This window comes from Aotus nancymaae, unplaced genomic scaffold, assembly GCF_030222135.1.
Source record: "Aotus nancymaae isolate 86718 unplaced genomic scaffold, 86718_ANA_hifiasm-v0.15.2.pri h1tg000002l, whole genome shotgun sequence".
Taxonomy (NCBI): Eukaryota; Metazoa; Chordata; class Mammalia; order Primates; family Aotidae; genus Aotus; species Aotus nancymaae.
The window spans coordinates 26,751,609-26,895,200 of NW_026988413.1; the positions used below are offsets into that span (position 1 = coordinate 26,751,609).

Consider the following 143,592-nt stretch of genomic DNA (forward strand, 5'->3'; position numbering starts at 1 on the left):
TATTCCCTCTGATAGGAATATCAGAGGGGACTGGATTTGAATAATTTCCCTTCCCCCAAGTAGAGAAGGCACTGGTAAAGTCTTCTCCTAGCAGAGTGAGCCTTTGTTATGAACACTCTGGGCGTATTTCAAAATGGTTACCTTCCCTCTACCCTGCCAGAAACACCAGAGAGTTTTTCTTGGTTCTTCATTATGAAAACCTGGTGAAGTTTCTAGAGGTAAGATCCACATCATATTTGAGGAGCCCCTAAGGCTACAGGCCCCCAGGAGTTTCTCACTCTCAAGCAGGTTCACACTCAGCCTCCAATTACATCAAAATTACCATGTAAGTATTTTTACTAGCTTATGGTTAACAGCTTCTGCTCCGGGTACACAGATCACAGCTGTGTACCTGGAGCAGATTTGGGGGTGGCAGTTTGCCTTGGGAGCTCAGTTCTCTGATAGGTCCAAGAAAAGTTATTAACTTTCAGCATATTCAGCTTATTTCTTGTTGAAAGACTTTAAAAGAGTTTTTGAGCTCTTTACATGTCAGCACTAAAGCCAGAAGTCCCCAAATCTTTTCTAATAGGTAGTAAGCCTACCTGCCCTTTGCTCTGGAAGGAACATTACGTCTATTGTAATAGTAAACAAATCTGCCCTTCACTCCAGAGGAAAATATTGTCTCTATCTTCCAAGGTTGTTTGTTATTCTAACATCCTTGAAAAGATCATCTGAAATAATCTAGATATGCGGAAATATAAAAGGCCTAAGGAGAATAATTGTCTCCCAATGGATGTATAAAACGTTGGGAAAATGGCGCCGGAAATAGAGTTTAAAACAGTAGTCTTCAACCTTGAAAGGCCATTAGCACCACCTGGACAGATTTTTACAAAACCAGTGCCCAGAGATTCTGTTTCCATTGGTCTGGGGTAAAGCTTCAAGCGTCAATAGTTTTTAAAAGTCCCTGTGTGATTCTAATGTATAGCCAAGGTGGAGACCACCTGTCTAAAAGTTGATGAGGTGAGATATAATTAGTCATATATTTTTTAGCTCCGTGCTCCCCAAGATTTGCTCTGCATGTGAATTACCTGGAATTATGTTTAGTGCAGATCCTGATGCAGTAGGTCTGGAGGAGAACCACAGATTCTGTTTCTGACAAGCTCCCTAGTTTTGCCTGATATTGTTATTCTATTTGAGCAGCAGGATTTTGGCTCACTGGAAACACTTCTCATTATAACCTGTGTCTACTGCGAGACTTGCATGCTTAAGGCTTTATATACATGTAGATATACACATATGTTCAGGAATGTATCATGTAGGGAAGGAGAAGGTAGCCTGACTCTGGAAAGTGGTTCTTGCCATAAGAGTAAGGCCTGTCTTTTCCCAGGACCACAGAAATACCCTGGGCATTGAGATCATGAGAAGTTTGAGAGATGCTGCAGGATGTTGAAGGTTTAGAACACAGGGTTGCAAGTCCTAAGCAACAGCTGCCCTCTGAGTTTTACATTGATCACGTATCAGTGGCAGCTGTTGAGGAAGAGTCTGTGTATTTGGATCCAAGTGTCAGAGAAATAAAAAGTAAAATCTTAATATTGCTGGAGTAAAAGCCCTTTCTGGTATGAGCGGCCCAGAAGAACATTGATCAGCGTGTTTCTACTTCTACTGGGAGTGAGGGAAACATCTCTGGACATCCTCCTCCCAATCTCCTGATTTAATTTCCAAAGGTTATGATATGCTCGGCCTCCACAACAGCAGGGCTGGCATCTGGGCCTTTCCATCTCTCTGCAGTGCTGGCAGCAAAAGGGAAGGAAATACCCTCTTCCAGGGCCAGCACTAACTCATGAACAGGCCTTCCCCCGGCCCAGCAAAGTGTCCACTTTCCAGCTTGAATTAATCTCTTTCTGGCTATATGTGTCCTTCACTGGTTTTCCAGAGTAAATAGAACACTCCCAGAGAGGAGTCAGGTTCCAGAAAGGCCACAAGGACATATAGAGACATGGCCGGTAAATACTGATTGTATGGGTGGCCCTGGGGCAGGAGGGAGGGAGGAATATCTAGTGCCTTCTTCTTTAATATCTCTTTAACCAAGTTAATACCTGTCCGCCCGCCCGCTGCCTTTGGAAGCATTTTAGAAATACCACTTCACAGTGAGGAGACAGGTTATCCTTTCCCACTGGGCCTGGCGTCTCTGAGTTTTCCAGTACAGATTTGCTGAAATGGGAAGAGAAGGTCTTTGTTTTCCCTGACCTCTGTGCTTCTCACATCCATCAGAAAGAACAATGTCACGGCGAGGGGCTCAGAGCTGAGGGAGGAAGATTGCTGCAGCCAGTGAGCTAAGCAGAAAGAATATTCCAGTTGTCTTTGGGATCCGATGTGGAATTGGTCCCACTGCAGGTATTCATTCAATATCTTTTTTGTTTTTTTTTGAGACAGAGTCTCACTCTGTCACCATGCTGGAGTGCAGTGACGCGATCTTGGCTCACTGCAACCTCCACCTCCCAGGCTCAAGCGATTCTCCTGCCTCAGCCTCCCAAGTAGCTGTGACTATAGGCATGCACCACCACACCCAGCTAATTTTTCTATTTTTAGTAGAGACAGGGTTTCACCATGTTGGCCAGGATGGTCTTGATCTCTTGACCTCGAGATCCACCCGCTTTGGCCTCCCAAAGTGCTGGGATTACAGATGTGAGTCGCTGTGCTGGCCCATTCTTTACCTCTTTATAATGTACCATTGTGTGCTTAGGTGCCGAGGATTCTAAATGAATAAAACCTTGGCTCTGCCCATGAAGGGCTTACAAGCCCAAAACTGGGGTTAATGGTTTTCTAAGACTAGGCCAAATTGCTTAAATACTCAAACAGAATACATCTATTTACTTGTTGAGACAAGTGGACATTTTGTCTTCTAAGGATGTGAGAATCTAATAAAAATGGGGATAGGTGGTTCTACAGGCTGTGAATCCCTATGAAAAGACTTAAAGTCCCTAAAGCTTGGAAATAGAGTCGTCAGCCCATTCCAGGTGTTTTGCATTAAAATATTAGCCATAACTCTCCCTGGTGGCAATCCTGAGCCCAGACCCCTAGGGGGAGAGCCTGTAGGAACAGCAGGATACCCCTCCACCGATGAGGCCGACCTGGCTTTTGCTCCCTAAATTCCCTCTCATGAGTGCACAACTGAAAACCGAAAGGTTTCAGGAGCCGGGCACAAAACACAAAAGTGTGAGACCAGAGGAGCCGCAGGAGCTATGTGTGTTTTAAAGGCATTCAAATTCAAAACCAAAGTCAGCAAAGCATCTCCTGCCCTTTTGCTCCCTTAGCAACAATCCGTAGAGCTGCTCTTGACAATCGGCTTCGCCATGTCCATCGCCTTCAGTCTGGGCATGGTCCTTTGCCTCTTTAACACTTCGATTTCTCAACAGTTAAATAAGGATGATAATACCCAGCCTGAATCTATCACCGGGTGACTGTGATAATTTAATTATCCAATAGCTATAAAGTACTTTAAAACTATAAATCACTACAAAGCTGCAAGCAATGTGTAACCAATATCAAGCCTTCCTTATCTCTGAATGTTTAATTTATGCTCTCTCTTAGAACTCAGGGACATACATTCCGATGTATTTTCCAAAATTCCACTGATAATGTTTGCTGGAAAAAGTACTTTTTTCCTGTTGCCCTGACTTGCTGAGAGTATGGCTTTTGCAATTGTTAACCAGCTGCCCTGCAGCAAATCGAATCAACAAATATTTGCTAGCTGCTGAGCTAAGCCTTGTAGGAGATACAAAAAAAGCCTAAGATTCACTTTCTGCTCAAAAGGAGCAAATTACCCAGCTGCACCACAGAACCTGTGTATTCTAGAGGAGGAGAAAGCCGCCTGTGCTCCCTGGATGCCCCCAATACACCTGGAGCTTTACTTCAAATACAAGAAACAGCTGGTGTTCATGATTTAAGGCTCCGTACAAATAGCAGAGAGAATTTATTTTACAAGCTGCCTGGGTTGGCAAAATTCCAGAATTCATCAAACAGAAAGATAAGGATGATGATGATGATGATAAAAATGATTCTGTATAATTGGTCTTTCTATACTAACATCAAAGAAGCGCAATCTACATAGGACATTCCAGAGTTGGAGCATGCCCTCAACTTCACCCAAAATCGATTTATCACTGGGCCTTTCCAGGACCTCTAAAACCCAGCGACCCCTGTGTTTGACATAGCTGTGTTTGGAAGTTGGGCCATTGAAGGTTTCAGGCAGTGATCCTTTGTCTTAACCTCTTAAAGGGGCCTCGATATCTACAGAGCCTGGGAAAGTTCCCAGAGAAAGAATCCCAATATTTCAAAACCCAAATAATAATAAAAACTACTTAACATCCGGCTAGTGTTTTTCTGTGATCTGTGGAGATCTTTGTTATTACATTTCATGAACAATCTGAAGCAAATAAGTCTCTCACCTTAGGGAAAATGCTGAAGACCTGATTTATAAATGAATTTCCACCACTCAATGAGAATAATTCTTTTATTGTTTGTTTGCTTGTTTGTTTTTGAGACAGGGTCTCACTGTCACCCAGGCTGGAGTGCAGTGATGTGATTGTGGCTCACTGCAGCCTCAACCTCCTGGGCTCAAGCCATCTTCCCACCCCAGCCTCTCAAGTAGCTGAGATTACAGGTGCTTGCCACCACACCTGGCTAATTTTTGTATTTTTTCATAGAGACAGGGTCTCACCCTTTTGCTCAGGCTGGTCTCAAACTCCTGGGCTCAAGCAGTCTGCCCACTTTGGCCTCCCAAAATGCTAGGCTTACAGGGGTGAACCACCAAGCGCGGCTGAGAATAATAATTTTTTTTAATCTTTTCTTTTTTAAATTTCACTTTAAGTTCCAGGATACATGTGCAGAACATGCAGGTTTGTTGCAGAGGTAAACGTGTGCCGGCTAAGAATAATTCTGACACATACCAAGAGCTTCTACTGCCAGGTAAGTAACTGAATGCTTTCATATTCACTTAGTTAATTCTCTTGATAAGTCATTGCAGATACTATCATTATTCTTTTAAAGATGAGAAACTGAGGAGTCCAGAGGTTATATCATGGGCCAAAGTCACATGGGTCAGTGAAAGATTTGGTCCATTCCAGCGCTTTCCACCACCTGTGATCCAGAATATAGAAGTGGCTATGGCCTGCTCCCTGCCTCCAGGGGGCTGCATCTCAATGAAGGGCACTGATGTCAAGTGGACAACGTATGGACCCCAGCGAATCCCAGATATATCCCTCATTCTGTCAGCTTCTTCACAAAGATCTTCTTTTGGTCCCCAAGAGAATTGGGTGCAACACCTGGAGGTGGCTTGGAGAAACCCCTCCTCCCCGGTACTGCAAAAAAAAGAGAACTCAAGACATTTTTCTCATGACTGATAGATTATCCTTTTTCTATCCCCATTGATGTCTTACTGGTGGAAAATTCCCTACAGACTGATTTGATAAGGTATGAAAGCCTTTCTTTTTCTTTTTTTTTTTTTTTTGAGACGGAGTCTTGCTCTGTTGCCCAGGCTGGAGTGCAGTGGCATGATCTTGGCTCACTGCAACCTCCACCTCCCAGGTTCAAACAATTCTCTGCCTCAGCCTCCCGAGTAGCTGGGATTACAGGCACCTGCCACCACGCCTGGCGAATTTTTGTATTTTTAGTAGATATGGGGTTTCACCATCTTGGCCAGGCTGGTCTTGAACTCCTGACCTCATGATCCACCCGCCCCAGCTTCCCAAAGTGCTGGGATTACAGGCGTGAGCCACCTCGCCCAGTTGTATGACAGCTTTTCAAACTTAAATGTGTTTTAGAAATGTAAGTCGTTGTCAGGCATGACGGCTCATGCGTGTAATCCCAGCACTTTGGGAGGCCAAGGCAGGAGGATCACTTGAGCCCAGGAGTTTAAGACCAGCCTGGGCAACATAGAAAGACCCCATCTCTACAAAAGATTTGTTTAAAAAAAAAATTGCCTAGCAACTCTGGAGGCTGAAGTAGGAGAATTGCTTGAGCCTAGGAGGTCAAGGCTGCAGTGAGCTGTGGTTGTGTCACTGCACTCCCGCCTGGGTGACAGAGGGGGACTCTGTCTCAACAACAACAACAAAAAAGAATAGTTGATAATACTACCTTCCCTAGCTTTCCAAATCTAGACAGGCTCCCTAACACCCATCACTCTCCTGACAGCAGTCTGTTTTCTTTTATTTATAGCAGCTCTCCTTACCTAAACTAATGTCTTAATTTAGTTGTTTACTTGAGTACTTCCTGTCTTTCCAACTACAATGAAATTTCATGCAATAACAGATTTTGTCTTTTTGTTTGCCGTTGCAAACAACTATCTAAAACTGTCTCAGGAGCCAGGCGTCGGGGCTCGTGCCTGCCATCCCAGCATTTTGGAAGGCTGAGGTGGGAGGATCGCTTGAGCCCAGGAGTTCGAAGCTACAGTGAGCTATGATTGCCCCCACTGAACTCCAGCCTTGGGACAGAGCCAGACCCTGCCTCCAAAAAAAGAGAAGAAAAAGAAACTGCTTCTGGTACATAGTAGGTACTCAATAAATGCATGCTGAATAGTATAATTTTTGTTTAAAATTTGTATCTTTATACACATTTTTTAAATTGGCTTTCAAGTCCATAATTTTAATTACAATCCATGGTTAGCGGCACACTTGTCATTGATCTATGCGTGGTCCTCTTTTAATTATTTATTTAGCTACTTAATTAGCTTTTTTCAAAAAATCATATAATAGGCTTAGTGCAGTGGCTCACACCTGTAATCCCAATACTTTGGGAGGCCAAGGCAAGAGAATTACTTGAGGCCAAGAGTTCAAGACCAGCCTAAACTACATAGGGAGAGCCTCATCTCTACTTAAAAAAAATAAAATCACATAATAAACACCTGAAAAAACAGAATCTAAAACAAAAGCTAAGGTTCGTCCTCTAACCATAGGGCCCTGTCCCTCTCTCATCCTCTGCCCTTCCCCATTTGAAGGAATCATCATTCTGGAATCCCAGGTTCCTTTCCTGTTGTCTTAGTCAATCTCTCTAGAAGCAGAACCCGCGATGGAGAGTCTTATGCAAGTGATATGAAGGGGAATGGTCTCAGGAGGAGAGTGAGGGAAACAGGCGGGGCAGAAAAAAACGATAAGCAAGGATGACTTGCCTGAAATCATCTGGAGCTCTAGCCCCACCCCAAGGGAGCTCTGGAACATTCGTTGCACCAAAGTGTTGATCCCACCTTGGGTCAAAGAGCTAGCTGTGTGTACTCCTGAGCCAGTCTGTCATGGGTGGACATCTGGGATGGTGGTACAAGAAAAAGCAAGTGCGTAGCCTCCTGGGTGAGGCAACCCCTATTTGGCCAAGGGCAATTCTCTAGAGAGGGATGCAGCCGTGCACATTGGCAGCCAATACTGACAGTCGCTGAGGATCTGTACACTCAACCAGGGGGAGGGGGCTGGGCATGTCCACTGTGGCTTGCTTCTCTTTTTATATGGTTTCATCAAAATGTGTATGTCTTCTTTAAAAGTATACTTTTTTTTTTTTCAGTTGTTTGGATCTTTCTAGAAAGGAAATCATACCAAATTTTGCTTGGACTGTTGTATAATATCTCAGTATGTGAATGTACCACACTTTTTTTCACCCATTCTCCCACTGATGGTCTTCTGAGTTATTTTTAAGGTTTTACTAGCGTGAGCAGTGTTGCTACGAACATTCTTGTGTACATCTCCTGTTGTACAATTGCAGGAATTTCTTAAGGTCATGCCTGGGACGGAATAGCTGGATCATAAGGGATAAACTTGAGAGAATAATGCCAAACTGTTTTGTGAAGTAGTTTTACTAATTCAGCTGCTCACCAGTAAGGTATGAGACCCTGCCATCCACATCCTGTCCAACTTTTGATTTTTGTAAATCGAATGAGTTTAAAATGGCATTTCAGGCTGGGTGTGATGGCTCAAGCCTGTAATCCCAGCACTTTGGGAAGCTGAGGCGGACGAATCACTTGAGGTCAGGAGTTCAAGACCAGCTTGGCCAAAATAACCACAAAAAAAAAACCCGTCTCTACTAAAAATACAAAAATTAGCTGGATGTGGTGGTATATGACTATAGTCCCAGATGCTTGGGAGGCTGAGGCAGGAGAATGGCTTGAGCCTGGGAGGTGGAGGTTGCAGTGAGCCAAGATTGCGCCATCGCACTCCAGCCTGGGCAACAGAGTGAGACTCCATCTCAAAAAAATAAATTAAATAAATAAATAAATAAAAATGGCATCTCGTTGCAGTCTTAATTTGCATGTCCTTTCATATGTTGATCAGATATGTCTGCTTCTTTTTTTTTTTTTCCTTTTTTGGAGACAGGGTCTTGCTCTGATACCAAGGCTAAAGTCCAGTGGTGTGATCGTGACTCACTGCAGCCTCAAACTCCTGGGCTTAAACAGTCCTCCCACCTCAGCCTCCCAAGTAACTGGGACTACAGGTGCGCACCACCACACCCGGATAATCTTTTTCCTTTTCTTGTAGAGACATTGGGGGCGGGGTCTTACTATGTTGCTGAAGCTGATCTCAAACTCCTGGACTCAGTGATCCTTCCTCCTCAGCTCCCTGAGTAGCTGAGACTATAGGCGCTTGCCGCCACACCCAACTAATTTTTTATTTGTATTTTGTTTTTATTTTCTTTGAAACAAGGATTTCACTTTGTTGCCCAGGTTGGTCTCTCACTCCTGGGCTCAAGCAATCTTCCCACCTCAGCCTCCCAGAGTGTTGGGATTACAAGCATGAGCCACCGCGCACGGCCTGTGCTTCCTCTTATGTGAAATGCTTGGATGCACCTTTGCCCCATTGTTCTATTGGGTTATTTGTGCTTTCTTTATGGATTTGTTGAAGTTCTTCATACATTTTTTGTCTGTTGCGTGTATTAGGAATATGGTGAATATCCTCCCTGGCCTTTAACTTTTCTCCTTTCTATGGTATCTTTTAATGAACAAAAGTTCTTAATTTCATTATAGTATCTGGCATTTATGTCTTGTTTAAGCAATCTTCCCCTTGGCCAGGGGTGGTGGATCACACCTGTAATCCCAGCACTTTGGGAAGCCAAGGTAGGAGGATTGCTTGAGGCCAGGAGTTCAAGACCAGCCTGGGCCACATAGTAAGGTCCCATCTTTCTATAAAAAGAAATAATAATAAAATTTTAAAATAAACCTTTCCCTTAAAGAATCTGAAGGACAATCTCGATCTGAGGGGAGTGATCACAATTAGGGCCAGGTTACAGGCCAGTCACAGAGGCAAGCTTGGTTATGCTCACCAAGGCACGTCCCTGTCTGAGGCAGCCCTGATCAGCCAGCAAAAGTGACCAGCTGGCTGGCTGGCAGGTGTGCTCTGGCTATAGAACTGGATATATCATGCTATTAGAGCTGGGTGCTATTAAACATTCTAATCATAGACTTTAATTAACTTTCCTTGCTCTGACGCCCGCTCACTAAGCAACCTTCTGATTATAATTTGGCTTCCCATGTATCTTGCCTACGGGGAGAGAATGTTCTGTTCAGGCCGACGTGATGATCCAATCCACTCAACAGTTACATGCCACGATGTAAATTAATAAATTCGCATTCTGATTTTATCATCTGCTTCATCTGAGCTCTGTAGGCGTGAGTCAGCATCCCCTAGTTTAATCAACACGGACACTGAGACTATCAAGCTTTTGAGCTGAAAAGCTAAGAACCAGATCCGGGACCAGAGTGAAATCACCAAGGTAACGATGCCCTGGAGGCCCCTCGGCGTGATGAAGGAGGACTTCTTACGTGTCATGTGACACAGACAGGGATTAAAATCGACTTCTGACATTATAAAGAGTTGCATATTCAAAACCATGGCTTGCTTCTATTCAGGTGAAGGCGAAGAATAGGAGATGATCGTGAAACTCACATTGAATATTTATTGGCTTATAAGCGCACACCAGATGCTATCATCAAATCCTAGGCAGGAGGATAAGATTTACAGACATGTTTGAAAAAAGCAAAAAAACAAAAACAAAACAACAACAACAAAAGGACAGATGGTACGTGCTGAGGTGAAATTAAACACGAGGCAGCTGCTTGATGAATTCTTGTTTTACTTAGGTACTCGTGGTCCCGGACACAAAATAGACACACACACACACACACACACACACACACACACACACACACAAACAGGACAAGGAAACACAGGATACCCCGGAGCCCAAACGGGACTGTGCCCGTGAGATTATCCAGGCCACAGGAGTGATTTAGAACCTGTAAGATGAGGCCTAGATCTTTGAAGTGAGTTCAAAAGGCAAAGTGGATGTGAGCCCATTAGGACAGACGGGGATGATTTCGCTATCCTGCTGTTTAGATCACGTCACTTCACCCAGTCTTCCTGGGTGAGCAGTACCTACAGTGACACAGCTCCCCTCCCACCAACCTGGTCACACTGAATAACAAAGGGAAGGGGGGTAAGAACTGTAGCATCTAGAGATTCCCAGCGCAGTGATGGAAAGCGGTCTTCTACGTTGTACTCAGACCTAAAAAAGGAGGGGAGGGAGGGAGAGACCTACACTCATAGCCCTACAGGATTTGCTGCTCAAAGAAAAATATTTTCCAGGAAGACTGAGAGAAATTAAAGGTAATCTTGCGTCATCTTTAAGACCCACCCAAAGACAAGCGGCATCTTCTACAGCGCCGCCAGAGCAAGGTCACTGGCTTGGCTAGATGTGGGTGAGGCTAGAGAATCATCTCAGATGTTCTTTGGTTCTAAAAATGAGGTAGAGAGAGACATGCCGCCCAGGAAGGGGTGATCCTGAGTGCAGCTGCCCAGCCAGCAGTGTGGAAGGAGAGACAGACAAAAGGCTCATCAAAGACAGCGGGACCAAAATTGAGCGGGCTGGCAGAACTGCTCCTGGCAGGGACACCGCCAGGACACGTGACTCCAGGGAGCTGGCTGGAGAGGGGCAGGCCTGTGTGCTCTACAGACCCAGAGGGCTCTGACTCACACGGGAAGGAATGAGCTCCTTTAACTGAGTGGCCTCAGTGTGGGCACATGTGGGTACAAATAAATGTAAACAGAGCGGGGCGTCGCCTAGTAGACATTGTCCCGCACGTGCTCCATGATGGTCTTCAGACCCAGCCAGGTCTCCTCTGCTGTGGGGATGATCTGGTTCGCTGGCAGGAGGAAGCCATAGGTCCCGGTATCTCTTAACTCAAATGTGAATGCAAATTTGATGCCGTTATCATAAGCCCAGTCGATGCTGCTCCCACTAGCTGGATCTGTAAGTCAGAGGACAAAGCACTCTTGAAGCCCAGTTCCCTCCCGGGTTAGATGGGAAGGAGGCAAGAGCTCTGCCTGCCTGGGATTCCTTTAGGCATCCAGAGTTTGCTCCTCAAGTCATCAGTCCTATGACAAAATCATCAGCCTGATCCCTATGTCTCAGGCCATCCTGCATTGGCCTAAGTTGTGCACTGGTCTCAAGTCAAGAGATCTGAAACCCCCATGCCCACCTTGTTACTAACTTACTGTGTCAGTCTTGTAGGCCCCTCAAAACCAATCTCTATAGAGAGAGAGTATAGTAGGCAGCCTCCAAGACAGCCCCAATGATACTTGGATCCTAGAAGTCAAGTCTTTGTGCAGCTCCCTGTTACATTAAATAGGGCTGACTTCACCAGTGTAACTGACAGGATGCTGCAGAAATGAAGCCCTGTGATTTTCAAAGCCAGGTTATAAAAGACACTGTGGCTTCTGCCTTGCCGTCTGTTGGCTTACTCACTCTGGATAAGCCAGCTGTCGTGGTGTAAGGACATTCAAGCAGGCCTCTACAGAGGCTCATGGTAGTGAGGAACTGAGGTAGTGAATGAAAAATGCAAGCTGGCATGGTTTGGCTGTGTCCCCACCCAAATCTCACTTTGAATTGTAGCTCCCATAATTCCCATGTGTTGTGGGAGGGACCCGGTGGGATATAATTCAATCATGGGGATGGTTTCCCCATACTGTTCGCTTGGTAATGAATAAGTCCATTGAGATCTGATGGTTTTATAAGGGGAATCCCATTTTACTTAGTTCTCATTTGCTCTTTGCCTGCTGCCATGTAAGATGTGCCTTTCGCCTTCTGCCATGATCGTGAGGTCTCACCAGCCACGTGGAACTATGAGCCCATTAAACCTCTTTTTCTTTATAAATTACCTAGTTTCGGGTATGCCTTTATCAGCAGTGTGAAAACGGACTAATGTACAAGCCTTAGGTTGACTGTGGCCCTGGAAGACATCTTGACTGCAGCCTCATGAAGGATCCTGAGCCAGAGCCATCTAGCTAAACCACTGAATTCCTGCCCTACAGAAACTGTAAGAAAATGTGTATTGATTGTTTTAAGCTGCTAAGTTTTTGGATTTTTTTTTTTTTTTAACACTGCAAGAGATAATGGATACAGAGACGGGAGCACAGCCCTTGGGACTTCCCTTTGCCAAAGACTTATTAAAGGCAAGAGGCTCATTTTTCTGCTTCTTCCCAGTCAAATTCTACTAGCTCAGAAATTGCCTAAAAGTGCAAAGTTTTTTTCTTTTTTCTTTTTGAGACAAGGTCTCACTATGTCACCCAAGCTGGAGTACAGTGGCATAATCACAGCTTACTGCAGCCTTGACCTCCTAGGAGCAAATGATCCTCCCACTTCAGCCTCCCAAGTAGCTGGGACTACAGGCGCACATCACCGCGCCCAGCCTATTTATTTATTTATAGAGATGGGGGTCTCACTATGTTGCCCAGGTTTGTCTCGAACTCCTGAACTTAACTGTTCATCCCACCTCAGCCTCCCAAAGTGCTGGGATTAAAGGTGTGAATCCCACGCCTGGCCTAGATGATATTAAATAATAAAACAATGTCAAGAGCAGCTACCATTTGTTGAGTATCTACCATGAGCCAGGCTTTATACCAGACACTTCACATTTATGATCTCATAATCTTCCAAAACCCAGTGAAGTAGGTTTTATTGTCCTTGTCTTACAGATGAGGAAATCCAAGCTCAGAATGGATAATTCACCCAAGGAAATACAGACGGAAAATGGCAGAGCTGCAGTCTAAACCCAGGCCCATCTGATGATAAAGCCCAGGCTCTCCTCAACCGACCTCAGATCCAGTTAGTATATTAACAAGCCTGTTTCATGGAAATATGGGTCCTTTGGCTTTCCCATGGTTCCTGTGTGATTCCTGAATAGCATCTGTGATTTTTCTAGAGATGCTTCCAGTGAGACTCTGTGCTCCCTCCCCATGTGGTTCCCATGGCCTTTCTCTACCTCGAGAAAATGCTGAATGAAAAACAATGGTACCAGAAGTTTCTAGAAGTTACTTATATGGCAAGCGCAAGTATTTCGGAACACATCTGAGATTCAGGAAGGAGGGAAAAAGGCTTCTGCTGAGCAGTCAAAATGACCAAGTTTGTGAACTTCACTTTATTTGGGTCCCTGCTCAAAGTCTACCCACTCTTTAAAAAAAAAACGGGAACACGCTATTAACACTGTTCTGTATGCTGTATTTTTCAATTAACAAATGGGGAGTATTCCCTTTTACTGCACATAGGTCCACCTCATTCGCTTAAGGGCTGCGTAGCGTTGCATTGTGTGCACGCACCAAATGTGTATTTGTCCTGCATTCTCCTGATGGACATTTTAGATGCTTACAAGGGTTGGGCTTAGAAGGTGATAGCCCAAAGCCTGATGTTTTGACATGCTGAGAGCCTTCAAAAGCTGCCTCTGAAACAAGGTCCCTCTAACTTCTTGTTCCCCACACCCCCACCACAAAGCACAGGGAGGGACTCTCTCTGTGTCTCTGAAATTTTCTCATCTGACAGAGAAAGCATCTTTCCAAAAGAAATGCAGTTGTCTTAAACACCCTCCCTAGAGTTCTCATCAAATTACCAAGAAAGACAAACCACCAGAAGAGATGAGACTGGGAATCATCACCACACCCAGATGGACTTCATCTATTCTGAGGGCAGCTCCGAGAGATTACCTGAGGGACTCTATCTGCTTGATAAGACAACCTTTGTTCCCATGCTGCTCTGCCCCTCACCTTCCTGTGATGTCTGCCTCCCACCTCCCCAGTCCATACATCTCCTCCTCCGTCCTGTATGAAGAAAAATATACAGGCCAGGCATGGTGGCTCACACCTGTAATCCCAGCATTTTGGGAGGCTGAGGTGGGTGGATCACCTGAGGTCAGGAGTTCAAGACCAGCCTGACCGACATGGTGAAACCCTGTCTCTACTAATAATACAAAAATTAGCTGGGATGGTGGCATATGCCTGTAATCCCAGCTACTCGGGAGACTGAGGCAGGAGAATTGCTTGAACCCAGGAGGCAGAGGTTGCAGTGAGCTCAGATCGTGCCATTGCACTCCAGCCTGGGTGACAAGAGTGAAATTCAAAGGAAAGAAGGAAGGGAGGGAGGGAGGGAGGGAGGGAAAAGAAAGAGAAAAAAAAGGGTATACAAGCTTCTGTGCCCCATTGGGTTATTGGGTTGTCATTCTCTTGTGATTCTCCTATGCCATGAACACTAAAATAAAATTTTGTATGCCCTTTCTCCTATTGGTCAGTTGATTTTTCAGCAAACCTTCAGAAGGCAAAGGGGAAATTTTCCCTTGGCCCTATACACACCGTTTGTGACCGTAGATAATACTGTCATGAAGACCCTTTCTTCCTCCATGTCAGATGGGTAATGGGTAATGCACCAACATTGTAACAAGATTGGAGGAAGGCACATGTCACACATGAGCGTGAAAACCCAATCACGCTTATGAACCACAAAAGTACACAGAACTACTTATCCATGAGTCAGACGAACCCAAAGAACTTGTTTCGAGGCCTTTCCTGGAGCAGAACCAGTGAAGAGGATGGAAAGGGTTGCTAGAGGCTGTTGGCCTGAAGCAGTACAAGCTACTGCTGACAGTCTGGCAGGAGGAAGGAGACATAATAACTCTGGGCACGGTGGCTCACAACTGTAATCTCAGCACTTCGGGAGGCCAAGACAGCTAGATCACCTGAGGTCAGGAGTTCAAGACCAACATGGTGAAAACCCATCTATGCTAAAAATACAGAAATTAGCTGGGCATGGTGGTGGGCACCTGTAATTCCAGCTACTTGGGAGGCTGAGACAGGAAAACTGCTTGAACCCGGGAGGCAGAGGTTGCAGAAGCCAAGATCATGCCACTGCACTCACTCCAGCCTAGGTGACAGAGCAAGACTCCATCTCCAAAAAAAAAAAAAAAGAAGAAGAAGCAAAACAGGTTGTAACCATTTAGCAGAAGGTCCAAACAGTCCAATATGGCAGAGTAGGCCTTTAGCATCTAAGAACTAGGGTTGAGAAGTCCACTTGGCCATGAGGAAAGGGGCTTAAATCTCTTCTACATGCTCTGTTTTAAAAGGCAGAAGAGTGTAAAATCTATTTTAGAATTATTTTCCTCTAAAATGGCTGATCCAAGAAAGGTCAGCCCTTGAAAGGACAACGTCGACTCTGTGTGTAACACACACCACAACCTATGGCGCTGGCTAGAATGTTATTATACAAAGATTGATTGCTTTTTTTGGAAAACAAGGAGGACAGACAAGGCCTATAAAGAATATGAATGATGGGCTCTTAGAAAAGGTGGAAATTGTATGTCTCCCAGACAGCCCTCGGGAGAGCTTTCCTCCTCTTCTGTTGGAGGAATCTGATGAGTATCTCCGGGTTTTGACAGTTTATGCTGGGGAGGAGAGAGAAGAATGTGTCTGATGCAGGAGGACAAGGCCATTATTTAAGCTAGTGTTCGACCCAAAGGCCAGGACCCTGATGACCCCCAAAGATCTTTGGAGAGAATGTCCTCAGAGGGCTCCTACCAAGTCTCTTTTAACAGTCTTTGGCCCCTCACTAAGCACTCTAATTAAGCAGAGGATGGAGAAACTCTCCGGGTGTGTTCTCTGAAGAGTTCCCATTTAGCCACACTAATAACAAGAAACCATGAATTATTAATGGATTGTTGCTGCAATTAGCAACACAAACACCAACATCATCTGATGGCATCTGAAACAGAGATGGAGTCCAGAGGAGGGCCCAGGGGGTGGATGGAGAATCTTCCCAGAAGAGGGGGTCTGAAGCAAAGCCAGCTGAGAGTGAGTCAAGTCAGAAGGGAGAGTGAGCTACAGTGTTGAAGAGGAAAGAAACAGCAGCAAGTTTGCAGGGGTTCTGAGGGTGGAACAACTATTGGGACACTGTGATAGAAAAGGCAAGAGAGGGGAAAGAAGGGCATGGTGGCTCACGTCTGTAATCCCAGCACTTTGGGAGGCTGAGACAAGCCGATCACTTGAGCCCAGGAGTTTGGGACCAGCCTGGGCGACCCTTTCTCTACAAAAAAATACACAATTTAGCCAGGCGTGTTGGTGTATGCCTGTACTACCAGCTACTCAGGAAGCTGAGGTGGGAGGATCACCTGAGCCTGGGGAAGTCGAGGCTGCAGTGAGCCGAGATTGCACCACTGCACTCCAGACTGGGCAAGAGAGTAAGACCCTGTCTCATAAAATTTAGAGGGAAAAAAAAAGGAGGGTACCACCTTAAAGGGGATGAGAGCTGCACCTCCCACGTTTATACAGCCAGGCATCACTTCACAGTGGAGGTATGTTTTCATCATCGTGCAATGTACTTACACAAACCTAGATGGCATAGCCTCCTGTACACCTAGGCTATGTGGCGTAGCCAATTGCTCCTAGGCTACAAACCTGCATGGCACGTTACTGCACTGAATACTGCTGGCAGTTGTAACACAATGGTATTTGTCTATCTCAACAAATCTAAACACACAAAAGCTACAGTAGGCCAGGTGCACTGCCTCATGCCTGTCATCTCAACACTTTGGGAAGCTGACAGGGGAGGATTGCTTGAGCCCAGATAAAGACCCCTTCAGGTATTTGCTTCTCACAGTCTAAAGATATGCTCAGCCATGAGGCGCTCACCTCCATCTCATCCTCTCCCATGCAAGCCCTCCATTCAATTCTCCTTCAACCCTCTATCTCTCTTCATAAATGCTACTCCCTCAATCCCGCCACTCTTTTACCTTAAACACCATTTTTTTTTTTTTTTAGACAGAGTTTTACTCTTGTCACCCAGGCTGGAGTGCAATAGCGTGATCTCAGCTCACTGCAACCTCCACCTCCCGGGTTCTAGTGATTCTCCTGCCTCAGCCTCCCAAAGTGCTGGGATTACAGGCGTGAGGCAGTGCGCCCAGCCTCGGCACCAATTTTAAACCCCAACGAACACTCATGCTCTGATCTTATTAAAAGTTCTCTCACTATATTTCACCACCCTACTTCTACTCACATAAAGGGAGCCCCAAATTACTTTATAAATGGCAGCACATCAAAAAACCCTCCCTCCAAGCAGGTTATGCCATTATTGAGAGATAGCATGATGATACCCACTCTCTCCCACTTATAAGAGTTGTAGAGGCTGCCCCCTTGCCTTTGGGCACATCCTCCCAAGAAGCAGAATCAGTTGCCCTAATAAGAGCACTAATTCTAGCAAAAAAACACACAAGTTAATATACACACCCGTTCTAAATATGCCTATAACATCATCCATTCCAATGCCCAAATTTGGAGCGAGCAGGGTATCTCATGGCTGAGAGAACTCCTATCATTAATGGAAAACTAATCTATCATCTATTAAAGGCCACTTCCAGAAAAGGTTGGAATTATTATCCATTGCAAAGGACATCAATCAGATAAGAGCTACATTTCTTTAGGGAACCATGAGGATGATTATTGGGCAAAACACGTCTCAACCAGTCATCCAATTCCCTAGTACCTATTTCTCCTCCTACGACAGATCCCCTCCTTCTATCCTAAACACCAAATACTGCAATTAGTTATGGAGGGGGTGCAATTCAAACCCCCATTCTGGTTCATACAAAACAAATTAGTTCTACCAAACCCTGAAAAAACAACTGTTTTATGGGATATCCGCAATCTCTTCCACAGAGCCATTCCCTGCCACAGTTCTTAAGTTCCCATATACGCATAACCCCAGATATAAAGGAAGAGTTAAAAGCCATTTCCCATCGATGCTCTATTTGCCAGAAAGCATCACCCCATTCCAAAACCAAACTCCCTTTTTTCTCAACCCATCAAGTCAGCGGACACCTTTCAGGACAGGACTGGCAAATTAATCTTACCCATATTCCCCCAGCAAAAAAGATTCCATTTCTTTTTGTTCTGGTTAATACCTTTTTGAAATGGGTCAAGGCTTTTCTCATCTAACCAACAACCTTCTACTGTCACCTCCAAATTAATAACAGAAATCATACCCAGGTTCGGGGTGCCTCCTTTTTTTCAATCTGATAAGGGTCCTGAATTCACTTCTCGAGTTACTGAAACACTTGCACAAGCCCTACAAATCACCTGGAAGCTACTCATCCCCTATCGACCTCAATCTTCAGGAAAGCTTGAAAAAAATGAATAACATTCTAAAAACCACCCTCACCAGGTACTCACCAAACACACACAAACTGGGTTACACTTTTGCCTTTGGCCCTTCTAAAAATTCAGGCACTCCCACGTAAACCTCCAATGCTCAGCCCCTTTAAACTCACGTCTGAAAGACCACTCGCCCCTTTTGTTCCACCTCGAGTCAAGCACCACCTCTTCCAACCCCTCTCGTTTCCCCTCTTCTGCATACCATCCACCGTTTTATTTGGGAATATGCTGACAAATGCCTGCCACAACCTGTAACGGACTCTTCTAATCCCTCCCTACAGCCAGGAGACTGGGTTCTGTTAACAGACCCCAGCCCTACCCCCAGCTCCCCGCTCATACCTCAATGGAAAGGACCTTACCAGATCATCCTCACTATGCCTACGGCAGCAAAGCTCCAGAGACTCCCCAACCGCTTTCATGATGCTTCTCTCAAGAAAGCAGACTTCCCTTCACCACACACCCAAACAACCACGTCTAAAACCCCTTCAGCCTTCTCTTGTATCTCCACACAACCCACTTCCTTTGCCTCGCCCAAATCCCAAAGAAAAAGGAAGAGAAATCCACATCAGTTGCTTATATTTCTTTCTCCCCCCAATTTTCATCACTTCCTAACCAACCTCATTAGAGACCTTCAGTGATACCCTTACAAAATTCCCACTACACACTCTGGTCAGCTCCTTGCTGAACTATGGGACCTATGGCTTCAAGGAACTTTCCAGAACTTTACTCCTACGCAAATAACTTTTTTCTCATTTTGTTTGTTTCTTTCAATATAAATTCCCTAATCCCATCAACCTCACCAATACAACCACTCCTCACCGCTCTCAAACTGGAATGCTCTATAAACCTCGCACGATTCCTCTTGCTGTAAGCTAACTGTTCCTTGCTCCGGAATGCTAGATGTGTTTATGTCTGTCTTCCTCAGCTTACACAGCCCTTCCGACACCCCTGCATGACCTTTTAACAGGAAACATAACCCTGATTTATAAACCCCCAAAAGGAGCTTCCTTTTTTAAAACAACTGACACCCTGGTCGGCGCGATTATCCCGCTTCCAGGACCAATCAGGCCAACAAATTATTTCAAACCTATTACAACTCCCTACAAGGCCTCAAGCTCCAATGCCCTCCCATTGAAGGGGCCATAACTAAACATGCCCTGCTTTTACAACGAGCCTCACTTTGCCTCTAAGGAAAATTTCCCTGTAGGGTTCTTAACACCTAACCAATGCAAATGCACTATCGTTATTAAACACCCCTCTGACCATCAAACTAAGTTGACTACCAAGAATCACCACAGGCAAACAGTGCAACCCACTGGTTTTACAGCCCCTCCCTCAATCAATGCCTCCAGCCTAACTTGTGCCGTTCCTAGCGCCCACCCTTCCCCATGGTTCAATATCAATGGTGCAACATCTGACCGCATTATTGTGTTAAAAAAAAACAACATTTCCTATATCTCTACTATAGTGGGTGTCTCCCTGGCCTCCTCCTTGTCCATCTGGAGTAATAAACCACAAGAAAGAAAAAACACCTCATCTTTAATTCACTGTTTTCTTTCCGTACCTCCGCCTGTACTTACAACAAAGGCTTGTTCTTTTGGTGTGGCACCAACACGTATCTTTGTCTCCCCACCAACTAAACTGGAGCCTGTACCCTAGTTTATCTTTCTCCCCCCATTAAACTAAAACTAACTCCTTTTAATCAATCTTTACCCGTTCTATCTATCCAATAAGTTTTAAAAAAGAGGGTCATCCGCATCATTTCTCTGATGGCGGCCTTAGGTGTGCCCTCTGAACTTGGATTGGAAGCAGGCAGATTGTCCACCTCTTTAACATACTTTAAAATTCTTTCGGCCAGGCTCAGTGGCTCACGCCTGTAATCCCAGCACTTTGGGAGGCTGAGGTGGCCATATCACGAGGTCAGAAGTTCGAGTCCAGCATGGCCAAGATGGTGACACCCTGTCTCTACTAAAGATACACACACAAAAAAATTAGCTGGGCGTGGTGGCTCGCGCCTGTAATTCCAGCTACTTGGGAGGCTAAGGCAGGAGGATCGCTTGAACCTGGGAGGCGGAGGTGCAGTGAGCTGAGATGGAGCCATTGCATTCCAACCTGGGTGACAGGATGAGACTCCATCTCAAAAAGTAAGACAAAAACAAAAACCAAAAAAACAACAGAACTACAGGGTTCTTTAAAAAATATAGCCCAAAGCTCTATAAAAGCCCAAGACCTACTAGACTCCTTAGCTGGAGTAGTCCTTCAAAATAGATGGGGAGTAAATCTTATAACAGCTGAAAAAGGGGGCCTCTGTCTCTCATTGGGTAAGAAATGTTGCTTCTATCTCAACCAACTGGGCCTATTAAGAAACGCTGCTGAAAAACTTGTAAAAAGGGCTGAAAAACTAAGGGAATAGCAAAACAAACAAATAAATTATTGGTTTGGAAACAAAACCATAACACAGGTCATCCCATTCCTGGGCTCTCTTCTAATAACATGCCTAGGACTAATGTTCTTACCCTGCCTAATCAACCTTTTTCAAAGATGTTTAACCGACAGAATCACGGGCATCTCACAGACTACTGCCCAAAAACATCTGCAAACAGCGTTACTCCCACAGTCAATCCAGGACGAAAACCTCTCCGTGCCCCCTCAGCAGGAAGTAGGCAAAAAGAACATGCCACCCTTTGTCCTTTTATAACTCTAGGGTCTGGATTGACAGAGCAGGAGCATCACCATCTTGGGAAAATACCGCCATTTTAAGTTACTCTTGATTAAAAACCAGCCCAAAACATTAGCCCTATAGGTAATGTCAGCATGACCAGAAATATTCAAACCCTAAGATAAACCTCCCCTCTGACCAGAAACATGCCGACCCCAAGATAACCTCCCCTCTGATCAGAGACATTCCAACCCGAAATAAACTCTCCTTCACACAGAAACATTCTGAACCCGCAATAAGCTCCCCCTCCCTAAACCCTTAAATACCCCTAAACTGTAAGAGAGAAGGCTCCTGACTGAAATCAGCCAGAAGCCCCTCTCAGGTTTACTCCCAGAATAAATCTGTCTTTGACTGTTAAACCACTTTTCATCTTTCTTTCCTCTTTCTCTAAATCTTACAAGAAGAGGGCTCGTGCAGAAAAACTCCCCCTTATAGTAACCATCAGATCTCACGAGACTTACTCACTATCATGAGAACAGCACAGGAAAGACCTGCCCCCATGATTCAATTGCCTCCCACAACATGCGGGAATTCAAGATGAGATTTGGGTGGAGACACAGCCAAACCATATCAGATGGATCTTGCTATGTTGCCCAGGCTCAATGTTTGTTCATCTCCTACAGGAAGGTGAGGGAGTCCCCCCAGCTCCACTACCACCATCAGTTTGCCAACTGAAAGGTAGGTTTCCTTTGAAAATGGAAGGGTGGGCATGAGGAATTTTTGATATGATGTCGATGAAGAGGATTGCATGCAGCAGCTGTCACCACACAGGAGTGACGTAGTTCGGTCTATTATTAACAACAAAAACAATCCGATGACAAATAGGAAGTCTAACTTGCAGCTCTCCTCCTACTCCGTTTTGAGTCTCCTCTCAAAGTGCTTTCTAAATAACTAATAAATACAGGGAGTACTTACAGACAGTCGTGCAGGTGGGACCCACTTGGTACTCAGTGCCTGACACGGAAGCCAGAGCTTTGGCCGCACGCCTCGCCAGCTTGTCCTGGGAAGGGGGAATCCGTGGAGTGAGAAAGAATAGATCCTGAAGCTTGACCTTCCTCAGCTGCTCTGCTCAGGGATGGTTTGGAAGATTCTCAGCCCCTCCCCTGATTTCCTTTCTGGTTCCCTCTTTCACCTTCACCCAGATCCAAGGCCCAACTGTAAACTGAGGGAGGTGCGATGGTTCCTTCAGCTCCTTCTCCCACCACACCCCCAGTTCTTGACTTCCTGTTTGGGGAAGGAGGTGAGGAAGGAAGTGGCAGCCTGTGTGTTATGTACTCAGACTGGAAGAGATGGGGGATCTGGGGCTGCTCATTGACCCGCTAGGAGTCTAGTAAAGGCACCACCCTCTTCACCTGCCCTGAGGAGGGGGCGTCACACCCAGGGACATGAGGGAAGACCAAGTATGTTCTAGAGAAGGCTCTCAAAGACTCGGGTGTGGCAGAGTGGAGGAGGAGGAGGACCACCACAGGTGGATGATCCCTGTGTAAAGTGCCTGCCCGAGAGGCCATGTAGGGGTGGGGGAGCAGAATCTAGCCCCAACTTTGCCATGAGCCCAGAAGGGGCTGCATCTGCCCAAGGTTTAAAGGCTGGCTGTGGCCCTGGGCAGCTACCTGCAGTAACCCTGCAGACGCCAGCCCTGCTCCTGATGGCCCACATTCTGGATGAGACACAGGGCACCCCAGGCTGTGACCTTCACCCTCCTTGAACTCTTCCTTCACTAGAGCGAGGAGTTCTCCCCTTGCCCACCTGGGTGCCACCCACAGTCCTTGGCAAGCAGTGGGTCCATAATACATCGCAGTCAGAAAAACAAGGAGAAGGAAAGGCAGGGGCGGGCATGGTTCTGGGAACTCATAGCAGACACAGCAGATGATGGCATATCCCACAGGGCAGGGAGAGAAGACTGGGCCTTCAATGAAACACGCTCAGGCTCCTGGACCTTCCCTATAAAGCTGCAGAGTTACCACCTTAGCAGCACCAGAAGGCTGGGTGGCAGGCAGCTGTGACTCACCAGTTCCTCAGCATCGGGGGCCTTTTTGGCTGTGTACCCATACGGATACATCAGCAGCTGCGAGTAGCTGTGCAGGTCGATGAAGCACTTGAAATTCCCATGTTTTTGGATGAAATCTACCACCGATTTCACCTCCACTTCCGAATTGGCATGGGGTCCATGGTACACTTCGGAGCAAGGGTTGTCGCTGGCTCCCTTTCCTGTTGGGGTCAGCCCAAGCAGAAACGTTAACTCATAGTCTAAGAACACAGAAGCGTAAGACACTCAACCCAGAGGAGGGGCTGAAGGTATTGGCAAAAGACGGGCCACAGCGAGACGTCCCTGAGCACTAGTCCACGGTGGGCGTGGACCGCAGAGAAGGCCCGGAAGAGGGAGGGTTGGGAGTTGGGTCTGCTACAGCTGAGGAGAAAAGCTGTTAGAGTTGACCCTGCATTGTACCAATGGGAGTTGTCATAAATAATTAATATCACCCTCGAGAATGAGTTGTAATTAATAAGTAGTCTAGATAATTAATATGAATACCAATAAATAGTGAAAATGACTCCATTTATTCTGGTGTCAACTTATTCTCTTGGTTCCAATCTTAAAGGCCAAGTGTGTCAGAAATAATCAATTGTTGTGGCTAAAATCTCTCGATTATTTGACAGGTATTTAGAAACACTGCCTTCTGTATTACTTCATAATGTAGCTCCCTCAGGTTTCTGGGGGGGTGTGTGCACACGTGCGTGTGTGTCTGTGTTTGTGTATGAGTGCGACTGAAACCACCCCAGTGGTGGGAATATCTAACTGAACTTTGAAACCCTGAGTTTCAAAGTTTGTCTTTCCCACAGTCATTATTCTCCCTCAGTGGTTTTTGTGGTATTTCCATGCAAGTAAAAGAAGTACATTAAAAACAAACCATCAGGGCCAGGCGCAGTGGCTCATGCCTGTAATCCCAGCACTTTGAGAGGCTGAGATGGGAGGATCTCTTAAGCCCAGGAGTTCAAGACCAGCCTGGGCAACATGGCGAAACCCCATCTCCACAAAAAATACAAAAATTAGCCAGGCATTGTGGCGTGTGCCTATAATCTCAGCTACTCAGGAGGCTGAGGTGGGAGGATCGCTTGAACCCAGGATGTCAAGGCTACAGTGAGCCGTGATCGCACCACTACGCTCCAGCCTGGATGACAGTGCATGAGCCTGTCTCAACAAAACAAACAACCCATCAGTACAGCCGAGGAACAGTGAAAGAGAACGGTCTGGATTTGGAATCAGAAGCTGAGTTTAGATCAGCACTCTGATCGCCCACGTCATCTTGAGATTGTCTCTGAGCTTCAACCATCTCATTTCAGATCACAAAATTCACTCGCTACGTGAGAAGAATAAATACGATAAATACGGTAAGGTACTTGGTACACAGTCAGCACTTTTGCAGAGGGTGATTTTTAAATCGCTGGCACTCAGAGCCCAGGTCTGTTAATTCTCTTTTCCTTTCCGTGACAGCCAGCTGCTAAGGTTGATATCTAAGCGTACTGGAGTGGGATTTTCACAGCACAGTCTTGCCTATTGGGGTGACAGTGCTAATTGCTCCCTGTGAGGTGCTGCCAGGCATCCTTCTGCCCACTCACAACTTGCCCAGGCAGGGCTGGTAAGGTCAGGGATAAGGAAGGTTCCCTGTTTCGTATGTCTAAGAGGAGGGTGGTTTAAAAATATTAGTGTAGATTGCAATCTCAGTGTAATGATGCTCTGTCCCACCATTCTCTCGAGAGGACAGACATTACTATCATTCCCTTTCAAAGTAAAAAAAAAATACATTTAAAAAAACAACAAACGGCCAGGTGCAGTGGCTCACGTCTGTAATCCCAGCACTTTGGGAGGCCTAGGCGGGCGGATCACGAGGTCAAGAGTTCAAGACCATCCTAGCCAACATGGTGAAACCCCATCTCTACTAAAAAATACAAAAATTAGCTGGGCGTTGTGGCGCGTGCCTGTAGTCCCAGTTACTCAGGAAGCTGAGGCGGGAGAATGGCTTGAACCCAGGAGGTGGAGGTTGCAGTAAGCAGAGATCCTGCCACTGCACTCCAGCCTGGCGCCTGGAGATAGAGCAAGACTCTGTCTTAAAAACAAAAACAAAAAAAAAAAAACAGGCCAGGTGTTGTGGCTCACACCTGTAATCCCAGCACTTTGGGAAGCCGAGGCAGGAGGGCAACCTGAGGTCAAGAATTTGAGACCAGCCTGGCCAACATGGCAAAACCCTGTCTTTACTAAAAATACAAAAGCTAGCTGGGCGTGGTGGCCCACGTCTGTAGTTCCAGCTACTCAGGAGGCTGAGGCAGGAGAATCACTTGAACCTGGGAGGCAGAGGGTTCAGTGAGAGTGAGCTGAGATCCTGCCACTGCACTCTAGCCTGGGCAATGGAGCAAGACTTAGTCTCAAAACCAAAAAAAATGCCGGGCTCAGTGGCTCACATCTGTAATCTCAGCACTTTGGGAGGCCACGGTGGGTGGATCACAAGGTCAGGGGATCGAGACCATCCTGCCAACATGGTGAAACCCCGTCTTTACTAAAAAAAAATACGAAAATTAGCCAGGCATGGTGGCATGTGCCAGTAATCCCAGCTACTCAGGAGGCTAAGGCAGGAGAGTCACTTGAACCCAGGAGGCAGAGATTGCAATGAGCCGAGATCACACCACTGCACTCCAGCCTGGGCAACAGAGCGAGACTCCATCTCAAAAAAAAAAAACCAACAACAAACAAAACACTAAGTCGGAGCCTAAGGAATGCGCCTCAGTCTCTCAGTGACACAGCAATGAAAACAGTGTAGAAACGGGCTCCATCCTGGCCAGCTCAGAGCACGGGTAGACCAGACTAGCCCAGGGCAGCAGGATTTGAGAACTGTTTCCCCGCACCTACCTGCAAAACTAGCGTTCCAGTTTCTATTTGGGTCAGCACCAACGCAGGGGCTTCCAGGATTTAGGGACCGCGTCTTCCTCCACAATCGATTCTGAAAAAGCCACCAAGGAGGGGACAAACAACCTGAGGCAGATCAGAGCACCGAAGAGGGCTAGGGTGGAGATGACACACGGCCAGGGCAGGCTGCTTGCAGTTCTGCGGGGAGGGCCTTGGGGCTCCAGTCCTCACTGACTGAGCAGTCATCTCTCCTCCTGCAGACAGAGGAGTGTTTCCCCTTCCGGATCTAAGAGAAGGACTTCTTCCAAATGTACTGATGAGACCCTTATATGCCAGAACCAGTCAGATACCGCCTGAATCCACTGAACAATTTTTGGCTTTGGCAGAAGTGGAACAAATGGACACTAAACCTCGATGATAACGGATGTAACTGGACGTGCACAGCCCCTGTTTCTTGCTAGCCTAAAAAACATCCCTGAATCCAGGCAGGCTCTAGACCTAGCAATTGGTCAATAGGAAATACAGGGGATAAGGGAACAAACTAAGTGACACAACAAAGAAGCCATCAGCCAAATTCAGAATGTGAGACACTGTACAGGACAAATTCTTCTCCCCTAAATGAGTGACACTTTTTAAAGGTGTGTGTGGTGCTGTTGTAGAATAAAAGAGACCACAGAGACACAGCACCAAATGCATGTGTAGACTTTGTGGGGTTCCCACTTGAACAAACTGTTTCTTAAAAGACTTTTTTTGGGGGGATGGAATCTTGTTCTGTCACCCAGGCTGGAGTACAGTGGTGCAATCTCAGCTCACTACAACCTCTGCCTCCCAGGTTCAAGTGATTCTCCTGCCTCAGCCTCCCAAGTAGCTGGGATTACAGACATGCACCACCACACCTGGCTAATTTTTGCATTTTTAGAAGAGACAGGGTTTCACCATGTTGGCCAGGCTTGTCTCGAACTCCTGACCTCAGGTGATCTGCCTGCCTCAGCCTCCATTTTAAAGATAATTGTGAGTGTTAGATGATGTTAAAGAACCTCCATTAATCCTTTAAAGGTGATAGTAGCACCATGGGGTTTTTTTAAGGTTTTTTTTTTCTATCATCAGTTAGAGATGCATACTAAAGTAATTTGAAGTGAAGTAACATAATGTGTTGATTTGCTTTAAATACATCAGGAAAAATGTGTGGGAGGGTAAGAGATAAAAAGAAGATTGGTAAAATGTTGGTAATTGTTAAGATTCATGATGGGGGTTCATTAGACAATTTTCTCTAAGAAAAAATATCCCTTGGTGATTCTCAGCTCTGAGGATGACTAGAAAATGAAATCCCAAGGAAGCTCATAATGTGCACATTTGTGGAAATCCTCTCCAAGGTCAGACAATTAGTTCCTGGCAAAGCAAGGAATTCAACACTCTCCAAGCCCAGCCCACTTGGGACTACTCACTTGAGTCTGAGTATACACATATCCATCAGGATTGGCCACGGGCAACAAGAAAATATCCATTTTCTCCAAGATGGAGGTGATGGCTGGATCCCTCTGGTAATCAGATGCAATCTAAGCAAAGACAACATGCTTGTCAGCTATCCCATCGCAGGCTGGGTCATCAGGTCTGAACCATGTATCTTCTCAAGATGCCTGGCAACCAGCTAGAATGGATGCTCCTAGAACAGCATCTACCCTGAAAAGCCTCCCTGCCACCCTCAGAGGCTCAGCTCTCTGTACAGCCCTCTGAGCCCTTCAAAGCCTGCAGAGGCACGGCTGCTTGGGGACATGGCTGCTGATGACATCAATGGCAGTGAGTCCTGGGGCACATGTTTTATTCCTTCCTTTCAGGAGGAGGGAACCACACATCGTCATAGTTTTAGGAATTTGAACCTCCAATGAAGAAGGAGGGAAGATGTGTTCTCCACATGCACCCCTCCTCCACTCCCAGCAGCCTTTCCAGGAGATGGAGATGGCGTGAGGTCCCTGAGGGCCTATGGGGCCTCGTCTGGTTGTTGCTTTGCTCCCTTTCTGCGGGGTGGACTGTGCTCAGAGGCTCAGGCCCACTTCTGCTGCATAGCAGCTTGCTCACCACCACGAACACACTCAATCATTTGGCCTCAGTGAGCTGACCAAGGGGCTTTGACCATTTGCTTCTCCAATCTGAAAGGGCCCCCGGCCGAGTGGGTCTTAGCAGAGCACCCTCCCATCTCATGCCCCAGGCCCAGCCACGTGGTATGCTTCAGGGCACCCCGGGCCCATCAGCATTCTTGGCTAATACCAGGCGACATGACCTTCCTTGCCGTCCAGATTGCAGTGGCCTGGGAGATCCACTCTCGGGAATGGATGCCTGCATTCAGCCAAATGGCTGGCCGCTGCGCGCCTTCCTCCGTGCTGAACTGCAGAAGGGAGAAGAAGCTCAAAAATGACCTGCCTGCCCGCACCTCCGCTCCCTTCTCCTCTCCCCAGCTCTCTCCCATTCATTTAATTCATTTAAGATAATTTAGGGACCAAATGTTCCTAAGGGCACCATCTATTTATTGAGTTTCTCCGTGACCAGGAAGCTTAATTGGTTGGCTGCGGGGCCAAGCGCAGCTCCAGGCAGCCTGAATCTCTCCAGCGTCCAGAGAAAATGGAAGAGGAAACAATCGTTACTGTGGATTATGATGCCGGTGCCATCAGAGATAATGTTATGTCTCTAGAAAGACCTCAAATGGTATCCCAACAGCGAGAGACAGAAGGGTGCACGAACCAGGCTGTTTTGGTCGATACGATAAATGAATTTGGTTTAAAATTAAAAGAAGGGAGGCTCGCTATAGCTCTTTGTAAATGGCAGTCATGAATCCTGGCTCCTGCCTCTGCCATAGTGTTGGGCCCCCTTGGGTGAGAGCTCAATGCTAATGAAGCCAGGGTCTCCATCAGATTCGCAAATGATTTAAGCGTAATTATTCTAGAGCAACCAGCTCTGTGGCAGGTCTCCTCCCCCACTGGTCACTTGCCTGGTGCTATAAGCCTGAGTGCTTTGGGACTTACATGAAGCTAAGGGTTTGGCAGATTCTTAGCACCATCAGTTGTTCCATGGGTTACATGCCCAAATTCCTTCTTATTCATTCAGCTGGATTATTTATGTAATTTATGTCATGATCATAGTTCTCTACCTCTTTTAGACCTGAATCTGTTAGAAATATTTGGAAATGAAGCTTTGTATAGCCAAGGATCAGAAGCTGGGCTTAAAATTACACCAACCCTCAAATTAGCTTCCTAGGTTGATTTTCCAATAAGTACCCTCTGAAAGCAGAATAGAAGTCGCAGGCCTATCCCAATTTGTCCTGCTATATACAGAGGTGAAAATGAAAGCAAAAGACTCTGTCCCATCTGAGAGCTTTCTGGAATACTAATCGCCTCCCTCTGATCCTGTCTTTCAGCCAAAACTTGGAATGGGATGCGTTCCTTCTAACACTCTCCGCATTAGACAAAAGCAGGGGACTCTGTCAGACCAAGTTCCAATGTGTCCTGACCTTGTGTTCCTCCCTGAAGTCAAGGAGTTCAAAAAGCTGCCCTTTACAGAGGTCTGAAGCTTGGGTCCTGGATATGGGGACCCAGGAGACCCTTCCAAGTGCGTGTGGCCTCACCTTCAGTACATACATCGGCCGGTTTTCAAATGAATGTCCAATCTTCACCCTGCTCGCCAGGTCAGGAAAGTCTGAGGCAATGTTGTCCATCTCGTGGTAAATCTGAAGCACGAAACAGTGAAGCCAGGACACTTTAAAAGTCTGCTCAGCTCTGGCTGGGTATCTGCAAACTTTACCTTTCCGGTCTTAATTACCTCTTCCAGTACCCTGATCTTGGAGTTGACCATATTATCGGCATGAAAATCCTGATTATGAGAACTGCTTGAAGAGTCCTTTTCTACAGTTTTCTAGAGAGTAGCACACTTTATTTGTTCACAAAATCGTAGTCCACTAAACTAGATAGAGAGACTTTTCCAGATGTTGCTCTAACAGTGTGTCCTTTTTTGCTCCGTACTAGACAGGACAGTAAAAGACAAGAGGCCAGGCGCAGTGGCTCATGCCTGCAGTCCTAGCACTTTGGGAGACTGAGGCAAGAGGACTGCTTGAGGCCAGGAGTTTGAGATCAGTCTGGGCAACGTAGTGAGACCCTATCTAACATTCAAAACCAAAAATTATTCATGAAAAATACGGAAGAGGGAAAAAAAGAAAGAAATTTAAAAATTTAATAATAATAATAAAATGAAATAAAAACAAGCCAAGTGCGGTGGCTCATGCCTATAATCCTGGAACTTTGGGAGGCCAAGGTGGGAGAAGCACTTGAGCCCAGGAGTTCGAGATCAGCCTGGGCAACGTAAGGAGATCCCCCAACTCTACAAATAATGAAAAAAAAAATTAGCCAGCTGCAGAGGCATGTGCCTGTGGTCCCAGCTACTTGGGAAGCTGAGGTGGGAGAATGGTTCGAGCCTGGGAGGTTTAGGCTACAGTGAGCCATGAATGCACCACTGCACTCCAGCCTGGGCAACAAGTGAGGCCTTGTCTGAAAAATAAAAAAAAAATAAAAAATAAAATAAAAAAAGAAAGAGCTCCAAGGCTCTTAAAAACAGTACTCGCCAAACTTCTGTGATCACTTTCTCTACTCAAAAAAAATTAAAAACTAGCATGCACCATATATATGTACACACGCACAGACACACACACACACACACAATGATACAAATATGTACATTATTAAACAATTGAAATGGTTGTGTTAACAGTACACATAAATATATGTAGAAATATAAATAGAAGTTGTAATCGTTTCTTCCTTCATCCTAGTGGACGATCTTGCTTATACCCCATGGATACACATGCCCCGCTTTAGAGATCATTCTCTTTTTTTTTTTTTTCTCTTCTGAGACAGAGTTTCGCTCTTGTTACCCAGGCTGGAGTGCAATGGCGTGATCTCAGCTCACTGCAACCTCCGTCTGCTGGGTTCAAGCAATTCTCCTGCCTCAGCCTCCCGAGTAGCTGGGACTACAGGCATGTGCCACCACGCCCAGCTAATTTTTGTATTTTTTTTTTTTTTTTTTTTTTTTTTTGAGACGGAGTTTCGCTCTTGATACCCAGGCTGGAGCGCAATGGCGCGATCTCGGCTCACCGCAATCTCCGCCTCCTGGGTTCAGGCAATTCTCCTGCCTCAGCCTCCTGAGTAGCTGGGATTACAGGCACGCGCCACCGTGCCCAGCTAATTTTTTGTATTAGTAGAGACGGGGTTTCACCATGTTGACCAGTATGGTCTTGATCTCTTGACCTCATGATCCACCTGCCTTGGCCTCCCAAAGTGCTGGGATTATAGGCGTGAGCCACCGCGCCCGGCCTAGAGATAATTCTCTGAAGGCTTTGTGAATGCCGTGAAGAAAGGTAAATAAACGGCTAAGGACACCCTTATTTGCTTTCAGGAAAAAAGTTTGATATAAATAGAATTTACCCATCTTAGTTGTTCATACCACTTGAGGGCCAAAAGAAAATAAACAAATGTATTTGTTTTGGCTTTAAGATTAGAAGAAGAAACTCTACAGAGGAGGAAAATGTGTAATTGATTCAGAACAAAGTCAAGCTTAAAGGGTTTATCAGACTTGCCATCAATATGGTAGACTGAGCAGCAGCAAGAAACCACCTCCAAAGACATAGGCCAACCAGGTAAAATACAAGAAATATGATTCACAGCCAAGTTTAAAAGCTGAACAAGAGGAAACTGTAGGTGCCAGAAACAAAGAAGGAACTAACTAGGAAGGTGGAGGGTGAGAGCTCATGCCACAGAGCCCCATCTCTGCGGTGGGTGCTGCGGGCTTAGGCAAACCTGAACTAGGAGGGGAGGCGTAGGACCCAGCATAGGACAAGGAGCTGGAGTTTGAGAGCTAGGAACGGGCAATTTGGGCCTCAAATAGGGCCTGGAGATTCTACCCACTCTACCCACTGACCCTAGAGAGTAGAGGAAAAGCAGGATGGCTGCCTTGAACCTTGAGAGAAAAAGAGAATCACCAGGAAAAATTAAAACAAGCTGTGTCCAGGTGTGGTGTGCAAATTCACGCTGCCCACCACATAAATAATGGCTTTGGAACCAGACACTCTGGCAGAGACAAGCATGAGATTCCCACTAGAGACCTAAGAAAGCCTAAGTGGTTATAGACTATAAGGTTTTTTTTTGTTTTTGTTTTTTTTTTGAGACAGAGTCTTGCTTCATCACTCAGGCTGGAGTGCAGTGGCGCCATCTCGATTCACTGCAACCTCTACCTCCTGGTTTCAAGTGATTCTCCTGCCTCAGCCTCCCAAGTAGTTGAGACTACAGGTGCCCACCACCACGCCCGGATAATTTTTGTATTTTTTTAGTTGAGACAAGGTTTCACCATGTTGGCCAGGCTGATCTTGAACTCCTGACCTCAAGTGATCTGCCTGTCCCAGCCTCCCAAAGTGCTGGGATTACAGGTGTGAGCCACCGCACCCAGCCTAGAATACGAGTTCTTAAAAGCTGTTTTTAGAAAGAACTGCATGTAACCAAGCTGGGAGGGTGGTGGCACACCAATCCACAGTGGAGGGTGTCACGGTGTGAGGACAAGATTGCTGTAAGCCAGGCTGCAAAGAGCACCTTAAACCAGAGAAACCAGAGGTGAGTGGGTGAGACAGTGAGGCTCCAGCAGCCGGCAGATGAAGGGATGGCCCCTCCAGGGTCTTGGGTGACATTTGCAACTGGTTAGCTCAGCTGGTGAGGGCCCCACACTCATGAGGCTGACGTCATGGGCCTGATCCCTATGTGGGCTCTGAGCTCTGCATTCGTCCATGGCCTGAGACTGAACTCCTAACTTCATCCAGCTGTTTCACACATGTATGTCATTGGTCACAAGGGGGATGAAGGGGCAGTGCAGTTGGAAGTGTATTCCATAAACAAAGCTACTGACAAGCATGGGAAAGAAGTGGAAATAGTCAACCTTTGAAATCCTCCCTCAAGAAGAGAAACAACTCAAAGCATATGCCTTGATGTATTAAGGTACACGAAGGGGAGCACTCATTTAGATGTGGGGGTGTGTTCCTGAGCTCGTGGTCTGCAGATGAACGAAGACGACGACCCTGAGGGGTGTAAGAGAACTGTACCGCATTCATGATGCAGGTCGATTCAACAGTCTCTCTTGATTTCTTAAGTTCCAGTACCCCAGGAAATTATTCTGCTTCGGGTTTTTCATTTGAAGGTTTGGCTTACCTTGAAAGTCAGCCATCGATATCAAGTGGTTTCTAACTAAACACAGCACCAAAACGCACGGTAGAACAAACACATACATTATAGGTAGTCAGGACAAATGAGTGGAAATATTTGGTTAACCTTGGAAATTGCCACTTGTCTACCTGCCTGGAATAAGTAACATTTTATGCTGGGTGAGTAAAATAGAGGGTTTATGGTAGGGTAGAAGAAGGTTGAATTACAACAGCTAGAAATGATTGCAATTATTTTCATGGTGTTCTTAAGGAGTTGCTTAAGGAAAGAAGGATGGCTGAGGCGGGAAATGTCAGGTTGTATTTCATGACACTCTTAGGTGCTGGTAGGAGTTAAACAATCTAAGAACTAGAAAGGAATTGAAATGTACATATTTTAGCCCCTCAGTGAGAGGATATCGTGCTGAAGACTAATGTCTCCCGGAAGTAAGGAGGTAGAGAATCTTGATCTTAACTCACTCTGAAACACTTACAGCTTCCAGAGAATGGTAAGCCCCGTAGTTGAAGTTATTACTGCTCCGTTCTTGCCCTTCATTCTGTTGCATTTCTTCATCTTCATTGTCTAAAAGGGCCTGAAAACACACAGCAATGCTGTGAACTGATGCACTACAGATGTAGGTTTATGGTTTTTCTGCCATATCTTGGCACATGGGCCAGCCAAGATGGCGGCCCCTTCCGCATATCAAGCAGCACAAATGTCAAGGTTAAAAGGGAGTCAGATTTCTTTCATATCTTTCTAACATTTTACTTCTTGGGTGGTGGCTCGTGCCTGAAATCCCAGCACTTTGGGAGGCTGAGGTAGGCGGATCATGAGATCAGGAGATTGAGACCATCCTGGCCAACATGATGAAACCCCATCTCTACTAAAAATACAAAAATTAGCTGGGCATTGTGGCGCATGCCTGTAATCCCAGCTACGGGAGGTTGAGGCGGTAGAATCGCTTGAACCAGGGAGTCGGAGGTTGCAGTGAGCCAAGATTGCACCACTGTACTCCAGCCTGGCGACAGACAGAGCAAGCCTCCGTCTCAAAAAATAAATAAATAAATGTACTTCTTGGTGTCCAACTTACATCACCTAATTCAAAACCCACTTATTCCCTGGAAGCAACATATGTGCTCTTTGGCTATTCTATAGTATGAATTCTCTAGACATCAGGCCGCATCTGGTATCCAGTGCCTCTGAAATACACAGCTTGGGAAACCATTCAGAAACAAAGACATTCTTATAACTACTCATACTTTGAAGGTTCCTGGCAGATGTCTGTGACATGTGAGGATGATTAATAAGCTCATAGCTGCTAACGCCGTCAGGAAACTCCCAGGCCAGATCACCAATTAGTCCACAACCCACCTCGGTGAAGGAGAGAGCATGAGCCAGACACTGTTCTGATGTTCAGATACAGGTCGTGAGGCCAGAGGATGGCGTTCCTTCTGCTGGGGGCTGTCGATGACATTCCCCTTGTCTCAAAAGGTGGTCCCCAACCTTTGGCTGGTCCCCAACACCCTCCCCCTGTTCTGCTCTTGCCACCTGACTTCAAAGAAGAAAAGAAAGAGGGACTTATGACTTAAGGCTCATCTAGGATATGCCGGGTACTGTTAGACATTTTACATACATTTAATCCTGAATCTTCTCAACAAATCACATGACATACGTCTCACTGTCACCATTTTATTGATGAAGAAACGGAGGCTCTGCAGGTTAATAGCTTGTCCAAAGACACACCACACAGCACTAGCAGTTAGCAAAATCAGGATTTGGATCCAAATCTGTGTGGTTCCCTGGCCTATTTATGCCCTTTCTACTATAAAATGTCATTCCTCTAACAAGTCACTGCACTTTACTTCCATTTACCTCAATTTCCTCATCTATAGAATAGAAAAGGATAAAACCAGAACTTGCAAATCCCTCCCGTCTACTCTGGACTGGCTGCTTGGTCCTATGCGAGACCAGGAGGCGGGGGGCTTAGTCTTCCTACCTGCAGATCCTCAATTGTCACTTCGTACTCCAAGTCCTGGGATGTCAGGAAGGATTTGACTGGCTGCAGACTGACAGATGGGACCAGGACATCCACAGGCCGATTGAAGGTGGAGGGAGATTTCCAGACATTGAGCTGAAGAGAACAGAAATGAAACCAGATTAAAGGACAGTTCAGGTAAAATGTACAATGAGCTCAGAGTGATCCCTGAGAGGCTGGCCTCTGCCCAAGGGCAAAGTCTGCCCATTTCACAATTGTGTCTGCTCAGACCTGCCCAACAAGCAGTATCTGGCAGAGACCAAGCGTCATAAGTGGATGGCAGCTAGAAGGATGGCGCCTACTGTTCAAGCACCCCTTCTCCCAGGACCCCCCTGCCGTGACGGGATCTATAGTGCTCCTTCTCTCCCATCGGCCCCCTCAATTGTGTAAATGGCAAGTGGACTAACACGGGATCATATTCAGAGACTGTCTGGAAACAAAAATAATCACACCAGGAGAGCAAGAGTCTTCTCCCACCAAAGTTAGAAGACACTCGGGAGAGCTAAGAAGAACCAGGTACCTTCAAGTTGTTGGAATTCACTAGCTGACGCAATTTGCTGATCTCGTCTCCATTCCTGACATTAATCCTAAAAACTTGGTCCCTAGAGAAGGAGAAAAAAAAAAGAGCAAAAGGTAATGATGAGCGTTCAGCTGGCAAAGAAACCCCAAGCCTCCTATCCCAGACATAACCAGGCTGAAGGAAAGGAAACGGTCTAGTCTTTGGTTATAATGTATGGCCATTAAAAATAAGGCTACATGGCAACTATGAAAAAGTGCTTATGGCATAACTTTAAGGGAAATATTAAGTGAAAGAGCAGGACACAAAATTGTATGTATGCCATGATTATAAGTATGGAAATAGCAGATGCATTGGAAGAAAAACAGACAGCGGAAATATACCAAATGCTGACAGCCCTTATGTTAGGGTCGTGGGATTATGGATGACTTACTTTTTTCCCCCTTGTATCTGTTTTCTGTAATGTGGTCATATTACTTTATAATGAAAAACATATATATTTTACAGGAAGGAATGAGCCTGAGTTACACGCAAAGCTAACTCAAGACATAAAGAAGCACTTCTTCACTGTCAGGGCTGAGGACTGAAACCCTGGCGGAACCTCCGTGCTGGAAAGGAAACAGCATCTCCATGCTGGGAGGGTGAGCTGTGCCCCCTTAAACCCAGGAGAGGAGGCTGGGTCCTCGCTCAGTCCCTTCCAGCTCCAGAACCCCAGGCTCGTTTGGGTGGAAACTGACCATGGCCCATGGTGCTGAGGCTGGATTTGGGATCCGCTCCTCCCCACGGGGAGAGAAGGGACCCTTAGAGGGCACAGTGGGGGCCGGCCAGTCTCAGTGCCCTTTGTCATATGTCCTGAGCTTGCTTCATGTACGTGATTTAGCTTCTGCAGAGGTGGTAGGTGTAGTGGACCCCGAAGTCCCGTGTGTGGGTGGGAGAAAGCGGGGCCTGAAAAGCTGCCTTTGTGCTCTCAGCTGGCTGGGGAGACAGGGGACCATTAGGCCGTTGCTAGGAGACGACCCCAATGAATCCGCACTCGACACTGTGACTGCGTCACGCCTTTGACACAAGTGAATGCGAGGAAAGCCACTGTGGGCTCAAGGACCTGTTGAGAGTGAATGGCTGTCACAGGGAGCTGAGCGTGCAGCCTCATGGGACAGCTCCTCATCAGAAAACTGATTTCATCCAGACGGTCCTTCAGGGTTTTGCTGGGTTCTGGAAGGTTCTAGGGGCTCTCCAGTAGGTCTAGGCCAGTCTCAAGGAGTCAAGGTCCACTGTAGAGCCGCTCCTGCTGCAGGTTGCTGGTTTGGAGGAGATGCCAGTGCTGAAGCTTCCCTTTCTCCCAACCCACCTGGTCCCCACAGGGTCCTGGAGGTGAGCGGGTAACTGCACCCTGTGGGCACTGCCAACAGCCCTGCAGAGATGCCACTGGCTGGGCAGCTCTCAGTCTGCACCCAACAGGCTTCAGATGAGGCGTCAAACCTGGCCTTTCCCTGACCTGAGTGAGCATCCTTGAAAAAAAGGGACCGAGGTAGGACAGAATGGAGCCAGGTGTGATGGCTCACACTTGTAATCCCAGTGCTTCAGGAAACCAAGGGGAGAGGATTGCCTGAGGCCAGGAGGTCAAGATCAGCCTGGATAAAATAGGGAGACTTTGTCTCTACAAAAAAACATGAAAAAAATCAGCTGGGCATAGTGGTTCAGGAGGCTGAGGCAGGAGGATCACTGGAGCCCAGGAGTTCAAGGCTACAGTGAGCTATGATCGCACCTCTGCACTCTAGCCTGGGCAACAGAGCAAGGCCCCCATCTCAAAAATTTCAAATTAAAAATAGATAAATAAATAAATAAAACAGAAGGGAAATCTTTACTCCTGGATGGGGATGAAAACCCGTCTACTGAACCCCTGCTGTATCACAACCTACTTCCAACACTCCAGAAAGGGGGTATCTTTAAAATGGGGATTCTCTTAAAAACAATAAAATAAAATAAAATAAAATGGGGATTCTATACTCAGCAGGTTGAGGCAGGAGGATTGCTTGAGCCCAGGAGTTAAAGGCTGCAATGAGCTATGACTGCATCACTGCACTCTAGTCTGGCTGACAGAACAAAACCCTGTCTCCAAAAAAAAAAAATGGGGGTTCTAGAAAGACCTTGCGTGGCGACATATTTATTAGCACAATTAGGCATATGTAAAACACAGCACTGGCTATAGCAATCACAAAGAGGAAAGGGAGGGAGAAGGAATAGGAGGAGAAAAAAAGGAGGGCATAAGAATAAGCAGCTCTTGGAGTATAAAAATCATGTTACACATTCACCCAGCATGTGCATTTTAGTTTTTCCAAAGTGGTGACTTCACAACAGAGCTTGTGCACATTCCTGGGCATGGTTCAGGACAATGGGATACTGTGTCTCCACCTGGCCCTGAGTATGATTAAATCCGCAACCCCACTTCATCCTGCTGTAATCAGCCAAGCTACAGAGATTAAAGAGATGTCTGTAGCATGTACAGAGGCAGGGCAGAAAGGCAGGTGCAGAGCGGAGCCCATTCCATCTGTCTCTTCTTCACCTCTCCCTTCTACCCCACCTTGGTCCCAGCCCAAACTCATTGTGTACTTTTGTACATGCTGTTCCCACTGTCTGCAGTCCATCCTTTTTCTCATCTGTCTGGCCCATCTAGTCCCATCGAATCTTTAGGACCCACTCACATCACCCACGAAGCTTTTCCTGAACAGTCCTAGCAGTCTTCAGATAGCGCTGAACATTGGTGGTGCGGTAGTGGGGTAGCATTATCCTTATGAACAGAAGTACAGTGACGCCCGAAAGCGGGAAGGACGTCTCGGGGCGCCATGTGAAGGGCAGCCTTCTTCTTGCCCTCACTGTCCTCCTCTCTGTTTGGAATATGCCCTCTTCAGTTCATGAGACTCAAGATGGTCGAGCATATTCTATCTCCATTATCTGGAAATTCACTCAAAGACCTTGAACTCTTTCTGAAGATGGAAGATTGGCCTGGGAGGGGGACGTGTTGGGATTTACAGGTGGCATGTTTGCCTCTCCTATTCCACACAGGTGTTCTCGCAGCTCCTCTTAACTCGGTCCTCTCCAATAGCCAGGGGCGTCCAGCTGCTGCCAGTGAGATGGCTGGCACCGCCTCTCCCTTACCCCTACAGGCATCTGTGCTTTACACAGTCCATACCCACTTAGGTGACTGAGCATCTATCCCTCCCCTTTCACCATGCTGGCAGCCAAGTGTCCCATTCTTTGCGCCTTTCTCGCCTGCCTCCCCAGCCAGGCTTAGCAGCCACCACAAAGTGTATTAAGAGATGGTTTCACAGAACTCTTAGATGCCTGCCAGCTTCCTGCTGATGCTGATGCTATAACCAGCTCTGCAACTGCTTCCTGTTCTCTGCCTGCCTGGCGCCTCTAGGCATCCTGGCCATTGTCCCATCCTGAAGGTGTCTGAAGACCAGGGCAGAAGACGCCAGCAGAGCAAGAGAGACTGGGGAGATAGGTGAGGCGGATGGAAGGGAGGGGAATGGGTGGTGGGTGGTGGGGAGAAACCATCATCCTCATCTTCAGCAGCCAATCCAGAGCCTGGCTTCCCAAGACTTGAATGCTCAGAGGCCCGCTTCCCCTTGCTCTCAATGTTCCCCTTGCTGTAAACTCCGGGTGTCTGGAACGTCTCTAGAGAGCCCAGGAAGAATTCCACTACCTTTGCTAGGTTTCCAACTGTGGTGTGAGAACAGATTTGGAGATGAGAATGACACTATCAGTTAAAACCATCTGCAATCAGCTCAGGCACACAGCTTTTTCTGCATAGAATTCCTGCAGAGAGCATTCTAGGGCCTGGCCCAGCTGTCGCAGCCCAGGTGCCCACCGGATTGCAAGAGAGGTCTGTATCTTGTGAAATAGAGATTTTTTCCAGCCACATGAATAGCTGCAGTAGGAGCCTGACGGTTCCATGAGTCAGCCCACACGGCAGCAAGTCTAGTCACTACACACCTACTGCTGAGCCGCCTGCAGGAAAATCTCCTCCCTGGCCACCTGCTAGCCTAAGCCCTCTGAGCTATTTGGCAATAGAGACACAGGTGTGAACAGAAGTCATCACCATAAAAATTAGTCAATCTCATATAAGTAATTACCTCAAAAAACAACCCAAAGTTCCATTAGCCAGATAGTAAAACAGAAAGTGAACTAAGAGATAGATCCAGGAGACACAGGATTTTATCTGGAAATAAACTTGTGTTATAGCAAAAGAATGCGAGTTTTACATTCAGAGTTCCAGCTCCCCACTTTCCAGCTAAGTGGCCTTGGGCATGTTCCTTAACATTTCTAAGGCTGATGTTTTTTCATGTTTAAATGGAAGAAAATAACACCCCTCCCTGGCAAAGTTGTTGCGTGATGCAAAAGATAATGTACATGAAAGCTCTTTGCAAATGGCAAAGTATTATGCAGTAATGAGTTATTATAATTCAGTCTTCTAGCAGGGCACCATGGTATCCTTTTTACCTCTCCTACCACCCAAATGTCACTCCTTTGCAAACCTCAAAGCATTCTGCTTGGAGCGTGCTGAGCACATGTGGGTATACGCGCGCGCACACACACATACACACACGTGTGCTCACATCGTGTACAGGCATGTGTCTCTGCATGTCATTTTCATAGCTGTGTCAAGGCAAGACCTGTGAAATCTCCACATCCCAGAAGCCAGTGAGAAAGCACCAGCTCATAAGGGGTATAGCTCAGGGGTAGAACACTGGACTGCAGATCAAGAGAAAGCACCAGCTCGGAAAGCCTTCGCCATTAACAAAGAAGTGAAATCAACAAGCTTGAGACCCAGGTTTTCCCTGTAAGCATGGCAGAAATGGAAAACAAATCATTTCTGGTAACCAGTAACTCTTGGTAACTCTTGGTAATTAATAACGTAGCTCTTAGTAACCAGTAACTCTTAGTAATTAATAATGTAGGAGTAAGAAAGGAGATGCCTGGAACTGACCTTATAAAAAAAAGAACTAGGCAGAAAAAAATGGCAGGAGATGAGGGAGCTGGGGAGAGACCGCAGCGATCATCTAGTCCTGATTTCACAGATGAAATCGGGTCTCAGAGAAGATAAGAGAAGAGAGTGGACTTGTCCAGGATGACACAGGGACAAAGCTGGAACAAGAGCCTGGCTCTCCTTCCTCCATGTGAGCTATCCACAGCCATTCATTTTCAGTCCCATTTGGCTCTCATATTTCTGAAATAACCAAATAAGAAGAAGTCCAAAAGGAACTTACCCAAAAAATTTTTCTCGGCTACAGATGCTGGACCCAATAAGGGCCCCAATGAACAGTATCCACCTCATATCCCAGGGGAGTCAGTCCTACAGAGGCCAAGTCAAGCTGTATTTATAGAGTCTGTGGGTGACTCAAGTCCTCAAAAATGCTAATTGATTCCCAAGCACCCTTCCAGCTCTGACAGTGCAACAGGCAGGCCCTACCAATGCCTCTCCCATTCCTTTCAAGTGATAAAGATTGAGTCTCTCAATTTACAAGGTCAGGAACTTGCTCCAGGGGCTGAAAAGTGTGCCAAGGGTACCTTATTGCTCATCGCTTGGCATTTAAATAGTGTTTTTTGAGTAAATAAGAAAGTCTCACGGTGTTGGATGGAATTTATGCTGATAGGAGAGGTGAGATTGTAAATCTGGGATGGGGTTACCTCTAGAATTTAAAAAAAAAAAAGTTGGCTGGGTGTGGTGGCTCATGCCTGTAATCCCAGCACTTTGGGAGGCCAAGGCGGGTGGATCACCTGAAGTCAGGAGTTCGAGACCAGCCTGCCCAACATGGTGAAACCCCATGTCTACTAAAAATACAAAAAATTAGCCAGGCGTGGTGGCAAGCACCTGTAATCTCAGCTACTTGGGAGGCTGAGGCAGGAGAATCACTTGAACCCAGGAGGCAGAGGTTGCAGTGAGCCGAAGTCGCACCATTGCAGTCCAGCCTGGGCAACAAGAGCGAAACTCTGTCTCAAAAAAATTAAATAAAATGAAGACTATCAAAGCAACCCTGGAGCTGGTCCAAGACCACATGCTTGACAAGCCCTGCCAGAGAATTTCACCAGGGCAGGTCAGGATGAGGAAAGAGGTTTGTGGCCTCTTTTATGGATCTGAGGCCTAATTCTTACGACTCCACTAAGAAAATAGAAACGTATCAGGCAAATTATACAGAAAGGATGTTATAGTCTGAATGAATTATCAGTGTTCCTTGGAGTCTGAACTACAGGGAAGGCTTAAATGATATTACCAATAATAAAACTTTCTTATACTTCCTAGAAGTATAAGAAAGTGGGTCTGGTGTCCTTTCTGCCAAGTCACAGCTGAATAAATGGAAGACACTCATGATCTCCATAACTTCTTCAGGGACTCTGGGGCCATTGAGTCTGTCCTGGGAGCTCAGTTCCCACAGTCTTTCCCATCCCACCCTCCTTACAGTCTACACGCTTTCCATACCCACCAAAGGGAAGTTGAGAGAGTTAAAGAAAAACTATTCTGACTTGTGTTAAAATGTAAGACCTAGGCCGAGCACAGTGGCTTACTCCTGTAATCCCAGCACTTTGGGAGGCTGAGGCGGGTGGATCACAAAGTTAGGAGTTCAAGACCAGCCTGGCCAACATAGTGAGATCCTATTTCTACTAAAAATACAAAAAACTAGCCAGGCGTGTTGTGGGTGCCTGTAATTCCAGCTGCTTGGGAGACTGAGGCAGGGGAACTGCTTGAACCTAGGAGGCGGAGGTTGCAGTGAGCCAAGATCGTACCACTGCACTTCAGCCCGGATGACAGTGAGACACTTCCTCTCAAAAAAAAAAAAAAAAAGGCCGGGGGCAGTGGCAGGGGGATCACAAGGTCAAGAGATCGAGACCATCCTGGCCAACATGGTGAAACCCCGTCCCTAGTAAAAATTACAAAAATTAGCTGGGTGTGGTGGCATGCACCTGTAGTCCCAGCTACTCGGGAGGCTGAGGCAAGAGAATTGTTTGAACTCGGGAGGCGGAGATTGCAGTGAGCCAAGATTGCACCACTGTACTCCAGCCTGGCGCCTGGCGACAGAGCAAGACTCTGTCTCAAAAAAAAAAATAATAATAATAATAAATGTAAGACCCAATTCAAGATTATTATGATTGGGACCATGGCTATTACCATAGGAGAGACTTACTGTGCTCCACACCAAATACAGCAAAGAAAACGGAGGATCCGTAGGATTACTAAGAGAAGACATTGAGGTAGGGGAATTCTTGCTAAAGGCAGGCCAAGGACGTGGACATCAAATGTAGAAATGAGGAACTTGATCAGATATCAAGGTGGGAGGAATGACTTAGCAGGATCTTTGCTCAGGCTGGCTTAGCCAGAGCTCAAGAACCAGCCTAGGCAAAAGGAAGGCACAGAATCTCAAGTGTGGTCCCGGAGAGAGCCTTTGTTGGGAGCTCTGGAGCTAGGGGCCATCATCTCCTCTTGCTCCCTCAGGGTCCTTTTGTCCTCTCAACACTTAAACTGAATTCCTACACCCACCCTGTCCACCACAAAGGCTGCACTCAGTGTCACTGAGATCGATGTCAGCTTTGAAGTTAGCAACAAGAGCAACTGAGCCCCAAATCTGTAAGAGATGTGGAATGGAAGAATCAAGGACCCAGAATTCTATGCAAGCTGAAATTTAGTTCCTACCTTTTTCTCCCAGAGAAAACCATCAACATGAAGAAAACCTAAATCCCTAATGAAAGTCAGTGTCTAAAGAGAAACCATGTGCAACCTAAGACCCAGGCTCGAAAGGGCAACCAGGAAGAAGGGATGTCATTGGCTTGGGTCCCCATCAGTATTTTTCATGTTTGTTTTTCTGAGACAGGGTCTTACTCCATTGACCAGGCTGGAGTACAGTGGTGTGGTCAGAGCTCACTGCAGTCTCAAACTCTTGGGCTCAAGTGATCCTCCCACCTTAGCCTCCCAAGTAGCTGGGACTGCAGGTGTTTGCCACCATGACAAGCTTTTTTTTTTTTTTTTTTTTTGTAGAGACGGGGTCTCACTGTGTTGCCCAGGCTAGACTCATACTCCTGGCCCCAAGAGATCCTCCAACCTCAGTTTCCCAAAGTGCTGCGATCACGGGCCTGAGTCACCGCCATGCCCTGCCCCGCCAGTCTTCATAAAGCAGCACACCAGGAAAGGAAAAACCAAAGGCAACAATGGAAGCAGGTATAGCACCTGGCACAAGGCCTGGCACAGTGCAGCTGCTCAATTAGTATTTATTAAATAAATGAACTCGAAAGTCCACTGTTAGCCCTAAAAAGCTACACTATGAAGATGGAGGGGCTGACACATGCTACACCACAGAAGAACCTTGAAAACATTATGCTAAGTAAAAAAAAAAATGCTAGACACGGCCAGATGCGGTCGCTCATGCCTGTCATTCCAGCACTTTGGGAGGCCGAGGCGGGTGGATCACAAGGTCAGGAGATTGAGACCATCCTGGCGAACATGCTGAAACCCCATCTCTACTAAAAATACAAAATTTAGCTGGGAGTGGAGGCATGTGCCTGTAATTCCAGCTACTCAGGAGGCTGAGGCAGGAGAATCACTTGAACCAAGGAGGTGGAGGTTGCAGTAAGCTGAGATTGTGCCACTGCACTGCAGCCTGGGCAACAGAGCTAGACACAAAAGGGCAAATACTATATAATTCCACTTATATGAAGTACCTAGAATAGGCAAATTCATAGAGACAGAAAATAGCTAGTAGTTGCCAGGGGCTGAAGGGCAAGACGAATGGGAGTTATGGTTTAATGGGAAGAGTTTCAGTTTGGGATGATTGGAAAGTTCTGGAGATGGATGATGGGATGGCATAACATTGTGAATGTACTTCATGCCACTGAAATGCACTCTTAAAAATGATCAAAATGGTAATTTTTATGTATCATTTTTTTTTTTCAATAGAGTTTCATTCTTGTTGCCCAGGCTGGAGTGCAATGGCGTGATCTCGGCTCACCACAACCTCTGCTTCCCGGGTTCAAGCGATTCTCCTGCCTCAGCCTCCCAAGTTGGGATTACAGACATGCACCACCAGGCCTGGCTAATTTTTGGTATTTTTCATAGAGACAGGGTTTCTCCATGTTGGTCAGGCTGGTCTCAAACCAACCTCAGGTGACCCTTCCGCCTTGGCCTCCCAAAGTGCTGGGATTACAGGAGTGAACCACCACCTCCGGCCAGTTTTATGTGTAATTTAACACAATAAAAAACTGTCAAATGATGTTGGGAGCACTCTGCTCAGAATGGATTTTTTTTAATTTTATTATTTTTAGAGATGGGGTCTCCCCATGTGGACCAGGCTGATCTCAAATTCCTGGGTTCAATCTTCCCACCTCAGCCTCCCAAAGTGCTGGGATTTCAGGTCCAAGCCACCACAGCTGGCCTCAGGATGGATCTTTAAAAAGACAAAGGGGTACAATGCCATGACTTGCTGTGTTTGAGGGCAGCAGAAACCAGAGAAACGGTGCTCCCAGATCAGGCTTAGAAAAATGAACAACACAACCCAACTTGCTTCAGACCAAAGAGATTTTAATGGCTCCTGTTTATTTGCCAGGGGCCTAATAGGGGTGGTCTCGCACATGCTCCATGATTGACTTCAAGCCAAGCCAGGTCTCCTCGGCCGTGGGCAGGATCTGATTGGCTGGCAAGAGGAAGCCGTGGCTCCCTGTGTCTCTCAGTTCAAAGGCAAATGAGTACTTGATGCCATAATCATAGGACCAGTCAATGCTTCCTCCACTGGCTTGGTCTGAAGGGCAAATGAGAATCAAGTTTGGTTATGCGACTCCCACTAGCCTTCACAGCAATGGAACCTCTATATTAAATTCTACTATCATAGTTAAGGCAGGCCTCTAGGTGTGAACTATAAGAGCGGGAGAGTTTAGTAGAGGGTCACGTTTATGAAAAAATACAAGAATAGTTTGAAAAGCAAGAGGTGTTATTCAGCGGACACTGAACTGAGCCTTCCTTCGGTGCTCTTAGGAGCCTCTGGCTTTACCCACGCCATCCTACGTGGCATCTTGTCCACCTTACGTAGGCGACACCACTTCCTTCTTTAGAAGGCACAGACATGGTTTGCCCTAGTGGGAGTAGAGGGATTAAAAATGCAGTAAGAGATTTGGTCCCTACCCTCAGGGCACCTTCAGCATTAAGGGTGGAGCAGGCTCTGCAGCCAACACAGTAATGTGCACCTGAGATCTGTGTGGCCGCTGATGTGACAGATGATGAAGGAAGATGGCATTAGCCTATAAGTCAGTCATGACTCACAAGAGCCGAGCAATGGACCGCCCCTGAGGCCCCTCCCAGGAAGGGCAGTTGGAGGTCACATGAGGACTTGACTGGGGCGCGGATGGTGGAAGCCACCTAGTCCCTAAGAATGGGGCTGGAAAGACTAGGGAGGTTGTTCCACAAAAGAGTAGGGCTAGAGATTAATATTGTGAATTAATATCGTCAACTCCCATGACTTTTGTCTTTACCTTCACGCAGCAGAGCAGCTTGGAAATGAGTGCCTGGTAAAAAATAAATTCTAAATGGTTGCTGATTTGAACTGAATCTTCCCTGGACCAAAATTACCAACTCATACCTTTTGGTGTGGCTACATGACACAGCCAATCACATTAAGAGGTCCACTGTAGACAGAATACTGGCTTCAGACAGAATCCCAACCCTAAAAATCGTTATCTGGGTGACCTAAAGCAAGTCATTTATTTCCAGATGCTTCACCTGCCACACGGGGATGATATTACTACTTGTTTCACGGGGCAGTGAGAATTAAATGGTATAATGGTTGTGATGACGCTAGTTGGCCGCGTACCTAATGTGTTAGGCACTACGTTAAACTGGTTCATGAATCTCTAGGTAGGTACTAGCATTATTCCCATTTTCCAGATGAGGAAACTGAGATTAAGAGATTACGTAGCAGGGCATTGTGGCTCTCTGCCAACACTTTGGGGACCAAGGCAGGAGGATCACTTGAGCCCAGGAGTTTGAGACCAGCCTGGGCAACATAGTGAGACCCTGTCTCTACAAAAAAAATTTTTTTTTTAAAAAGAGCTGGGTGTGGTGGCGCATGTCTGCAGTCCCAGCTACTCAGGAGGCTGAGGCGGGAGGGCTGCTGGAGCCCAGAAGGTCTAGGCTGCAGTGAGCCGTGATCAGGCCACTGTATCCAGCCTGGGCAGCAGAGTGAGACTCTGTCTCTAAAAAGTAAATAAAATAAAATAAAAACAGAGATATTAAGGGAAGAAGCTAGGATAATGTATGTAGAACAGGCATTCAATAAATGTCAGTTATGACTTTAACTATCATCAATAAATGACCAGGATCTGATCAAAAAAGTTAGGCCACATTAAAGATCAGAGTTATCTGTGGGAGGGCATTCACCAGGAAACTAGCAATCAACGTGTATATAGTGCTCTAGAATTAGGGAACACTTGTATTCCACATAGTATCTTCTGAGCCTCTCAACAACCTATTTCACAGATGAAGAAACCAGGGAGAATAAGTGACTGGACCATGGCTACTTGGTTCCAAAGTGGCAGTGCCGTAACTCAGACCCAGGACTCTGTATCCAAGCTCTGTGGGTTTTTTCCCCTATGCTTCTCTGAGAAAGAATTCAAAGAACAACTTCTGGGCAACATCTCAAAACACAAACAAGGTCGAGCGCGATGGCTCAAGCCTATAATCCCAGCACTTTGGGAGGCGGAGGCGGGTGGATCACAAGGTCAGGAGACTGAGACCATCCTGGCCAACAAGGTGAAACCCCATCTCTACTAAAAATACAGAAATTTAGCTGGGTGTGGTGGTGCGTGCCTGTAATCCCAGCTACTCGGGAGGCTGAGGCAGGAGAATCACTTGAACCCGGGAGGCAGAGGTTGCAGTGGGCTGAGATTGCACCCACTGCACTCCAGGCTAGGTGATAGAGTGAGACTCCAGTCTCAAAAAAAAAAAAAGAAAGAAAAAAAAGAAAGAAAGAAAGAAAAGAAAACCATGACTAACACGGGTGGATTCCCGCGGATTCCCACCATCACCCTTCCTATGGCTGTAGCTATACCCATGTCCACAACACTTCCAAAGTCAGACTCCTCTCATTCCATCCTGAGCCACAACTCCTGCCCGCCTGTGTTTGTCCTCCCGTGCCCAGCTCTGAAACTCCACTTCCCTGGTCATCTCTTCTCTCCTCTATCTTCCACCTCCCCCTCTTTGTTTGTTCTTTCCCACAGTCAATAAATCTATCTCTTATCTCAAAAAGAAAAAAGCCTTCCTTCCATTCTGCTCTCCTTCCCTTATCCACTCTTCTGAAACTGCTCCGGGTTGAGGTCACCAACAAACTATTGATGAAAATTCAACAGAAAAAGTTCCGCCCTTATCTTTGTTGACTTTGCATGGCCTTCACCGTTGTTGGCCGCTGCCTCCAGTTTAATAATTGCTGCTCCCTTGGATTCTGACATCCAGGCTTCTCTGCCTTTCTGCCTTGCCCTCGTGCTAACCCCTTCTGCTGCCTAACACCTTGCTCCCTGCTCTGCCCACAGCTCCTCTCACTCCAAATGTTCTCCCGGCTCTACCGGTCCAACCACCCGCTTTATGCCAACTCTTGCCAAATCTCTCTCTCCACAGAATCCCAGAGCGTGTAGTCCAAAGCTTACAGACCATCTCCATGTGAATACCCTACAAGGAGCTCAGTCTCAATATGTGCACGACTGAACCACTATCTTTGCAACCTCACCCCTCTTTCACCTCCCTGGACTTCTCCTTCAGTGAGTGGCACCACTGAATGACTTTCAGTGAGGATCTCTCCCCATCCAGTAAATGACAAAGCTTCTTGACTTTACCTCCCAAATCCACTCCATCGTCACTGGCCCTGCTGTAGTTTGGGCCATCATCTCTCACCTGAACTCTGCCTCCTCTTCCTATGGGATGTCCCCACTGCAGTCCCTCATCACTCCATCCTCCACACAACCGCTATGTTTTAGCTAAACACAATGCCTCGGTTCCCTCACTGTCCTGCTGAATCCCACCCCCCACCTCCAAGGGGCTTTCAGAATCCTCTGGGTGGACCTAAGCTCCTTATCATGGCACACAAAACCCTGAACTCCCCCAACTCCTTTCTCTCCCTCTTTCATTTCAGCAATCTCAACCTCCTTGTAGCTCCCAGAACCCATCACGCAATTTTACACTTCTACGCCTTTGCATATGCTGCTGACCATGAGAATGCCCCATCCTTTTTCCCCTTCTCTAGCTACCTGGTGATCAGTCTGCTCAGTCTTTACAACCCTACCCTCTTCCTACATGAAGTTTTTCCTGACTCCGCTTCTATCAAATCCCCTCAACTTTCCACAACTTCTGTACCATGTATAGCCTCCTATTGCACACATCATACAAAAGTGCATTTGCCTTTCTGTTCATCTCTTTTATTAAAGAGTTCTTTGTGGGCACATTATGTCTCCAGTGCTTGGTATAATTCTTAACATATAACAGATGCTTAATTTTAAAGTCTGTTAAACAGAATGGGTGGCCGGGCGTGGTAGCTCACGTTTGGAATCCCAGTACTTTGGGAGGCAGAGGCAGGCAGATCACTTGAGGTCAGGAGTTCGAGACCAGCCTGGCCAATGCAGTGAATCCCATCTCTACTAAAAACACACACATACACCAAAAAAAAAAAAAAAAAAAAAAAAAATTAGCCAAGTGTGGTGTTAGGCACCTGTAATTCCAGCTACTCCAGAGGCTGAGACACAAGATTTGCTTGAACCTGGGAGACAGAGATTGCAGTAAGCCAAGATGGCGCTACTGCACTCCAGCCCAGGTGACAGAGCAAAACCCCATCTCAAAAAAAATCCAGAATGGGTGCCTATTAAAGGCACTGGTTTCCAAAGGATCCTTGGGCATCAGAGCACTAGGGAATTCCGGGGCATGGAACTGTGTGGTCCTGAGTTTCCAGCTTTGTCCATAAAGAAGGGACCATTCCTTTGAGGGATTCAGAACCTGCACAAGGATGCACTGAGATTTCCCAAAGCACTGCAGTAGTTTCTTGTTTTAACCTCAATCCACTGGGGAAGAAGGGGGCCTAGAAAGTCTGATGGCAGGCTCCCCAGACTTAGTCCTCACACTGCCTCTATTCCTGACTTCTCCTCCTCCCTCTCCACATACTCTGCATGAACACATGGCTGCAACAGAGTCTATCCACTGAACCACCTGGGTCCTCTTCCAGAGTCACGCCCATTCTGTCCCCACAGTCCATGGAATTCTCAGGGTATGAGCCCTTCTTAGCCAGGAAAGGGACGATAATAAAAGAGCCAGTTCTTAGGCCAGGTGCAGCGGCTCACATCTCTAATCCCAGCATTTTGGGAGGCTGAGGCGGGTGGATCACCTGAGGTCAGGAGTTTGAGACCAGCCTGACCAAAATGGTTAAACCCCATCTCTATTAAAAATACAAAAATTAGCCGAGCATGGTGGTGCATGCCTGTAGTCCCAGCTACTTGGGAGGCTGAGACAGGACTGCTTGAATCCAGGAGGTGGAGGTTGCAGTGAGCCAAGATCACGCCACTGCACTCCAGCCTGGGGACAGAGCTAGACTCCATCTCAAAAGAAAAAAAAAGAGCAAGGTCTTGATAAAGGCTCATTTTTAGACAAAGAAAATCTACAGAATGAGAATGAGCTATAAGGATCTGAACAAGCACAGGAGAGGGCAGAAAACACGTACTTAGGGAGTTCTTTGTTCTGGCCATCACACAGTAAGTATCTCATGGAGGAGACAGATTCCCTGAGGGAAACTGGGGGAGACTGGGTTCCATGAATGAAGACCTAAACCCACATGGTGCCTGCCATCTTAGTGGGTCATTCATAAAAACGTCCAGCACATTAGATACTTACAGATGACAGAGCAGATTGGTCCCACTTTGTACTTGGTGCCATGCAAGTTTGTCAGAGACTGAGCAGCCTTTTGGGCCACTTCATTCTAGAGTAAGAGAATCAAAGAAAGTTAGGAAGATAACACTTGTCTCTTGGGAGATCAGTTGCCCAAAAGCAGAACATAGAATGCTCTGGTTAACCAGACTGTCTAGTTACTTGAGATGATGACACAATACCCTTTTTATTTCAATCATTTTCACTAAGAAGTAAGCACAAGTTCACTTCTGTTGGCTTTGAAGATACAACATGAAGGTCCTCGTTGCCTATTTGAACATCCTGGTGTTTGCAACACTCAAGGATTCATTATCTTGCCACCAGTTCTCCTTGTTCAGGGATGTGGATAGAAATAGGGTAGATTTAAGGGTGCTAAAGAGAACGTGGACTGACCCCAGGACAAACGTGGGAAGTTGACTTTTCTTTTACTAGATCCCTACATTGGCTTATTTCCCTGTGGCTGTCTCTTTTTCCAAGAAGTAGAGCCCAGAAAAATATTTTCCATTATTTGAGGGTTCCAATTTTGACTGATTGAGGCTTTACTGTCCTTGTCAGGGATAAATATAAGGTCTTGAACTTGGGTCCAGGAAAACAACTGTACAATTACCAGATGGGGGAAACCTGGCTTGGTAGAATCCTCGGAGAGCGTGGGGGTTACTCTTGTCAATGAGCCCAACATGAGTCAACATCACAGGGCTACTGCCAAAAAACTAATGTGATCCTCAACTGAATTTGCAGAAGTGCACGGTCTGGCTGAGGGTAGTTACGCTCACACTCTGCCCTGTGCTGGGTAACCCACAACACACGTTTCACATTCACTTCCGGGAGCTACCTGCTATAGTTTGGATGTTTATTCCCCTCAAGCCTCATGTTGAAATCTGATCCCCAATATTGGCGGTGAAGCCTAATGGGAGGTGTTTCGATCATGGGGGCGGATCCCTCACGAATGGCTTGGTGCCGTCCTCGCAATTAGGAGTGGGTTCTTGCTCTATTAGTTCCCTCAAAAGCTGGTTGTTAGAAAGAGTCCGGCACCTCCCCACTCTCTCTCTTGCTTCCTCTCTCACTGTGTGATCTCTGCACACGCCAGCTCACATCCGTGAGTGGGAAGCAGCCTGAAGATCTCACCAGATGCCCAGTCTTCCAGCCAGTGGAATCATAATCCCAGTAAAACGTTTTCCTTAATAAATTACCCAGTCTTAGGTATTTCTTTACAGCAATGCAAACAGATGAAGACAATACCCTTAAAGAACACAGACAAACCAAAGCATATTCAGAAAACAGCAGCCAGAATACTAAGGGAACTTGAGCCCATCATATGAATGCCTGAAGGAACTGAGATTATTTAGAAGGAATAGGAGCTAGGAAAAGCAGGCTGGTGGTCTTCAGGCAAGTAGTGGATTCACCTCTCAAAGGGAAATAAACTTCCTCAGTAGAGCCAGATGCTAAACTAGGGCTGATGGGTGAAAACTGTACAGAGGTTTTGGCTCTCTATAAAGAAGAACACTAACAACCTAACTAACAACCTTCCCCAACACGGAAGATGCTTCCTTGAAGGCAAGAAGCCATCTAATCACAGGCTAGATAACTATCTGCTAGCGGTTTGACCACCAGGTTTAGATAATTTAAGGTCATCTCGGTCTACAAAAAGAACATTTTAGAACATTCTTTTTCCCGATATGACCTTGAATGGTAATACTCACCATCAAAACCTCACGGAGCTCAAATCTAACTGACGAGATGAAAGGCACACTTGAATTGGAATAATTTAGTCTATTTCTGCATGGGGCTGCTGACAATAATCTAATTGAAGGTAAATTGACAAAAAAGTCCCAATTCTGGGCTTATCTCTAGCGCATGGGTTTCACAAGCCAAGCCTAAAAGCCAAATTGGAAATATCTGCACATTCTTTTCAGCTGGGGATAGCGCTTGCTCAATTGTGAACAGCCTCCTGAGATATCACCATCTGACCTAAGGCTGGGGCCAACTGGCTTGTTCCTGAAACAGGAAGAATGACAGAATGTATCAAGTTAGGGAAGTGAGTGTTTTACCTCCAATGTCATACGTCAGTACATCGTCATGGTAGATCATAGAGCCAAAGGCCCCAGGAAAGTATAAGGCAAGTTGCTGAGAAGCAGAATTGCTTAGCTTAGAGCATGTAACTACCAATCCAAGAGCCTCATATCCAAACCCAAGATTTCTCCCACCCACCCCTCGCCATGCAACAGAAAGCATGTTCTGGGAATTTATGATCAAACCAGGCTCCTGCTTATCTAGATTAAGGTAACAATTATTTCATTTCATGAATTCTATTTCCCAAAGAAACTTAATTTAGGAAAGTTCATAACCAGTCATTTAAACCTTTGGCTGCATCATAATCTTCTCAGTGGTTGAATTTATGTCTCATTTATCGTTGGAATGGTACACCTCCACCTCAGGGCATGACTTCATGCCTGAAACTGACTTGTCCCCATGATGGATGTTTGTTGCTGGGCTGAAATTAAGTTTCAGAAACTCACCAGCTCATTAAAGTCATCTGACTTGGTACATTTGTACCCATAGGGGAACATCAGCAGCTGGGAATAGCTGTGGAGGGTAATGAAGGCCTTGACTTTTCCATGATTCTTGATGAAGTCCACTATGGATTTCACTTCAACTTCAGAGTTGGCACTGGGTCCATGGTATGAATCAGAGCAAGGGTTGCTGCTGGCTCCAGATCCTGGGGAGATGCAGAAGTAGCCCAGTGAGGACAGGGTGCGCTAAGAAGACACTGTAAGGAAGAGGTCACCACGCATCACTAATTTTTTCCTCTGGAAGTCAGGGCAAGATTGTCTTTGTGTTAGATCAAATCTCTTCCAAAGGTTATAGTCAGAAAGCCTAACTGAAGTGATTCTGGACACATCTCTTTTTCAAAAAATATGGTTCCTCTATACAGTAGAAAGAGCTATCTAATTAGATCATCTCCTCTCTATAGGAGTTGTTGGAAGAAAAACTAGATTTAATATTATAGATGGAATTCCTGCATTGGGTGGGAGTTTAGCAAATTCATTTTCTGGGATCTCATCCAATTCTTATAGTCCAAAAGTAGAAGATTCTATGCATCTGTACTTCCAAGGCACAAAGCCACAAATGCAAGGAACCTCTGACACCCTTTCTGCAGTGAGGAAATCATGACTAGATTTAACAGCAAGGCTACCTTTGGCCTTGATTGTCTCAGCAACTAGAGTGGCTCAGGACCACTGAAATGGGTCCACTGTAGGCCTGGCCGGGGCTCTCACTGCTAGAGAAACCTCCAGGGGATGAGTAGGGGTTAGATTCCCTAGGCTCCCTGTGTGATACAGACAAAACATCACCTTCTTTTAAAATTAATGAAAATAATATTTGGGGGGAGACTGACATTGAACTGTGGGGAATTGCTCAGTATTGTGCTTTATTTTTTCCCTTACACTAAGAAGAATTGTAAAAGCAATGAATGAAGTTGCCACTCATCCATATCCTGTAGCAGTTCTCTAGAGTGTCCTGTCTGAGTTCCACAACTCTAATTAATTAATTTGCCTTACAAATATGTAGTGATTGCCTTCCGAATTGCAGACACTGTGCTAGGTGTTAGGAATACTACAGTGAAAAAGACACAGCTCCTGACCTCACTCTTACCGTAGCCTAGTGAGGGGGGGAGAAATTTAATTTTATGGTTACTGAAAAATAAGGAGTTGCCTTATTTCCTTTCTATGCTGAAGGCATAAAGAAGCCCCTAACTGGCCTGCCACGGAACTCCAAAACATAAGAGCTGTCACAGAGTCAGGGCGGCAAGCTCACATCTTATTTTTTAATCTATTTTGGAAGTCAGTTTCTTCATCCTGTGTGTACTGCTTTTTAGTTTTCCTTCTCGAAGCATCCATAGATGATGTAATGCTTCTCCCCAGAATAGATCTTAACCCCCTCTAGTGGTGGGCTCCGGCCTTCCAGAGTCCTCCCGCCATTGCGCGAAGTATTGCTCCGGCTGCTCAGGAGGCTTACCGGGCGACAGCTTGTGGGAAAACCAAGATGTGAGACAAAATATATTAAATGCTCTCAGAGCTCTGTGACAGACAGCACTGTGCTCCTCTGAAGGGAATTTAGTTAAGTGTTTTTCAAAGAGATTTTTAAATGGCTTAAATCCTGAATAGGCTTAGCCGGCTGACGCACGGCAGAGCCATTTGAACCCCACTTATGGGCCAGACCACGGGCTGACCATCCCTGGGGGCAAGTCCCCCGCTCACCTCCAAAACCTGCATCCCAGTTCCGGTTAGGATCCACACCAACGCAGAGGCTGCCAGATACCTTAGACCGGGTCTTCCGCCACATACGATTCTTTCAGATCCCACCCAAAAATCACAGGGAAAAAAGAAAGAAGGTCACTCAGCCTGATCAGAAGGTTCCTTTAGAATTCTGTCCGTTTCCCTGGTTCTCTGGGACACTCGTTTCCCTTGGCTTGGGGAGGTGGTGGACAGTCCTCACACAGGTTCTGCTGGGAGTTTCTCTGCCATCTCGCCAAAGGGAGACATGAAGACGCCCCCATCTCCTCAAACAAACGCCTGCCAAACACGTGCCATGGAACCCTAGTTCTGTCCAAGGCCAACAAGAGCAACAACAAAAAGCAGAAGAGAGTTCTGCAATGACACTCTGCGGAAAATACGGGGCGAACTTGGTAAACTTACTTCAGAACTTCCAAAGATGGTTAACGTCTTGTTTTCTGCGAACCTCTAAGAAACGGATATGGTGGGTGGTGTTTCCTAGGCTTGACTGTGGAACCCTTGATTCACACACTGTCTCATGGGATGAGTACTAGTATTAGTATGAGTTTCTTTGAAAATGCTATGGTAGTTATTAGCTATCTCTAAAAATAAACTTGAAGCTCTCATTCATTTTGAACATATGTGGGGTCATGGTTGCTACAATAGTGTATTGTAATGAGATTTTAAAGGAAAGAAAAAAAACTACGTAACTCTTTTTAGTGATATTAGGGAGGATTTCTTCCACAGATTGGAAGTAAAATGCTAGATGCACTGTACTGCCCACCTAAATCCTACTGCAATCTGACTGTCAGCAGGTAACATCCGCCTCCTCTCTTCTATCAATCCTATCACAAAAAACGCAGAGATAATTGGAACAAATCTCCTAGGTGACTCACGCTGAACACTGAGCTCTAATAGCCCAGCCTAACAGCTGAAATGAGCTCTGGCTGAGGCAACAAGTAAAGACGTCATGTGTTGGAATAAAATGTGATTATAAGCACTTCTGTATCCCTCATTTCTGGGCCACTACTGAGAAATTAGGCATTCCATTTAGAGTAAATCAAGAAATGAATCATGACTTTTATTTTGCTTTTAAAGTTCCTACGCATCTCCTTAGGTCCTTGCTGAAAAAGGGGAAAAAATCCAGGCTTACTTTGGTTTGAGAGAACACGTATCCATCAGGGTTTGTGACTGGCAGTAGGAAGATATCCAGGGTGTCCAGAATGGAAGTGATGGATGGGTCCTTTCCATAATCAGAGGCAATCTGAGCAAAAACAACATACATGTCAACCTCACACACACACACCCCTTTTTTTGTTGAGACAGAGTCTCACTCTGTCGCCTAGGCTGGAGTGCAATGGCATGATCTCAGCTCACTGCAGCCTCTGCCTTCTGGGTTCAAGTAATTATCCTGCCTCAGCCTCCTAAGTAGCTGGGATTACAGGCATGTGCCACTATGCCAGGCTAATTTTTGTATTTTTAGTAGAGACGGGGTTTCATCATGTTGGTCAGGCTAGTCTCAAACTCCTGACCTTGTGATCTGTTCGCCTCAGCCTCCCAAAGTGTTGGGATTACAGGTATGAGCCACTGTGCCTGGCCAGACACTCCCCTTTTGTGGGGAACACGAGACAGAATAGTAAGGTAGTGTGTCTTTTCTGGATGTGAACCAGGGATCACTTCCGGTCAAGGAAAGTCTTCCATGCACCCTGTAGTCCGGCTGCTGGCAATGCTAATGTGTTGACTATGCTAGCGTCTATACTTTTATTTCTGATCAGAATAATTTACTTCTATTGAGAAAAATTAGATATCATGTATCTACTCTTTCTCAAAAGCAATAGCATTCTTCCTATTAATTTTGCAATAGCTGGCAATGATATATGTTACTTATGTGGACCTATACAACAAAGAAATTTTGTTTGGTATTCCTTAATCCCTACATGGGGTAACTTTCCAAAAGAACTCATAACCAACGATTACTTAAATATTTAGAGACATTGTTAAAGACACAGAGAACCAGTTAAATTCCATTTGGGGAATTACACTTTTACTTGCCATCAACTCCAGTTGAGTTGAAGTTTCTGCTGGATTAAAATTTATTCATTTCCTGTGCTCAGCCATCCTAAAGCATTATTATTCAACTGTTAAATATCCATTTCATAATACCCTAAAGGTAACCGCATTTTAATTGAAGGGAAAAATGTATCAGTCGGTATGCACGTGGTTGCACATGCTTGAATGATTTGATGTGGATTGATTTCCTCTGCTCATGAATTAACATTCTGATTTATAGCATGTCATTTTTGAATTACTTAAGAAATACCAGACTAGGTCACACCCAGCCCTATGTCCCGACTCTAATGCCAATAAACTTGTGGAAGAGAGGTCTTACTATACCCTACCTTCAAAATCAAATTTGGGAAAACTTCACAACAACCCAAACACCCTTGGATCTGTGGGTTAGAGTAAACTCTTCCTGCACCTGTTTGTATTTTCCAGCTGAGCCCCTTTCATGATTTTATAAATTTCCAGCACATCACGCCTCAGCCCTCAGGGTTCCAGGCAGCAAAGAGATTTTTCTCTAGTCAGTTCTTATGCTGAAATCTGGCTCCCAAGGGTCCTCCCTCGCCACCCGTTTGATCTCTTTAGCTCACTGAGTCTTCCCCCGCCCCTCACTCAACAGCCATCATCACATCGTGGTGCCTTTTAACAGAGCACACAGAGCCCTGCCCAAGGGGAGGGTACTGGGGTGCTGGATGGGGCAATACCAAAAAAGGCTACACGGGTTTGTTGCCAGCCCGTGTGACAAGAGAAGGGCTTTGGCTGAGAGCGCCAGCCATCGAGACCACTGGGACTGTCGTGGGTCTCGGTGGGCCTGACCCCAGAAAGGCAAAATAAGCGAGGAATGTTAGGCAAAATGACCTTATTTGCTGTCCACACTGCAGTAGCTTGTGTAACCCACTCTCGAGCATGGATCCCGGCATCCAGCCAGATCGCTGGCTTGTCTCCTCCCGTGCTGAACTGCAAAAACAAGTGTGGCAATGTGAACGGCTCCACCGGCGCCATGGCACCCAGTCGCCTCCTCTGTACCCCAGACCATCCTTCTTGGTCCCTCTTTCTGTTCTTGATGTAATTGACAGAGAAGGAAATACACACAGTGATGATGTCAACTAACTCTTCTCATTTAAGGAGAATTTTCTTTTGTCCCCTTCTTTGAATGCAAGAGTAAATGCAGGCTGAGGGGTATAGACTACTTCTCCTCCGATGTTTGTAAAAAAATCCTTGTAGATAATGTAATGACATGAAATTATTTTCATATGCTGAAAATTGGGGAAAAAAATGGATTACAGGATTTCATTTTTATTTTTAAAGAAACTAGTTCATTTATGTACACACATGAGAAAAAAGGGAAAGGAGAGGAGGAAAAGCGAAAAGAAAAAATAAAACAGAGAAAGAAGTAGAAAAATATACAACGGATTGTTAATAAGTATGATCACACAGTTGTGGAATTAGAATTATGACGATTTTTTTCTTTTCTGTTTCTTCCGTTTCTCTATATCCCAAATGTATGCAATAATACTGTTTTGTCATAAGAATGCTTGTGATAACCTTCTGAGACCTTCATAAAAACAGGATAGCAAGCCTCTCTGGAGGTACTTTCCAGAGTTTTAATTTTATGATCTAAGTGACTTCGTTTTACTTGAAACAGTGGCTTTGCCAATTGGATCAGTAAATGGGGAGGAAAAGATTATTTTTGCACCATCAACTTCTATCTCTGTGCAGCGTTCTAAACACAGCAGATAAGGTAAATGAGAAATGCAAATCCTTGCTAAAAATTACAGTTCATGGGTTCTAGGAGTTTTAGTTAAAAAGGTTTTGTGTCTTTTCCTCTAAAGAGCTCAAATGTAAAAAGCAGGGAACTTTCAAAAACACAACATCCTCCACCGCCAAACCACCCAGGAAAAGGGAAAGCCAGGGAGGCCCAAAGTGGAAGAGAATCTGGGGTGTTCTGACCCAACTGGGGGGAGGGGGTAGAGGAAATAAAAAGAAAGAAGTGAGTTAAACATTAGCAAATGTATCCCAGTGGCATAAAGCAGGCAAATCACTCCTCTCAGGCTTGCTTTGGGAAAAACGCTTGGGGAAAAACGCTCTGGAGAAATCCATCTGTCCCGGTTAGTCAGTTGGTTCCCAGCCATAACGTTTCCAAATTTAGCAAGGAGTTGTGACATTACCTCTTTTTGATTTTTTTTTCTCTTAACAAACTCTTTCTAGGAAATCTGGGGGAATATTTTCACTGTTTTTAAGGCAAAGTGCAAAGCTTGAAATTATGTGCACAAAGACTGTCAGAGATTACGAGATGGCGTAAAACCCTACCCGTTTTTCAGCTATATCCTTTTTCAAAAGACCTTCGTTCAGGGCATTTGTCTTTGCGGTTTAGGGTTTAGTTGTCCATCATCCTTCTGCATACTACGAGAACTCTTCTTTAAAAAACAAACAAAAAAAAAAGAAGAAGAAAAGAAAAAATGCAGCTTAGGCAATTAGGGCTTTTTCTTTTTTAACTGGGGTGTGTGTGTGTCAGTGTGTGTGTGTTTAAAGAGGAAAGAAAAAAAAAGAGAAGAAGGGGAGGCAGAGAACTCCCACCTTGACGAATTACAGACCTCAACCCCCGACCTCCCCGGGCCCGCACCTCCCCCTTCCTCGGCTCCTATTGGCGCGTTCGTCCCGGTTCCCCGGGAGCGCATCTCCTAGTACGCAAGCATTAATTCACTCCTGCAGACCTGCGTCAGCTTGCGCAGGAACAGAGAGAAAGAAAGAGAAGGGGGCGGGGGTGGGGGAGTGGATGCTCAAAACCAGCAAGGACCGGTTAGGAAGAAAAGAAAAAATAATAATAAATAATAAAAAGGAGCAGCTCTGTAGCTCGAGCTGGGACTGCCGGCCAGCCTGGGAGGAGGGGGATTCTAGAAACATTGAGAGGAAGAACCGCCCCTGCCCAGTGTACCTTGAGCACGTTCATCGGCCGGTTCTCAAAAGAAGAGCCAATATTCACTTTGCTCACTAGCCCAGGGTGCTCAGCCACGAGGTTATCCATTTCTTGGGAAATCTGAAATGTTTCAAGTGAATAAATAGACATTTGCGAGTGAACCATCTGATGCATGAGATCTGATACCCTGGCGATTTTCCCCATTTCCTTGGGACACAGCGGAGAGGGCAGCGCCTCCTGAGGGTTTGGATCCCAGCTTAGTGCTGCTGAGTCCGCGTCTGCGGGGGCTGCAGCCCAGCCAGCTCTTTGCAGTTTTGTGCAAAGCAAAATGGCACACTTCCCCTGGCGTACTTGTGGCTTTTGGCGACCCCAGCACTGAGGTGGGGTTTCTCACCCTTGCTAGCAGAGGAACAAAAATAGTAGTGCCCCCTGGACCCCAAAACGGATGTAGAGGGGAGCGCTACAAAATGTCTCCAGGCTAAGTCAGGCCTGGGAACAATGGGGTTTTTGCCGCAGACGCACTAAAACCACCGGCTACTCCAGCTCCTATTTTCAAGGCTGATTGAAATTTTGTGCATGAGGAGTCCCAGCTGTGTCCCTTGCTGGGACTGAGACGTGTCCAGGCGCGTTTGGAGAGCTAGCAGGAGGAAGACAGTCCCTCCAGCTGCTGCCAGTATTTGCACTCCGTGGGAGACAGACATCAGTTCGTCTGGGGGAGAGGGAGAGCATCTTGTTTACTCTACTTCCTTTTCTTCCTTATTCTCTTGTGCTGGTCCACAGTCCCCTATCTGAAACCCTTGAGGCTATATATATTTCAAGTAAAATCTTTTTTCCAGGGGAGAATTTTAGAACGGTAATAGGAAGTATACATTATGTATTACACATGGGACATTGCTCCGTCTTCAAGCACATTAATATTTCTGGCAGTGAAACAAATGAGCAGTGAGACAGTTCAGGTCAGATTTTGCTCCCAAATGAGTTTAGGTCAAATCAGGTTTTCCCATCAAATAAACTAGGAGAAAAAAATGTTTAAAGCTTTTTGCATTTAAATATTGCCTACTCGGAGACTTGGTACCTACTAGATACCTCTTCCCTGGCTCTTTCCTACTCCCCATGCCACCCCTTAACCCTACAATCACCATTCTCTCCGGCCCCTTTCCATTCCACGACTCCTAAGTCAGTTAGCACGGATAGATTCCCGTGGGCCTGGAGAAGAGCTGTGTCACAGAGGTAAATGCAGCACGGCCCAAAGGTCTCCAAGCAGCATGGAGCAGCAGATGCAGGAGAGGGTGGCCTCCACAGAAACAACAAAGCCCAGGAAAGACAGCAGAGACTCCATGAGGCTTTGCTGCCATGAGGTCTTAGAGAGAACATCCCTGTGAGGCAGAAGAATAGGGTCTGAAGCGGGGAGTGGTGGCTCACACCTGTAATCCCAGCACTTTGGGAGGCCGAGGTGGGTGGGTTGCATGAGGTCAGGAGTTTGAGACCAGCCTGGCCAATATAGTGAAACCCCGTCTCTACTAAAAACACGCAAAATTGGCTGGGCGTGGTGACGGGCGCCTATGATCCCAGCTACTCTGGAGGCTGAGGCAGGAGAATCACTTGAACCCAGGAGGCAGAGGTTGCAGTGAGCGGAGATAGAGCCATTGCACTCAAGCCTGGGCAACAAGAGAAAAACTCTGTCTCACAAATTAAAAAAAAAAAAAAGAATAGGGTCTGGAGGCAGGGAACCTAAGGTCAATTCAGCCTGACTCCCTAGAACTAAGTGAAAAAGAAAACCCCAACTTTCCATGCCCATGTAACAAAAGGACCAGAGGCTGCTCCCTTTGTGCCACCCCCTCTTTCGACTGGGCAAATGAAAAATTCGAAGCACCAAGTACCTCTGACTGGTCCCCTCCAGCAACATGCAGGCTGGTTGCAAGCCAAGTCTTTATTTACTTAGGAGTATAACTTTGTAACTTCACTTCAGCCTCTGATTAGCCACTTACTGCAACCAATCAGACTGCTTGAAGGCTACTACTTCATTTACATAGGGTGTACACCAAGTAACCAATGGGCAAGCTCTACTGGGTATTTAAATCCCAGAAAATTCTGTAATGGGCTCTTGGGCCCCTATTCTCTGGCTGCTCCCACCCTGTGGAGTGTACTTTTGTTTTTGATAAAAATCGCTTTTGTGGCTTCATTCCTTCCTTGTTTTATTTGTGCGTTTTGTCTAATTCTTCATTCAAGACACCAAGAACCTGGACACCCTCCACCAGTAACACTTGGACAGAAGTCAGAGGCGTCACGGTGGTCCCTGATTCCATCATCAGTGGCAGCCTGGAAGCACAGCTCTCACCTGGCTTTGTGCCCTGATTGCATCATCCTCGGTAGCCATGATGGCTTACCTGGCTTTGTGGGCAGCACAGGTCAGAAGTTAGCAAGGGGACTTAGGGCAAGAGCAGCATCCTGAGGAGGCTACTTGTGAGTTCCCTTTAGACACTCCACAGTGGGTGGCTGTTGAGATGGGCAAGTGGACTTCAGGTCCTACATTAAGCAGGAGTAAGTGTGAAGCCAGCGACATTGGTACTGGCTGTGAAATCCTAGGGAAACTTGGAGAAGTTAGAAAATAGTAGGGGAATAATTTCTAGGCCATTAAATTAAAAGATACTTCCACATGGAAGTATAAGCTTTGTCACTAGAGAATGGCCCGTTTCTGTGATGTTCATTTTGAAACACCTACCTCTTCCAGGGTATGATAGGCCCCAAAATCGAAGGTGCCACTCCGTTCTCTTCTCTGGTTAAAGAGCATTTCTTCATTCTCTTTGTCCAACAGGACCTAAGATAAAACAATTCTATCTGTGATTGGTTTATATCAATGCATTTCAGTCTGTAGTTGTGAAGGAAAGGGTAACACTCGGGTTCCCAATACCAAGCTTTCCTCTTCTTGCCCTGTAGGCCTTGAAATCATGACTTTCCCTTATTCTGACCCCACTATGAAAGAGGATGGAGCATTAATGGGACTTCCTACCAGCCAGATGCTGCCAGTATACCAGGGTGGGTTTGCAGGCACGATCTTATGGCTCATCCTACCTTTCTGGGAGCTCAGGGCCTGAGTTAACCTCTAAATAAAAACTAAATCAGTCCAGGCACAGTGGCTCACTCCTATAATCCCAGCAATTTGGGAGGCCAAGGCAGATGGATCACTTGAGGCCAGGAGTTCAATATCAGCCTGGGCAACATGGCGAAACCCCGCCTCTCCTAAAAATACAAAAATTAGCTGGGTGTGGTAGTGCATGCCTGTAGTCCCAGCTACTGGAGAGGCTGAGGCTGGAGAATCGCTTGAGCCCAGGAAGCGGAGGTTGCAGTGAGCCTAGATGGTGCCACTGCGCTCCAGCCTGGGAGACAGAGCAGGACTCCTTCTTTTCCTTCTTTTGCCTAACACCCTTTAGTTTGCACTTTATATTTCATGCTGTAGCCTCTCTTTTGCCCCTTCCCTTAAATTCTTTGTTACCATATTCCGCATGTGCCAAATGCAAAAGGGAGAAAGACAGTGCTCTCCTACGCACCTTGCAAGGGGAGCCCAGACTGCTGGAAGGTCCTGGTGGCACCCTCAGGTCCCTTCCTTGCAGAGAGTACTCAGGCATAAAAGAGGATGGAACTGAATTGACGTTCATGTGGCCCAGCAAGCCTCGGGAAGGCAAGTCTGTGGCATAATTACCTGAACATCTTCAATCATGATAGAATAGGCGATTCCCAGGGACTCCAAGAACACTTTGACTGCCTGGACGCTGACGAAGGGAACTCGGACGTGGGCTGTCTCCCCTGGGGTGGTGGGTGATTTCCAAAAGTCAAGCTGAAAGGGATAAAAGTCCAAGCCAAGGCAATGAATGGGACTATTCTGGGGAATAGACAGTTCAGCATTGATACATTTCAAGAAATCAATTTGCATCCATTTTATCTTGAGCCCACAAGTTCAGAACCATTGTGGAATCGCTGTGATATTGCAACAAGGGTTTTTAAATATCCACGTGTCAGCAAATGCATTGCATTGTTTCCCCTGCCCCCATGGCTAAGTTTTAAAACTGGCAGAAGGAAAAGATTATTAAAACGATGGCAGGTTTTTTTTTTTAAGCTGGGATTCCAGTGATCCAATTCATCTAATAATAGGATATAAATGCTATAAATTATTTTACAAGGGAAATATGCACTAAAGGTGTTTAATTTTTGATAGTAACTTTCACAATTGATGTCTCTTTTCATTCCTACGATACACCTGAGAGATAGAAGAACGGTCTATATATTGCCACTACTCTGAGTGAGAAAATTAGACACAGGGAAGGTAGGTGACTTGTCCAATGTCATGTAGTTGGGACTAGAGCCCAGGTTTTCAGAATCCCAGCTGCGCAAGTTAGCATTTCACACTATGTCAGGGGAGTCAAAACACAGTCCAAATTAGATCTCAATCAAGTTTAACTGTATTCATTTTGGGAACAGAAACTCCCACTAGATCAAATACCTGGAGATGTTCTTGAGCCTCCAATTGCAGCAGATCTTTAATTTGTTCTTCATTGCTTGGTACAATCTCAAGAACTTGGTCTCTAAAGAAAATTAACCACAAATGTGACCTCAAAAGCAAAACCTGGACAGTTTCCTGTTACTTTCTGCTCCTGTTAGTCTCTGTGTGTAACAGATTAATGCAAAAGTCAATAATCTCTGTGACAATCCAGAAACTAATCAATAGTATACTAACCCACATCTCCAGAATGAGAAGGTGATAGAATGGCGTTATTTCCTCCCAGGAAATGTTATCTAAATAATAATTAAGAGGTGTACCTGCTCCTAGCAGGAAGCTTGCCATTAAAGTTACCTTTCCTTTAGCTAATGAGTATTTGTAAAATAACACCTGCTGCTCATGAAGTGTTGGCTTTTAAAACTTGCCTGTTCCTGTTGTTCAAAAGTAAGTTTTTTCAAAAGTGGAATAATTAACTTGGTGCTTGTAAGAGAAAACAATTCATATGTGGGTAGACCTAAGGTTTGTTTTTTTTTTTAATGGTTTTGGGAGTTTTCTTTGTTTTTTGTTTTTGTCAACTGAAAACGTATCAAGGTTCTATCCCCAGACCCCATTCATGTGGTCCAATGTAGGGCATGGCCAGGGATAGTTGGGACCTTGACAAATTATGGCGTGCCTCTCTTTACACACACACACACACACACAGCCCCTTAATAGGGAATAAAGGATGAACAGAAAAGAGAAATCTCAAAACAATCAAGCGTATATCTTTAGGAAGAGTTTCCTTGGGGACAGAGGTTCCCCTTCTCCAAGTAAGCAGACTTCCTAAGTCACTGCCCCATCTGTTTGTGCACTGGGGAAGGAATCAGTACAATGAGCCATGTACAGGGACCAGAATCTGGGTCTTCAGAAACCAAGCCCCCTGCAATTTCCCGTGAACTCTGGTGGAATACAGAAGTGATGGAATGTGAGCTCTTTGAGGCTCATCTGCCACAAATGGTCTGAAAATTCTTCCATTCAAGTCTCATTACTTTTGGTTAATGCATGGACTCCCAGGAGTCCTCCTTTAAAATGGGAAGGCACTGAGAAAAGTAATACAATAGGCTCATATTTCTTGGTGTGTGTTCTAAAGAATAGTAGTTCTTTGAGTTACTCAGAGAAAGAAAGAAAAAAGGAAAGAAGAAGGAAGGAAGGAAAGAAAGAGAAAGAGAGAAAGAAAAGAAAGAAAGGAGAAAAAGAAGAAAGGAATGAAGAAAGGAGAGAAAGAAAGAGTGAGTCTGGGGCGGGGGGTAGTTGATGATTAAAAAATAAAAAAGTATATGCTGCAACCTAGATCCCCTCTTATAGATTTATATTGTACACTGATTTAGTCAAAGCTCCCAGAAATCCTATAGTTTGTTTAACCCTCTGATTTCAACATTTATTTGGCCAGTGGCTTTTTAGGACCAAATTTATTTGACTGCTTTGTTAGTTCTCTGGAATGCTCTTCAAAAAATGCTGCCTAAAGCCCTTCATAGAGTCATGGAGCGAAGTACTTCGGAGTAAAGATGAGTCCTCCCAAGCTGGGAGAGGAGGAATTGAGCTGAAGTCTACAGCCCTGGCCTTTCCACTTCATGAGGTTCCACTACCTAGATGCTGAATCTAAAGATGGGGGTTGGGGGTGGTAGGGGACAAGGGCTAACGTGGATGGTAAAGCCCAAAAGGGCAGGAGAAGGTGGGAGAGTAGCCTTGACACCCACCGAATTGCCTAAAACAAATGGCCACACAGCTGTATTTTTCCCTGATGTCTATCATCCGTATGGTCTGATCACTGGAGGGAAAAATGAATGAGGACAGAGAGAAATAGGGTGTGTGTTCAGGTTTCACTTTTGTCCATTCCTTTAAGTGTCATTCATCTCTTTTTTGATCATCCACTCCTATTTTTCCCACTATCAACCTATCCCCAAATCTGAGAACTTCTCTGAAAACACTGAACGTGTATACCCATTTATTCTGTAACAATCAAATGAGAGCTTCCATCTATCAGGCGAGTAAAATGTAAAGAAGCACCAGAAAGCATAACTTACCCCACAAATGTTTCTCGACAGTAGATATGCCCAAAAAGGGCACCAAAAAACAGGATCAACCTCATGGCCACGGGTTTTCCTGGAGTCCAGAATTCAGAGTCCTTCCTGAACTTTATTTATAGGGACGGCAGCTGAGGGCAATCTGCTGGCCCTTTGCGAACTCAAGTGAATTCCCACGTGAGAAAATTCCCACCTGCGTGTGAAATTGTCAAGGTTGTAAACACCCACCTGTGTGATATCACCAATTTGTGCATTTTCCATTCCTAGGATAAAATAACAAACTTTGACGGAAAGAGAACAAAATTGCTACAGCATACCAAGGGCAATATAGTTATGATTGAGAACATAAAATGCCACTAACTCTGCCCTGTGATAGAAGCCAGATTAATAGACCTAGAGGTTAAAGTCTTTTCTGGGTCTCTAACTAAAAAAAAAAGGCCAGAGCATTTATAGTAATTACTCAGGCATCCTGTCTATCACATTCCATTAGTTTGTTCATTTGTTTGTTTTTATAATGTTTACCTTGAAACACTGCAATCACTCAGTCCACATCTGCTGAGTGTCCCTGTAGATGTGGCCCATTCCAATCCTCACCCTATATTAAAACAAAACAGAAGGGCTTTTAATATTCAATTTTGCACTGTCTCGAAAGTGATCCATCTGCATTTACACCAAATTGATGTCCCTCTTTCTGTGCTTTTTCCCAAAATGACAATGTCTTTCTGATGACATTTCCTATAACAAGCAACAATGAAATTGCTTGTTATAAAAAGTATGAATTAAAAGGAAGTGTTTTCTTTAATCATCAGTAATTCTTCTATCCAAAGAAAACCATTTGGCATACATATTTCCAAATTTCTTTCTCTGCTTTAGAGATTTTTTCTTAAACCAAATTAGACCACATTGCATATACTGTTCTTTAAACAAAGGTGATCTTTTCTTGTTCATAAACATAGATCTACATTAATCTGACTTTGTTCTTCATTCCATAAGAAGAAAATACACCTGCTTTTTTTAGAAACCATAGTTTATTTAATTTTAGTTGTTCATATACATTATATTAACCCTACTGTTAAAATGCACGTGCTGAATGAAGAGAGTCCCCAGACAGACTTTGTGTGAGTAACATGGTTGTTTATTCACCTGGGTGCAGGTGATGGTGCCCAAAAAGGGCATCAGCAGAGGGCGATGGGATAGGAGTTGGTTTTATAGGTTGGGACAAGTGGTCAGTTGAAGGTGGTAAGCTATTTTAGGGAGGAGAAGGACATTACGGATGCATGGTCACAAGGGTAGGGGTAATCAGTTACAAACAGGCATGATCGTAAGGGTGGGGGTATCGGCTGCAAGCAGAGGGGAGGATATGATAAATCACATAGTTACGGGGGTGGGGGTCTTGAGAAACCCAATGTCCAGGGGGGAAATTCCACAAGGCTGAGCAGGAACAATAGTTGCAAGTTGCAGGTTGCAGGTTGCAGGTTGCAGGGGGAGAGCAATTAGTTGAGGCAGGAACAAGTTGTTTCACTTCTTTCCATGGCCAGCTGGTTACTTGTGTTTACTTCAGACTTTCTGGCTTCTGGGGACCATTCAGAGGTGTATGTGCAGGTCACCAAGGCTAAAATGGCCAGGCCTGAACTTGGAGGCCTAACACCTGGAAAGACTCAACCACAACCAGCAGCGAGGAAATTTTCATCTGTCCTCTGTGTGTCAAATTTATCTGCACACACTTTAAATCTCTGGGTTTGCATTCTCAAATACCTGCTTGAAGGGGAAAGGTATGTACACAGTGTTTGTGATTTCAAGAATGACTGGATTAACTTGGTTTTTCACTCTCTTGGGAGTCAGAGAGAAGACAGAAACCAAGAGGCAGAGGCTATAATTCATACTCATGTCACCAGCAGCTATCAAATAAACAGTAGTTCAATAAATTGAAAGCATGTACTTGGAGAATCAATAAAAGCTTCTGGGAAAAAATGGAGTTTGAGCTGAGCCTTTGGGCAGGCAGGATCTGCCAAGGCAAATAAGAAAAGAGCCTGGATTTCTGGTGGTAAGAAAATATGAGCTAGACAGGGAACCAGGGCAGAGCACAGGATACACAGCTGGGTTAAGGAGGAAACTTGGCCCAGCGAAGCAGAGACTTGACCTTGGGAGCTGTGGGGAAGGTAAATACCAGAAGGTGGGCTAGAGGGCAAAGGATCTCACAATCCAAACAGAGGAGTTTACACCTGATGAAATGGAGAATCTTGGAAGGTTTCTGAGGAGATAACTGATTGATGAGGGCAACACTGAAAATGAAGAACCTTGCAGGATGGTGCCTGGCAGAGATCCTCTAAGCAGAGAGCCAAGTAAGAGCCTCCTGGGGAAACCCAGACTCAGGATGACACATCTGGACTTGGTGATGGCAGAGGAAATGTCTGAGATGGGCTTGAAGAAAGATTTCAGTGGAAGAAACATGAGCTGTGGTGAGTTAATTTTTGCATGACTGGATATAGAAAGAGAATGTGGGGAAAAGAAGCTCCAACGGGCGTTAAAAGGAGGGACAGGTGGCCACCTCCACGCCTGCCCCCACAACATTTCTCCATCCGTTGTGACACTGTGTGATGTTCCACTGTAAGAATTTGTTTTGATTATCTCCCCTACTGTTAAGCTCTCAAAAAGGAATTTTTGCTGAGAAGTACTATTCAGTGCTTCAATCTCCTCTAAGTGCTAGGAACATGATAGCACTTAGATAGTTCTTTCCTTCTTGGGAAGAACAATGGAGGGGGGTGTTGAGTCTAGAGCTATGGTGGGGGTCCAAAAGACGCCTTGCCCCCACCTCACTCCTGAGTCCAAAGGCGAGACAGGACTTAAGATGATGCCTGAGTGAGAAAAATAAACATTCCTGAATGGATGTGTCAAATAAAAATTATAGAAGGCCACTGTTTTGGACTAAGCTTCCATACCAGACCCCAGCAGACCAGACTAAAAATCGAAGTGGAGTCACCCATGCTAAGGCCCCAAGATAGGTTGTTGTCTGCCCTGAGAAATCAGGAGAAAGGGATAACAGGCAGTTTCCCAAACAGACTAGTTTAAATCTTCAATAAGCATGATAATGAAGTTTCTTTGCTTTAATCCTTACACAAAAATTGTGGCCTTAACATCAGTCACCTGATGTTAACCAACCAGTTATTTTTCTATCGTGCTGTCTCACTGTCCCCACCTTAAAAGAAAAGTAGCTTTGGAAAGACTAACACAGTCTTTGTTCTTTGCTCCTGCTTTATCCAGCCCCTCTCCGTCAGTAAGACAAAGCCCTTCTGCTTAGCTCATGAGAACACTCACTGTGTTTTATGGGATGAAGTGTTGCCCTATTCCAGAATCTCAAATAAAGCCAATTGAGATCTTTTACCTGAATTTGCTGTAATTCTGTCTTTTGAAAGGCGAAAACTGTCATTTAAAAAAATAAATAACAGGAAGTTAGAGAAGGAGAAAGCACAAACCTTGTAGGAGGTTGTAAGAAAAACTTAAGAAAGCACTGTTTTCTGTCTCTGACGACATAAACTGACCCATATCAGAATAGGGCATCGTCCTTTCTACCGCCTCACTGTTATAGAAGCCGGGTGAAATCTATTTTTTTAACAGTCATATTGAAGTATATATGACATATAATAAACTGCACATATTTATTTTTTAATTTTTATTATTCTCTTAAGAAACTCAGTCTATAAACTACATAAATTTAAGACATGCAATTTGATATGTTTTGACATAGGTATACACCCGTGATGAAATCATCACCACAATCAATATCACATATCATAGATCCATCAACCCCAATAAAATCTGTTTTTGGGAATCACTGAGAAAATCTCCAGCCAGAAAGAGATCATTGAAGCCTCCTTGCTCTGCAAAGGAGGAAATGAGACCCTGAGAGGGGAAGTAGCTTACACAAAGCCCCAGGGCTGATCTGGGCTAGCGCAGGCACCAGGAGCTCCATCCCCAGACCCTGGTTCACTGCTCCATCCAATTAACCAAGGTAATTCTACTCCGCTCGCTCGAGGAAAAGACCATTTTAGACCAAATGCTTCTTCATCAACCTATCCCCAGGGAAGCTGTAGTTCAGAAAGAGAAAGATGATAGCTCTCTTTAGAAAAGTGCTTTAATAGCATATCACTCCCTATGAAGATGATGTTAGGCACACTTTGCCTTTCTCTCCCTTTAACCCCAGAAGGTGAGACAGCCTAACAGTAGGGTGAGTAGACCACTATATGGGGCCATAGGAGAAAGAACCACAGATTAAAGTCTTCAGTAGAGTTACCAGACTCTAAAGCACTTCAGATTCAAAAATCTGAATGCCTTTGTCTGTAGAAACATGGTTGTTTGTAGTGCTTTTTGTCCCCCTGCCTCGGGTTTATTTGTACAAATAGCACTGGAGGACACCAGCCCCATTCAGATGGCGGCCCAGGATCACACCAGTCCTTCTGTCCTAGGTCGGCAGACAGAGGTCTCTACTCTGAAGCCTTTGTGGGAGCCTGGGCACCTTTTGGAGCCTAAGCTGGAGCTGCAGCCTGAGCCTTGGTTTGATCCTTGGCCTTGGCCTTTGGCTGGCACTCTGTTCATCTTTCAGTGTGTCTGCGTGCCTGATCTTTCTTGGTCGTGTGACAAGAACCCAGTTTTAGCTGAACTAAGGAGCAAAAATTCTGCAACACAAGCTTGGGAAGCGTGCTTATGCCTGCATTGCCAAGGGTTCTCTTCCCCCAAGCCCAATCCAGTTTAAGGTTTGGGAAATTAACTCTTTCCATTTGGAAGATGTATCCAAGGGGAGTGAGTGTCTTGCAGTACAGAGACACAATTACCTATTAGTGAAGAGAGGACAGAGGAGGAAAAAAGAGGCTTTTTTTTTTTTCAAAGGAGTCCCAGGGGTTCAGGATGCATTTGAAAGGCGTACAGACTGAAGATGAATGGCTACTCATCTAGAAAGAGGGGAGTGAGGCATCCCAGGTTCCCTTCTCTTCCTAGAAAATATCCAGGGTACTTAAGGGAGAGAAAGTGAAGTGTTCCCCTTTCTTCTGTTCTTATATCACCGAGTCCTGGCAACCATGACAGGGTGCCACCCACGGGTGTCAAAGTTGCTTTCACCAATGTTAACAGAGGAGCCTAGAGGGTGGGAATATCCACTCTTACCCACATATGCCCTATCTCTCCTGCTGTCAGTAATCTTCAAGTTTTCTTGACCTCATTTACACCACGGATACTAGCATAACCTTGACCCATGAAACAGGAAGCTTGGCTTAATCAGCAGGAATCAGTCATACTCTACTGTGCCGTGCCTTTTAAATTCCATTATCATCTACCTCTGGATCCCTCTGATCCGTTTTTCTTTCCTATGGCTTCAACCCGAAGCTTGGAGTTGAGTTTGGAACAAAAATGTGTCTCTGGAAGCGGGAGTTGGTGTTGCTTGTACTCCTTATCGTGAGTTGAATGATAAGGTGAAGCTGTGGAATTGAGTTCTCCTCCAACAAGGGAAAGGAAAGGATGTCCTGTGACATGCCCAGATAATTGGTGGCTATAGTTATGCTTGCTGAGATTTGGGTATGTGGGGCGTGGCTTTAGTTAACTCCCTTGGTCTTACTTTCCTGGAAAAGAAACCTCCGGGTGATGGCCATTCTATTTATTCCCATTACCTGGCAGGATTTGCAGGATAATTGCTCAGAACTAGAATATTGATCCAGATTTTTACATCGCCTGTCCCTTGTGTTTCTTCTAAGCTGCAGCCAGGGAGTGCTGGTTAGTTCACAGGCATATAAGCAGGGTGAGTCTAAAATGTAGGCAAAAACTTAAAAACAACTAATGAGTCTAGAATTTAATGACAAATGTATGAGTTTTTAAATGTAATTTCTCTCTCTCCAGTCCTCATTTTGTTAAAAACAAATCATGGGCTGGGCGCTGTGGCTCACACCTGTAATCCCAGCACTTTGGGAGGCTGAGGCAGGTGGATCACAAGGTCAAGAGATCGAGACAATCCTGGTCAACATGGTGAAACCCCATCTCTACTAAAAATACAAAAATTAGCCGGGCATGGTGGCGCACACCTGTAGTCCCAGCTACTCAGGAGGCTGAGACAGGAGAATTGCTTGAACCCGGGAGGCAGAGGTTGCAGTGAACAGAGATCGCGCCACTGCACTCCAGCCTGGGTAACAAGAGCGAAATTCTGTCTCAAAAAAAAAAAAAAATGATAGGACTGAGTTGTTTGCAAAATAGATTTAAGTCTGATAGTTGGCCTGATTATTTGCATAAAATGCAGCAAGAATAATTATTTTTGCATAGCCCTTTTAGATTGTCCTCGATGGAACTCTGTTCAACAAGAAATCTCAGGGCTTTCTAAAGCCGAGCCTGGCCACGGGTTTGTACCTTCAAATACCTGTGAGTTGGGTAAACTACTCCCTTCTTGAGGTCCCAAGAGCATTGGTCCCTGGGCCTGTTGGAATGTGACATTCTTTATTCACCACAGGTTAGGAACCCTGTACAGGAACTGCGTAGACAAGGTATGAGGCCAGTTTTCTCAAGGGGCTTTTATCAGCTCTGCGAGTGGAGCTTGACTCCTTAAAAGCAAACATATCCATCCAGTCAAAGCCTTGGTAAAACAACCAGTTTCTTCAATTGCATCCTGTTGCAAAACAAAATGAATTCTTATTGCACTGATGCAAACAACTCTATTACCATAAGTTAAGAATATTCACAACTAGTTTTCAAGTCCAGGGCCTGACCAATATGGTGAAACCCCATCTGTACTAAAAATACAAAAATTAGCTGGTCATGGTGGTGGGTGCCTGTAATCCCACTACTTAGGAGGCTGAGGCAAGAGAATCACTTGAATCCAGGAGGCGGGGGTTGCAGTGAGCCAAGATCGCACCATTGCACGCCAGCCTGGGCAACAACAGTGAAACTCCATCTCAAAGAAAAAAAAAAAAAAAATCCTGGAGAAGCCAGGCAGAGAGAGACAAATATACTCCAAATTTTGTTTATAGGAGTATACCTTACTTATTTAAGGCCATTAGTTTAAAATAAGTTTCCTTGACTCCGAAAAAGCAAGGATCGGCAATCTTCCAAGCAAAAGTTAAGATGATTACTTCAATTTTCTATTAGTTCAGTCCATTCAGTTAACTCTTGTTTTGCTTGATATTCGTGAACATTTCAGCTCTTCATGAGTCCTGTACACTTTTCCTGTATTCCAATGTCATAATCTCCAAAGTTATCAGAAACCTCCGTTTGAGAGCACCTGTCAAAGTTCTATAGCTGATTATAAATCATCTTTTGAAGAGGATTAAAACAAGACAACAATCATCTGTGAATAACAAAATGTCCACGGTAGTTACAGTCAGAAACATGATTGACAAAGAAATTTGGTTATCTCTGTGATTTACAATAACTTAATAACCTTACTTGTGATTGATAGCATATACTCAGACATTAGAATTTTAGAAATCCCACCATTATTTATTTTGCCAAAATGATGATTTTATTCAAAAAGCCAAATGATGTAAGATGGATGCATCTTACTCACCCTTCATGGCTGCATGGTATTCCATGGTGTATATGTACCACCTTTTCTTTATCCAATTCTACCACCGATGGGCATTTAGGTTGATTTTATGTCTTTGCTATTGTGCATAGTGCTGCAGTGAACATGCACATGCATATGTCTTTGTGATAGAATGATTTATTTCCTTTGGGTATATACCCAGTAATGGGATTGCTGGGTCAAATATAGTTCTGTTTCTAGCTCTTTGAGGAATTGCCACACTGCTTTCCACAATGTCAAACTAATTTACACTCCCACCAACAATATATAAGTATTTCTTTTTCTTCACAACTTTGCCAGCATCTGTTATTTTTTGACATTTTAGTAACAACCATTCTGATCAGTGTGAGATGGTATCTCATTGTAGCTTTGATTTACATTTCTCTAATGATCAATGATATTGAGCTTTTTTTCATATGCTTGTTGCCTACATGTATGTCTTCTTTTGAGAAGTGTCTGTTCATGTTTTTTGCTCATTTTTTAATGAGGTTTTTTTTTTCTTGTAAATTTGTTTAAGTTCCTTATAGATGCTGGATATTAGACCTTTGTCAGACATATAGTTTGCAAAATTTGTCTCCCATTCTGTAGATTGTCTGTGTACTCTATTGATAGTTTCTTTTTCTGTGCAAGAGCTCTTTAGTTTCATTGGATCCCATTTGTCCATTTATTTCTTTTTTTGGTTGTTATCAATAAGACTTCCAGTCAATGTCATTTTTTGTTTTTATTGCAATTACTTTTGCCATCTTCATCATGAAACCTTTGCCCATTTCTACATCCAGAATGGTATTGCCTAGGTTGTCTTCCAGAGTTTTTATAGTTTGGGGTTTTACATTTAAGTCTTTAACTCATCTTGAGTTGTTTTCTATATGGTGTTAAGGAAACGGTCCAGTTTCAATCTTCTGCATATGGCTGGCTAGTCAGTTCTCCCAGCACCATTTATTAAATAGAGAGTCCTTTCTCCATTGCTTGTTTTTGTCAGCTTTGTAGAAGATCAGATGGTTGCAGGTGAGTGGCCTTATTTCTGTACTCTCTATTCTGTTCCATGTGTCTATGTATCTGTCTTTGTACCAGTACCATGCTGTTTTGGTTACTGTATCCCTGTAGTATAAAGCCAGGTAGCACGATGCCTCCAGCTGTTTTCTCCTTGCTTAGGGTTGCCTGGGCTATTCAGACTCTTTTTTGGTACCATATAAATTTTAAAACAGTTTTTTCTAATTCTGCGAAGAATGTTGTTGATAGTTCAGTAAGAATAGCATTGAATCTATAAATTGCTTTGGGCAGTATAGCCATTTTAACAGTGTTAATTCTTGCTATCCATGAGCATGGAATGTTTTTCCATTTGTTTGTGTCATCTCTGATTTCTTCGAGCTGGGTTTTGTAGTTCTCATTGTAGAGATCTTCCACCTCCCTGGTTAGCTGTATTTCTAGGTATTTTATTCTTTCTGTGGCAGTTGTGAATGGGATTGCATTCCTGATTTGGCTCTCAGCTTGACTGTTGTTGGTGGATAGGAATGCTAATGATTTTTGTACATTGATTTTGTATCCTGAGACTTTGTTGAAGTTGTTTATCAGCTTAAGAAGCTTTTGAGCTGAGACCATGGGGTTTTCTAGATATAGGATCATGTCATCTGTAAACAGGGATAATCTGACTTCCTCTCTTTCTATGTGGATGCCCATTATTTCTGTTGCCTGCTTGCTCTGGCCAGGACTTTCAATACTATGTTGAATAGGAGTGATGAGAGAGGGCATGAAGAAAAATCTACCAAGCAAATGGAAACCAGAAAAAAGCAGAGGTTGCAATCCTAACTTCAGACAAAACAGACTTTAAAACCAGCAAAGATCAAAAAGACAAAGACAGGCGTTACATATTGGTAAAGGGTTAAATTCAACAAGAAGACCTAATTATCTTAAATATATAAGCACCCAACACAGGAGCACCCGGATTCATAAAGCAAGTTCTTAAAGACCTTCAAAGAGACTTAGACTCCCACACAATATAGTAGGAGACTTTAACACCTCATTGACAGTATTAGATCATCAAGGCAAAAAATTAACAGAGATATTCAGGACTTAAATTCAGCACTAGATCAAATAGACCTGATAGACATCTACAGAACTCTCTACCCCAAAAACAACAGAATATACATTCTTCTCATCACCACGTGGCACATACTAAATTCAACCACATAATTGATGTAAAATGCTCCTCAGCAAATGCAAAGGAACTGAAATAATAACAACCACTCTTTCAGACCACAGTGCAATCACAATAGAATTCAAGACTAAGAAAATAGCTCAAAATTATACAATTACATGGAAATTGAATAACCTGCTCCTGAATGACTTTTGGGTAAATAATGAAATTAAGCAGAAATCAAGAAGTTCTTTGAAACTTATGAGACCAAAGATACAACACACCAGAATCTCTGAGACACAGCTAAGGCAATGTTAAGAGGAAAATTTATAGCACTAAATGCCCACATCAAAAAGTTAGAAAGATCTCAATTTAATAACCTAATATTACAACTAAAAGAACTAGAGAACCAAGAGCTAATCATGTGATTTGGCTATACAAATTGCCAAAAATTCCGTGTGATGAACAGTAATTTTAATTTTCTTCTTTTATTATTTAAAAAAATCAAGATGGGGTCTCGCTATGTTGCTCAAGCTAGTTTCAAACTCCTGGCCTCAAATAATTCTTCTGCCTTGGCCTACCAAGGGGTTGGGATTACAGGCATGAGCCACCTCACATGGCCAATTTTCTTCATTTTGTTTATAATTTAAATAGAAAGAAAGTAAAGGCCAAACCTCCTACTGAAGCAATAAGGGAAACCACAGATTCCCAGCATCTTTTCTTCCACATTGGTCCCATCCTGGCTTGGCTTCTCCCTCAATACTGTGTTTTCTAGCCTGGCTTTCCTTTTGATCTATGAGTTTGTGATTTGGGTTCACCCTAACACTCCATTTTCCCACTCATTCATCATCTTTTGGGTTCCCCAGAACCAACCACCCTGGTGGCTCTCTGCTGCCCCCTCCTGCCCCGAGCTGACAACCACTATGTCAGTCCAGCTGGTCCCAGGGTACACCCGGCTCCTGCCTTGTACCAAAGACAATCTTGGTTCGTAAAGTTCATCACATAAATTTTTTTTTATATTAAGTCAGTTGGCAAGAACAAATAGATTCCACAAATGATTTGCTGTCTGCAACAACAACCACAAAATCCCTCCATATATAATAACTATTTGTCCTGCTCAGAGGAGGTAAACAGGGCCATCCATGACCATGCTGTGAAGATATGGCTTTTCACCCTTCATCAGTGTGCCACTCATGATGACCTCAGTCTGGGATCCATGAATGGATTTTTCATTTATGGAGTTCCTACTGTGTGACAGGCACTGTTAAGTCATAGAGAGCCAAAGACAAGTAAGAAATCGTATCTGCCTGGAGCTCAATGTCTACACCACAGCTGTCCAATGGAATGTTCTATATCAACACTGCCCAGCGCTGCAGGCACCAGCCACATATGGCTATTGAGCACTTGAAATGTGCTAGTGTAACTGGTCACGCTAGTGACATTTTAAATTAATTTTAACTTAAATTTAAAAACTGAAGCAAAGTAAAATCTTTTTCCTTTAAATACACCTTATTGGCCAGGCACAGCAGCTGACATCTATAATCCCAGCACTTTGGACACCTGGGGGATCACAAGGTCAGGAGTTCAAGAGCAGCCTGGCCGTTATGGTGAAACCCTGTCTGTACTAAAAATACAAAAATGAGCCATGCATGATGGTGGGTGCCTGTAGTCCCAGCTACTTGGGAAGCTGAGGCAGGAGAATCACTTGCACCCAGGAGGCGGAGGTTGCAGTGAGCCGAGATCCCACCACTACATTCCAGCCTGGGCAACAGAGCGATACTCTGTCTCAAAACAAATAAATAAATAAATACACCTTATTGTTTTGGTAGGACAACATTTTAACTGTTGAAAATTTAGCATCCAAATTGAAATATGCTGTAAGTATAATACACACCAGATTTAAAAGACTTAGTATGGAAATTAGAATGTAAAATATCTCATTAATAATTTTTATATCCATTACATGTTCACATGATAATATTTTGGATATACTGGGTTAATAAAATACATTATTAAAATTAATTGCACCTGCTTCTCTTTAAAATGTAGTTACTAGAAAATTCAAAATTACATATGTAGCTTGCAATAAATTTCTATTGGATAGCATTGGTCTAGATGGGATAAAATTATATCTAAACAGCCTACTTATATCATAATAGGTTCCTGGAAATGCATAGAAAACCTAATGCATAAAAATTAAACAATAGGGCTGGGCACAGTGGCTCATGCCTGTAATCCCAGCACTTTGGGAGGCCAAGACAGGTGGATCACTTGAGGTCAGGAGTTCAAGACCAGCCTGGCCAACATGGCAAAACCCCATCTCTACTAAAAATACAAAAATTAGTTGGGCACGGTGGCACATGCCTGTAATCCCAGCCACTCAGGAGGCTGAGGCAAAAGAATCACTTGAACCCAGAAGGCAGAGGTTGCAGTGAGCTGAGATTGAGCCACCACACTCCAGCCTGGGTGACAAAGAAAGATTCTGTCTCAAAAAAAAAAAAAAATTAAACCATAGACTTACCTGATATAACAAGGTGAGGTAGTTACTTCTCAAGAGCTAGACAAAAATCATAAAATTCCCAATTTCAACCAGCATTAAATAAAAACCTTTTATCTCAAGTGTAAAAGTAATTCATGCGGCATCTTAACAATTAAAATAGTATAGACACTACTAAGAAAGTTAAAATATTCCTAGAGATAATTAACAGTTTGATCTATATAAAGGCATATTGTTTTTGTTGGTTATTTTCTTTTTCTTTTTTTTTTTTGTTTTTGTTTTGAGATGGAGTCTCACTCTGTCACCAGGCCAGAGTGCAGTGATGCAATCTCAGCTCACTGCAACCTCCATCTCCTGGGTTCAAGCGATTCGCCTGCCTCAGCCTCCTGAGTAGCTGGGATTACAGGTACACCCCACCACACCCGGCTAATTTTTGTATTTTTAGTAGAGACAGGGTTTCACCATGTTGTGTCAATCTCCTGACCTTGTGATCCACCAGCCTCGGTCTCCCAAAGTGCTGGGATTACAGGTGTGAGCCACCATGCCCAGCCGTTACTGGTTATTTTTCAGTGTGTAGGATTATATTGTATTTTGGGGGGAGCTCAATTGTATTCCACTATGTGGGTATACTGTATTTAACCAATCTCTTATTTATTGCATCCAATTGTTCACTATTTCAAAATATATTACAAAGAATATTCATGTACATACTGTTAAATAAAATTTGTGAGAGGTCATTGTTTTGGACTGAGCTCCTGATCTAGGCCCCAACAGACCAGAACAAACCAGAATGGAGCCACTCATGCTAAGTGCTATATAATCAAACTAAATTTAGAAACCAGCTGGTTTTCCAAAGAAAAAGAGATTCACGGCATTTAATCCAAGGGGCCAGTCAACCTGAGCCAGCTTGATATGAAAGTCCTCTCTGCTTTAACCCTATAAGGAAAGTAACTTTGCAATGATCAATGTGGGAGAGAGATCCAAGATGGCCGATTAGCAACAGCTCAGGATTGCAGCTCCCAGTGAAAGCGCAGTGAGTGGACGCCACACTTTTAGACAAATTTTTGTTGCCCACGGACCAGGAGATTCCCAGCGGAGGAGCCCCACAGTCACCAGAGAGACTCTTTTGGCCAGCATGGCTGTTTTGCTCGTGCTCCGGCGTGGCGGTTCTCAGTGCAGAGTATACGGGACTGGGTGCCCTTTTAGTTGGCGTTTGGAGCTCCGGGAAGGCAGAGTCACCCATTCAGCTGATTGAAAAAGGGACTGAAACAGAGAGTCAGACTGGGAGATTCCACGAATCTCAATGCCACTGTTTCAGCTGGCGCAGTGGGTCACCACAAGGGAAATTACACAGATTCCGGCGCCCTTTCAACAGGTGACTGGAACACCTGGGAGAGAACCGACTGTTTAACTAAAAAAAAAAGGCTCTGAGACAGGGAGCCAGGTGATCAGGCTCAGCTGGTCCCACCCCCACAAAAAAACAGCATTTGGAAACTGAGGATTGAGAGCTTCACAACAAGCACAGCTAAACCCAGGAAGGTCCAGCTCTGTGGGGGAGGGGCGTCCTCCAAAGGAAAACTAAGAAACAGAAAAAACTTCATCACCAACAAGCTGGATGTCCACTCAGAGACCCAATCCGAAAGTCAGCAATTACAAAGATGACAGGCAGATAAATCCACAAAGATGGGAAGAAACCAGCGCAAAAAGGCTGAAAACACCCGAAATCAGAATGCCTCTCCTTCTACAGGGGATCGAAGCTCTTCATCAGTGAGGGAACAAGGCCTGATGGAGAATGAGTGTGATGAATTGACAGAATCAGGCTTCAGAAGGTGGATAATAAGAAACTTCTATGAGCTAAAAGAACATGTTCTAACCCAATGCAAAGAAGCTAAGAACCTTGAAAAAAGGTTTGATGAAATGCTAATGAGAATAGACAATTTAGAGAGGAATATAAGTGAATTAATGGAGCTGAAAAACACAATATGAAAACTTTGCGAAGTATCCACAAGTTTTAACAGTCGAATTGATCAAGCAGAAGAAAGGATATCAGAGGTCAAAGACCAACTCAATGAAATAAAACGAGAAGACAAGATTAGAGAAAAAAGGGTAAAAAGGAATGAGCAAAGTCTCCAAGAAATATAGGACTATGTGAAAAGACCTAATCTACGTTTGATAGGTGTACCTGAATGTGACGAATGTGACAAAGAGAATGAATCCAAGCTGGAAAATATTCTTCAGGATATTATCCAGGAAAACTTTCCCAACCTAGCAAGGCAGGACAATACTCAACTCCAGGTAATACAGAGAACACCACAAAGATACTCCTCAAGAAGAGAAACCCAAGGCACATAATCATCAGATTCACCAGGGATGAAATGAAGGAGAAAATATTAAGGGCAGCCAGAGAGAAAGGTCAGGTTACCCACAAAGGGAAGCCTATCAGACTCACAGCAGATCTCTCAGCAGAAACCCTACAGGCCAGAAGAGAGTGGGGGCCAATATTCAACATCCTTAAAGAAAAGAATTTTCAACCCAGAATTTCATATCCAGCCAAACTAAGCCTCATAAGTGAAGGAAAAATAAATTTTTTTGTGAACAAGCAAGTACTCAGAGATTTCATCACCACCAGGCCTGCTTTACAAGAGCTTCTGAAAGAAGCACTACACATAGAAAGGAACAACCAGTATCAGCCTTTCCAAAAACATACCAAAAGGTAAAGAGCATCAGCATAATGAAGAATCTACATCAACTAATTGGCAAAACAGCCAGCTAGCATTAAATGGCAGTATTAAACTCACATATATCAACATTAATCCTAAATTTAAATGGACTAAATGCCCCAATCAAAAGACACAGACAGCCAAATTGGATAAAAAGCCAAAACCCATCGGTATGCTGCATCCAGACCCATCTCACATGCAAGGATACACAAAGACTCAAAACAAAGGGATGGAGGAAGATTTACCAACCAAATGGAGAGGGAAAAAAAGAAAAAAAAAAAAAAACGGAGTTGCAATTCTCGTCTCTGATAAAATAGACTTTAAAGCAACAAAGACCAAAAGGGACAAAGAAGGACATTACATAATGATAAAAGGATACAAGAAGAGCTAACGATCCTAAATATATACGTACCCAATACAGGAGCACCCAGATACATAAGGCAAGTTCTTAATGACTTACAAAGAGACTTAGACTCCCACACAATAATAGTGAGAGACTTTAACACCACATTGTCAATATTAGACAGATCAACGGGACAGAAAATTAACAAGGATATCCAGGACTTGAACTCAGACCTGGAACAAGTAAACTTAATAAACATTTACAGAACTCTCCACCCCAAATCCACAAACCATACATTCTTCTCAGTATCACATCACACCTATTCTAAAAGTGACCATATAATTGGAAGTAAACCACTCCTCAACAATTGCACAGCATTTCACAGGTTTAAATGAAATATTGGTTGGCTGCTTGTTTGTTATTTTCCTCCCTTATTCCTTCCTGTCTCCATTGTTAAGCACAATTATTGGCATAAAAGAGGTTTTTAATACCCATTTCTAGACTGCATTCTAGCCTGGGCAATAGAGCAAGATTCCTGTTCTCTCTCCCTTTCTCTTCCTCTTTCTTTCTCTCTTTCATTCTTTTTTGCTTTCTTTCTCTCTTTCTAAAAAAAAAAAAGAAAGAAAGAAATGATCAGTGCACTTTTTGCTTCTTGGTTTTGCTCTTTTCAACCTTTTTCTGCCTGTAAAACCAACGCTCTCTGCTTGGCTCATCAAAGCACCTTTCTGTTTCATAGATGAGAAGCTGCCCAATTCATGAATCACTAATAAAAGCCAATCCGATTTTTAAACTACATTTGGTGAAATATTGTTCCTTGACAATATCTTTGTGTGCTTTTGTTTCTTTTTTCCTGCTTCTAGCATAATATTTTCATAGTAAAATCATTCAAACATCACTGAAAAATATAACCCCAAAAAATGATTATTGTCTGCCTATCCTGTCTCAGTCTGTACCTCTGATGATAGTTAGCAGTTAGGGCCAGGCATGGTGGCTCACACCTGTAATCCCAGTACTTTGGGAAGCTGAGGTGGGTGGATTGCCTAGGTCAGGAGTTCGAGACCAGCCTAACCAATATGGTGAAACCCCATCTCTACTAAAAATACAAAAATTAGCTGGGCATGGTGGCATGTGCCTGTAGTCTCAGCTACTCAGGAGGCTGAGACAGAATTCCTTGAACACAGGAGGCCGAGGTTGCAGTGAGCCCAGATCATGCCACTGCACTCCAGCCTGGGTGACAGAGCGAGACTCCGTCTCTAAATAAATAAATACATAGATAGATAGATAGCAGTTCGGTATATATTTCACCAGAAGTTTTTTTTCTGTGTATATATTAACCAGTTTGTCCTTTTTTAAGATCGGCTATACAAACTGTCCAATTTACTTTTTAACTTAAAAATATTATTTCGACACCTTTCCATGTCAATACATATACTTAGGCTACCAATAAATGCTCATCAATAACAAACTGGTTAAATTATGTTTTAGCTATACAATGGTACTATGCAGCTATTAAAAAGAAATGAGATCGATTTTTTGTTTTTATTTATTTTTAGAGACAAGGCTTTACTCTGTTATCCAGGCTGGAATGTAGTGATGGTGATCAAAACAATCGCTGCAGCCTCCAACTCCTGGACTCAAGCAAGCAATCCTCCTGCCTTAGCCTTCCAAATACGTGGAACTACAGGTGTGCATTTTTGTATTTTTTGTACAAATGGGGTATTGTCATGTTACTCAGTCTAGTCTCAAATTCCTGGACTTAAGCAATCCTCCTGCCTTGGCCCCCCAAAAAGTGCTGGAATTACAGGCATGAACCACCATGTCCAGCTGAGATAGATCTTTATGAATTAACATTGAATGATGTATAAAATATATTTGTAAGGAAAAAAAGGCAAGTTGTTGACTAGTTTAACTTTTGTAGAAGAAAAAACGTTTACCCAGTTATCCTTGAGTCTCAAATCTATTTACTTCTAAATTGAGATGCCAAGGGATAAAGTTTGAGAAGTAAATTCAGATAGTGAAGGATATTAGTTTTTCCAATGTATCCAGTTCTTAAGTTTTGGATAGCATATAGCAAGCATTTGAGGATGAAGATAAATGTATCTCAAAATATTTATCTGGGGAGAGAGATCCAAGATGGCTGATGATTAGCAGCTCGGGCACGTACCTCCCAGTGAAAGCGCAAAGAACGAGAGGACGCCACACTTTCAGACGAATATTAGTTGCTCACGGACCAGGAGATTCCCAGTGGAGGAGCTCCACGGGTCGCCAGGGCGACTCTTGTGGCCGGCGTGGCGGTTTTGCTGGTGCCTTAGCAGGCCAATTTTTGGTGCAGAGTCCGGAGATTCCCAGGCAGAAAAGCACCATCAATCTTAACACCGCTGTTTTGGCCGGCTCAGTGGATTCCTCAGATTTCGGCGCAGGGAATCAACAAGTTGGACGTCAGAGACCCAGTTAGAAAGTCGGTAATTATAAAGACGACAGACGGACAAATATATAATGAAGGGAAGAAACCAGCGTAAAAAGGTAGAGAATACTCAAAATCAGAATGCCTCTCCCTCTACAGGGGATTGCAATTCCTCATCAGTAACGGAACAAGGTTTAATAGATTACACGTGTGTTCCAATAACAGAAGCAGGTTTCAAAACGTGGGTGATAAGAAACTTCTGTGAATTAAAAGAACTTGTTCTAACCCAATGCAAAGAAACTAAGAACCTTGAAAAAAGGTTTGACGAAATGTTAACGAGAATGGACAATTTAGAGAGGAATATAAGTGAATTGATGGAGCTGAAAAACACAACACGAGAACTTCGCGAAGCATGCACAAGTTTAAACAGTCGAATTGATCGAGCAGAAGGAAGGATATCAGAAGTCGAGGACCAGCTCAGTGAAATGAAACGAGAAGACAAGAATGCAGAAAAAAGGATGAAAAGGAATGAGCAAAGTCTCCAGGAAATATGGGACTATGTGAAAAGACCTAATTTACGTTTGATAGGTGTACCTGAATGTGATGAAGAGAATGAATCCAAGTTGGAAAATACTCTTCAGGATATCATTCAGGAAAATTTTCCCAACCTGGCAAGGCAGGGTAATATTCAACTCCAGGTAATACAGAGAACACCACAAAGATATTCTTCAAGAAGACCAACCCCAAGGCACATAATCGCCAGATTTATTAGGGTTGAAATGAAGGAGAAAATACTAAGGGCAGCCAGAGAGAAAGGTCAGGTTACCCATAAAGGGAAACCTATCAGACTTACAGCAGATCTCTCAGCAGAAACCCTACAAGCCAGAAAAGAGTGGGGACCAATATTTAACATCCTTAAAGAAAAGAACTTTCAACCCAGAATTTCCTATCCAGCCAAACTAAGCTTTATGAGCGAAGGAAAAATTAAATCTTTTGCGAACAAACAAGTACTTAGAGAGTTCACCACCACCAGGCCTGCTTTACAAGAGCTTCTGAAAGAAGCACTATACATATAAAGGAACAACCAAAATCAGCCTTCCCAAAAATATATCAAAAAGCAAAGAACTTTAACACAATAAAAAATTTACATCAACTAATGGGCAAAACAGCCAGCTAGCATCAAATGCCGGTATTAAACTTATATATATTTTAATTGGATAAAAAGCCAAAACCCATCGGTATGCTGCATCCGGGCCCATCATACATGCAACAATACACAAAGACTCAGAGAGAAGGAGGAAGATTTACCAATCAAACAGAGTAAAAATAAACTAATAAACAAAAAGCAGGAGATGTAATTCTCACCTCTGATAAAGTAGACTTTAAAGCAACAAAGATCAAAAGAGGCGAGGAATGACATTACATAATGGCAAAAGGATCAATGCAACAAGAAGAGCTAATGATTCTATAGATCAACAAGATAGAAAATTAACAAGGATATTCAGAACTTGAACTCAGACCTGGAACAAGTAAACTTAATAAACATTTATAGAACTCTCCACTTCAAATACACAAAACATACATTACCACCTCACACCTATTCCAAAGGTGGCTATATAATTGGAAGTAAATCACTCCTCAGTAATCGCATAGCATTTCATAGGTTTAAACTAAATATTGGTTGGCTGTTTGTTTGTTATCTTCTTCCCATATTCCTTCCTGACTACATCATTAAGTATAATTATCAGTATAAAAGAGGTTTTCAATACCCATTACTAAATTGCATTCTAGCCTGGGCAAGAAAGCAATACTCCCATTCTCTCTCCCTTTTTCTTTTCCTTCTCCCTCCTCCCCATTCTCTCTCTCTCTTTCTCTTCCTTTTTCCTCCTTCCTATTCTCTCTCTCTCTTTCTCTTTAAAAAAAACTAAATAAATAAATAAAAATAAAAATAAAAAAATATTTATCTGAATCTGGTTATAAGATTTGGAAAGCATAAATTCAGATTACTGTGTGTGTTTTTGCACAAAAATGGTCTGGAAATAATATGCATTTAACTGTTAGCAGTAATTATCTTTGGGGATGGAATTTTCTTTCTACTTCAACATAACTGTGTTATTCGAATTTCTTACAATGCACATGGGTGCTTCTAATCAGATAATAACATAACACAAATGTCATTTTTAAAAAACAGACTCTGAAAACCTGGAAATCTAAGCACAGACAATACTATATAGTGAATGTTCTTAGCTGTGTATTTAATTTTTTGTGCGTGCTACTAAAAGGATCTGTATTTCTTTTGGACAAATTCCTTTTTTTTTTTTTTGAGATGGAGCCTCCGGTGCAGGCTGGAGTGCAGTGATATGATCTTGGCTCACTGCAACCTCTGCCTCCTGGATTCAAGTAATTCTCCTACCTCAGCTTCCTGAGTAGCTGGGATTACAGGCGCCCACCACCACACCTGGCTAATTTTTGTATTTTTTTTGTTTTTGTGGTTAGAGATGAGGGTTCACCACGTTGGCCAGACTGGTCTCAAACTTCTGACCTCAAGTGATCCGCCCGCCTCAGCCTCCAAAGTGCAGGGATTACAGGCATGAGCCACCATGTTGGCCTGTTGCACAAATTCTTAATAGTGAAATTGCTGAGTCACAGAGAGTATGAACATTTTTAGTATTCCTAGACTGCCCTCCGAAAAAATATAACAATTTTCTTTCCTACCAACAATGCTTTTGAGAGGATCCGCTTCACACATCTTCCTGATACTGATATCATCAAAAATTGGATCTATGCCAATCTAAAATAAGAAAAAATATTTCATTATTTTATATATCTTTATTTGTAAAGCTGACTATTTTTCATGTATTTATTAGTTATTTGGAATTTCTCTCCCATGAACTTTCCATTCATATTTTCTGACCACTTTTCTACTAAGTTATTTGGCTTTATCTTATCTGATTGATTGATTGTGATGAGGTGACACTGTCACCCAGGCTGGGATGCAGTGGCACAATCATAGCTCACTGCAGCCTCTATCTCCTAGGTTCAAATGATCCTTCTTCCTAACTCTCCCAGGTAGCCAGGACTACGGGCATTTTATCTTATTTTTAAAGCTCTTTATATATGACAAGAATTAGGGTTTGCTCTAATTTTGTGTTCCAACATTTTTTTCATTTTTTTACTTTATTACTGAGTTTATTTTTTCTCATGCTATAAGAGTTTAAATATTCTTATGCAGTCCAAATATCAGTCTTTTCCTTTAAGGCTTCTGGATTTTATTTATATTATGCTTGGAAAAGTCTTTCCTATTTTTGAGTGAGATTAAGAAACTTTTTACAAGTGCTTTTTTTTCTAGTACTGTTATGATTTCCTTGTTTTATCTCTCAATTTTGTTCCATCTGGAATTAATTTTTATATGAGGAATTAGTTCATGTCACCTCTCAGATATACTCCTCAGGAATATATTTTTCGGCATTTTCTATGTGTTCTTTAATTTTCTTTCTTTCTCTTTTTTTCACAAGCAAATAGAATCAACAGACCTAAGCCCAAATATGTGATTGTTGTTAAAATGCACGCCTTCCAGCATGTCTAATGATTTCCAGCTTTGTGTCAACTGAACTAAGTCTATGATTTACTCTTCTTATCACTAACGTCAACACATTCTTTTTCCATGTATACACAAATAATGTTCAAATACCGATGCACACAGATATTGGTGCTGTTAAAACTAAACAACACAGTCATTTGAAATGTTCATTCATGAGCCCAAGTACAAAAGTCAAAGTTCTGGGGGTTTAGTGGTGTCAATGTATAATGCCCAAAAACTCTATTTGAACACCAAACAGATGAGAAAAGAGACTGCTGTCAATTGCATGAAATGAGGTCAATGCTACGACAGGGGTCTGAACTGTGAACCCGGCTTTCCTGAGAAAGCCACAGAAAATGTTACAAAGGTTGGTTAGAAAGACCGGCCTTGTAGGTTGCTCTTAAAATTGAAGAGGGCTTTAAGAATTCACTTGAAGATTTGGCATCTTTTTTAGGCAGAGGAACTGTGTGGGTGGGTGGGTGGCCAGCCTGGAAGAGGCTCCCTTCAGACCCTGATACCCTCTTTCTCTACCCCTTCCAATCTCCCCTCATCAAAGAAGGGAGGGATCTGCTGCCAGCCACGTGAGTCTAGCTAATAATTGATTATTTGTCCTCATTCACAATAAAAATATTACTCCAATTCTGAATATGCTTTCAACACCTTGTCTTTAATTGTGTAACAAAAGGTTTTCTGGCTGGGCACAGTGGCTCATGCCTGTAGTTCCTGTACCTTGGGAGGCCGAGGTGGGTGGATCACTTGAGATCAGGAGTTCAAGACCAGCCTGGCCAACATGGTGAAACCATATCTCTACTAAAAGTACAAAAATTAGCTGGGTGTCATGGCACACACCTGTAATCCCAGCTACTTGGGAGGCCGTGGCACGAGAATTGCTTGAATCCAGGAGGTAGAGGCTGCAGTGAGCCAAGATCAGAGTGACAGAGCCAGCCTGAGTGACAGAGCAAGCTCTTCTCAAAAAAAAAAAAAAAGAAAGAAAGAAAGAATAGAAAAAGGAAAAAGGGTTTTCTGTCCTTAAGGGAACTTCAGACAAAAGCAAAGCAGGTCAGGAGATCTAACATGAGATGGCCAATGAACTGAGTTCGTTTTTTGTTTGGTAGCCAGGGGTTTCAGGTAGCCTGGAAGGCTACTTCTCACCTGAAGAAGGTAATCATCTCCTTTTTATCAAGGTCTGGAGTCTGCCTTCTTCCACATCTTCCCAGTTGCATCCACAGCTAGTTTTCTTTCCTCAGCCCAAAACCCCTGCCTCCCTCCTATTCTCAATACATATAAAAGCATTATTATATGACAAAAGTATTTTTTCAATTTGATTTCAGAGCTTAGTCTTACTTCCTCTACTCCCTGAGCCCCAAGTCTCTGCACATTTGAAACTAATTAAGAGATTTGTATACCAGAATTTCTAACTTAGCAACCATCATTATATGTCCCTGAACCTCCTATATAACTGAGAAGTGTGTGTCAAAAGATACACACTTATAATTACAACAAATTGAGGTTAAAGATCTCAGCTGGCTTTATTTGCAAGTCTAGGATCAGGCAACGCTTCATTCCATAAAATAGAATAAGTGTTCCAATGAACCGAGCTTGTATTAATCAGGGTTCCCTAAAGGGACAGAACTAAGAGGATAGATATATCTATAAAGGGGAGTTTACTAAATATTAACTCACACAATCACAAGGTCCCACAATAGGCTGTCTGCAAACTGAGGAGCAAGGGGAGCCAGTCAGGGTCCCAAAACCGAAGAACTTGGAGTCCGACGTTCAAGGACAGGAAGCATCCAGCACAAGAGAAAGATGTAGGCTGGGAGGCTAGGCCAGTCTTCTCACATTTTTCTGCCTGCTTTATATTCTAGCCACACTGGCAGCTGATTAGATGGTGCCCACCCAGATGAAGGGTGGGTCTGCCTTTCCCAGCCCATTGACCCAAATGTTAATCTCCTTTAGCAACACCCTCACAGGCACACCCAGGACCAACACTTTGCATCCTTCGATCCAATCAAGTTGACAGTCAGTATTAACCATCACAGAGCTGAAGAAAGCAAAGACAAGGAAAAAAGGGTATATTCGTTACTGTTACACAGAATAGAAAATAACTGGTCAATGTCAGGTTACTTCAGGTTACTTTTTTTGTGTAAGGATTAGAGAGAGAGCTTTGTTATCCAGCCTACTGAAGATTTTTAACTGGCCTGTTTGGAAAATTGGCTGTTACCTCTTTCTCTTGATTTCTCTGAAGGTCAGATAACAACTCAGTGTAGGCTGGGTGACCCGGAACTTTAGCATGAATAATTCCATTTTGGTCTTAGGTCTGGTCTGTTGGGGCCTACTGCAGAAACTTAGTCCAAAACAATGGCTTCCATCATTTGTATTTAACATGTGTTACATGCTGCATTCTTTAGGCAGTAGTGTGCTAGCGCCATCTCCCACCGGCTCACCAAAACCAGTGTGCTTGTTGTGGCAGGTAGTAACTATGTGGGGCCAGTGGCACAGGCAGTAAAGGAATTTATCAAAACAGTTGTAGGTAAAGAAAGGCAAATTTATTAGAGAGGTTATGAAAACACGCTGCAAGGTTGCAACAGGCAGCACAGCAGAGAAGGGGCTGTCTGCAAAGAGGCAAGGGTTAAAGGGAAGTTTTTGTTTTTTTTTTTTTAAATGGAGTTTCACTCTTGTTGTCCAGACTGGAGTGCAATGGTGGGATCTCAGCTCACTGCAACCTCCAACTCCCAGCTTCAAGTGATTCTTCTGCCTCAGCCTCCCGAGTAGCTGGGATTTTACAGGCATGTGCCACCACGCCTGGCTAATTTTGTATTTTTAGTAGAGATGGGGTTTCTCTATGTTGTTCAAGCTGGTCTTGAACTCCCGACCTCAGGTGATCTGCCCACCTCGGCCTCCCAAAGTGCTGGGATTACAGGTGTGAGCCACCGCACCCAGCCCCAGAGAGACAGTTTGACACCATAACTTCAGAGAAGAATCCGGCCAGAGATGGCCAGACTCCAGGAGAAGATTACCTACCCACCCCATCCCTGATTCAGCTCCCCTTCCCACTGAGAGAGTCACTTTCATGAGTAGTAAAATTCCCCACACTTACCATTCTTCAATTAGTTCGTGAGACCTCATTTCTCCTGGATGCTGGACAAGAATTCGGGAGCCATGAATGGGGATGTAAAAGGTTGTCACACTGACCCTTTGCTGTCACTGGCGGATGGCAGCCACCTCATGCAAAAAGTCAGAGGGCCCACTTAGCTGATAACACTTATACCATCTGCGGATGGCAGAGCTAAAAGAGCACTGTAACACACCCTCTGGGGCTTCAGGGGTCACAAGCACCCCCCACAGAGGCTGCCATGGGGCCAGCAAGGAGTTGGTTCCTGCTGACCCCCCAAAGCGCTCGCCCGAGCTCCTGCAGCCATTCCCCTGTGTACCCCCTCCAGCAAGCGGTAGAACGCAGTGGGTCTGAGTGAGTGGAGTTCACTCCCGCTGGCACCAGAGTGGCCAGCTGACTCCAGTGCTCATGTGTCCCAGTTCCTGCCTCGTTCACCCGTGTACTCCCTCCCACAAGGAGTTGAGAGCTGCAGGCTGAGTACACGGGGCACCCCCTTCATGAGTCCTGCAAAGGGGTCAGGGAAATACCCTACTTCAGTTGGGTCGTGGGGGTGGATTTCCTCCTTGCTGTTCTCACGACACTGAGTGAGTTCTCACAAGATCAAGTTGTTTACAAGTGCGTAGCACCTTCTGCCTTACTCTCTTCCTCCTGCTCCAGGCATGTAAGACGTTCCTGCTTCCTCTTGGCCTTCCACCGTGATTGAAAGTTTCCGGAGGCCTCCTCAGCCATGCTTCCCGTACAGCCTGCAGAACCGTGAGCCAATTAAACCTCTTTTCTTTATAAGTTACACAGTCTCGGCCGGGCGCAGTGGCTCATGCCTGTAATCCCAGCACTTTGGGAGGCCAAGGCAGGTGGATCACGAGGTCGGGAGTTTGAGACCAGCCTGGCCAATATGGTGAAACCCCGTCTCTACTAAAAGTATAAAAATTAGCCGAGTGTGGTGGTGGGTGTCTGTAGTCCCAGCTACTCAGGAGGCTGAGGCAGGAGAATCGCTTGAAACTGGGAGGCGGAGGTTGCAGTGAGTCAAGATCGCACCACGGCACTCCAGCCTGGGTGACAGAGTGAGACTCCGTCTCAAAAACAAAAACAAAATAAATTACCCAGTCTCAGGTATTTATTTCTAGCAGTGCAAAAAAGGACTAACACGATCATCATCACCACACATGCAAAGCCACAACCCCCCCATCAAAGACGCACACATACTTTTTTCTTTAACAATTTAGGCATCGCGGAGCACCTTCCAGGCAAAAGATGCTGCTCTAGAAATTAATGAACATACGAAGATGACTAAGACCCTGTATCAACTGCAAGTCACAGAAAAACCAACTTATAAGGCTTAAACAATAGGGATTATTCTGCCCAGCAACAAATCTAAAAGTAGGATGTTTCCAGAATTTGTTAATTCAGCAGCTCAGGACCAAGTCTTTTCCATATTTCCACAGTGTCATACTCAGACCAATGCCCCCATGGACACGAGCTGGCTGTCACACAGTTCCGGTCATCATGTGCAGACTTGCTGGCATCTACCAAAAGAAAAGGGACTATTTCTTTTCTCCAATGTCTTTTTAAAGAAAGACTGAACAAACTTTTTTCTCAGAATCCTCCCCCCAGCAAACTTCTCTTCCCAGAATCAGATTACATGCCCAGCCTTGAGCCACTCATGGACCAGGAGAATGGCACCACCATGCTTGGCTTAGACCAATCAGAACTCAACCGTAAGTCACGTTAGAGAGTGGGAACAATAGAACATAATGGAAGGAAGGAAAACAATCAACAGAGGCTCCTTCAGATCCTTTCTGTATCTGAAGGGGTGCAATCAGAAGAAACAGACAAAAAGACGCTGGCCCTAAGTGGCATTCTCCAAGCACTCTCATCTTTTCCTCAATTCTCTGACCTGCCAGTCAGTCTTACTAACCCCAGCTGTAGACCCTTCCATAAGGACCTGGTTTTTATCTCTCCACTTCCCTTTTTGTGATTTACACTAATTAGTAGCAGAGTTGACTCCCAGCCTGGTGTTCTCACTGCTAAATCAAGATTTTAAACACATGAAACTTCATGGTGACAGAGGACCCTAATAAACAAAGACAATTATAGGCAACAGGCCCCTGCAATAAGGCGGCTTGAGGAACAGCCTGTGGGAGAGGTCAAGCTCAGAAAATAAAAGATAAGAACTCGAATGCAGTATTGCTCAGGATCATAACGTTTTTGTTTTAAAAAAGGATTTCATGCGTTGTCCTTTTGTGCGCTGAGTGAAAATTTGCAATAAGAAATAATGAGAAAAGACAAGTATAATTTATTTATAATGTATCTTTCTCTTGCCAACTTCCCTGGACCTCTCCATAACTGCCAGTCTACGTACAAAAAACAGGTCCATTTTCTATTTTCATCTGTAGTTTTGTTAAATTTAGATCGTTAGTGCAACTCTTCTTTACATCAAAAAGTGCCTGTTATTTAAGATGCGGTTGGTATGTAATAGATACTTGGAAAAAAAAAGCATTTTCTTCCTTTTGTCTTCCTCTAATGCTAAAGGAATGTATCGGTCTGATTTATATTCCCCGCCTCCCACCCACCTTTTTGACCACATGATCGTGACAGAGAATATCCAGGTGGCCTGGTACTTGGAAACTTGTCAGATGTTATTCAAAGCAATAAAGAACACATCATACAAGTCTTCGGCATATTGTTACAGGGAAGCCCTGTTTAGAATCCACTAATTGGGAATTTGTGATAATTTGAGGAAGGGCTGGCTGAAGTTAACCTTTGTGCTATCTATGAAAAAAGAGTTCACTGAAGTTCTGAATAGTAGTGTAAACAAGATTGGAAGGGGAATAATTATCTACTTAAAAGAACCAGTTGTTTTGAAAAGCTTTAGCCGTATTCTTTTACATACAAACAGGGTAATTATGATTTAAACAAAAGCTGGCCTGTTTCTTAGGCTTCTTTGAAATGTCAATTAAAAATTACTCATGTCTATTCACTAAGCCAAAACCCACCCCTGTGTACCAGGCAACAGTTGGTTAGCTTGCTTCCACTTTCTGTATTTGAAAATAATAAACCTGAAGTTCTTTTAAAGTACTATAATTTAATTCAAGCTTTTCACTAATCTAGACAGTTGGTCCATCCTCTAGTGTGGGTGAGGATTTACTAATTCCTAGCATACAGTTGAGATGCATGGAGTGATATTGCCTTCACTAATTTAGTGGTATAGCTGGATGGTAGGAGAAAGTCTACAAAGAAAACTACTCTGGAGCCATGATTTTTGCTTTTTATCTTTTTTTTTTTTTTTTCTATTTTAAAAAATGTTTATAGAGACAGGGGTCTTACTGTGTGGCCCAGGCTGGTCTCTAATTCCTGGGCTCAAGTAATCCTCCTGCCTCAGCTTCCTAAAATGCTGGGATTGGAGGCGTGAGCAACTATGCTCAGTCTTTTTCTCTTACCACACATAATAAGAAATACATTTTACATTGCAATTCAGCACACACACATGCTTAATAATACTTACCCTTGTTATGTGTGATATGCTGTTACTTTCTGTGTATTATTTTTATTTATTTATTTTTTTAGACAGAGTCTCGTTCTGTTGCCCAGGCTGGAGTGCAGTGGCACTATCTGGGCTCACCGCAACCTCTGCCTCCCAGGTTCAAACGATTCTCCTGCCTCAACCTCCCAAGCAACTGGGATTACAGGTGTGTGCCACCAGGCCCAGCTAATTTTTGTATTTTTAATAGAGACAGGGTTTTCGACATGTTGGCCAAGTCGGTCTCAAACTCCTGGCCTCAAGTAATCCACCTACCTCGGCCTCCCAGAGTGTTGGGATTACAGTTGTAAGTCACTACACCCAGCCAACATTCTGTTTGTTATTTAACAAATGCAAGTCACAACCCACTAAATTGATTTCACAATCTGCTAATGGGTTGTCATTTTCAAAATACTACTAGAGTGTGCCAGAAGATAGTACTCCTTCATTAGATAAAGGAGTGGCACTGGGGAAGAGTCGTAGCTGCTATCTGGTTTTCTTTTTTTTTTTGAGAGAGTCTCCTTCTGTTGCCCAGGCTGAAGTGCAGTGGTACAGTCTCAGTTCACTGAAGCCTCCACCTCCCAGGTTCAAGCAATTCTCCTGCCTCGGCCTCCAGAGTAGCTGGGATTACAGGCACCTGCCACCACGCCTGGCTAATTTTTTGTATTTTTGGTAGAGACAGGATTTCACTGTGTTGGCCAGGGTGGTCTTGATCTCCTGACCTCAAGATCCACCCACCTTGGCCTCTCAAAGTGCTGGAATTACATGTGTGAGCCACCACACCTGACTGGCAGCACTAGTTTGATGAGCCAACGCCCACCTGACCAGTTGTGCACCTGGTTCACTGATCCGGTTCCAAAGCACCTGCCTATGCTTTTGCTTCTCATCCTACCATGTTTCTGCCTTGTCCCTTTTATTTGGTGCAATTCTCTCCTTGGCTTTGGATAATCCTCCCAGCTATGTTTAACCTGTTTTTGGTTTCATGTACTCACAGTTTCATGTACTCAATCCTATAGTATGGCGAACCCCTCTCCCCATAATATAGGATTTATAATTCCCCCACACTTAATCCTGATTCCTTTTTCCTACAGGCAGCCATCTTCAGCCCCCCAACTCTTCTAGTCCTATGAATGAGACCAGGAAAAGTAGCACTCTTCGATATAAATGACTCTTTGGGTAACAGTGTCATTGTTTTATATTCTAGATCTACAAGCAAAACATTTGGGAGCACAGGGCCTTCCTTTGTTATCTGGAAAATCGCCATTGTCCACATCTTCCAATAGATCCTGGTGAGGTTGTATCTGCTTGAACATCATTTATGACTGTGTGAGAAGTGGTGATTAACTTACCTTGAAATCATACTGTCTATCTTCAGATAATGATTAAGGTCATAGTAATTAAGAGTCCAAACTCTGAAGCAAGATGACTTGAGTCTAAATCTTTCCTCTGCAACTTACTGCTATATTTTAAACTTGGTTCTTTGGTTGTTGCCATTTGGAGGAAGGGTACTACTTAGGATAATTTAAGCACTTTGATCATATCAAGCTGGAAATAGAATTATTCACTAAGTTGTGGATACTGGCCCCTGCCCTGATTCTTCTGCTATTGATTCCCCAGCTCCCCTAACACCATTTTATATTCATGAATCTCTTTGTATAATATATTGATTCAACTGCATTATTTATCTGTCATGTTGTCTGGCACTGTGCTAGGCTATAGAGATACAAAGATGACAAATCATGGACTACCTTAAAGGGTGGATAAATATATGTAGGGGACAGAGACTTGCAAACAAATGCATTCATCAAAATGTTAATTAGGCCGGGCGTGGTGGCTCATGCCTATAATCCAAGTACTTTGGAGGCCAAGGCAGGCGGATCACCTGAGGTCAGGAGTTCAAGACCAGCCTGACCAACATGGTGAAACCCCGTCTTAAAAAAAAAAAAAAAAAAAATTTTTTTTTAAAAGTTAAAGACACTGAGAAAGAACTTTTCAGGGCACACTGGAGGATAAGGGAGGGCAAAGAGAGTTCTGTCTGAGAGAACAAAGTGGAAGAGGGTGTCAAGGGGCAAGGAAAGTTTTTGTGGAAAAGGTCGATGCTCAAATTGAATCTCAAAGTTATTTTGCTATAACCATAATAGGTATGCTGCCTGATATGTGTATATTCACCCAAGAGGTTCTTCTTGCTTGCTGCCTAGATAAAATCAATTCATTAAGACCACAGCATTTCAGTAAAGAGTTTGACACTGAGGCTGGCCATGCAGAAGAACTGGAGTTATCACTCAAATCAGTCTTTGAAAAGGCTTCGGGGCTAGGGTTTTATAGGTAAACTGGTGGGCAGGGGTCTAGGGAATGGGTACTGCCAATTGACTGGGGATGAAATCACAGGAGTGTAGAAAATAGTCCTCATGCACACCATCTGCCTTTGTGTGGGGTCACAGGACCAATTGAATCATGAGTCACAGATCTGGGTGGGGTCAGTCTGAAAGACATCTCAAAAAACCAATTTTAGGTTCTACAATGATGATGTTATTTATGAGCAATGGTGATGTTATACATAGGAGCAATGAGGATAACACAGACCTTGTCATCTCAGGCCACATGACTCCTAAGCAGTAAGGGTTTACAGAAACTATGCTTGCATCTTATCAGAATTCAGGATCCTCTCATAATCCTAATTTTGTGGTCTTTTGTTAGTTTTACAGAGGTGGTTTAATTTGGGGAAGGGGTATTATCATCCTTGCTTTAAGGTTAAACTGTAAATTCCTCCCAAAGTTAGCTTGGCCTATGCCCAGGAATGGCTAAGGACAGCGTAAAGGTCAGAAGCAAGATGGAGTCAACTATATCAGATTTCTCTTACTGTCACAATTTTGCAAAGGCAGCTTCACATGCAACAAGTCGATACACTGAGACACGAGGTTGCTGCAGGGAAAGGCTTAATCATAGGTCTGCCAAATAAGGAGATGACCGGGAACCTCCAATGCCTCTCCCTGAGGGTTTAGGGGCTAGGTTGTTTTTGTTTGTTTGTTTTTTGAGATGGAGTTTCACTCTTGTTACCCAGCTTGGAGTGCAATGGCACAATCTCCAATCACTGCAACCTCCACCTCCTGGGTTCAAGTGATTCTCCTGCCTCAACCTCCTGAATAGCTGGGATTACAGCTGCCCACCACCACACCTGGCTAATTTTTTTGTGTATTTTTAGTAGAGATGGGGTTTCTCCTTGTTGGCCAGGATGGTCTTGAACTCCTGATCTCAGGTGATCCACCTGCCTCAGCCTCCCAAAGTGCTGGGAATACAAGCATGAGCCACTGTGTCCAGCCTTGGGGCTAGGTTTTTAAGGATTATGGAGTGGGCCAAAGTGTGGAGATCACTGAGGGGTCAAAGAGTGCAGAGGAAGTCATGGGACAGGGAGATGATGATTCTCATGCTGATTGTATTCCTCTGTGGGGTTCTTCAAACTGGTTAGCATTAGCTGTTTCCTTAGAATCTGGGATCTGAAAAATGTCTTAAGCAGTTCTTAAACAAAAAGACTTAAAATTCTAATGTCAAAAACCCATCTGTAGGAACAATGGGGATACAAATGGTCCCCATTTGTAGTGACTTTGTGTTACAAGGAAGTAGGTCAAAGTGTAGCCTGGTTAGTGCTTATTTACAACTATAGTTCTGTCTAGAATTCTTGTTAACCCTGTGAGGACAGCTTCACTGCTTCTCACCTGTTCCTTCAGACCTGTTCTAATCCTGAGGCAATCTGAACAAGACAAAGCCTCCACAAATAGGCTCAGAAATATTACCCCATTTCCTGGATTCTAGTAGCCTAGTCCCAGTCGTTGGGACTCCCTCATTGTCTCTCAGGGATCTTTGTTGCATTCAGTTGAAGACTCTGCTCTTATCAGGAATGACTCCTGGGCCCAAAGTCACAGCTTTCTGGTCTCTGTCCCCATCCCCTCCCTGTCCCCCATGAAAGGCTCAGTCCTTAGTATTAGGCTGTAGTCTTAACCATATATAGTACCCAGGTCCTTACTCAAGACTTTTTATTTATTTATATAATGGAGACGGAGTCTCACCATTTTGCCCAGGCTGGTCTCGAACTCTTGGACTCAAATGGTCCTCCTGTCAGCCTCACAAAGTGCTGGGATTACAGGCATGAGCCACTGCACCCAGCCCTTCCCCAAGACTCAAACCCTGCTTTGAACTGTAGCCCCATGATAAGGGTCCCTGCTGCTTCATCTTTTCCTCTCCAGCCTCTCCTCTGGGATCTGGACCTTGTTTTCTGTCCCAGCTGGGGTCCTGCCATCCACCTTATTTTTCTTTTTTTGAGACAGAGTCTCACTCCAGGCTGGAGTGCAGTGGTGCAATCTCGGCTCACTGCAACCTCCGCCTCCCAGGTTTTAGGATTCTCCTGCCTCAGCCTCCCGAGTATCTGGGACTACAGGCATGCACCACCACGCCCGGCTAATTTTTGTATTTTTAGTACAGAGGGGTTTTCACCATGTTAGCCAGGCTGGTCTCGAACTCCTTATCTTGTGATCTGCCCACCTTGGCCTCCCAAAGTGCTGAGATTGCAGGCATGAGAAACCATGCCTGGCCCATCCACCCTATTTTTCATTCCTATTCTGGGAAGATGATTTCCAGATTGGCCACCCATCTACCTCGGCCTGCTTACATTCCCCACAGCTGGGTTTCCCACTTAACTGGAAAACCTAGACCCAACTATGCCTGGATTGTGCCTAACTTGTGACAAAGTCTCTCTTTTTGGCCAAACTTTGGTCAGGCTCCTCTGAGCCCTCTTCTCAACTGGGCCTCGACATTGGCCCCATCCTGTCTTTGACCTGCCCAACCCAATTTTGGCAAGAATCCTGCTGGATAAGTTTACCGAGAGTACCCCCCTCCTTAATAACTGACAAATTCTTCATTCTCCACTTTTTTTTTTTTTTTTTTTTTTTTAAGACTGAGTCTCACTCTATCGCCCAGCCTGGAATGCAGTGGCACAATTTCGGCTCACTGCAACCTCCGCCTCCCGGGTTCAAGTTTTTCTTGTGCCTCAGCCTCCTGAGGAGCTGGGACTCCAGGCATGTGTCACCAAATCCGGCTAATTTTTGTATTTTTAGTAGAGGCAGGGTTTCACCACATTGGCCAGGCTGGTCTCGAACTCCTGACCTCAGGTGATCCGACTGCCCTGGCCTCCCAAAGTGATGGGATTACAGATGTGAGCCACCATACCCAGCCTTCATTCCCCACTTTTGATGTGTAAGGCCTGCCTTTAGCATGAATCCTGTTAGGTCACTTTAACAGGAATCGCCCTATGTTTGATGTCTCCCTTTAGTAATTCCCATCCTGTGACATCCTCCTACTGCTCCTTGGCTATAAATCCCCACTTGTCCTTGTTGTATTCAGAGTGGAGAATACTTTTTCCTTTAACACTTACCATGCACTTTGGACGACAACCGTGGATAGGCCACCACCTAACTGTCTTCTGGGTCATGCTCCCTCCCCTCCCTACTCTAGGAATCAAATCTTATTCCAGCCTCTTGAGCTCCTCTTCCTCACCAGCCCCTAGCTGACATGTATGGCAATACAGTTCTTGTAGGGTCAAACCAAGAGAGGATGGGGCAATTCTACTCCAACCAACTTCACCTAGTCATTCAGTCAGTCAGATAAGCGAAACATCTGAATACATTTAAGTAGTTTCTCAACATAGATATTTTCAAAGAGCTTTCTTGTTTGTATTACAGACATAAAATATATACACTCAAGGCATAAAATATCTGTCTTGTGCTGTCTCAAATGAAAAAAATCATAGTGGATACAGATCTTCGGTGCTCCAATGGTGCCATAAACACATTTAATGGCTTTTTTTTTGGAACAAAGAATTGTGTAAGATTTTACCTCTTGGGTTCCAAGTATGTTTTTGTTTGTTAGAGAGACTTTGTTGTAAAAGTCTCCTCACCTAGAGCTCTGGTGATTTTTCACGTTTTATTCATCTCTTTCAAATAAGGGAAGTATGTAATACAATTCAAATTTTACTGAATTTTATGAATGTCAGATGTGGAACTTTCCTCTTGACTGTCTCCTTTCATTGAGGGTGCTATTGAAGCCTTTTGTAGGAAATGGTGCACCAACCATTCATTGGTTCTCATGGCTTTGCAATGGAGGCAGGGCCTTTCTCTCATTTGGTAACTTCCCAGATTCTTTTGCCTCTGAGCCATTTTTCTCCTCTTAATACTGTCTGGTGATGGGTGGTGTTCACTTCCACTTTCCTTCCACGAGGAGGTTCCTGAGTTAGATTCTTCACTGCCACACTCTGTAGTATCACTGTCATGTTGGTCCTGGTTCACCTCATTGAACTGAAACTGGCACCTGGCTCGTCTTTGTTCAAGACAGGCATTGACCAAAGCCACTTCTGAGTTGGTTACAGGAGTAAGTTGGTTCTGCTTTGGTTTCTTCATTGTTTGTGAGGAATCCCAGGCACCATCTTTGCTTTGCCACTGATAGGATGTCTCTTTGCCTGCTAACAGCCAATGAAACAAAACAAAGTAGTCACATTGTTGGTTACTATAAATTCATATTACTTAAGAAGTCTGTGCATGTGTGAGCTCACTCTTAGTGGCCAGTTGTCAAGCCACTGCTTTTCTCCAGTTGCCTGCAAGTGTTGGCAGCTGACTGCGTTTTCCAGTACCATACCCTAACTCCTGCAGACAAGAAAGCTTAGCTAGATGCTTGACATACCACTGTTGAAGTTTTGTGGATGCTAGACATAAGATCAAAGGAAAAGATCTCTAAACTTTTCCAGGAAAGAACCTTTTTTTTCCTTTGAAAATTGAAGTCTTAAAGATTCAAGCATGTACTTAGGAATGTAATTTGCAGAGCAGGAACTAAGAAGGATCTTTCCTTTATGTAGTGGTGTGCTGAAGTTGGCTCGTACCCACTCAGAAGAGCTGCTAAACTTTCAGGAGTTTTGTGAGATGGTTAAACATAGCCATTATTAAAAATTAAATTATACCAACTTACAATAAATTCAATTGCTAAAAATGATGGTAATAAGTACTCAAAACCCATCACTTCCTAATTATCTTACGACATTTGATTATGCTGTGTAGTCTTCTGGCTTTTTATGTCTGTGGTATTTGGATGTTGGAAGTACTGCATTAAGGGTGCCCCACTGCACATCTCCCAACTCCATGTTCAGTGACATGATGTGGGTGGCTTAAACCCAGCTTTGATGGAAGCATTTATACCATGAAAACCAGCAAACACTAAACATCAGGGCTTGATGTATGGCTTTGTTGATCATCTAGGCTTAAGAAAATGATGGAGAACATGTTACTAATGCAGATTACATTTCAGTGTCATCCCTATAGCCACTACATTGTGACTAACACTCCAAAATGAAGAAATATTCTTCCAGTATTTTAAAACTATTATCCATTCCAGTAAAGAAGTCACTTACATCACTGACAACCAAGTTAAGTTCCAACATACATCTTCTGCTTCACTTTCATCTCACTCCTTAACTTCATGATGAAACTATTCTTGTTAATCAATTGCAGCCAGGGGTTGGCTAAGCATTCTAGGGTCTCGCAAAAATCAAGGAGAGTGTTTTGAGAGAATCGGTTTTCTATATGAAATTGACCATAAGGAGTCTTGTGTATTTTATTATTTATAAATAGTATAATATATATCTTTTATTTATATATTTAATTTTTTTAGTCAGGGACTCACTCTGTTGCCCAGGCTGGAGTGCAGTGGCACGATCATGCTCACTGGCAGCCTCAAACTCCTAGGCTGAAGGGATTCTGTTGCCTCAGCCTCCCGAGTAGCTGAGACTGCAGGTGCGAACAACCATGCCAGCTAATTTTCTTTTTTCAAGAGATAGGGTTTTGCTATGTTCTCCAGGCTGTTCTTGAACTCCTGGCCTTAAGCAGTTCTCCTGATATGCAACCTTTATATCAGTAAAAAAAAAAATTTTTTTAATATAGAGGCAGGGTTTCAGCATGTTGGCCAGGCTGGTCTCGAACTCCTGGCCTCAGGTGATCCACCTGCCTCGGCCTTCCAAAGTGCTGGGATTACAGGCCTGAGTCACCACCATGCCCAGCCAAAATTTTTAATAAATATATGTACACACACGAGTTTGGGACAGCCAGTTGTTAAACATTTACCGGCGCACAACAGCTTATAGATTGTTGAAAAGATGTCGTAGACAGCTCATAATCCTGTAATAACACTAACAACGAGGGTGTGGGAAGGGCAAGCAGTGTGAAAGGAGAGTGCTAAGGAGTGAAAAGAGAACTTGAGCTCCCACCTCCCAGTAATTCACAGCTTCTAGCCAAGCAGCTGAGCTGTCCCTCTGCACTACGGAGTCCAAAAGCAAGAACTTGCTTAATCCCAGTGGGCCTTCTCTAGTGTGCAAAGTCTTACAATGCTCTTGGCTGTTCATCTCTGTTGTTAGCTTTTCACACTCAACACAAATTTCTTTCTTTCTTTTTTTTTTTTTAGATACTAGGTCTCACTATGTTGCTCAGGCTAGGGTCTTGAACTGCTTAGCTCAAGCAATCCTCCTGCCTCAGCCTCCTGAGTAGCTAGGGCCTACAGTGTGCAACACCACACATATTTTTCCCCTCACAGTCCAATACCAAATATGCACTGGTTCTCACCTTTCCTTACTGAAGCACTTGTCCCACTGTCTTCAGAATCCTTTTTATCCTGAGACATCTGTTTCAGAAATATAGGTTAGTAAGAGTGATCTCAGTTGTTTTTCACTAGTATCTATTTGTTAAAAATACACTATTGCCAAGGCCCATTGACAATGTCTAATTTCATTTTATTATTATCATCTTTTTTCAAGAGTCTCTGTTGCCCAGGCTGGAGTGCAGTGGCACTATCTCAGCTCACTGCAACCTCCATCTCCCAGGTTCAAGCGATTCTCCTGCCTCAGCTTCCCAAGTAACTGGGGTTACAGGCATGCCACCACCATGCCCAGCTAATTTTTGTATTTTTAGTAGAGATGGGGTTTCACCATGTTGGCCAGGCTGGTCTCAAACTCCTGACCTCAAGTGATCCACCCACCTCAGCCTCCCAAAGTGCTGGGATTACAGGCATGAGCCACCGTGCCTGGACTGACAATGTCTAATTTTAAACATTCAGTTTAAACAAGTACTTACTGAGTTAAATAATAAGCTAATCTAATGAAGTATGTATTGAGTTCCTGTTATAGTGATCTTACTTCCACTTCCCGTTAAGACTATGCTTTGATAGCAGAATCTACCAAAATGTTTTGAACCAAGCAAAATGGAACAGACTTGAGAGAGAATAAACTGATAAGGAGCTATAGCTTATAAAGTTTTCCCGTACCCATTTACATTACAGAGAAATGCTGTTTAAAAAAATCTGATAGTACTCAGACTAGTTTTTAAAGGACATTTGATCAGGGTACATCGTTCATAGTTATTTAAGATAGAAGACATCTACATACACTAAGATCTTTACCTGAATTCATGAACTTCATATCTCCTTAATCCCTCCGAAAGTTTCCTCCAAAACGTAACCATAATATATTATTTATGAATATGGCAACCAGAAGAAATGGATTTCTTTGAATAGTTCTAATTTCAAATATTCTGCCACAATACTCCATAAATATATTTGTCCCACTTTTCAGATTAGCATCCCACTTTCTGATGCTGAAAGTACTTTTGCCAAAAGACAGAGATATAAACCAACTCTTTCAGAAAATAACAAAAACTAGCAATTTTCATTAACACCTTTGACATATAATTCTCTCTCCGGGAATCTATCAGCAAGAAATAACTCTCAAAAGAAAGAAAGCTTTGTGCACAGAAACATTCATCACAGCATAATTAGGATAATATAACATTCAAAAGTAGACAATGGTTTAAGTAAATTATGGTCCAATTATATAATAAATAGTTATAAAATTATTATAATAAAAGTATGTCATAACATGAGGAAATAAGTGTGCTACCATACTGGGTTAAACATCAAGATGCAAATTTGTAGATACAGTATGAGCACAAGTTAGCTAAAAATATGGGAAAAAAAGATTTTAAGAAGCATATAAAAGTGATAGCGATGGTTGGCTTTAAGTGGTGAAATGGACTTCTTCTCTTCTAATTTTTTCGAACTGTCTATAATTAGGAACAAAATGAGGCCGGGTGCGATGGCTCATGCTTGTAATTCCAGCGCTCTGGGAGGCCGAGATGGTTGGATCACCTGAGGTTGGGAGTTCAAGACCAGCCTGACCAACGTGGAGAAACCCAGTCTCTATTAAAACAAAAAAAAAAGAAAGAAAAAGGAACAAAATGAATTTATATGGAAGTCAAATTTCTTTGGGTTGAAAAGTGCCATACTTGGGTATTTGTAACTGCAATCTAAGATCCTCGGTTCATTTGTTTCTTAATATCTGATCTCTGCAATGGTAGGCAAGCATTTTTAATGAGGTACCTTTTTGCTTTCTGGGTTACAGCAATCATTCCAAAAATCTTGAAAGTGGAGTTCTCTTTTAAGATACCGCTTTCTAAAAAATACTTTTGAAAGGGGCTAAATATTTTAAATTTAATATGTATCATTTAGATTAGGTTATACAAAAGAAAAAAGATAAATTTAACATGTGTAAAGAAAACCAAAAGATTGGAAGTTTATAAACCTAAAAGTTAACAGTAGTTGGTTATTTCTGCATAATCTAGAGTGATTTTTATTTTGTCTCTGTCCTATCATTTCCACATTTTCTATATAATGTGTACTTTTGTAACAGATGAGAGAAGGTGCTTAAAAACGCTTATTAGGCTTATGTCATTTCCACAGAAAGCTCTCACATTTGATGTCAAATCAAAAAATAACCACAAAATCAAAAGAAAGATTTTGCATTAAGCTAAGTGGAATCATATGAACTGTGGTTCCGAAAAGCATTTTATTAACTGTCATTGTGTGTGACTCAGTGAGTGAAAACGGCAGAACTGCCTGCCCTGAGGGGCAGAGTAGAAAATGTGGGCCCTGGCTCTCTTTCTGCCACTAAGCGGCTCTGTGATTTTTCCAAGCCACTTAACACCTCTTAAGCTCAGTTTCTACATAAGCAAAATAAGGAGTTTGGACTACTATTGTCCAGAAAAATACCTTGACTAGCAATCTTAATAAACACGAAATAAACATATAAACTAAATATAGTATTTATAGTCTGAAAGCAAAAGGGTAAATGCCGCTTTAAAAAATGGCTAATTCAGAGGAAATCGGCTTGCTGCATGTTGGAGGATAATTACCACCACATTTCCATCGCACTTTTACCATTACTTCAAGGTTTGTAAATAAAGCCTCAGAGTTTAGCAGAGAAAATGAAGAAGTTCAAAGTAAAGGAAAAATTCCATCCTCCTTTACTAGCTCTCATATGGTTCTCAGATTTCAAATCTGGGACCCTTCAGAAGAAGCAGTCCAGCCGATTGTAGCTGCCACAAGGGTAGAAAGTGAAAGACGAAACCTCTAAAATAATTAAGGTTTTTTAATCAGGAGTGAGTAGATTTAACTGGACATTTCAAACTATGCTTTGAAGCAAACAAATAATATGACAGGAAATCTGGGTCTATTCTCCTTCTGTCACTAACCACTTTTGTAACATTGGACAAGTCACTTAATTTCCTTGGGCCTTATCAGTAAAAAATGAATGGGGGAAGGATAATGATAACTCACTTGCCTACAAACAGGAGGCTGGACCACATGCTCTTTTGAGGTCCTGGAAGCTCAAGGCTCTATGACTCTAAAGAGCTGATGCAAGCAAGGGAGCAGAAAAATAGCTTAGGCCTCTTAATTCATGATTAAATTGCCACTGATCAATTTCAATTTTTTTGTTAATTTTTTAAAGTAGCTTTTCTTGCCAAGGCCAGACAAATTCAATATACTTAGCTAGGGAGTCTAAGACACATACAAGCCATGACTATTCTAAATCTCCTTTTGGCAAAGTATTTACCTTAAGAAGCATTTAGACTCTAGATGAAACCTCTTCTGCACCAGATGGTGTTACCAAAAACACTTTGATTATTAGAATGGAATCCAACTGGCGTGGATATAACAAACCTTCCCCTCCCCATCCAGAGCTCATAGAGCACTAAGCCTTACTGACCACTGCCAGCCCAGGGCTCTGGCTATAATGCTAAATGATGGTGGTTTTCTTAATCATCAGCCTGGTATTAATAGCCAGCAAGGATATCATGTGAGCAAATTATAAGAGCTTGGTTATGGCTGGGTGTGTAACCCACCGTAATCCCAGCTCACACCTATAATCCCAACACTTTGGGAGGCCAAGGCGGGTGGATTACTTGAGGTCAGGAGTTCCAGACCAGCCTGGCCAACATGGTGAAACCCCATCTGTACTAAAAATACAAAAATCAGCAGGGTGTGATGACTTGCGCCTGTGGTCCCAGCTACTTGGGAGGCTGAGGCAGGAGAATCACTTGAATCCGGGAGGTGGAGGTTGTAGTGAGCTAAGATTGCACCACTGCACTCCAGCCCGGGTGATACAGCAAGACTCCGTCTCAAGAAAAAAAAAAAAGAGCTTGGTTACTCATAATATGTTGGAAGCATCACAGTCCTGATGAAGTGGGATAGCTCATTCTTAAGACCATGGCATTTTAGCAGTGACTTTAGTTCTGTTTACTTCTGCATCTTATTCTATGCAGAAAGTGTATTGCCTCATTCTAAAAATCCCCAAATCCTACAGCATGTATCCTATCAATATGACAACTTTTGTGTCTTTGATTAGAATCACATGGCTAGAAAAGGGATTTGGAAGTCATTAACCAGCAAGGAGGTTTATGCCAGCATTACATAGCATATGGACAAACTGTAAACAATCTGAATGTTTCAAACTTATAGAATTTTTTGGTACAATCAAAAGACAGAAAATTATGCAGTCATTAAAAGTGCTGCTGAGTGAATATAGAGAAGCATTTCCGCTATTTTATTAAGCTTAAAAAGCAGGATATGAAAATATATACAATATAATGCCAACCATGTAAGATCAAAGAGAAATGGAGAGAGATATGTTGGGATAGAGAGAGAGTGAAAAAAAACAAACAAACTGGAAGAACATACTCCAAAATGTTAACAGTGGTTATCTCTGGGAAAGAAGATAACTGTAGTTTTATGTTTTCCTCTTCATACTTTTCTATATTCCTGGATTCTCTAGAATAAGATTGTATAATTTTTTAAAACTAAGCAACACTTACAAAGTAGTTTCATCGAAGTACAGTAAATGTATTTTATGGAACATTTCCTAGTGTACAGTAAACATATTATTTAAAATGAAAAAAAGATATCCTACCCAGACAGAAGCCCTAGAGAGGAACATCAGGACAAATATGATGACAAAATACCAAAGCAGGAAGCTCCCTACGGTCCCACAAGAGTCATCCTTCCGGCACACATAGTCCTGACTTGGAATGGCAAAACTTAAAGGTATGGGGGGAGGATCTGCCTCCCAAAATAAGGAAAAAAGGTCTCCCATGATGGTTTCTTGCTCAGAAAATAGACCATGCTCAAAGGGATGAAGATGACTGGGAACTACTTTACTCCCTCCATGATGTATGATAATTTCCTTGGCAACCTATTATGACATACTTGAGCAACTGTTCTAGGAACTGACAAATGCTTCTTGGATTTCTAAGTTTGTGGAAGGCTTATTTAAATTACTTCTGTGAATGTTTATGGTATTTTCCCCCATACCTCAACATGGCACATTCTACCTTAATTTTTTTTCTCTAAAACTTGTATATATTTTCCTATCTTTACATCTAAGTGTTTAAGGTATCCACTCATTTTAATTCAGTCTCTTTTATATGTAGCATGCCATTGCAAATTATTATAGACAGTTCTAATGTATTACTGATTGAACTGTGTTCCCTAAAATTCATATGTTGAAGCCCTAACCTCCAGTGTGACTGTACTTGGAGATAGGACCTTTAAGAAGGTAATTAAAGTTAAATGAGATCATATGGATAGGGCCCTAATCCAATACAACAGGTATCCTTATAAGACAGCAAGGATTCATGAGCACATAAGTCAAGGCCACAATACAAGGTGGTCATTTGCAAGGAGATCGACCTCAGGAGAAACCAAACATGCTGAAAATTTGATAGTAGACTTCCAGCCTCCAAAATTATGAAAAAATTAATTTCTGTTGTTTAAGCCACCCTGTCTGTGATATTTCATTATGGCGGCCCTAACACATAACGCCCACTGTCATTTGGTCAGTAGTGTTCTTTTTTAAGCCTGAATAAATGCACAATAGCTTATGGATTACATTAAGAGGGAAAAACAGATGTGCCTTATGAACTACATCAAATGCATACAATTTCTTCTTAGGAAAGAGTCACATATAAAGGAGGTGGGAACCTGGTATTCTATTTTTTTTTTTTTTTGACAGGGTTTCACTCTGTCTCCCAGACTGGAATGCAACGGCACCATCTTGGCTCACCACAACCCCCGCCTCCCAGGCTCAAGCAATTCTCCTGCCTCAGTCTCCTGAGTAGCTGGGATTACAGGCGCACACCACAACCGCAGGCTTTTTATTTTTAGAAAAGAGACGGGGTTTCACCATATAGCCAGGCTGGTCTTGAACTCCAGACCTCAAATAATCCACCCACCTCGGCCTCCCAACCGGTATTCTAATTTTGACTGCACCTTGAGCCCTTTCACTTTTAACAATTTTAAAGTTCGTTCTTCTCTAAATCTAAAACTAGAGCAAAACAACATTGCTGCTAACGCAATCCAAAAATGATAAAACTTACTTAAAAAAAGTTAGCTCTTTAAGAGCATAGCATACCTGCCGATTTTCATTACTATACAATACCACGTGGTATTAACCTTAGGATCATTTTAGGAAAAACTTCGGCCATTGGACATACATGATGTAATAATCCACTAGCTTATTGTGACATGGCTTAATGTTTTTATTAGGAGGCACACTTCGGAACAATCCTCAGGCTCTGGGCTTCTGGCTGTTGACTCTCTAACGCGTCTTGTCCTCCAGGAAGTTCGTGGGAGCTGGGGCTGGGCTGGACGTGCCTCCTTGGGGCGCACTGCACCCACCTCACCTGCCTTCGAAGTGCACTTGTGGGCCTCCGCCAGAGTTGAGCTCCTGTGAGCAGTAACCAGGAAGCTCTTTTTTTCTATATCCCCGCGCCTGGCTCAGCGGCACATTTGTAGGTATTTGTTTTAAATAAAACCAAGCTCAACATTTTCCTCAGGATGAGAAGTTCTTCCAAAAAATACGTTATTTTTTTTAACCTCAAAACCACTAGCAACTTCAATAAAACTAATTTTGGGTATGCGTGTTACTACTGCACCCTATTACACTGTTAAGAATTTAGGCCAGGCGCAGTGGCTCCTGCTTGTAATCCCAACACTTTGGGAAGCCGAGGCGGGCGGATCCCCTGAGATCAGGGAGACCAGCCTGGTCAACATGGCAAAACCCCGTCTCTACTAAAAAAAAAAAAAAAAAAAGAAAAGAATTTACATGGGGTCAGAACTCTTGATATAGACATTTTAACACAAGGGAAAGAAATGCTTTGTCATTGATGGTGTCTGGCCCCGCTATCACGCACTCTATCCTACGGTGAGCCAACCTATCTAATCAGTTTACACATGTCGGTCCATAAATGGCCTACGGAAGCCAAAATTATATTAATAGATACAAAATTCAGCTTGTTATAATTATTACTTTTTACTGCAGGTTCAGAACCTGGTCTGAATTTTGCTGCTCAGCTTTCTCCCGCAGTTCAGTGGGAGCCACGAAACCCAGACCTGTTGCCCTGGTAACGTTAGAGCAACCCAGCCTGCGACCCCCCCCTCACTTTCTCGCGAGAAGAGACTGCCCACTTCTTCCGGTAACTTTAGAGCCGCCAGCCAGTCGCCTTCCTCTTGCGCTTGGCTTCGCGCATGCGCAGTAGAGAGTGGCGCGAGCCAGCGTTTTCCGGCCGGAGGACATGGTGCGTTTTCGGGGTCATGTTTGTGCTTCCTGTCTTGGAGTCCATGCGGGGTGTGGGAGTTCCGCGCCTGCTGATCTGTCCGGGGTTCAGCCAAGGGAGGATGTGGTCAGGCGTCCCGCCACTCTAGGGGAAGGGAAGAAAAAAGTAATAGGGTTGCTGAAGTTCGTGCGGAGGGAGCCGGGGAGGGAAGCTCTGGAATGGGGACTTGGGACGCTGAGTGGCTGAGTGGCGCGAAGGCCATTGCTCTGTGCTCTGTGGGATATGACTCGTCGTTGGAACAAGTTTTGCGCTGTCTGTAAGAGTTGAGCCTAGCTGAACAAAGGAATTATAAATCCCAACGTGGACCAAAACTGAATGCACATTTTCCCCTCTCCCTCCTACTCCCCTCACCACCTAAAACTTAAATCCTTATCCTTTATCCACACACACAGGGGAGATCCCTGGAGTACAGCCGTCCACGTGAAAAGTTGTTTAGATAGTAATGGCATCTGCATGAGGATGTAGGAGAGTATGACTTACAACAGATAGGGAATATATTCTCCCAAAACTTGATTTTGAGTTTCTGAAATTAGACTTATCTACTCCTTGTAACATACTCCAAAGACAAAATACAAAGTATATGCAGACATAATCGACAACCCTTAAGTTAAAATATAAGACTTTTTTTACGTATTGGAAGGTTTTTTTTTTTGAGACGAGTCTCGCTTTGTCGCCCAGGCTGGAGTGCAGTGTCACTGCAACCTCCGCCTCCCGGGTTCAGGCGATTCTCTTGCCTCAGCCTCCCTTGTAGTTGGGTCTACAGGCAAGTGCCACCACGCCCAGCTAACTTTTTAAAAATATATTTTTAGTACAGACGGGGTTTCACTGTGATAGCCAGGATGGTCTTGATCTGACCTCCTAATCCATCCGCCTCCGCCTCCCAAAGTGCTGGGATTACAGGCGTGAGCCGCCCCGCCCGGCCTTAAATTGTTCTTAAATAACCAGCCACTTCTCTGTTGATTACACTGTAATGCCAATGAAGGTATAATTTCTGGTTCCCTTTCCATATACTGATACTAAAATGGAAAATGTTTTGGTAAGACATTTTAAAGATGAGAGAAAGTATATGCAATTTCATTTACCTTTATACGAGATGCAAAATTTGGTTTTAAATTTTGGTTAATTCCTGTGCTTTTTGTTTTTTCATAGATGCAGGGGGAGACACACCCTAGTGCTTCCCTTATTGACAGAACCATCAAGATGAGGAAAGAAACAGAGGCTAGGAAAGTGGTTTTGGCCTGGGGACTCCTAAATGTATCTATGGCTGGTATGATATATACTGAAATGTAAGTGAATCAGCTCAAAATGAAAATGTAAGAAACAAATGCTGGTTCCACAGGTTTCTGTGTTTGTTTCGATTTTTTGGTGTCTTTAAGTTCATTGGAAACCCTTTTTAATTTTTTTTAGGACTGGAAAATTGATTAGTTCATATTACAATGTGACATACTGGCCCCTCTGGTATATTGGTAAGTAATTAATTTTCACTGTAACTTAAATTTACTACCAATGAAAAACTGCTTTCAGGTTTAATTCAGCTTAGTATGCATTTCCTTATTCAACAAATATGTGACTGCCTGCTGGGTTGTAAAAACTGGGACTACAGCAGAAAGGGAGCAAGGTAAAACCCTGTTATTATGAAAGGAACATTTTATTAGAGAGACAATCGGTAAACAACACGTTACCAGGTAATTATGAGTTATGTGAGGAAAAATAAGTTTAGAGGTCAGTGAGATTTGGTTTTGTTACTCTCCTGATACGCCCTCTCTACATCTGTACCTTTTTTTTTTTGAGACAGAGTCTTGCTCTGTCACCCAGGCTGGAGTGCAGTGGCACCATCTCTCTGCCTCCCGGGTTCAATCATTCTCCTGCCTCAGCCTCCCAAGTAGCTGGGACTATGGGTGCACGCTGCTACGCCCAGCTAGTTTTTGTATTCTTAGTAGAGATAGGGTTTCACTATGTTGGCCAGGCTGGTCTTGAACTCCTGACCTCAGGTGATCCACTGCCTTGGGCTCCCAAAGTGCTGGGATTACAGGCGTGAGCCACTGGGCCCAACCACACCACACATAGTAGACATTGATTAAATTATAGCTTTTATGAGCAATAATGTAAGAATAAGAAGGTAATTTTAGTTTGCTACATTGATTAAATTATAACTTTTATGAGCAATAATGTAAGAATAAGAAGGTAATTTTAGTTTGCTAAGTATAGCAGATTTTTGTGTTCTCCAAAAACCCCTCACCCCCCTTTTATAAAAAAATAAATTGTTCTCTTCCAGAGCTTGCCCTTGCATCTCTCTTCAGCCTTAATGCCTTATTTGATTTTTGGAGATATTTTAAATATACTGTGGCACCAACAAGTCTGGTTGTTAGTCCTGGACAGCAAACACTTTTAGGGTTGAAAACAGCTGGTGAGTGTTTTATATCTCTTGCAAAGTTGGGGGAAAGGTTACCAATAAATCTTTCTCAATTTAATTTTCCTGTTTCATAGACTCAGAGATGGAAGGGACATCAATTATCCTAAATGATACAATAAATAGTCTTATGACCAATGACTGTTATTTCCTACTTGTATACATTCAACTGTTTCATGGAAGTTTGTTCCATTGTTCAGGTACAATTAAAATTAAACGACACTTGCTGAGTTGAAACCAGTTTCTAATTTTGAACTCCGGAAATAGTAAACACCTAATTTGTGTCCTTTGGTCCTTTGGTAATAATACTTTCTGTGATTTAACAACCAAGTCACTCTGTTAACTTTTTTCCCTGGAAAAAAAAAATGACTTAGATGCTTAAATATATTTTCATAGAAATTTATTTGTGCATACATACACATATGTTGTTTTTTTTCCTTCTAGTTGTACAGACTACCCCTCCACATGATCTGGCAGCAACCCAAATCCCTCCCTCTCCACCTTCCCCTTCAATTCAGGGTCAGAGTGTGTTGAGTTATAGCCCATCTCGTTCGCCCAGTACCAGTCCCAAGTTCACCACCAGCTGTATGACTGGTTACAGCCCTCAGCTGCAAAGTCTGTCCTCAGGTGGCAGTGGTTCTTACAGCCCTGGAGTGACCTACTCGCCCGTCAGTGGTTATAATAAGGTAATGACTCTCTTGTCTTGTCCAGTCACATTACTTTAGAATTGGGAGGTACACTAAAATTCATCGAATGAGCCAAACTTATTTTATCTGGGCAAACTGAGACTTGACTTGCCTCGATCACCCATTTAAGAACCAAGAATAGAATACAACATCTTAAACACAACATCTTAAAATGAAAGAGGAAAAATTAGCGTTTGCAGAGATAATGAACTTAGGTCATCTAGGATCTTTCAGCAGTCTTTAAAACAAGTTGAAACTGTGATGATTTTTTACTTTAGTTACTTTTACTCCTGTTTTCCCTTTGTTATGTGAAGCCTTTGTATACCCTTTTAGAGTTTTAGTGTGTTCTATCATGTTGGAATGTCTTCTAAGCTTAAAGTTGGGGTTGTCACATAGTTTCTTTTTTTTTCCCCCCTCAATGAGCACAAATGATTCTTGAGTATGGACACTTTCCATGGAATAGTAGGAACCTTCATTCCCACTCCCATGTAATGTGAAACTTTATTTGTAGGATTAATAGAAACAGGATTGACAAATTGAAATTTTGACTCCTTCCTGAAGCATAAAACTATTAATACAAGAGGGGCATAAAAGGAGAGTGATCCAAGAACACAAAATCAAACACCGCATGTTCTCACTCATAGGTGGGTGTTGAGCAGTGAGAACACATGGACACAGGGAGGGGAGCACTACACACGGGGGGTCTGTTGGGGGGAAATAGGGGAGGGACAGCGGGGGGTGGGGAGTTGGGGAGAGAGAGCATGGGGAGAAAGGCAGCAAATCACACTGCCACGTATGCACCTATGCAACAATCTTGCATGTTCTTCACACGTACCCAAAAACCTAAAAAGCAATACAAAAATAAAAATAAAAATAAAAAATAAAAGGAGAAAAAAAAAAGAAGAAATTTCCCAAAAAAAAAAAAAAAGAGGAGAGTGATCATTTCAGATGCTGTCACTATTGTGTTGTGCTAATATCTCTATAGCTTCTAGTTAAAACAGGAGACTCTGGAGGTGAAACCAACACACTGTCTGCCTTTATCCATTTACATGTTTCTTTGTAATGAAATTCCATACTACTGGTTATCCAATATTAAAATTAATTTTGGCAGGTAATAGAATTTTGAAAATTTTGTACAACTTAGATTTTTGTGAGAAAGTATGTGGTAAAAATTCACAACTCATAGGTAAATACAACTTTTAAAAATAATTTTTCACAGGTTGATGCTATCTGATCCTTATAGAAAACTGGAAAAGTAAAATAGAAGGAAAATTACTTATAGTCCTGCCACACAAAAATAATCTGTGTAATGACTCTTTAATACTCAGCTAATGGATATACCATAATTTGCTCTTGAATATTTAAGTCATTTTCATTTTTTATAAACTTTTTAATGTGTACTAAATAGCTCTTACGTAAAATTCTTGATAAATTTGGGATGGGAGTGTCTATCCAAAATAATTGTACCAATTTACATTGTCACAGAAATGTATAAGAGTATTTGTTTTCCACACTCTTGACCATCAAGTTAATTTCTTTTAAAAATAAATCTCTGCTAATAAGAAACATGACTATAGTCTATTGTAACTTTTAACATACATTTCTTTCAAAGTCACATAGCTAAATCAAGAGTTGTTCTTTACTTACTTGTCTTTTGGGTCTGTATCCTTGGAATTTTTTTCTTGGGTTGCTATTTAATTATAGGATTGAAAATATATATATATATAGAAATTTTGAGTGTTTAATAATCATATCTGTTTATCTCCTTATGGTTTGCTCTGTTTTTAAATTTAGAAATTTTTTCACTTTCAGAATTGATCCCCCCTCCCCGGCATAGTACAATTTTCTCATTTTTGTGTTATGCTAATATTGATAACTAGTTGTCCCCCCAATATCATAAATTATTTTTGCCTTGATTGACTTGGATCCTCCTTTGTATTACATGTGATTTTAGATATTAGAGTCTTTTTCTGGTTGATTCTGTTCTCTTGATATGTTTTTAGTACTGTGTAGAGTAGTTTCATTGTGGACTGACAGTGTTAGAAGAGTTGACAAAAACTGTCAAACACTTGCATTTTTGCTTCAAAAAACAGAGAAATCATAGCTTATATTCTGTCTGTACAAAAGTGACACGACCAAAATATCAAGTATAATTTTTATTTTTAAAGAAATAATTTTTTTCTTTAACTCTCCCTTTCTACCCACTCTTTTCCAGTCATTTATTCTGCCTTGTGCATCTTTCTGTTTACAAATTAGAGGGAAAAAATAATGAATTAAGATTTTTTACCTTAATCTTTCTTTTTTTAAAAAATCTTAAAAGATGTGTCAAGAAAATACCAAAAGAAAGTAAAGGTGACAAAGACACATCAGGAAAACACAAAAATAAGGTGGTAGTGTTATCAAAGTATAACTTTAGAGGAGGAAGAATTACATGGGACAAAAGGTCATTTTAGGTTGATGGAAAAAATCATACGAAGAAATAATAGTTTCAATCCCTGTATATTGAATAATACAGCATCATAAAATGTAAAGCAGAAACCTTTAGTAACATGAAATCAGTAAATACAACTGTATTGGGAGACTTTACCATTATCAATGTCTGATAAAGTAGGCAACAAATAAGAACACAAAATATTTGAGCAATAACATTTAATAAGATAGCCTCCATAAGAATACTGTGGAATATTATACCTTTCTATTTGAGATGTTCATGGAATTGTACACATTGTATTTTCTGACCAAAGCAAACATAAAACTAGAAATTAGAAATGAAGGTTTGAAAGACACCATTAAAATTTAGAAATTACGTTAAAATTAGAAATTAGGTTAAATTAAAATTACTATTAGGAAAACAAGAATGCTTCAATAGCAGAATTTATCAATACAGTAAAAGCTATATGCAGTGGTAAATTCTTAACCTTAAATGTTTTTGTTTTTATTTTTGTTTTTGGGGAGTTATTTTGAGAGAGTCTCACTCTGTAGCCTAGGCTGGAAAGCAGTGGTGCGACCTCAGCTCACTGCAGCCTCTTCCTCCTGCGTTTAAGTGATTCTGCTGCCTTAGCCTCCTGAGTAGCACAGGTACCATGCCCAGCTAATGTTTTTATTTTTAGTAGAGATAGGATTTTACCATGTTGGCTAGGCTGGTCTCCCAACTCCTGACCTCAAGTTATCCGCCCACCTCAGCCTCCCAGAGTGCTGGGATTACAGGCATAAGCCACCTCACCCTGCCCATTTTTGTTTTAAAAAATAAAAATAGATGTACTAAGAATTCAGGTCAGAATTAGAAGAGTACAAGAAGGATACAGAAAAAAATGATAGATACATGGTACAACATGGATGAGTCCTGAAAACACTATGCTAATGAAAGAAGCCAGTCACAAAAGACCACATATACAATTCTATTTATAATGTCCAGAATGGTCAAATTTATAAAGACAGGAAGATTAGTGGTTATCTAGAATTGGGGTGGGAAGGAAGGAGAAAAGGGGATTGATACCTAATCAGTTGTTTTTTAGTGGAAGGAAGGACAAGAACGTTTTGAAATTAGATTGTGATGGCTGTGTAACCCTGTGAACATACTAAAACACATTTGAGTTGTGCACTTTAAATGAGTGAATTGCATGTGAATCATATCTCAAGCTATTTTTAATGATAAAAGCAAATGTTAGAGAATTGTTATCTAAGAGCTTTTCTCTGTGTGCATGGGAAATACCATAAAATAGACAAATCTGTCAAATCAACAGGGCAATTAAGATGTAGACTTAAGGAGAAATGAAATGGAGGATTTAGGAAAGGATACAGAGAAGTTTAAACTATGATGGATATTTTCACGTTTTATGGTAAGAGCAGAGAATAGTTATTGCCATAAACGTTTCATGTCTCTGTGTTGTTATTCATCTTTAATTCTCTCTGCTGAAAATACTCTTAATATCATCCTTTTTTTGTTTTTTTAATGGTGAAAAAACATATATAACATAAAATTTGCCATTTTAACCTTTTTTAAATGCACAGTTCAGTAGCATTAAATGCGTTCAAATTGTTCAGCTGTCACCATCTGTCTCTAGAACTTTCCATCTCCTCACTGAAACAATGTGCCAATTGAACAATTAACTCTATTTTTCTACCCTCTCTGAGTCTCTGGCAACCACTATTCTGTCTTTCTGAATTTGATACTCTAGGTACATCCTGTAAGTGGAATCATAACAGTATTTGTCCTTTACCTGTCTTATTTCACTAGCATAATATCCTCAGGGTTCATCCATATTGTAGCATGTGTTACAATTTCCTTCCTTTTTAAGGCTGAATAATATTCCATTGTATGCATACACCACATTTTGTTTATCCAGTCATATGTTGATGGACACTTGGGTTGCTTCCACCTTTTGGCTTTTGTGAATAATAAATGCTGCGGTGAACATGGCTGTACAGATATCTGTTTGAGTCCCTGCTTTCAGTTATTTTGGGTATATATCAAGAAGTAGAGTTTACCTATCTATTTTTAATTTTTTGAGGAAACACTGTACGGTGTTTGTATATTTGTTTTGGTAAAGATGGGATCTTGCTATGTTGCCTGGGTTGGTCTCAAACTTCTAGACTCAAGCAGTCTTCCTGCCTCAGCCTCCCAAAGTGCTGGGATTACAGGCATGAGCCACCACACCTAGCCCCATACCATGTTTCGTAGTCACCATGCCGCCTTATATTCCCACCTTAAAATATATGCATAATGATATATCAAATAAAGCATAATATTTTTAAACAATTGCTTGTATTAGTCTGCTTGGGCTGCCATAAAAAAAAAGCCACAGGCTGCATGGTGTAACAGAAATTATTTTCTCATAGTTCTGAATGCTAGAAATCTAAAATCAAGGTCCCTGCCAGTTTGGTTTCTGGTGAGTGCTCTTTCTGGTTTATAGCCACTTTGTCCTCACGTGTCCTTTCTGGTATCTCTTCATATAAGGACACTGAGCCTGTCAGAACAAGGCCCCACTCTAATGACCTCACTTAAGTTAATTACCCCCTTACTTCAAAAGCAACCACATTGGGGGTTAGGGCTTCAACATGTGAATTTGGGGAATACACAAACATTCAGTCTATAATAATGTTCACTTTTTTTCCTTTAGACTGTAACCCTCTTGAGCACAGGATTATGTGTTTTTATTTATCTTTGTTTCCTTAGTACAGTATATGGAATATAGATACATCAGTGTCTATTGAACCAAACTACTAGTTTGGAAAATCTAATGAAATATGTTACTTTTCTTGGGCAGGGGGAAAATAAGCCAAAATTGGCTAAGAATTAGAAAACCAAAATGAGAGAGAAAATTTAAAAACAATACATTGGCCAGGCACGGTGGCTCACACCTGTAATCCCAACACTTTGGGAGGCTGAGGCGGGCGGATCACCTGAGGTCAGGAATTCAAGACCTGCCTGACCAACATGGAGAAACCGTCTCTACCAAAAATACAAAATTAGCCGGGCGTGGTGGCGCATGCCTATAATTCCAGCTATTCGGGAGGCTAAGGCAGGAGAATTACTTGAACCCAGGAGGCAGAGGTTGTGGTGAACCAAGATCATGCCATTGCACTCCAAGCCTGGGCAACAAGAGCAAAACTCCATCTCAAAAAAAAAAAAAAAAAAAAAAAAAAAAAATTACATCCCAGGAAGGCTGTACGGCCTTTAAGTTTTATTATTAAGTTCTTTTAAACTTTGAAGAAACAGTTACTTTATAGACTTTATTATGAAAAATCTCAGACTAACAAAAGTGAAGAGACCAGTTTTTATATAATGAATTCCTATGTATCTTTTACCTATCTTCTAAAAGTTACTAATATTTTGCTGGGGTATGAACAGCTAATTCTGATCCAGTAAAACAACATGTTAACATAGACTCAAGTTAGAAAACAAGTTTGAAATCCTGGTATGATCTTTAGCAGCTTACCTAAACTCATAAGGTGTGAGTATAGTAATCGTATTTGCCTGTTACTGAAAATATAAGACAGTGTATATATTAAGCATAATTAGCACATTGCCTGACACGTATAATAACTGCTTAAATACTTGGTATTCAATACGAGTTATTACCCAATACAGAAAAGATGGGAACACCACTACCTAGTTCACTTTATAGAATGTAATAAAACTTAAAGCACAAAGTAATTCTCCCTGGGAACTGTAAAAAACAACTTCGTTAAGTGGCTGGATACATGATAAATAGCCAAAGTCAATAGCTTAAAAAGATATTGTTATAAAGATTTTCTCCCTACATACTAATATATAAGGTATATGCAATTCTAATCAGTCCCAGTCTACCATTTTTAAAAATAGATTTATGCAAGTTACTCATTGATTTTTAAAGTTAATATAGAAAAATAAATGAGCCAAGAAAATTGAGTAAGAGTTGGGTACTTCCCCATAGACATTAAAACTTAATAAGTAAAATATTATGGCCCCTAAGCAAAATTAGGCCAATTAATGCAATAATAGCCCAAATATAGTGTATATAAGGATATAATATGTTAATTTAAAAATTAAAAAATCTGTGTGGAAGAGAATTAACATTTTTATTTTCAAACAGCATTAAACAATTATAAGACTAGTAAATCTTTAACTTACTGCAAACTAGTATGAAGTGATCATAAGACCCCAATAGAAAAAAATTGTAAATGTACTTGAGTAAACATTTAAATAGGTAATACAAGTGACCAATAATTATATTTTTAAGTGTTTAACATCATAAATATAGTGAAATGTAAATTAAATGGCCATTTTTTAAAAAATTCTTATATCAAGTAAATGTTAATATGCTTTCACCAAATAATTTCAGTTTTAGGAATCTGTTAAAGGAAGCTATCAGAAATTCAAGCCAAGATTTATGTACAGCCATCTTTATCATAACATAGACAAAGCTATGTACATTTTAGAGATTTTGAAATACATAAAATGTGAAAAAGGATTATATTATCTCTGGGTGGCAAAGTTACAAATGTTATTTTATTTATACTTTCAATTTTTTAAAATACGCATGTGTTACTTGGTTTTTTAAGAGACAGGGTCTTGCTGTCTCCACCCAGGCTGGAATGTAGTGACTGGAATGCATGGCTCACTGCAGCTTCTAACTCCTGGGCTCCATTAGTTACTTTTTTTTTTTTTTTTTGGATGGACTTTATTTTTTAGAGCAGTTTTGGGTTTACAACAAGATCAAGAGATCTTATGTACATTTCCTGTTCTAACGCTCATGGCCTCCTCCATGATCAGTATACCTCCACAGTGATATTTTCTTACAGTCGATGAACTTGCATTGACACATCATTGTCACCCAAAATGCGTAGTTTACATTAGGGTTCACTCTGGGTGTTGTACGTTCTGTGGGTTTGGACAAATGTATAATGATGTGTTTACAATTATATATGATACAGAATAAAAAATCTACACCACTTAGTCATTCTTCTTTTCCTCCATTCCTGGCAACCACTGGTTTTTTTTTTTTTATTGCCTCCATAGTTTTGCCTTTTCTAGAATGTCATGTACTTAGAATCATAACTGTGTGGCTTTTCAGATTGGCTTCTTTCACTTAACAATATGCATTTATAATTCCTTTATGTCTTTTTGTAGCTTGATAGCTCACTTGTTTTTAGTGCTAAGTAATACTCAGTTACCTAATTTTGCCAGTTTATTTACACATTCACCTACTGAAGGGCATTTTGGTTGCTTCCAAGTTCTGACTATTAGGAATAAAGCTGCTATAAACATGCAGATTTGTGTGTGGATGTAAGTTTTCAACCCCTTTGGGTAATACTAAGGAGCACAATTACCAGATCGTATGGTAAGAGAATATTTACTTTTGTAAGAAACTGCCAAACTGTGTTTCAGAGTGGCTGTATCATTTTGCATTCCCACCAGCAAAGAATGAGAGATTGTATTGTTCCACAACCTCATCAGCATTTGATGTTGTCATTGTTGTGGATTTTTGCCATTCTACTAGGTATTTTACTTAAGTCACAAACCAAAACAAAAATGAATTTCATTTAAAGAAAAGTAAAATAAAGTTCTTTTATTTTGTATAGTTGGCAAGCTTTAGCCCCTCTCCTCCTCCTCCTCCGTACCCTACCACTGTTGGACCAGTAGAGAGCAGTGGATTGAGATCTCGCTACCGTTCTTCACCCACTGTCTACAACTCACCCACTGACAAAGAAGACTATATGACCGACCTACGAACTTTGGATACTTTCCTAAGAAGTGAAGAAGAGAAACAGCATAGGGTTAAGCTGGGTACATATGTATTTTATTTATACCTATTATACATACTTTTGGTGTCACTTAGTCCTTAACCTATTATTTTCATTATTTTAATATTCATACATAAAATTTAAAATCTCTTTTACTAATATACTTTGTTAGCTTGGAGAGAAACACATTTTGTTTTACTTTAAATGTAACATAATTTTATGCAGTTAGAATTAAGGTCACTAAATTCAAGAAGTGAAATATAGCTAAACTAAGAAATCTTGAACCTTTCATCTACGATAAGATTGAAAGCTTTTTTGCATAATGTAAGTTAAAATTTCTGTTTAAAGTTGAGGCTATAAAATAATGTTTTGAAGCAATGCGTAGTGAACTTACTCAAATTATAGCTGTCTCTTTTCAGGTAGTCCTTTGGAAAGTTGGTGTGACAGAGCAGGGTGAGAGAGCGTGTATTTACTCTAGAAGCACTACTGTTTTTCAGAACATTTTAAAACTGTCTTTTAGTATTTCCTGAAGGTATAGTTTACCTTGGGAAAGAGTGTTAGCAAATCTTAATCTGTTTGGGCTAGATTTGATTATTACAGAGTCAATTATTTGAAACCGAATTAGGTTATTGAACTGAGTAATGATTTTTCCCCTCAGGAACATTCACAGAAACGATATTAGGTGCTAACTGGGCCATGATGAGGAAGCCAGTTATTGGACCATGGCTCTTTGTGTCGCTTGAAGTCTCACCAGTGATTTTTAATTTAATTTTGCCTGAAAGTGCCACAGATGTTACAGAAACCAATCAATATTATCTTCTTATTTTTGATACATGCTTTTTAAAAAAAATTTGAAATACTTTGAGTCTACCGAAACTTTAATATGGAGTATCATACAAAGAACCTATGAATCCTCTACACATCTTTGTATTACTCACATATTTTCTGACTTCACTTTTATTCTTTGACCCAGTAGGAGCTATTTAGAAGTAATATGATTATTGTTTGTAACTGTTAGTGGTGTTGCTTTTAATTTTCAAGCCTGAAGTGGTTTGGTTACCTTTTTTTTCTCCTAAGTTAATTTTACTGTGGTTAGAGAATCTGATCTGTACCCATTAACTTTTTGTTTGTTTGAGTCTTACTTTTAAGTCTATGTGATCACTTTCTGTAAATGACTTTGTTATATTGAACAGAATGCAATCTCTAAATTTGGGGCTCTCTATTTGTTCACTGTCACGCTTCTTGATGGTATTCTTAAATTCTTTTTTTTTTTTAATCAAAGCTACTGCAAATCAATTAAATTCTTTATCTTACTAATTTTTATCTGCTTGATCTGTTGATTATTAGGAAAGTATGTCAAAAGCTCTCAATGATTGTCTTCCGTTAAATGTTTTCTCACAATTCTGTCAGATTTGCTAAATATACATGTGAGATTATGTTAAATGCATGTAAATTCAGAATTGTGAATATCATTCTGGTAAACTTGCCTTTTATCTTTATCTCTTAGGCTTTTTGCCTTAAAGTCTATTTTGTCTGACATTGATACATCTATATTAATTTCCTTTTGGTTAGGCTCTGGCTGGTTTATCTATCTATATCCCTATACTTTAAGCCCTTTTGTGCCAATAGATTTTTGAAAATTAAGTATTTTGTGCAAATTAATTAATAAATAATTAATAAGTATTTTATGGGAAGCTACTCTAAAACTCTCTCTATATATATCCTGTTCCCCATCAAACTTTCTTTTTTTGTTTTTTTTGTTTGTAGAATTGGTCTCACTCTGTTGCCCAGGCTAGAGTGTAGTGGTACAATCTTGGCTTACTGTAGCTTTGAATTCAGGTCTCAGGTGCCTCTCCCGCCTGAGCCTCTCGAGTAGCTGGGACTACAGATGTGCGCCACCATGCCATGCTAATTTTTGTGTTTATAGTAGAGACGGTTTTGCCATGTTGCTGAGGCTGGTCTCGAATTCCTGAACTCACACAATCCACCCACTTTGGCCTCCAAAAGTGCTGGGATTACAGACGTGAGCCATTGTGCCCAACCCCATCAAACTTTGACTTAGTAGTTCTAACATCCTTTTAAGATTCTTTTCTAAATTATTACTATGTTGGTTGTCATGGGAGCTTTCCCATTTCATCATTTCTTCTGTATTCCTTTAATACTTTTCCCTTTTTTTTTAACGGTAATAAAATTTAGTATACAGAACATTTATAATATTAGCCTTTTTTTTTCTTTTCTTTTTTTTTTTTTTTTGAGGTGGAATCTTGCTCTGTCACCCAGGCTGGAGTGCAGTGGCGCAATATTGGCTCACTGCAATCTCTGCCTCCCAGGTTCAAGCAGTTATCCCTCAACCTCCCAAGTAGCTGGGATTACAGGCACCCGCCACCACTCCTGACTAACTTTTGTATGCTTAGTAGAGACGGGGTTTCACCATGTTGGCCAGGTTGATCTCAAACTCCTGACCTCAGGTGATCCACCTGCCTGGGCCTCCCAAAGTGCTGGGATTACAGGTAATGAGCTACTGCGCCTGGCTCAATGTTAGCCATTTTAAGTATTTAATTAAGTGGTGTTAAGTACATTTACATTATTGTACAGCCACCTTTTACATTTATTTGTTGGTACTCTGTAAGATAAAGGTTTCCTCTCCCTAATCATGTCACTTATGTTGACGATTAGATTGTCCCAGATTTGGCTAGTGAGATCCTCTGTAAGCTGGCTTTTCTGTTCTTTTGACATGACACTATCATTCTTTGAGCTAATCCCCCCGCCCCTATTCTGTTTTACCCTTACCCCAGCTTGTTTGGTTTAGTCACTGTGGACTCATGATCAGCTCTTTCTTTAGCAATGTCTAAACTGTTTTTAAACTAATTAATTGAGTTTTTAAATTTCAGTCGCTTGTTTTCATTTTATAGTTCTATTTGGTTCTTTTCAAATATGCCACATTTTTGTAGAATATTCTTTATTCTTATGTTTTCAGTTCCTTTTTTTCTGTCTCAGTTGCTTAAAAGCACTTATTTAAATAGTTGAGTTATCTAAAGTTCTTAGAGGTTAAATACTGACCATTTTTGTCTTGTTGGTTGTTATGCCTGGAGGCTTGTTTCCTTGCGATTTATGGAATTTCTATGTGTTTCTGGTAAGCTTATCTTGGCTAAATGGAAGCCTTGTTTCTTCCTGGGTGTTTTGTATTTTGCCTCTGTCAGGTGGCTTAGGAGTATTACTGCCCTTTAGCTAACTTAAGTGATTTCTAAGCTTGGAGATTCCTGGACCTCAAAGCTAATATAAATGAGCACTCTAAACCTATTTAAAGATGTATCTATAATTTTTAAATCTCAGAGTTTTTTGTTTTTTGTTTTCAAATCGCCCAACAACATATGGCAGACAAGCTTCCATTATCTCCTGGTCCCAGTGAACAGATTTTTTTCTTATCTGCTCAGAATGTGGCCCTTTGAGATTCCTGGTCCTCTATTAGGAGGACTAAGGGTAGGAGAAAGGTGTCAGCCCAACTCTCTACTTCTTGTGGGCCCAAATCCTTATGTCCGTTTCCCACTTGGGCAATAAATTCCAAGCTGATATATTTCTCAAGGCCTACAAAATTCTCTAGAGCAGCCACAGCATTCTCTTACAGGCTATTTTGATTTTTAATTCCTTTTTCATTTTTAACCACTGACTATTCATAGCCTTACTTTTTTGCAAGCTACATTATTCATTTAAATAATGTTTTTTTTGTTTTGTTTTGTTTTTGAGATGGAGTCTAGCTCTGTTGCTAAGGCTGGAGTGCAGTGGGGCAATCTTGGCTCACTAAAACCTTTGCCTCTTAGGTTCAAGCAGTTCTCCTGCCCTAGCCTTCTGAGTAGCTAGGATTACAGGCACCTGCCACCACACCTGGCTAATTTTTGTGTTAGTAGAGTTGGGGGTTTCACCATGTTGGCCAGGCTGGTCTCGAACTCCTGACTTCAAGTGATCTGCCCGCCTCGGCCTCCCAAAGTGCTGGGATTACAGGTGTGAGCCACTGCACTGGTCTAAATAATGTATTTTATTTAACAAATGTTTTTAGATATTTATGGGAGGAGATATTTTAGGTTATCTGGTATGCTATGTTGCCAGGTTTCCAAATCTCCATGTGCTTTGACTCTGAGGTCTTTGAGATTCTCCAGCTATAGATTTTGTGCTATTCTGGTGGTGGTGGTATTCATCATGGAAAGGCCCTATTTTGTCATTACTTGCTATGTGTAATTTTTCTTTGCTTTGACTAATGCCCACAGGTATTAGAACTTTCTATTTCTATTCATCGTCTAAAATTTAATCCTCAGTGAAATTTTTCTCAAATTCAAGTTTTTTCATAGAAAACTTATTTTTCTTAAAGTTAATGGTCATAATGATTAATCAAAATGGGATAACTTTATGTTCTGTTATAACCACATTTCTTTCCATTTCTGGTCTCTTATTTATTAAATCATTTGTGTTGGTTTACAACTGCTCTTCTTAACATTAATTCATTTCTAAAGTCAATTTTGTCAGAATTTCACACAAAGTGAGATCATGTTTCTTTACTGTATATAACTTTTTATGCTGGCATGAAACACACTACATTCATGAAAGCTCCTTGGCTAACCTTCAAAATTTTGATGAATTGAAATATTACTACATATCCCTTTGATGATTTCTTATTCCTTGTGCCTGTAAACATAACAGGAAAACAGGAAAATGAGTTTTACTGTTTTCTAGTCATTCCTTTTAGAATTCTGCTAAGATTAAAAAAAAAAAAACTTGTTTCTATTTATGAGTTTTATTTGAGGGTATAAAATATCAATTGATACTTTTTATATCAGTCAAACTCTGAAAATATAAGCCCTTCATAAATACCATATAATTGTTATCAAGAATGTGCTTATTTATTTAGGCACTATGCTAGATGCTGCAAAAAAGAAAAAACTCCCTGCCTTCAAGGAGCTCAAATTCTATTTGGGAAAACAGACAACAACTATAACCCTGAAGTGTGATGACTATCCTGGTTCAGAGGCCTCTGTGGGAGTACATTCCTAAATAGAATTTTTTTTTAACGTTTCTTTAAAGTAAATTTATAAATTTAGGAGTATAATCATCAGATAGTCTTTTAATACAACTCAGGAATTACCGCAGGCTATTAAATAAAACACAATAAAGTACAGGGGCAGATAAGTTTAGCCTAGAGACTAGTCTTTAGTAGAAGGCTATAGTTATCCCATTCAGAAGGAGCTTCTAAATACTTCAAGCAAATAACTTGCTTAGCCTATTTATTTCCAAAAGAAATTTGTCTTTTGTTTGTTTTGTTTGTTTGTTTTGAGACAGAGTCTCACTTTGTCACTTAGGCTGGAGTGCAGTGGCACAATCTCAGCTCACTGTAACCTCCGCTTCCCAAGTTCAAGTGATTCTCCTGCCTCATCCTCCCTAGTAGCTGAGATTACTGGCACCCAACATCATGCCTGGCTAGTGTGTGTGTGTGCGTGTGTACTTTTTTTGGTAGAGACAGGGTTTCACCATGTTGACCAGGCTGGTCTCAAACTCCTGACCTCAGGTGATCTACCCATCTCTGCCTCCCAAAGTGCTGGGATTACAAGCGTGAGCCACTACCCGGCCTAAGCCACCACACCTGGCCATTTCTTACTGAATGATTTGAAAGTCTTAGAGAATGAAATGAGCTTAATTTTTCAACAAAACTAGACAGACGCCTTTGACTACTTATTGTTCTTATGGCTCTTCAATTGATACGGCTCAGAAAATACTGTTTTTCATTTTTATCACAAGTAGACTGTGTTCTCTCAAGAGAAAATTATGTTGGGGAGAAGAGAAGCTCCTTGAGGGTGTTTGTCTTCTGATTCCTGGATTGCCATTGCCTAGATACAAGTGTTAACTCTAGATGTCAGAATTGCTACAACAGACTGATACTGTTTACCTTGACAATTAATTGCAGGGAGCCCAGATTCCACCTCTCCTTCCAGCAGTCCTACTTTCTGGAACTACAGTCGTTCTATGGGGGATTATACACAAACTTTAAAGAAGTTTCAGTATCAGCTTGCCTGTAGGTCTCAGGCCCCATGTGCTAACAAAGATGAAGCTGATCTCACCTCTAAACAAGCTGCAGAAGAGGTAAGTGGAAGATAAAAGTGACTTAATATTTATGATTTATGCGTTACTAGAAAGTCTTCTACTTCTGGAACGTTTTTTCTGTAATCTTCCATTCTGCTGGACAGAAACATAAATCTGGCACACATTAAGCAGTGGGAAGGCTCCTGCCTTACTTTGTATACCTAAAACTAAAAACTAAATTATATCATACATTTTACTCTATGACACGCAGTTCACCTTAGTGCCCTGCCTGAAACATATTTTTACATTGATTATAAAAAGGCTCTCAGGTATATAATTGTACTTAACATATACAGAAATCTTGCTTTTAAAATATATTTAGATTGGAATATTTGTCAGTAATTTCATCACTTTAATACCAAATATGGAATTTTTATTTTGTTCTTAAAAGCAAGAAAAATGTTCTTTACACATACCAATGTAAGGAACTTTTAAAGATATAACTGTGTGAACAGTACTTATAAGTGGGTAATAAGAAAATTACCAAATACTAATTAGATGAATATTGGTATTTGGGAAATTTTTTTCCTAAGTTCATTAAATATTTTTTAGAGTGGGAGAAAGAATGATGATATCTGGCAAGATTTTTCCTCACTGTTCATTTTAAACATGAATTTTTATAGGTTTGGGCAAGAGTGGCTATGAATAGACAACTTCTTGATCATATGGATTCATGGACAGCTAAGTTTAGAAATGTAAGTTCTGACATTACTCTTTGGACAATATTAGTGCCTCTTAATATGCAATGCATGTTATTAGAATATCATTTAGAGTTCATTATAAATTAGAATATTAGAGTTATTATAAAGGTACAGTATGAATGACACATATATAAGGATAAACTTATTTTCATGAGATTTTTCCTTCTCCATATTTATTGAATCGATACGTTTTGAGAAGATAAAGGAATATGTTTAGTTATTAAGATCCTCCCTTTTCCACTTCTCAATTTTATTTTCCAAAGAGCTTTGCTTTTTTTTTTTATTCTAATACACTTAGATCCAAAGAGCTTTTCTATTGGAGCCTTTTATGTACCCAGAATTGTGAGGGAAACAAAAAGAGGTCCTTGCCCTCAGAAAACTTAAGAGTTTAGAGAGATGAGACCACATATGCTTGAAGCTATTTCAAAATAGATTATGATTGCTATTTTTCTAGAGAAGTACCCTCTAATCTTGGGCCAACTTTTCCCTATACAGAATGAATTAGTTTCCTTTTTTCAACTCCATGTCTTCCTCCCATTCTCTGTAGCACCTGTGTCCTGGGTTCTGTTAGGCATATGTACTCCTCCTTCCACTACATGGAGCTCCACTTAGCTTCAGAAGGGGCTGTTACTTCTGTTGTTTCATCCTTCAACACTCATGCATCCATTCTGCATCTTCTAGAACTATATTGAAATCACTTGTGCTCATTTTAATCCTTTTACTGTTATTTAAATAGGGTATCAAAATAGAGGGGCAAAAAATGGGTCAAGCCTACTTTCTTGACCCAGAAACCTGGATGGCATTTTATGGATAATTCCTGAACCTAATCCTAGACCTACTCAATTAGAATTTATGAGGGTGGGGCCTAGACCTCTCTCTGGGACACGTTAGATGATTTTGTTACAGCCAAAGAGTGGCTGGCAAATTAAGATGCATGTAGTAAATGTTGGAAGAGTGAATGAGTGAGATCATGTCCTGGAACTGAAGTTTGTTGTAGTTTCTGTTATAGGCTAGTCTAAAAATACTAATATGTTTAAAATATGAAGTCTTAGGAGTTAGCTAGAGTTTTTGGAATTTTTTTTAAAAAGCAATGCATATATACCTGTACCATATATTTTATAACACCAGAGTCTAGTTAGCACCCAGTAATCAACCACATTAATACTTCTGCAGAAAAACATGAATAGTTACACTCAGTGGGATAAAGTTTATACATAGCTTCATGTGAATTCAGGTCAAGTCTTGCCATTATATCAAAATTTGCTTGTTTAAATGGATTACAAAAAATGTTTTACGTTCCCAGAAGGTTTTTATTTCAGTTGTTTATAATATCGTATTTCATCTGAAAGATTTTTTCATCCTTTCGTTTTATGGATAAACAAAAGATGGAAACAGCAGTGGTAATTGAAGTTGCTACAGGCACACACACAAAACAATAACACACAAACCAGATGGAATGTATCCTTAGACAGTCTTTTCACATCCCAGAATTAGTTGTATGTTAGCCATAGAAAAGGCATTTGAAAGTCCCAGTCCTAAAGTAATACTGTAATATTCGCAAGCCAGTTTCAAATCTAATAAGTTTGTTTTTCCACATGGTTAGGGAATTGGGTGAGCCTGCCGAGAGTTAAGCAGTTATGTTAGTTTGAGAAACTATCTTACTGATCACAAACCAGCGTAAACAGTACATTAATAAGTGTGTGAAGTTACCCTACAAATGTAAACTGAAGATTATCCTTTTAGCTAAACATAATAATTAGAAAATTTTAAGAAAAAGTTAACATATAGCTAAAAGTTTTATATTTCTTTTCAGAAAAAAAGCATATTAAGAATGTAATTTAGCTCATTTACACTCCAGTGGCCTATTTATTTAACCATATCTTGATTTTGGGTTGCAATTACTTTCATTCTTTTTTCACTATACTTTACGATTCTTTTAATATACAAGTATAAGATAATAAAAAAAAATTCTTAGAGTTGCTTGTAAAAGAGAAAGTAATTATTTGAGAGCTGCTTTGGAATTATGTATCCAAAAATCTGCACCTTATTTCTTCCTAGTGGATCAATGAGACAATATTAGTGCCACTTGTTCAAGAGATTGATTCTGTCAGCACACAGATGAGACGAATGGGTTGTCCAGAGCTACAGATAGGAGGTATGTGGCAACAGAGTCCAGTGTTGGGTTTCTGTCAGTAAATCTGCCAGGTGGAAAATTTCTTCCTGTAACGGACGGCTTAACTTCTTTTGTTACCTTGAGATGAAAAAAAAAAAATCCAAATGTCTATAATCTAGTTTGTTTGGTTTTTTTTTAATGTGACCGCTTTATCAAGATGTAATTTACCTACCATATAATTTATCCATTTAAAATGTACAGTCCAAAGTCTTGGGTTGTGCAACCATCACCAGTTGTCAGTTTTGAAACATTTCATTTCTTCGAAAGAAACCCTCCACCTTTGACCAGTCACCCGGCATTCTATACATTCCTCCTAGCCCTTTGCAAGCGCCAGTCTATTTTCTGTCTCTATAGATAGGCTTATTGTGGATATTTCATATGAATGAAATCATAGAATATAAATGTGACTTTGTGACTGGCTTCTTTCACTGAGCGTAAATGCTTTCGAGGTTTGTCCGTGTTGTAGAATTTATCATTATCTCATTTCCTTTATTGCTGAATAATATTCAGAATAGATCTACATTTTGCTTGTTCATTCATTAGTTGATTGACATTTGGGTTGTTTGCACTTTTTGGCTACTGTGAATAATACTGCTGTGAACAGTCATGTACAGGTGTTTATATGGACCTGTGTTTTCATTTCTCTTGGTATATGCCTCGGGGTAGAATTGGTATATGCTGAGCTGTATGGTAACTTTGTGTAATCTTTTGAGGCACTGCCAGACTCTTTTAAAGCGCCTAGCTGCACCATTTTATATTCCCACCAGCGTGTTTGGGGTTCCGCTTTCTCCATATTCTTGCAACACTTGTTAAATGTTTTATAGCCATCCTGTAGTAGGCATGAAATGGAATCGCATTTTGGTTTTGATTTGCATTTCCATGATGACTACTAATGTTTACTGGTTATTTGTATATCTTCTTAGAAATGTCTTTTTGGATCCTTTACCCATTTTTAAATTTGGTTGTTTGTTGAGTGGTAGATGTTTTCATTATATATTCTAGATATAAAACCAAGACTCTTAGCAGATGTTAATCACAAAGTTGTATAAAGCATAAAGACTATGTAGTAATAGTAATTCTCCGTCACCTATTTTCAATTCTCTTATCTGCTAAAGGTAAAATTTTAGGATACTGTATAAATTGCCTAAAAGATATATATTACAACTTAGTTATTAAGTAATTATATTTTCAGAATATATAAAGAATATTTTAGTCCCCAGCTCCTTCTAGAGAATACATTTCTCCTTGAAAAATGTGAAGTACTTTGGGTTGCATCCTAGCACTTCCCATTTACTTTGGGTATCTTTGTTAATCAGTCTTTATTATCTGAACTAAGAATAGAAATGTGCATCCCTTATTTATTGAATGTCCAAATGCTTCATGTGTAATTAACACAGAACTCACATTAACCTTGAAAGCTGGCTGTTATTGCCCCATCTTATGGATGAGGCTACTGAGACTCGTGATGTTGATGATCCTGACCCTATATAGGCCTAGGCTACTACTTGCCCAGTGCATACAGCAGTGATTTGAGGACAGAATTCTCTGACTGCAAAGCCAGATTGGGCACTTTCTAGGTCTTTAATTTTAATTAAAATTGATAGTGGTTATCTCAAATACTTGATTTCTATATTTTTGGAGAAAATACTGTGACTTGACTTTATACATAGTATATAGACCACATCGGCCACATAATGACGTTTCAGTCCATGACGGACCACATATGCAACAGTAGGCCCATAAGATTATGATGGAGCTAAAAAAATTCCTATTGCCCAGTGACTTGTAGCCATCCCAAGGTTGTAGCAAAAGATATTACTCACATGTTTGTGGTAACGTGTTGCAAACAAACGTATTGAACTGCCAGTCATATAAAAGTATAGCATATACAATTATGTAGAGTACATACTTGATAATGAACAACTGTGTGGCTGGTTCATCTATTTATGTACTTACTACACCATACTTTTTTTTTTTTTTGAGACAGAGTCTCACACTGTCACTAGGCGCCAGGCTGGAGTGCAGTGGCGCAATCTCGGCTCACTGCAACCTCCACCTCCCAGGTTCAGGCAATTCTCCTGCCTCAGCCTCCTGAGTAGCTGGGACTGCAGGTGTGCACCACCATGCCCAACTAATTTTTGTATTTTTTAGTAGAGATAAGGTTTCACCATGTTGGCCAGGATGGTCTTGATCTCTTGACCTCGTGATCTACCCACTTTGGCCTCCCAAAGTGCTGGGATTCCAGGCTTGAGCCACTGCACCCAGCCTACACCATAATTTTTATTGTTTAGAGTGCACTCCTACTTATAAAAAAATAATAATAATAAAGGCCAGGTGCAGTGGCTTATGCCTATAATCCCAGCACTTTGGGAAGTCCAGGTGGGAGGATCATTTGAGCTCAGGAGGTCAAGATCAGCTTGGGCAACACTGCAAGACCTACTCTACCAAAAATTAAAAAAGAAAAATTAGCCAGGCATGGTGAAGTGAGCTTGTAGTCTCAACTACTCAGGAGACTGAGGTGGGAGAATCACTTGAGCCCAGGAGATTGAGTCTGCAATGAACTATGATCATGCCACTGCACTCCAGCCTGGGCAACAGCAAGACCTTATGTCAAAAAAAAAAAAAAAATTCAACTGTAAAACAGCCTCTTCAGGACATATTCCAGAAGAAGGCAATTTAGAGGAGACGATAGCTCCATGCCTGTTACTGCTCCTGAAGACCTTCCGGTGGGACAAGACGTAAAGGTGGAAGACATTGATATTGATGATCCTGACCCTATATAGGCCTAGGCTAATATGTGTTTGTGTCTAAGTTATTTGTTTGGGTTTTATTTTTGTTTTTTGATGGAGTCACACTCCGTTGCATTCACTCCAACCTCTACCTCCTGGGATCAAGCGATTCTCCCGCCTCAGCCTCCTGAGTAGCTGGGACTACAGACATGTGCCACCATACCTAACTAATGTTTTTTTTGTATTTTTAGTAGAGACAGAGTTTCGCCATGTTGACCAGGCTGTTCTCAAACTCCTAACCTCAGGTGATCTGCCCGCCTCAGCCTCCTGAAGTGCTGAGATTACAGGCATGAGCCACCGCACCCGGCTGTGTCTTAGTTTTTAACAAAAAAGATTTAAAAAAACAAAAATAATTTAAAAGTAAAAACTAAAAAAAAAAAAAGAAAAGCTTATGGAATAAACATACAAAGAAAGTGTTTTTGTATAGCTGGCCAATGTGTTTGTGCTTTAAGTTGTTTTTACAAAAGAGTCTAAAAGTTTTTTAAAAAAAGTAAAAGTAAAGTAAAAAAGTTACAGTAAACTAAGGTTAATTTTTTATTGAAGAAAGAAAATTTTTAAAACTAAATTTAGCCTAAGTGTACAAAGTTTATAGTCTTCAGTAGTACACAGTAATGTCCTAGGGCTTCACATTCATACACTGCTCATTGACTCACTCACCCACTCAACCAGAGCAACTGCCAGTCCTGCCAGCTTCATTTGTAGGTTATTGGTCATATGGTTTTGTTACCTGCTCCCCACAACCTTTTTCCATTTTGTTAAATGGTCTCCAGCAATTTTTTTTCTTTTTTTAACTAACCTGTCTCACAGTAATCTCCAGCATTATTTTTATAGCTAGGTTGTATTTCTTTTTTATATATACAGTGTTTAACCAATTTCTAAATTCAAGGGTTTTTTTTTTACTGTTACTATTAATGCTACAGTGAATATCCTTTTACCAAATCTTTGTGTACATTTGTAATTATTTATTGAGAATAATTTCTTAGAGTTGGGTGTCAATAGGTATGAATATTTTACTATTTTTGTTGTTGTTTTCGAGACAGAGTCTCACTCTTTTGCCCACGAGGGAATACAGTGGTGCTATCACAGCTCACTACAGCCTCAGTCTCCTGGGCACAAGAGATCCTTCAACCTCAGCCCCCTCCAAGTAGCTAGGACTACAGGCACACACCACCACGCGTGCCTGATTTTTTTTGTATTTTTGTAGAGACAGGGTTCCCAGGCTGATCTTGAACTCCTGAGCTCAAGCAGTCCCTCCATGTTGGCCTTCCAGAGTGCTAGGATTACAGGCATGAGCCTGTGCACCTGGACATATTTTAAGGTTTTTTATGCACATTTCTCTTCAAAAAGCTTATGCCAGTTTATACTCTAGCAACCATGACACATATAAGAATGCTTTTCCTTACATTGGATATTGCTAGGAAGGTTGGATATTTTGAAATTTTTAATTGGTTTTTAAATTTCTATGGATAGTTACCTTGCAGGATATGATAAGAGAAAGAGAAATCACTACCAAAAAAAGCTTCCGCTTTCCTGGCATAATTGGCAACTTCTAATTCAACTTACTTTGAAAATGATTATGTCTCCTTTTATACATGTCCTGTAAAAATTTTCTGTATATTAGTTGTTCATAGATTTGCCAGATTGATTTGGCTGCTTCTCTGGGGAAGGGGAGGGATGTTGTATGTGTAAATCTGGCTACCTTGCCAGATTAGTTGTAGGTAAAGTAGATTGTGCAAATTAAAATGAACTATTATTGCTTTCTTTCATTTATTCCTTCAACATTGAGTGCCTAATCTGTGCTGGGTATTAATACTATTCTAGGCATTGGGAGATACAGCAGTGAGCAAAATGGCGAAAGTCCCTGCACTCATTAAGCTTTCATTCTAGTAGATGAGACAGATAATAAAAGAGATAAAGTACATTGGGCCAGGCACGATGGCTCACACCTGTAATCTCAAACACTTTGGGAGTCTAGGGTTGGTAGATTTCTTGAGCCCAGGAGTTTAAGACCACCCTAGGCAGTATAGTGAGACCTTGTCTCTACTAAATTTAAAAAAAGGAAAAAAGTCAACCAGGCATGGTGGCACATGCCTGTAGTCACGGGAGGCTGAGATGGGAGGATTGCTTGAGCCCAGGAGATTGAGGCTGCAGTGAGTGGTGTTTGCACCACTATACTCCAGCCTGGGTGACAGAGCAAGACACTGTCTCAAAAAAAAAAAAAGAAAGAAAGAAAGTACATTGGACAGTGGTTAGTGCTAAGGAGAACAAAAGCCCCAGGAGGGTTTTGTTATTCATGTTTAGAGAGGAGGGGTGAAATTTGAGGTGGGGTGGTCAGGGCAGGCATCATTGGCTTACATAAAGACCTGAAGGCAGTGACGAACCAACTATATGAACACATGACAAGCGCATTTTAAGTTCTTTTGGAAACACATTTAGAATAATCTGTGTTCTCTGTTTTATTTTAACAGAGGCTAGTATTACTAGCTTGAAACAAGCTGCCCTGGTTAAAGCTCCTCTCATTCCGACTTTGAACACAATCGTTCAATATCTAGATCTTACACCGAATCAGGAATACTTGTTTGAAAGGATCAAAGGTAATTATTGATTTGAAGAGGAAAAAATACGAGCTTTTTTACTACACTGGAATTTTATCAATAAACATTAACAAGAAAAAACTGTTTTAATTAAAAGTATAATTTGTGTCTTATAAATACATATCTAATTATGGCTTAATGGTTTTATTTTGTGTAGGAAGCTTAAATATGAGCTAAGTGGTCTCCAGTGAATATTTTACTCATTCCTACTTTTAGACTCATAAGAATGGGTGCCACTATGACATTCTTTCTAATTCCAGTATGCTGAGCCTTATTTCTCTTAATTCTTATAATTCCTGTCTAATAAGTTGCTTCCTTATATATCTGTTATATTCTTATATTTAGTGGGAGATATGAGCTTCTGAGATACTGACTCAAGAATCAGGAAGTGTAGCCTCTCTGTCACCCCACACACCCTTTATGCCTCTCTACTCACAGAGCAGTTCAAAAGTTAGGATTTTTGAAAATTGGGATAAACTTTTTAAAAGGTTCTCATCACTAAGACAAGTTTTAGAAAGTATTCAAATTTATCATAAATCTTAATTTGAAAGTTATAATGTTCTCTCTTTCCCCTAAGGTTAGATCAGGGTTCAGAAATAAACATTTTGCATGACTTTTAAAAACATTTTATATAAGGAGAATTTCAAACATACACAAAACTAGACAAAATAGTGTACATACTCATCTTGTACACATCAGCCAGCCCCCACAATCACTAGTCCCTGGGTAGCCCCTGCCCTATCCATACCCCATCCACTTTCTTCCTATATTATTTGAAGCAAACCCTACATGTCATTATTAGTTCATCTGTAAATATTTTCTTGTATATCACTAAAAGATAAGCCTCCTGCAACCCCCTGTTTTTGAGACAGAGTCTTGCTATGTTGCCTAGGCTGGTCTCCAACTCCTAGGCTCAAGCAATCCTCCCACTTCAGCCTCCCAAAGTGCTGGGGATTATAAACATGAGCCACCATGCCCAGCTGAGCCTTTAGAAAACTAATAGAACCATACATAACCACGATACAATTATCATTCTTAATAATTTTTTTTTTTTTTTAACGGGCTCTTGGGCTCTCTCTGTCACCCAGGCTGGAGTGCAGTAGTGGCACTAGTGCAGGAGTGTATAGCTCCCTGCAGCCTTGAACTCCTGGCTATGGCAGTCCTCTCTCAGCCTCCCAAAGTGCTGAGATTACAGGAGTGAACCACTATGTTGCCTGGCCCTAGTATTCTTTATGTTATGAGATATTAAGTCTATTCAAATTTCCATCTATGTCATAAATTACATAATTTTTGGCAATGTTTGTTTGAATCGTAATTCAAGTATTGTAATACATTGCAATTGGTTATTTAAGTTTATTTTGAGCTACATCCTTCCCATCCACCTTTTTTTTTTCCCTTTGCAATTTATTTGTCAGAAGAACTGGATTGTGTTTGTCTTGTAGAGTTTCCCATAGTATGGGTTTTGCTGAATGCATCCCTGTGGTGTAGTTTTACATAACCCCTTCTCTTTTCTATAGATTCATGTTTGAGTTTTTTGACAAGATTGCCTTGTAGATAGCAGGGTATTTGTACATCAAAAAAAAAGTGTCTGTGTGTGGACACATATATACAAAGTATATAAAGGTATTATATCAAATACACAAAAAAGTTTAAAAGAATACAATGAACACTGTCCTCTTCTTGGATAGTTAACAACATTTTGCCATATTTGATTCTTTCTCTCTCTATATATATATACATAGACACACACACACACTTTTTTTTTTGCTGTACCATTTGAAAGTACACTGCAGACATCTTTACTTTTTAGCATGCATTCTCCTACAAGTAACAACATTCTCCTACATAGCCATGATACAATTACCATACCTTAAAAAATAATAATTTTCTGATATCGAATGTATTGTCCATATTCAAATTTTCCCTACCCATCGACTTCTTTTGAGAACTCTGAATAGTAGTCAGATAAATCCAGAATCCCACATTTTGGACTCTCATTTCTTCATGGTGATGTTTATCTTTTTTATATCTTGTATTTCTTTAGGTTGGGTGTTTTGATCAAATTTTTAAGATGATTTGCTTCCCTTATTATATTCCCTTAGCCTTTTATTTTTTTTTCTGTTTTGCATACTCTTAGCTTTTAAAAATTTCACCTTGTTGCCACAGAACTTTCTCAGGGAGGTTGTATGAGTTCATTTCGATGGAACAGAGGTGGTGACTTCAAAGGACGAAAATGGGATACAGACCTGCCCACCGATTCTGCTGTAAGCCCCTAGATTCATTCATTTTATTTATTTACTATTGATTGATTTGACTGACACAGGGTCTCACTCTGTCACCCAGGCTGTAGTGCGGTGGTGCATTCACGACTCACTGCAGCTTTGATCTCCCGGGGCTCAAGTGTTCCTACCAGCTAGCCTCCCAAGTAGCTGGGACTAGACCTGCGCCACCACACCCAGGTAATTTTTTTGTATTTTTTGTAGAGATAGGGGTCTCACTTTTTTGCCCAGGCTGGTCTCAGAGTCCTAGGTTCAAGTGATCCCCTGCCTCAGCTTCCCAAAGGGCTTGGGTTACAGACATGAGCTCCTGTTCCTGACCCTTAGATTTATTTCTGTATTTTTTTATTTTTATGTTTTCAGTTTAATGTTTTTGTTACTGGATTTTTGTGTTTTTGTTTGCCTATTATAAGTATTAAAAATAATTTAGGGCCAGACGCGGTGGCTCACACCTATAATCCCAGCACTTTGGGAGGCTGAGGCAGGCAGATCACGAGGTTAAGAGATCAAGAGATCGAGACCATCCTGGCCAACACAGTGAAACCCCATTTCTACTAAAAAATACAAAAATTAGCTGGGCGTGGTTGCATGCACCTGTAGTCCCAGCTACTTGGGAGGCTGAGGCGGGAGAATTGCTTGAACTCGGGAGGCAGAGGTTGCAGTGAGCTGAGATCGCGCCACTGGCGACACAGCGAGACTCTGTCTCAAAAGCTTTAGAAAATAAGGTATTTATAATAGTATCAGCATGTTCACCCAACCACTGTTAATATTTTGTGTATTTTTTACCTTTACTGGTTGCTACTATTTTTTAGTGTTTTTATCATAGTTGTAATTCTTTTATATGTAAAATTATATATTCTTTTTTTCCACTTCTGCAATATTTAGGGTTGTTTTTCTACAGCCTCCTCCCGCCTAGATTTTTTTTTTCATTATTATACACTGTCATTTAACTATTCTCTATAGTGGACCTGAAAGTTTGAGAAACTTGTGGTAGAGAGGGATTTTTCACATATTTTTTGATCTTAAGTAACGTGGTATGCAATAGTGTGATGCACGTTGCTTTCTTTCTGGGGATTATCACTTTAACAGAGACTCCTAGAATTATATTTAGGAGACCAAAGAACATAAATGTTTTTATGTGCTTACGAGTTTTTCAAAATTATATTCCCTTGTTTTTATATAGTGCCTGTTAGGGGTGAAAATTAAGTTTTAAATGTTGAGATTCAAGTTGAGAATTGAATGTACTTTATCTTGGTTTTGCTATTAACTGTATTGTTATGAATGGTTCACTTAGCAGAAAACTGATAATGCCCTCCTTTTTTGGGGTTGCTATGGAAAAGTGAAAATGAAGATCAAATATGTAGGGAATGGGAGTCTGGTGTTTAAGCCCCACCCTCCACCCCCACCCCCACCAGATAATGGTAACTTTGTAGGCCGGAGTATTTAAACTTTTTCAATTTGAAAAGGAAACCTTCCCATCAAAATACAGACTGATTTGATGGCAAATATATTTTTGTATTTTAAATTTTGAGTATTTTATTTGAATTAAGCCTAGCTTTATGTCTTAAATACACTGAATTTCTTTCTTTCTTTTTTTTTTTTTGAGACGGAGTTTTGCTCTTGTTACCCAGGCTGGAGTGCAATGGCGCAATCTTGGCTCACCGCAACCTCCGCCTCCTGGGTTCAGGCAATTCTCCTGCCTCAGTCTCCTGAGTAGCTGGGATTATAGGCATGCGCCACCGTGCCCAGCTAATTTTTTGTATTTTTAGTAGAGTCAGGGTTTCACCATGTTGACCAGGATGGTCTCGATCTCTTGACCTCGTGATCCACCCGCCTTGGCCTCCCAAAGTGCTGGGATTACAGGCGTGAGCCACCGCGCCCAGCCTACACGGAATTTCTTTATCATTTAAGAGAGGAATTTGTGAATTCCTTATCTTTATAGGAAATAATACTTTCAATTAAAAGACTAGGTGTACTACCTGAATTAGGTGTTTTTATCTTTTTATTCTACAGATTTTAACTTGTAAATCTAACCCATTTGACAGCATTTTTTTTTTAATTTTAAAGCACGGTGGTTTGTATGACAGCATTTTTATAATTCACTCTTTAGAGAAAAATTTTTTAATTGGAATTTTTATAAATATAGATGTTTGTAAAGAGCTACATCCATGCTAGATTTTCATGCTGACTTAAGAAAAAAATTATTTCTTCATCCTCAGATCATCATGCATGTATTTTGCACCTACCTTGATTCCAGATTACCTCCACATCCTAAGTATCCCGACGGAAAAACTTTTACTTCTCAGCACTTTGTTCAGACACCAAATAAGCCAGGTATAAACCTCTCCTAAAAGAATGTGTTGAGATTTTCACACAAAATATCTCTGGGGGTTTGGTTTTTTAATGCAGCGTATTTCCTTCCTTTATAGATGTCACGAATGAGAATGTTTTTTGCATTTATCAGAGTGCCATCAACCCTCCCCATTATGAGCTGATCTACCAGCGTCATGTATACAACCTGCCAAAGGTATTTCTATGTAGGGAAGGTGCTGTTACAGAATGTCTGGGGTGATTTGCTTTGACAGTGTTTTTAAAATTATAATCTCGTGTTAACAGAAGTAGTAAATGTTTTAAATTAGGGGAACTGTGTTTCATACATATATATTTCTGACTGTAAAAGTAATATGTGCTCAATTTGGGAAAGTATAAAGAAAAAGAAGGAAAATCACTCATTCCATTACCTGAGGCAGCTGTTGTTGATTTTTTGATTGGTGTATTTTTTTTTTTTTTTTTTTTGAGACGGAGTTTCACTCTTGTTACCCAGGCTGGAGTGCAATGGCATGATCTCGGCTCACCACAACCTCCGCCTCCTGGATTCAGGCAATTCTCCTGCCTCAGCCTCCTGTGTAGCTGGGATTACAGGCATGCGCCACCATGCCCAGCTAATTTTTTGTATTTTTAGTAGAGACGGGGTTTCATCATGTTGACCAGGATGGTCTCGATCTCTTGACCTCATGATCCACCCGCCTCAGCCTCCCAAAGTGCTGGGATTACAGGCGTGAGCCGCCGCACCCGGCTGGTGTATTGCCTTTTGGTAAATTTCATTTTGGTCTTACCTCTTTTTTTTTAGAGGCAGAGTCTAGCTCTGTCACCCAGGCTGGAGTGCAAGGGCACGATCATAGCTCATTGTAGCCTTGAATTTACGGGCTCAAGAAGCCCTTCCACCTCAGCCTCACAAGTAGCTAGGACTACAAGCATGCAATAGTAAACCTGGCTAATTTATTTATTTTTGGTAGAGACAGAGTCTCTACAAAAAGTGTTGCTCAGACTGGTCATGTACCCTTGGCCTTAAGCAGTCCTCCCACCTCAGCCTCCAAAAGTGCTGAGATTACAGGCGTGAGCCACTGCACCTGGCCCTTTCTTTGTATTTCTTATAGGCGAAAATTAATAGTTTTATATCCTGCTTTTAAATATTAGCTTTATAACATAATTTTCCATATTAGTAAAAATCATCATAAAAAATTTTTTGTTGTTGTTTTGTTTTTTGAGACAGTTTCACTCATGTCGCCCAGGCTGGAGTGCAGTGGCGCATTCTCAGCTCACTGCAACTCTGACTCCTGGGTTCAAGCAAGTCTCCTGCCTCAGCCTCCCCAGTAACTGGGATTATAGGCACCCACCACCATACCCAGCTAGTTTTTGGTGTTTTATTTTGTTTTTTTGAGACAGAGTCTTACTCTGTCACCCAGGCTAGAGTGCGGGATCGCAATCTTGGTTCACTACAACCTCCACCTCCCTGGTTCAAGCGATTCTCCTGCCTCAGCCTCCCAAGTAGCTGGGATTACAGGCACCTGCCACCATGCCTGGCTAATTTTTTGTATTTTAGTAGAGACAGGGTTGCACTGTTTTGCGCTGGTCTGGAACTCCTGAGCTTAGGCGACCCACCTGCTTCGGCCTCCAAAGTGTTAGGATTACAGGCGTGAGCCACTGCGCCTGGCTGTTTTTGTACTTTTATTATAGATGGGGTTTTACCACATTGGCCAGGGTGGCCTCGAACTCTTAACCTCAGGTGATCTGCCCACCTTGGCCTCCAAAGTGCTGGGATTACAGGCATGACCCAGCACACCCAGCCTAAAAATACTTATTAATGGCTACAAAAAAAACTTCACTAGCATAATGTATTCAACCATTTCTCTTCTATTGTACCTTTTGGGTATTTCTAATTTTTTAGTTTATAAATCCTGCTTATAAATGTATCTTCATGGATATAGCTATCTGCCTTTCTTTAGCCCAGAGCTCTAACAGTGGAATTCTAGGTCAAAATATTTTTAGAACTTTAAAAATAATATATTACCAAATTACTTTATAATAAAGGTTATTGTATCAATTTATACTTTCACTGATGTGTTTTACTTCTTTTTTTGAGGTAAGTCTTGCTGTGTTGCCTAGGCTGGTGTCAGATTCCTGGGTTCAAGCAATCCTCCTGCCTCAGCCTCTTGAGTAGCTAAGATTATAGGCACATGCAGGTTTTTTAGTCTTAATTGCAAGTATCAGTCTGTTGAAAACCTTTGCAGTTATTTTTGTTACAAGCATCTTTACTGAAAAATTTTACGTTGGCTATAATGATAAACTGTGTTATCAGATTCTCAGAAAAATATATTAATTTCATTTCTTTTAAGTTTAATATTTTAACTTTGTGTGTAAATATTTTGGGCTTTTGAAGTTCTTGTGAATATCCATGCCAATCTTTTTTTATTTTTTAACCACTATCTTTTTTCCTTTTTCTTACGTATAAACGCTGTCTTTTAAAAATCATACATTCTCTCAGATTCTTGAGTTAAAAACACATTAAATCAGAGTAAGTGGGGAAAATTAATCAGTAAATTGAAAATCTAAAGTAAGAGCTGTTTTTACAGACTAAAAATTACATAGTTTGATTTTAGAGCTAGCAAAATGCTGCCTTGTATTCCCTTGCAGGTAAAACAAATTTATATTTCGGCCCGGTGCGGTGGCTCATGCCTTGTAATCCTAGGATTTTGGGAGGCCAAGGTGGGCAGATCATGAGGTCAGGAATTCAAGACCACCCCGGCCAACATGGTGAAACCCCATCTC

The 143,592-nt window shown here is 42.3% G+C and overlaps 4 protein-coding genes and 1 non-coding gene across 9 annotated transcripts in view; 1 reads left to right on the forward strand and 4 right to left on the reverse strand.

Moving 5' to 3' along the window:
- Positions 1–9,895: 9,895 nt before the first annotated feature.
- CPA4 (carboxypeptidase A4) lies at positions 9,896–50,842 on the reverse strand. Of its 2 annotated transcripts, XM_064373504.1 has the most exons (11): positions 50,770–50,842; positions 35,871–35,952; positions 35,312–35,446; positions 33,809–33,907; positions 29,709–29,810; positions 28,371–28,475; positions 27,538–27,648; positions 26,096–26,186; positions 23,204–23,403; positions 22,111–22,195; positions 9,896–11,260 (listed from the first exon to the last, which is right to left on the reverse strand). In XM_064373504.1, exons 4-11 carry the CDS (start codon positions 33,878–33,880, stop codon positions 11,073–11,075), a joined length of 954 nt encoding a protein of 317 aa, XP_064229574.1. In that variant the 5' UTR covers positions 33,881–33,907; positions 35,312–35,446; positions 35,871–35,952; positions 50,770–50,842; the 3' UTR covers positions 9,896–11,072. The 2 variants fall into 2 exon arrangements, with proteins under 2 accessions (XP_064229574.1, XP_064229568.1); XM_064373498.1 differs by lacking the exons at positions 35,312–35,446; positions 35,871–35,952; positions 50,770–50,842 and having other exon boundaries at positions 33,795–33,894.
- On the reverse strand, positions 14,679–14,786 carry LOC135274543 (small nucleolar RNA U13). Its single transcript, XR_010342344.1, has one exon. It is a non-coding gene; the product is annotated as a small nucleolar RNA U13 (small nucleolar RNA).
- Positions 45,415–66,742, reverse strand: CPA2 (carboxypeptidase A2). Its single transcript, XM_012474052.2, has 11 exons — positions 66,610–66,742; positions 64,550–64,631; positions 63,752–63,886; positions 62,774–62,869; positions 60,070–60,171; positions 57,993–58,091; positions 56,227–56,337; positions 55,059–55,149; positions 53,319–53,518; positions 50,770–50,854; positions 45,415–45,652 (listed from the first exon to the last, which is right to left on the reverse strand). The coding sequence occupies exons 1-11, from the start codon at positions 66,672–66,674 to the stop codon at positions 45,465–45,467; spliced, it is 1,254 nt and encodes a 417-aa protein (XP_012329475.1). The 5' UTR covers positions 66,675–66,742; the 3' UTR covers positions 45,415–45,464.
- A 33,752-nt stretch (positions 66,743–100,494) lies between these two features.
- Positions 100,495–108,158, reverse strand: SSMEM1 (serine rich single-pass membrane protein 1). The gene is made up of 3 exons (XM_012473954.2): positions 107,799–108,158; positions 103,126–103,183; positions 100,495–100,982 (listed from the first exon to the last, which is right to left on the reverse strand). The coding sequence occupies exons 1-3, from the start codon at positions 107,979–107,981 to the stop codon at positions 100,495–100,497; spliced, it is 729 nt and encodes a 242-aa protein (XP_012329377.2). The 5' UTR covers positions 107,982–108,158.
- A 2,218-nt stretch (positions 108,159–110,376) lies between these two features.
- The window catches only part of TMEM209 (transmembrane protein 209), a 40,393-nt gene continuing 7,177 nt past the window's right edge, over positions 110,377–143,592 (forward strand). For 2 of the 4 annotated variants that reach the window (XM_021673702.2, XM_021673707.2), the window contains exons 1-13: positions 110,377–110,463; positions 111,652–111,788; positions 111,910–111,968; positions 112,778–112,909; positions 113,357–113,598; positions 121,663–121,867; positions 127,775–127,950; positions 128,574–128,645; positions 130,710–130,806; positions 136,082–136,207; positions 138,374–138,471; positions 140,703–140,817; positions 140,913–141,010. In XM_021673702.2, the coding sequence (XP_021529377.1) occupies positions 110,461–110,463; positions 111,652–111,788; positions 111,910–111,968; positions 112,778–112,909; positions 113,357–113,598; positions 121,663–121,867; positions 127,775–127,950; positions 128,574–128,645; positions 130,710–130,806; positions 136,082–136,207; positions 138,374–138,471; positions 140,703–140,817; positions 140,913–141,010 (1,560 nt within the window). In that variant the 5' untranslated portion in view covers positions 110,377–110,460. Of the gene's footprint in view, positions 110,464–110,510; positions 110,759–111,651; positions 111,816–111,909; positions 111,969–112,777; positions 112,910–113,356; positions 113,599–121,662; positions 121,868–127,774; positions 127,951–128,573; positions 128,646–130,709; positions 130,807–136,081; positions 136,208–138,373; positions 138,472–140,702; positions 140,818–140,912; positions 141,011–143,592 lie in introns of those variants that run through there. The other 2 variants (XM_021673705.2, XM_021673710.2) reach the window with 2 other exon arrangements.

What these genes read in the sequence shown, in the direction of transcription:
- CPA4 (XM_064373504.1), bottom strand. Translation starts at nt 33,880, where the DNA reads ATGCAACAGAATGAAGGGCAAGAACGGAGCAGTAATAACTTCAACTAC. An exon ending in GGCCGATGTATGTACTGAAG is followed by an intron (nt 28,476 to 29,708) that starts GTGAGGCCACAC and finishes TCCCTTCTGCAG; the next exon opens with TTCAGCACGGAGGAAGGCGC. An exon ending in CAATCTGGACGGCAAGGAAG is followed by an intron (nt 27,649 to 28,370) that starts GTCATGTCGCCT and finishes GTCTTTGCTTAG; the next exon opens with ATTGCATCTGATTACCAGAG.
- CPA2 (XM_012474052.2), bottom strand. Translation starts at nt 66,674, where the DNA reads ATGAGGTTGATCCTGTTTTTTGGTGCCCTTTTTGGGCATATCTACTGT. An exon ending in CCTATCATACCCTGGAAGAG is followed by an intron (nt 60,172 to 62,773) that starts GTAGGTGTTTCA and finishes GAAACATTTCAG; the next exon opens with ATTTCCCAAGAAATGGATAA. An exon ending in GGCCGATGAACGTGCTCAAG is followed by an intron (nt 58,092 to 60,069) that starts GTACACTGGGCA and finishes TTGTTTTTGCAG; the next exon opens with TTCAGCACGGGAGGAGACAA.
- SSMEM1 (XM_012473954.2), bottom strand. Translation starts at nt 107,981, where the DNA reads ATGGGAGACCTTTTTTCCTTATTTTGGGAGGCAGATCCTCCCCCCATA. An exon ending in TCTCTAGGGCTTCTGTCTGG is followed by an intron (nt 103,184 to 107,798) that starts GTAGGATATCTT and finishes TTTCTGAAACAG; the next exon opens with ATGTCTCAGGATAAAAAGGA. An exon ending in AAGTGCTTCAGTAAGGAAAG is followed by an intron (nt 100,983 to 103,125) that starts GTGAGAACCAGT and finishes ATTGGCTGTTAG; the next exon opens with CAGGCAAAGAGACATCCTAT.